General features: G+C 46.9%; 3 protein-coding genes, 1 long non-coding RNA gene and 1 pseudogene across 8 annotated transcripts; 1 reads left to right on the top strand and 4 right to left on the bottom strand.

Annotated features, from left to right (window-relative positions):
• Nucleotides 1-16,756: 16,756 nt before the first annotated feature.
• On the bottom strand, nucleotides 16,757-83,814 carry DDHD1 (DDHD domain containing 1). Of its 2 annotated transcripts, XM_064659614.1 has the most exons (13): nucleotides 82,929-83,814; nucleotides 66,848-67,021; nucleotides 61,069-61,170; nucleotides 55,222-55,350; nucleotides 53,231-53,378; nucleotides 41,499-41,605; nucleotides 41,086-41,192; nucleotides 29,863-30,125; nucleotides 28,382-28,457; nucleotides 23,566-23,715; nucleotides 22,006-22,258; nucleotides 20,160-20,339; nucleotides 16,757-17,806 (listed from the first exon to the last, which is right to left on the bottom strand). In XM_064659614.1, the coding sequence occupies exons 1-13, from the start codon at nucleotides 83,797-83,799 to the stop codon at nucleotides 17,625-17,627; spliced, it is 2,742 nt and encodes a 913-aa protein (XP_064515684.1). In that variant the 5' UTR covers nucleotides 83,800-83,814; the 3' UTR covers nucleotides 16,757-17,624. The 2 variants fall into 2 exon arrangements, with proteins under 2 accessions (XP_064515684.1, XP_064515685.1); XM_064659615.1 differs by lacking the exon at nucleotides 61,069-61,170.
• LOC135416447 (uncharacterized) lies at nucleotides 83,445-89,935 on the top strand. Of its 3 annotated transcripts, none has more exons than XR_010431584.1 (3): nucleotides 83,445-83,619; nucleotides 88,943-89,029; nucleotides 89,680-89,935. It is a non-coding gene; the product is annotated as an uncharacterized LOC135416447 (long non-coding RNA). The 3 variants fall into 3 exon arrangements; XR_010431583.1 differs by lacking the exon at nucleotides 83,445-83,619 and adding an exon at nucleotides 83,835-83,904; XR_010431582.1 differs by lacking the exon at nucleotides 83,445-83,619 and adding an exon at nucleotides 83,876-83,980.
• A 12,052-nt stretch (nucleotides 89,936-101,987) lies between these two features.
• On the bottom strand, nucleotides 101,988-106,456 carry LOC135416444 (maestro heat-like repeat-containing protein family member 6). 2 transcript variants are annotated; one of them, XM_064659613.1, is made up of 12 exons: nucleotides 105,915-106,456; nucleotides 105,504-105,651; nucleotides 105,105-105,292; nucleotides 104,879-105,016; nucleotides 104,589-104,703; nucleotides 104,280-104,417; nucleotides 103,616-103,795; nucleotides 103,335-103,490; nucleotides 103,076-103,177; nucleotides 102,854-102,956; nucleotides 102,598-102,654; nucleotides 101,988-102,297 (listed from the first exon to the last, which is right to left on the bottom strand). In XM_064659613.1, the coding sequence occupies exons 1-12, from the start codon at nucleotides 106,193-106,195 to the stop codon at nucleotides 102,140-102,142; spliced, it is 1,764 nt and encodes a 587-aa protein (XP_064515683.1). In that variant the 5' UTR covers nucleotides 106,196-106,456; the 3' UTR covers nucleotides 101,988-102,139. The 2 variants fall into 2 exon arrangements, with proteins under 2 accessions (XP_064515683.1, XP_064515682.1); XM_064659612.1 differs by having other exon boundaries at nucleotides 102,184-102,297; nucleotides 102,598-102,956.
• LOC135416533 (ATPase inhibitor, mitochondrial-like) lies at nucleotides 103,940-104,250 on the bottom strand (the record flags this gene model as incomplete). Its single annotated transcript, XM_064659748.1, is given in 2 exon segments — nucleotides 103,940-104,006; nucleotides 104,008-104,250. Coding segments are annotated over 2 exon segments (294 nt in total), but the record flags the coding sequence as incomplete, so codon positions are not given.
• An 11,706-nt stretch (nucleotides 106,457-118,162) lies between the features above and the next one.
• LOC135416754 (uncharacterized) lies at nucleotides 118,163-119,767 on the bottom strand (annotated as a pseudogene).
• Between the last annotated feature and the right edge of the window lie 12,009 nt (nucleotides 119,768-131,776).

The following is a 131,776-nucleotide window of genomic DNA, read 5'->3' as shown; positions in this document are numbered from 1 at the left end:
CCTTAACGATGATGTTTCAGAAGAAAAGCCCAAAAAGGAGGAATGCAGTTGCTTGTTATTCCCTCCAGCACATTACGTGCCCCCAACACCTCTGAACCCACTGCCACTGGTACCACTCCTCCTCACAGGGGGTTTTCAAGATCCTTCCTTCACAAAATCATGGAATCACAGAATGGTTTAGGTTGGAAGGGACCTTAAAGACCATCTCATTCCAACCCCTCTGTCTCCTCATCCCCTTCCACCTCTAAGCGTCTGTTGACGTAGCCAAGGTTCCCTTTTCACAAATGACCATTTCCCAGCAGAGACAAGGTCACACTTCTGGCAAAGGAAACATGCTGGGTAACTCTGCTTCCTTGTTTATTCCTGGCCACATTCGTTCTTCCCTGATTTTGTCATTTTGGAAACGTCCACATGACGTGGCCCTTTTATTTTTCTGAATGTATGTGCAGAGCAGTGACGCCATCACAGCTGCATGTTGTACATGTGCCATCACCTGGGCTGTGCATGGAATAAATCCAGTATCCCTGTAATGAAAGGATGAATGAGATTTGTGATGAGGATCTTGAGGAGGCACTTTGAGATGGGCAGGTTTAGTCTATCTAGATTGTGATTGTGGTTGTGACCAAATTGCTCCAAGCCCTGTCCAACCTGGCCTGGAACACTTCCAGGGATCCAGGAGCAGCCACAGCTGCTCTGGGCAACCTGTGCCAGGGCCATACCACCCTCACAGGGAAGTGATATCTTCCCAATATCCCATCTAACCCTGCCCTTTGTCAGTGGGAAGCCATTCCCTCTTGTCCTGTCATTCCATGCCCTTGTCCAAAGTCCCTCTCATCTGATGGCCAAGGACACGTGGGATGAAGCCAGAGACCAAGATTTGAGACTCACAACCATCCAGCCTGGTCCTTCATGCCTAAAGGTTGCAAAATCACAGATTACAATCACAGAATGGTTTGGGTTGGAAGGGACCTTAAGGACTGTCTCATTCCAACCCCCTGCCATGGGCAGGGACACCTTCCACTATCCCAGGTTGCTCCAACCTGGCCTGGAACACTTCCAGGGATGGGGCAGTCACAACTTTTCCTGGCAGCCTCCGGAATAAATCCTAGCCTGCAAGAGATATTTACACTCAGGTACCAGACACGAAGCCAGAGCGAGGAACCTCCTCCCTGGGTAAGTCAAGCCAAGGTTTCGTTGCCCTGCAGCTACAAAATCTCACCTCATTCCCATGCTGCAGGTTCCTGCCATCACCCACGGTGCACCAGAGCCTGCCGCTTGTGCTGCAGGACAAACCCCACTGCAGGGCTCTTCTCTGTCCCCTCTTCACCTTCTTTCCAGGAATTAGGCTCAGTTAAGCTCTCAAAGCCTCAGGCTGGGAGTTTTTTTCCTCAGCTATCAGCTCTTCATGACACACCGCTCCTGGCTCGGCCTGTTGTCAGCCCTCAGTTTCCTGTTGACATTAATCCCTGTGCCGTCGTTTATCTTTTATCCTTTTTCTATGTCCTTCTGATGTTTCCAGCTGCCAGGAGTGACCTCCTTCTGATGTTCCCAGCTGCCAGAAGTGACCTCCACTGAGTGTGACTCTTGCCTTGGCCCACAAAGAAAGCAACGTGCCTCAAATCATTCTCTGGTCAGTTGTCCCCATGGTCAGAAGGGTCCTTGCACTTGGTGTCCTTCTGAAAGGGCTGGTGGGTCCTGGAGCATCCTAAAACATCTGTTTTAGCCAGAGGGAGCTGTTAACTGGACACCTGAATCCACGTGATGGAGAATTTGGATAAATCCCAGGTAAATTCTCCTAAAAGCCGATTGATCCTCAGGGCTGCAAAATATCCTTCCAGCTCCCTGCTTGGTGCCTGAGTGTCTCCCAGCTGGCATTCCTAGGACCCCCTTCCATTACAGGTCTTCCTCTGTGGCACCTGTGCCCGAGAGATGGGTTTGGTACCACTCACCTTGGACTCTTAATGTCACCTCATGACTTCCAGCAGTAACTGCTGCACAGGGATGCAGGAGCATGTCCCACTCAGCTGCTGCCCTTTCCATCCATCTTTCAAACACCTCCAGAACCCCCAGGGATATTGGACCATTGCCTCCATCCATCCCAAAGATTCAAACATCTCCCACTCCCCCTCTTCTCCCATATTATACAACATATTAAACCACTTTCTATTGTCCATTAGATTTTTTTTTGAGCCTTTGCCTCTCCCGTTCTGGCTTTTTTCCACCTCCAGAAGGCCTCCTATTCATTTGCCTCTACAAATACAAAGTCCAGGCTGGAAGGCTGGTTCTCTCCCATGGAGCTGGGGCTCAAAGAAAACCCAAATGTCACGCAACACTCAATCAGCATCCCCGGGGTTGGTGACTCTGGGGTGTCAGAGCAGACACCCAGCGTCATTTATCCACTGTTAGTCAGCAACACCAAAAATCCCAAATAATTCATCTGAGGGATCTGACATTCATCTGCAGAGCTGGCCAGATAGTGAAAAACGTCTGTTTGGGAATGATTTACTGGGGAGCAATGGGAGGGGGAAAAAAAATCCCCAAATTACACCGTCAATTATTCACAGCTTCTATTCAGGCCCTTTTGGGGCAGTCACTTGATGGAAAGTGGAGCTGTGGGAATGCACCCTGTGCTGGCACCCAGCACCCTGCAGGTCTCCTAGGTCAGGAAGGAGGGGAGGAAAACTGCCCCTGGCACCCTGTGGGGCCCTGTCCTGTGTGATTCCAAAGTGGCAGCCCCACAGCTGGCACCACCGAGTGCTGCAGCACCAACCCCCCACCCCACCCCAGCCCTGGCACCGACACATCCCGTTATCTCTCCAGCCCTGGCTCTCCCATCCCCAACGGTCCGGGGAAACTGGCTCCCGGCCAGGTTTTCCCTCTATCAGGGCGAGGCAAAGCTCATCAGTCAGGCTTTGTTAGGGAACCCGAGGGGCATCCCTGAGATGTGCTGGGCCGCGCCCACCCCCAGGGACGTGCTCTGGAGTTTGCTCTGGAGCACGGTGCACATCCCCAAACTGTGGAATGGGGAAGCAAATCCAGCCCTGGGGACGGGCTGTCCAGTGCTGCTCAAGGCACATGAGGATGGGGAAGGACTGGGATGATTTTCCTGCTGTGAAACCCCCAGAAACACCAGGCTGGGCCACCCATCCCCTCTGGATGGTACTGGGATGCTCCATGCTGGCCTGCACCACCAACCCTGGTGCCAGGGTCCTGTCCCCACCCCACAGCCCCTAAGAACACTCTGAAGTGGGCTTATTGTTCATCCCCATGACCAGGGATACAACAGCAGCAGCTCAGAGGGGCGGGATGGGGAAATCCAGATGTGGAGAGCAGTTGGAACACACTCATGGACCAATTATCCCCCAAAACTTCACACCTCCCCTTCATGTGGCATCCTGAGAAGGAGCCACACAACCCTGGGCTCCCCAGGGAGGGTGTCCACTGCCCCCAAGCCCAGCCAGAAGGAAGGAGAGTCTGGCAGCAGAAACACCACCACTTCATTCCCACTGTCAGGTCCCAGAAGCATCCAAAACCTGGGGAATCAGGGACTCCAAGCAAGCCACGCTGGTGCAGGGAGTTCTCCAAGGCGGCCAAACAAGAATAGCAGCAGCCCCATAAATCACACCTGTCCTATAAATCACACCCTCCTGATAAATCCCACCCCTGCTGCGGAAAACTGAGGAGGAGGAGGAGGAGGAGGAGGAGGGAGAGGAGGGCACTGAGGACGTTTGGCTGGCTTTGGCTGCCTTTGCTCATGTGCTGGCGGAGAACAAAAAGCACAGAAGGAGGGTTTTTATTGATTCCCACGTCAGAGCTCCGCGAGAGCCGGGTGATAACGGGCACCTGAGCAAAGCTCTGACGCCACAGGGGCACCATGGGGTGTCTGGGGACACAGCCCTGGTGGAAAAGGACACTTTCACCCTGTGTGAGTCCCCCAGATTTCCCCCAGACCCCAAGTCACACGTTCAGGGGGAGTGACTCAGCATCGTCCCCTACAACCACTTCTCTTGGCTGTCCATGGGGCTGCCCAGACTGCTCTTGTATCTTGTTTTTAACCAAACCCAAATATATCTGCCCATGCAGGGGGGTTGGAACTAGGTGGTTTTAAGGTCCCTTCCAACCCAAACCATTCTAGGAATTTGGGACTTTATATCCTGGCTCCTCTTGCTGGGTTCGGGGGTTGTGTGTGAGCAGCCTCCCTGGGCACTGATTACCCACAGTCCCTGATCATATCCCGGTACAAATGGCTGCAGCCAAGGAAACTACAACAATTCTCTCCCTATTTTACAGATGGAGAAGCTGAGGCCGGACACACAGCAGTGACTAGAACCACTGAGCTCACAGCTCCCTGCTGGAGCCGGGATCAGGATGCACGGGTCAGCTGGTTTGGTTTGCTTTGTGGAAAAGCACAACAGCCCCTGTGTGCAGGATTGGTTAAAAAATAACCCCAAATTGCTTCCTTTTGCAGGGAATTTAACACCGGGAGGCTGCAGGGAAGCAGGAGGGTTAGTGCCCTAATGGACACCGGGCTCAGATTTCCCGGTCACATCCATGTTTCTCCGTGCAGATCGCCTCGGCTCAGCGCCGGGCTGAATAAAGGGATTTGGGGAACATCAATCAGAAAATCAATTTCTGATATTGCAATATTCCAGGGGTTGAAAATACCTTTTATTTGCCTCTCAGACACCCTAGTTCCCCCGTGTAGCTGCGGCCCCTGAGCAGGTTCAGGAGCCCGTTGCGCTGGGAGAAGCCGGAGGCGGATGATGCCCAGACAGCTGGATGGTTTTGTGCTTTTTCAGCTTCAGTCCTCACCGGAAAGGTCGGATGCAGGCGGGGTGGTAATGCAGTTAGTGCTGGAAAAATAGAGACAGAGCAGGGTCGGGGTGGTTTAATAAGGTCCATGTTATTGAATCAGCCTGGTGGGATGAATTTTGTCTCCGAGCAGAGCTGGGGGAGCCACTGGCAGCTCCTGTAGGAAGGAGAGGTGGGCTCTCAGCCGGCCAGGAATGGGCAACCATGTTGGGAATGCCCAAAACTCCACTGAAGCTTGAAATTGAGGTGACTTTTGAGCCCCTGGAAGACACACAGTGACTGCAGCTGAACTTGCTGTGGTGCTCTGATGGTTCCTGGTGCAGCCCCACATCCCCTGCAAAATAAGGACACTGGGGACCCCCACTCCAAGTTCATCAGCAGATCCTGGTGAGACAGGAGGGGCACAGATGAGGAAAGGTTGAAAGAATTCAGGGTCTTTACCCTGGAGAAAGAAAGAATGATGATAAACCCTCTTTTACCTACCTGAAGATGTTATCTAGAGAGGGAGGGATGGAAGAGGGAGAAAATGTGCTGTTCCCCCTTTCCACAAGGGATGGGCAAAAAGCAATGGACAAATCACTTGGAAAAAACCTCAGATTATCACTTTGGGGAGACAGTTTAGATATAAGGGAGTGAAAGAGGGAGGGGAATCACCATCCTTAGCGGGTTTTAAAGCTGAGCCAGGAAACAGGCGTCCTGGGTGGTCTGTGTGCCCACACTGTGCCAGCAGGGCTCTCACACCTTCTCTGGCCACTAAAGGCTTTGGGCAGCTCATTGCTTAAACTGGAGGATGCTGGAGCTGCTGCCTGATCCAAAGAGCAACAGCTTCATTCCAGCTTCTTGTGGCATCCCTGCCCATGACAAGAGGGTTGGAACAAGATGATCTCCCAAACCATTTGTGGTTCTGTGTTCTCTCCCAAGGTGGGTCTGAAGTTACTGCCATGCATGGACTTGCTCCAGTCCCCATCTGCAGGTAAATGTCCTCGCTCACTGCATGCTGAATCCAGCACTGAGGATGCCCCAAACTCCACCACATGTTGGAATGATGGTCATCCACTTGTGTCCTCACAGCTGCGGGTGGCTGAGACCTCGGGACAGAGAGCAATCACTGCTAGACCAACAAAAATACCAGTGACAATCCCCAGCTGGGAGCAGACCAGGACTTTTCATCCCTGCTGACAGTTAGTGCATAGGAAGCTGGTCTGGAATGGTTCCTGAGGTGCAGCAGGATGATATTGATGGAATCAGCAATGACCAGGCACATCTCGGACCTGCTGCTCCCTGGGGAACGGAGAGGAGTGTCTGGCAGATTTTCATCTCTGGTGCTGCAGGCACAGCTCAGACTCTCGAAGTGAAGAGTCAAACCCAGTCACCAGGGCAAGAAGCTGCAGGAACCAGCTGGGGCTTGGAAAAGGGGGGGAAAAAAAAACCCCAGCCAGAAAAGAAAACAACCTGCTGCCTCGAGAGCTGCCTGTCAGTGATGGTTGTTTGAACATGGCAGAGTATCAGAGAGCTGGGGAGCTGGATGTGTGCACGGGAGGACGGTAGACGGAGGTGGTTGCCAGTATTTTCTGGCACTGTTGGGGTGGAAATATCCTTCAACTCCTTAGATAGCAAGCCGGAGATTACGGAGCGAAGGAATGTGCTGCGAGACACTGCTGCACACAGCCGTGGGAGGGTGGGAGGAGAAGCCAAGGCCCATGGCAGCATGATAGGAAACATCCTGGAGACGCACAGGGAAGAGGAGAAAATCAGGTCAATGCTCTGAAGTGGCTTAACAGGCCCCTGGGAAGCTCTTGGGAAGCAGATGGGAAGGGGGGAGCTGTATGGGGTGAGAGGAGGTCACCAGGGCAGAGAGATCATGAGATTGTTGCATCACAGGATGGTTTGGGTTGGAAGTGACATTTAAAGCTCATCTCATTCCACCCCCCTGCAGGGACACCTCCCACCAGACCAGGTTGCTCCAAGTCCCATCCAACCAGGCCTTGGACACATCCAGGGATGGGGCAGCCACAGCTTCTCTGGGCAACCTGTGCCAGGGCCTCACCACACAGTCAGGAATTTCTTCCCAATATCCCATCTAACCCTGCTCTCTGCAGTGGGAAACCAGCACTCCTTGTCTATCAGGATGGGGGTGGTTGGTTATTCCCCATGATGGATGCCATGCTTTCAGCTGGGGCTGCTGCTCCATGGGCAGTACGGACACAGGGAGAGCCCTGGGAACCAGGAGCCAAAGCAACGAGTGGGAGGTTCAGTTCTGCCTTCTCAGGGGTAGATGGGGGGCACTGGGCAGGTTTGGGATCCCAACCCAGGCCTTTGCTGCTCTGCCATCTTGGCCTGTCAAGTGATGAACAGGGTCAGGGCATTTATCACCTTGTTTGGCTCCTCAAAGCTCTCCACACCAAGCACCAGCAACTGCTGGCACCTCGTCCACTTCTCCGTCCAACAGCCAAAATCCTGACACATCCAGATTTTTTTTTTCAGCCATAAGGTTGTGCTGCCAGGGTAATTCTTTTTCAAGCCTCCAGTCCTCCGTCCTTCCCTGCAGGGCTGTGGAGTGGCCAGGATTTGCTTCCAGCTCTCCACTGTGTTTTGGGCACTGGAGATGCTGCCAGCTGAGCAAGGATGGGTTATTCCAACCTTTATCCCTTGCAGGGATACACCTCTGCCTCCTCCTCCTCCATCTCCCCATTGATGACACTGGATTTGATGACACTGGATGACGATAGAGCCAGGAAAGAACAGCGATAACAGCACTGGAAAGAATAAGGAAAAAAAATCCACAGTAAAAAACCCAAAGTTCCATCAAATCACATGGAAATTTGGCACCAGTTTGCAGGAGTCACTCCTGGATCTCCAAGGAGAGGTTACCATGTGGAGGGCTGGATATAAATGACCTGTCCTTCCTGGAAGAGACCCCAGTGGAAAGATGGGACCTGCTGTCCAAGAGAACAAACCCAAGTCCTGGGAGCAGCACTGGGATCTCAGGTGGCTTTGGCAGGTGGCACCACAATTGCCACCTTCTGTCCCCAAACAGCTTGTGGTCATGGCAAGTGACTTCCCAGGTGGCACAGGGAAGAGCAGCTCCCACACTTTGAGAAGGGGCAGGGAGAACGAGAATCCAGTTTTCTGTTCCCTGGGAGAGGCGCCAGGATCAGGCAGGGACACCCTGCAGTGTCCTTACATGTCCTTCTGCCGTCACCCCAACACCCAGGGATGCGCTGCTGGAGAACTGCTCAGCTGGAATAGCTTTTTCTGGAAAATTCCCAGCCTGGAGAAGCCCCGAGTTAACTTTCCAGGCAAGGTTGTAGGAAATGAGAAGTGCTACAAAGGCTGGCACGTTCCTGCTCTCCTACATCCCACAAGATCAAACAGATGGGGGTTGTCCTGTAAGGAAAAGCGATTTCAGGGGAAAAAAAAAAAAAAAAAGAGATGTTCTTTGCAGGATAGCTGCTCCAGAGACCACGGGTGACATTTCCAGCAGGGCAAGGAATGCTACACAGTCATATCCCAGCTAATATGAGGAAGATTTGGGCTCATTTCCAAGCACTTTGGCTTTGGGCCAGTCACTTAACTCTCAGCATCTCAGTTCCTGCAGCTGGAAAAGGCCAAGCTGTTCTTCCCAGTCTCTGGCATCTCCTGGGCTGTCAGGACTTTGGGAAGTGAGGATGGGATGCTCATCTACAAGTGTGATGGACTCTGGTTTTCAGATACCCACTCCCGTGCTCGCAGGTGCAAGGCCAGGTTCAGGAAGCATCACTGGAATGATTTATAGCCTGCTTAGGAAATCTGGCATCAGTGGTGAAGGTCTGGGGGTCAACAGAAGGCAAAGCCTTAAAAGAAATCCAGCAGGGACATGTCGGTCTGTCTGTCTCTCCAAGATCCTTTCCAAGCAGCATCCCCCGACCTTAACTTCCAGCATTTCTTAAAATAAACAGATAAAAGGCCAAGTTCACCTAATCACACAATCACAGAATATCCTGAGCTGGAAGGGACCCACAAGGATCCCTGAGTCCAACTCCTGGCCCTGCACAGGATCCAGCAGGGAGATCTCATCAAAATTCCCTTGGGCATTTCCTCGACATCCCAGGCACAACAATCCACATGGGAAGGGCATTGGAGCGGGACTGACCAGCTTCTAGAAAACCACTTCTGGGGCAGGAGAGCTCCCCAAAGACACCAAGCACCCAAAAACCAGGTAAGCATCTTTCTGCTCCTCCCTTCCAGGACACCCGTCCTCTCCTCCCAGGAGCTGGGATGTTTTAGAGCTCGCGGAGACGACTCCCAGAGCTGCCTGCAAACTAGAAAACCTTCTGTCAGGAAGAAGTCACAAGGCATCCTAACCAGAAACATATTTGGGGAGTGAGTCAGTGGAGGGGGAAGCAAAAAAGAAAGTTGCACCCTTTAACTTGATGAAAAAAGCATATGGCAACAGCCAGTATTGTGAACAACATTCCCTGCTCCGGCAGCCGAGCCAGGGAGAAAATCATGACTCAACTGTTGCATTTCATCCAAATCTAAAGAAAAATCTCCTTCAGGAGGGGTATCTGCAAGGGAGAGTCAGCAAGAACTGATTTAGCTGGTTAATTAACTAAATTGTTTGGAGAGGGTGAGATTTTGCAGCAGGTTTAAAACCCCTGATTTAAACACAGCTTTGGTGTGTGTTTAAAGCGTCACAAGTGAGCACTGCAAACGTATCTAACACATAAAATGCATTTATTTGTGCTCAGATGCACACACAGCTTCTCCTGATAGCACAGGATAAACTCAGGAGGAGCCTGATGCTTACAGAGGAACAGCTTGCAGCCAGAGCTCCCGCTTCCCCCAAAAGGCTGGGAATACATCCCCATAAATCATAAACCCAGGGAGGCCAGGAATGCCATCAGGGTTATGAAGCAGGACTAGAAACTGGCAAAACGTTTGCTGCAAAATCCACAGGACTCTGACTTTCCTTTGGGGACGCATTGCAGAGCACAGGAATGACATTCCCAGGCATTCCCAGGCACTGGCACTTGCTGAGGCCGCTCAGAGTCAAAAGTCACTGCAGGAAAGGAGTCTGAAGCAGCAAATCATCGACATTTCCCTCCCCCCGCAAAGACTCTGGTTGCAGTAAAGTTGTAACACTCGGGCAGCCCCAGGACTTGGGAAAGAAAGTGAATAATCCCTAGAAAGCAGCCTGGTGTTGGGTGAGGAGCTGACACATCAGTCCCTCCTGACTTAAGCCATTCATCAGTGCCCGAGTTTAGGTGGCTCTGGGACAGGAAACTCAACCCAGCTGCTCCTCAGGGGCTGCTCACAGAAGATGGGCTGCAGGTGGTGCACCAGGTAACCCCCAGGATTGGGACAGGCTGAGGCATGGAATTGTTTGGGTTGGAAAAGCCCCCTAAGATCATTGAGTCCAATTGTTCCCCCAGCACTGCCAAGCCCACCACTGAACCACGTCCCCAAGTGCCACATCCCCATGGCTTTTAAATCCCTCCAGGAATGGTGACTCCACCACTGCCCCTGGGCAGCTGTGCCAGGGCTGGACAACCCTTTCCATGAAGAATTTTTTCCCAACATCCAATCTAAACCTCCTCTGGTGCAACTTGAGGCTGTTTCCTCTTGTCCTGTCACTTGTTACCTGGGAGAAGAGACCAGCAGCTCCCTGGAGACAGATGTGTGTGCTGTGGGCTCCCTGCTCCAGCTCTGGGGGATCCCATCTAAGCAGACAGGAGATGAGCTGCCTTGCAGGACTGTTCCCAGATGAGTGTGGTTGCTGGAGGAACTGAATCCTACCAGAATAAGCTGGGTAAGTTCCTTAGCTCAGGTGTGCTCATGGTGAGTAGGAGGGGATCACTCAATCCCAAAGAATAGTTGATAGGACAAAGGGTGATGGTTTTAAACTGCCAGAGGGCAGGGTTAGATGGGATATTGGGAAGGAATTCTTGGCTGTGAGGGTGGGGAGAGCCTGGCACAGGTTGCCCAGAGAAACTGTGGCTGCCCCTGGATCCCTGGAAGTGTCCAAGGCCAGGTTGGACGGGGCTTGGAGCAACCCGGTCCCTGCCCACGGTAGGGGATGGACTGAGATGATCTTTAAGATCCCTTCCAACCCAAACCATTCTGGGATTCTGTAAGAGGGTGCTGGGGCAGGACTGAGCCCCCGTTGGGAGGAAGGTCTGTACCTCTCATCCTGCTCTCTGCCATCTGCCACGCGCCCACGGCTCCTGATGGGAACATCAAGCTCCGACATGCGTTGCACACGTGCTGGCTGATACACATCAGGCTGTTCCCCAGCGCTGCCAAGCTCTGCCTTGATTTAATCAGCGCCTCTCCTGCCTGGTTTGTCTCCCCCCTCCTCCCCTCCCCATGCAGATGTGGTCTATCCAACACGAAGGTGGATTCGTGACAGCAGAGCACACATCCATGGAAAGAACATTTCTACCCTCTTCCCTTTTCTGCAGCCACCACAAAGCAGCATCACCTCCCTCCCTATCTCCTGCTGGTTTTTAATACTCCAGTTTTATATGAAAATTAAAACTCCCCCCCCCCCCCCCCCACAATTGCATGCGAGGGTCAGTCTGGAAGGCATAAAGGAGAAATCCCGAGGAGTTTGCCAAGAGACAGAACTGTCCCATCCCAACATCAGGCTTTGTAAACACAGAACATTCAACTGCTGTCTCAGTGTGAGCCTTCCCTGCAGAGCACACAAGGCTACATCCCAGACCTTTAAGGATTCCTTTTCCAACAGGATCTCACCTCATCCAAAGCACAGAGATTAACCGAAGGAGCCTTTCAGAGCCCAGAAGTTGGGAAACTATTTGGGAAAACACAGGTGGAATGCAGTGGTGGAATTGCTGGAACAGACTCCTGTAAGACAGAAGCTGGGAGATAAAATTATGGAATACCACAATGATTTTGGTTGGAAGGGACCTTAAAGCTCATCCCTGCCATGGGTAGGTACACCTTCACTATCCCAGGTTGCTCCAAGCCCCATCCAACCTGGCCTTGAACACTTCCAGGGATGGGGCAGCCACAGCTTCTCTGGGCAACCAGGGCCTTACCACCCTCACAGCCAAGAATTTCTTCCTAAAATCCAATCTAAATCTCTCCTCTTTTAGTTTAAAACCATCCCCCCTTGTCCTAAAAAGTGGGGTTTGTTTTGTAAATCGTCTGTCCCTCTTTGCAAATTAGTCTAAGAATTTCCATACTGAAAGTGCATCTTGCAATGCTGAAAGTACGTGGAGTTATTTTTAAAACTTAACTATTTGTTACTTAAAAGTAATTACGAATGTGAAAATTTCTGACAAATCCTGCAGTAATAAAACATCCACATCCAGCGGGACACGGGCATTTTCCAACTGAAAAGATGGATGCTCCCCCTTCAGCCCTTCAGCTCAACACAACCAGGAGCGGGATGGAAAGGTGGGAAGATAAAACATCTGTGCATGTTTTGGCTCTTCTCATCTTTCAGAGGTTTTTGCAATTTTGCATTTCCAACAGGAAACCCCTGCCCTGGGAGCTGGCAGGGGGGCCTGTTCCTGCCCAGCTGGACTCACAAAGGGCAGGAACTGGGGCAGCCCCATGGCGAGGGGGGGAGCCCCAATCCCTCCCTGAGTGCTGGCTGGTTTCATGAGAGATTTAGTTTAGATATTGGGAAGGAATTCTTGGCTGTGAGGGTGGGGAGGCCCTGGCACAGTTTGCCCAGAGAAGCTGTGGCTGCCCCTGGATCCTTGGAAGTGTCCAAGGCCAGGTTGGACAGGGCTTGGAGCAACCTGGGATAGTTCCTGCCCATGGCAGGAATTTGGAACTAGACTTTAAGGTCCCTTCCAACCCACACCATTCTGGTCTTCTTTGGTGGCAGCACAAACTTGTTTTAGTTTTGGGTAGGTGTAAGAGACAGCAGTAGGTGCAGAGATCACAAATCCAAAGCCAGCAGAGCTGCTCTCCTTTCCCCCCTTCCCATGGCTCTGCTTTCCAACCAGTCTGGGCTTTGTGCAGGCAGAGGAACATGAACAGAAAACCAGAAGGGCACAGTGAGATGGTGAGACAGAGCTGCCCTTTAAGCACACAGCATGGGACCAGCCTGAGATGAGATACTGACTTTCTGGAGATATTGAAAGAGGCATAAAACCGGCAAGAACAACAAACTGGATGTGGGGCCCTTGGAGCTCGAGTGTCTGGTCAGGGCTGCAGCCTGCTGAGAAATTTGGACTTCACCTCTCCCATCTCAACCCCATGGGAGGTTGGAACTAAATGATCTTTAAGGTCCCTTCCAACCCAAGCCATTCTGTGGATTCTATGATTCTGTGTCCATGCCCACGATCAATGAGGCCCCAGGGAACAGGCAGAAATGGTATTTTATTTATGAAACAAAGAAAGAAGTTAATCCATGGCAGATGCTCTCAGAATTGTCGAATGAAAAACCCCTCTTTGGATAAATCATCGAGGATTTTCAAACCACAAGAGATGGCTCCTGGGACATCTCATGTTTGCAGGGTGCCCACTGATTTCTCACTCCCAAGGGGAAAGGGCTGGCCAAGGTTTGCTAGAGAGCTGCAGCTGGGGAGAGGGGGGAAAAGGCTGAGGTTGGAATTTGCTTTCCAATGGGACCAGAGAGCGCTGACCTCCAGGGTGAACTGAAACCTCATAGCCAGGTATTTCTCTCCAGGGATTAGGACTTCTCTTGGAAGAGGAGTCCATGTCAACACACTGTGAGCTGTGCTGGCAGTTTTAGTGTTTCAGCAACGGCACGCAGGGAAACACAGAACATCGTGTTTCTGTAGCAAAAGTGTGGGTCAAATGGGCCCCCAGGGAAGCAGGAGAAACACGAGGAGCAAGGAACAAGCTTTAGGAGAGACCAGCCCAGCTCCACTGCCGGCTGACATGCCAAAATTCATGGACAATGACAGAAAGTGCTTTTTCAGTCCCAGGGTTCAGCTGACGGCAGCAGCCAGAGACGACACAAACGCAGCGAGAGGGAACATGCAAACCCATCCTGGGAGCTGAGCACGTCCAGATGGGATCTGCTGATGCTGAGCTTTCAGGAGAAGTCTGGGGGGTCACAACACTAGGATTTGCCCCTTAGGATTCAAGTGGGTGCCAAAATTTCCCTTGAAGTCTTGAGGATGCTCAGACAAGCACGAAGCAAACGATAAACAGCGGACAGAAATCAAGCAGAGATGAAACCCCAGCTCTTCAGAAGAGGTTTGAGTATCAGAGGAGAGAGACAAGATATCTAAAAAATACCCGTGGAAGAGAGAGGGAGAAGCTATACCAAGAAAGGGGTAGTTTTCTGGTAGAAAATTATTATTAAATGCAGCTCAAACTGGGTCTTGGTGTGTAAAAGCTTCCTGATGGTGACTGGAGATGTTTGGCAGAGACTGGGGAGGTGACCCTGTACAACCACAGATAAATCACCTGAAGTCCAAATTCAGTAGAAAAAACGATGCGTGGAGGCAGAAACCTAACTCCAAGCTAATAATGGAAAAACGGGGAACAAGGAATTCCAAATAAACTTGCTGGGCAGAGGGCACACAAATATACACTAACTATCTAAATGCAAACAGTTGACACAGTGATTCATGGACTCGACTTGAATAAAATCAATTCCCAACTCTTTAGCTACGGGCAGAATCGGCTCGATGGGAAAGGAGCACCAGGAGAGCAGGAAAGCAGGAAGAAGAGGTGGCAACCAGGCAAAATACAGGGATGAGAACGTGGAACGTATTTCAGTTCAGCCTGATAATGCTAATTAGGAAAGGAGATAAAATAATTGGAGTTGGCCAGCCAGACTGTGAAATAAAGCACAGGGTGTCTGACTCCAGCAACTCTGGCAGGAAAGCAGAGCGTGAGTGTATATAAATGGAAAGGAGGTTGTAGTAAAACCATGACAGAATAATTAGGAGCAAAGGGACGGAATGAAGAAAAAATAATAAAATTAAAGCTCATTATCTGCAAAAACGACCTTGTCAAATTTGGGCAAAGAGCTCAAGGCCAAGTTTTGAAAACAGGTCAGTATCAGGCCCGAGACTGACAGTGGCGCAGAACATTCCCCTTATCTTGGTTTCTCAAGAAAAACCACCAGTCAACACAGCTTGGAAAGCTAAACATTGTCCTTGCAGAGGAAAACAAGTCAGTAATTGGAAGCCAGGACATTCCAGCTCTGTATTATGCCACAGACCATCTGACCAGAAAGTTTTAAGCATGAAATCTAGACTTTAGCATGCAGAGACGTGACCCTACTTGAATCCCTGCTACACCACAGAACAGAAACAGGGCAATCCTTTTTCTGCCACCTTCAAAATCTACTTTTTAAACAGGATTTCATCTTTGCAGGAGGATGAGAGATATTTTTTTGAGGATTAAAGAGATGAAAGCCTGCCCACAGCGTGCTTAACATCTCTGCATACACTTAAAATAAATCTCCATTTATTCTTTCAAGGTGTGTTTTTTGTTTGGAATTAAGCTTGGAGATAAGTAGGTGGTCCGTGGAGTTACTAATTAGAGCAGAATCATAAATAAACACGTCCATTAACTCAGGAAAAATGCCAAGGGATGAACAGGTATTGGTCCTCATTATCCCTTCTCCTCCCAGCAATATGATTTACTCCTGAGCTCCATCTTCTCCCCGATTTTCCAAGGGGCACGTACCTAAAAGTAGGATCCCATCCCTTATATGGAGAGCAGTCAGCAAGCACCAGCATGTTCTGAGGCGAGGGGAGCAGCTATTCCATAAATCTGAAACATGTTCTGGACAACAGCAGAGTTTACACAGACCACAAGAATGACAGGAATTAACCCCTTTTGTTTACAGCCTTTAAAAAGGGATCCAGTGTGGATCCAGGGGTGTAAAGGGATAAGGCAGCAGCGACACGATCCAACTCCGACTCCTGAAACACCAACCACGCACATTTGGAAACGCTTTGCACGTGCTAAATATAAAAAAGGAGATTCTCCTTTTTGTGTTTCAGTTGTCCTGATTAGGAAGAGCTGATTAAACAACTTATCTGGGAAGGCAGTACTGTAAACACCAGGCTGTTTGCTGGAGCAGAGGTGTCCGGCTCCCTCCTCTTGGAGGGTTGTTTTCCTTTCTTACGATTGCTCATCACCCAAGGTAAACATGTCAGGCAGGAGAGCTCCAATTTTCTGAGGCCAGATGGAATTTTTCACAGACCCACACTGAAGCAAGGTCCTTTCCACCATTTGAATGCTGGATCCTGGTTCCCTGCTGTTTGTGTCATCTTCCCTTCCCATCCCCTCCACTCCTCCCTTCCGTGTTGTTTTTTTCCCCCTTCAGAATTATTCCCAAGTCCATAACACCACACAAAGTCCTAGATCCCAATTCCTTCCCCCAGCAGCCCATAATAAATATGATTTGGGAGAAGAGCCACTGTCTCCCCTCAAAAAGGGAACTCTGGATGGTTTCCATATCTCAAGCCACTGCTCTGCTGCTCTGGGCTGATGTTGCCACATCTGTTTACACTGAGAACTCTTCACCAACACCACAGACTTATTTTTTGGTGTTTTTTTTTTTTTTTAACTGAAATTTAGGTTCTGCAGCTTCCACATGTGCCATCCAGATCATAAATACCTCAGGCAAAGGCAGCTCAGAGGTCAAACATCCAACATTTCTACTCCAGAGCCTTCCAGGTTGTTTTAATCCTTTCATCCCAGTATTTCCCTCTTGACTTCTAATTAGCTGCAGATACAAGCCTAACCTAAATGCTGGTATTCTCAGGCCTCACCAAGTTTATTTTATGGTGCTCCCTTTCCTCACGATAAGATCCTTGCACATAAACATACATATGTTTTTATACAAACACACACATATATATGCATTTAATTGTGGTAAACAAAGGACAGCTGGATCCTCTGCAAACCAATCTAATGTGCCTGAGAAGCACTTGGAACCTGAAAAAGCAAAGGCACACACTTACCTCTGAGAAGAACGTGACTGATGTCATTTGTGTGAAACCACAAATATTTATTTTTAATGAAAAAATACTTAAAGTGTGCCACAGTGTCCATATATTCATTTGAATAGTAGTACAAAGATATGTATTTCTGAGAAAAAGTCTTAAACACTGTAGAAAATAAATGTGGTTCTTAAATTATGTCAAAAGAAACCAGTAAAAAAGTCATGTTTTATACACTGGAATAAAATGAAACGATTAGAGAGAATAATAAATTATAATTACAGTATTTCAAATATTTGCCTCATGCTTTTTTTTTTTTTTCCTTCAGCATTAGTTTTCTAAATGTGTCACGTAGAATAGGCCCCCAGAAGCCAGCAGTCAGAATGGGCTTTCAGTGTGGATAATTGGATGTGGAGCTGAATAAAGTCCTGGAAAAATGACACCACCATTGGTTATTCACCAGTACATAAAACATCAGAACATGGCAGTTTTAGGTTTGCATTGAACTATGTATTTTTGTTACTGGAAATTAATTTAGTGGGTTTTATTTTTAAATCAACTAATTTTTGTACAGTTTAATGAACTAAACAGCAATTATGGTCATTAGCAAGGATGTCACCCAAGCACACTGCACGACGTGCTTACGGGATGGACACGCTGGATTTGGCTCTTTACACAGCCCACGTTAACAAGAGTTTGGAACCCTTTCAGGTCTGGTCAAGCACTGCAAAATGTTTAAAACTATAAAGTGCTTCGAAATACAAATCATTTTTCCTCTTTAGAAACAGGAAAAAAACCTCCAAACATGCACTTGAACCTGAAACCTCCATGCCTTGGGACGCTGCAGCTCTGCAGTCAAACATCCGTTTTGTGCCACTGGTTTGAAAAGTTCCTTTCCCATCCACAATCAGAAATTCAAATAGTGTCTAAATTGGATTTGTCAGTCTCTTCCTGGTCTTGTTTGTACATGAAGGTTAGAAGGAACAGAGCAATATCCAGGGATGACCAGTAAGCAGTGTGGGATGTGACTGCGGACCAGTATCTGCTCTCCACGAGACCTTCCCTGAGCTCAAAGTCGATCCTGTGCTCCAGTTCCACTGGAAAATGAACACGAAACAAAAATGGTGTTAGAACTGCAAAAACACCAGCATGTTTTGCCATCAGCTTTGGGTTCTGATTCTACTTGTTGTACCTAAAACAAAGGTAATATCTCTGTGTTTACGTTTCACGGGACACTCGACCAAATCAAAGTTTATTAATATACAAATACATTTTAATGCACATGCATTTAGCACAAACCTGACCTAAGAGTGGTGCTTAGCTCAGGAAAACAAAAGCTAAAAGGAAACTAAACCTGTTCTTAGAGGTCCTTTCCAACCTATATGATTCTATGATTCTAAAGCTTGGGAAAAGCTGGCATGTTTTTAAGCAGCTGTTTTCCTTATAGTAACTCTATAAATACATTTATTTATACTTGTTATGATAACTACAGAGAAATATTCAGCAAATGCTGAGGCCCCACTAGGAAACACTGTCTTTCAGAAGGTGGGTGCTCAGAACTTTCTGAAATAAATGGATTTCTTTCATTTTTAGTGTTTATACAAGGAGACTACACCCAATACTACAAGTCCTTTCTGCAAAGTTGTCCCTCCACAGCTCTAGCCCTTTTAATATCCTGATTATTCCAAATATATTTCAGCAGTTATCCTTTTATTTCAATGGCTCTTTGATTAATGCCACATTCAAAGCAATTTCTACTGCATTTTAACTGGACCGATGGTTAATCCATTGTTAAGGCACTTTAGTGGTCAGAAAAATCTCTACAAGGAGCAATAGAATAAAAAGGACAAAAAAACTAAAGGGCTGCATAGCTACAAAAGCCAGCCCCCCATACTGAGTCAAAAATACAGCCATTTATCAAAGCCAGTTTGAAAGAATTTTAATTCTTGGCTCCGAGAGCACATAAAGGGAGCATCGCACAAGCACCGGCACAGAACGACACATCTCCGTGCTCTCCCAGGAGCATCACCCCACTTTGCAGCAAGGAGAGGGATTCAGAGCCTTGGAATACCAGGAGACAACCACAGTCATTTCCAGGAAGATGTGTACATGCAAAAAAACCCCAGTGGCTCTGCAGGAAGGACACCCCGACCGGTTCAGAGAGGCCGTTACGGGACTTGGGCGGCTGCCAAACCCCACCACAAGCCGCCCTCTCAGAAGCAAAGCCCTTGGCTGTGGATTGCATCATTCAGCCTCGCTGGCCTCTGCTCCACGTTCTCCTTCTATGGAGCAGGGATGGCTTTCAGCACAGAGGGATGTGGGATCCATGCAGACAGCCCTGGACGTGCCAGCCGCCCCTGGAAGGAGCTCGTGGGCAGCTCCGTGACAGTCACTGTCCTGCCCCTCTATTTCCCTCGAGCCTAAAATGAGTTTCTTGTCCTCAAACAGTGACTCAGACAGGTTATCTGTTGTGATGAACAGACAACAATCCATCATGTGAACGCTGTCACAAGATACAACACACTTGTGACTCCTCTGATTGCAAAAACCCCCCCACCCTGCAGTGATGGGGACTTCAGAAATAAAATCAAGAATGAATTCCCTTAAAGGAAGTACCTCTATTTTTAAAAAAACCCCTCAGCTGCTAAAATTGCACTTTATGTTCTGGGTGGTTCAGATCAGGACAAGGGAGGCAACTTCTGCTTCCAGTATGATGTGTCTTTAAATCCAGATTGCTTCAGAATTGGAACTGTGTGGGGAAATAGGAAATGTATGGGGGAGAAAGGGTTTAAACTGACAGAGAGCAGGTTTAGGTTAGAGATTAGGGAGAAATTCTTCCCTGTGAGTGTTCAAGGCCAGGTTGGACGGGGCTTGGAGCAACCTGGTCTAGTGGAAGGTGTCCCTGCCCACAGCAGGGGTAGAACAAGATGGTCTTTAAGGTCCCTTCCCACCCAAACCATTCTATAAAATCTAAATAAATCCATTTAATCATAAATGGTAAGTGGGATTCCATGTAGCAATTATATTGCTTTTCTATTGGAAATCTAGGAATTACTGATATGCAGATCCCATTAGCCCAAACTCCTATAGGCATATGTACATACACGTACATATGGTGTACATGTATGTACACATATAGAGATAAACCTCCTTTGAGAGGACAAAAAGATTAAAGGAAGAACAAAGAGTCAGTCGTTGGAGTCTTGAGAAACTCAAAACACAGGAACAGATTCACAGAATCCCAGAATGGTTTGGGTTGGAAGGGACCCTAAAGACCATCTCGTTCCGCCCCCTGCCATGAGCAGGGACACCTTTCACTAGCCCAGGTTGCTCCAAGCCCCATCCAACCTGGCCCTGGACACTTCCAGGCCCTGGACACTTCCAGCTGTGGTGCAGCCACAGCTTCTCTGGGCAACCTGTGCCAGTCTGTCAGGTGGACTCATCACCCACCTGTGGGTTCGAGGAAGCCCGAGCTGCTGTGGGGTAAAGGTGGTGTCCCAACAGTTGTGGCCTTCTTGTCCTCTCCCTCAGCTCCTTCTTTTCCCGTCTCCATTGTCTGTGGGGTTGTGCTGGATCGGCCAAACCTCGAGAAAAGCATCCCTCCAAGGCCCTTCCCGATGCTCGCAGCTCCTGCATCAGGCAAGGAGGGGGAAAAAAACCCCAAGGAGCATAAATCAAACTGCAAATTAAAGTCAGTGTAGCACCCACTAATTAGAGCTGAGTGACAGGCGACTGAAAACACTCCTCGGTGCTTTTCTAGGGTGGGAACAGCTCATCTGACTGAAGAGTGCGCTGACTGAAGAGTGCACTGTTTATCCCAAGACTAATCTTGTGCACAAGCAAAAGCTGTAATTTGGAAACTGCATTTAGGGGAAAAAAAACACATGAGATTACTTCTGCTGCGAGAAATCTGGTACTTCAAAGGACATGCTGTAATTTCTCTCTCGTAAAAAGTCAAAGACAAAATGCTTTATAGCAATGTTGGCTCCTCCTGCACTTAAGAATCCCATCAGGACATTTAAGGCATTCTTCTGGTTAAGGGTCCTTAAGTTGGCATTGCCCTTACAGACATTTAAAAATGTTATATCATCCCTTAAAAGGACTATTTTGGTTGCTCAGGAAGACGAGTGTAAAAGTTAAGAGCAGTCGTGTCGTGTTTTATCCCGACTTTGCTGCCACCTCATGGACAAGACATTAAAGTTACTATAGTAACCCCAAAAAAAAGCCACCCTGCTTTGAAATACCACATATTTCTACTTAAGGACTAGACTGCGTTTATATACTTTACTTATTTGATTGGGAAGATTCCTGGCACTAAGATTCTTCCAAATCCCACACAGAGAGCTAAAGAAAAGCCTTGAGTCAACAAAAACTGCAAGTGCATGCTCAAGTATAAGCTCCAGTGAAGGGGGGTTTAAGCTCACTTAAACCAGGGCTTATTTTGACTGAGAAAGCCAGAAGGGAAGAGACTTTATATTAAAACAGCCTGAATTTCCTATTGTAGAATCATGAGTTAAATATAACTGTAATAGTTTACATGGTGTGATTTTTCTCTTATTCACCAATACCAGAAAACGTAGTCAGAACACAAGCTTTAATTTAACTTTTTTTCCATGAAATAGAGTGGAAAATATTAAATCATTGGGATGTTACTTCAATAAGAGAGACAAAAGTAAGGCAACAATAGCATAAACTACATCATCTTCCAGCAAGCCCTGACTCCAGCATATGTAAACTGTTTTTTTCTTTGAAGTAAAACATCAGCTGGGATTAAAACAAAAAAATTAAACAAAACCTCTCTGATTCTGTGAAACAGACAGGAATAGAATCATGGGACCTTAAAGATCACCTAATTCCAGCCCTGTCCTGTGGGCAGGGAAACCTTCCACTAGACCAGGTCGCTCCAAGCCCCACCCAGCCTGGCCTGGAACACTTCCAGGGATCCAGGGGCAGCCACAGCTTCTCTACCCAACCTGTGCCAGGGCCTCACCACCCTCCCAGCCAGGAATTTCTTCCCAATATCCCATTTAACCCTGTGCTCTGGCAATTTGAAGCCATTCCCTGTGTCCTGTCCCTTCAGGCCCTTGTCCCAAGTCCCTCTCCAGCTCTCCTGGAGCCCCTTTATGCCCTGGAAGGGGCTCTCAGGTCTCCCTGGAGCCTTCTCTTCTCCAGGTGAACACCCCCAGCTCTCCCAGCCTGTCCCCAGAGCAGAGTTTGCTTGTAACCCAGCACCACAAAGCAGTGAAGCTCCACAGGGGGCTCCTGTTCCCGACCCAAAGGGCACAAAGGACCTCACCCAATATACTGGCTTTGCCTATGTTTGTGATGGACTCCCCGTAGTGCCGCCGGACCATCACCGGGGACGTGGTCGGGCTGGGCGCCGCCGAAGCGCTCTCGCTGTCAGGAACTGAGGTAGGTTCTTTTGTGGGGTTGAGGAAACTTGGCTTCATGTGCTCGTAAGGGAGAGGGTTTGCCGTGTTGTACCAGTGGATCTGGACAGGCGAAATGTTGCTGTAGTGCTTCAGAATTAAAGGTTCTAACCTATAGGCCTGCAAGAGGAAATCAAAAAAAAAAAACCAACAAAACAACCTTTGAGTGTCAAGACTAAAAAATAATCACGTTCTTTTCACATAGAGTCCTCTCCAACCTCAAATCCAAAATATCTGTAAGAAGCAAAGCCTAGAAGGTGACAGAGTTTTGGTGTTATGGTCTGATTCACTTTTATTTTCACAGGGAAGTTTACTTTCACCTGGAAGATTTATGAACTTCCCAGTTGTTTGTGCATTCACTTTCGCACATGCAAACACCTGACTGTCAGCAACACACAAGTTCCTTTCAGATGGATTTTAATATGCACTGCCAGAGCAAACTTTATATAAAGTTAAGCTGATTTTGCACAACAGAGAGGGAGGAACTGGCTGTGTAAATGTTTTGTTTGATGACTCTTTGTTGACCCCTGTGCAAATCGTCAATTCTGCTTATTAAAAAAATAATTTTCTATTGATTCATTGTTTTTCTTTGTTTACTTAAGTGTAGAAAAACATTCTGCACTTCTTTATCTTAAAACTAAGTGAAGTTACTATTTGTGGGATCACAGATTGACCATGTTCTACACATCCCAGGAAAATTCTGATTTTGGAGTAGCTGGAGCTGAACGCGACCTTGAGATGAGCAAGAACCAGCATGTTTGGAAAGAAGTCTGAATATACTTAAGGTGAAGCACTTTAAATGCAAAAGCATCCCCCAATTGCTATTCTACATCAAATTCCAAATCAGGTTTGCATCAAAGAAGTTGCCAAGGTGATGCAGTTTCATCATCCTGCCTTTTGTAACAGATAATGTAGGCTGTCTGTGGAAGAGTGTAAGGACAGGGTAAAGCTACACCAATAATTCTCTTCCAAGTACTATCCCACCTCTAAAAAGCTGTAATTCAGGATCATTTGGGAAAAAAACAGTCTTTTTTTTTTTTTCTGTAGCATCTTGTAAACTGCTTGTGAAGCCTTTTTTAACAGCAGTATTGTCTTTGAACAGATGATATTTAATGGAAGTCAGAAAGTTAAACACAAAATCCTCATCTGAAAAGGATCATTTCTTTGCAACAAAAAATAATCAGTGTAATCTCAAATATTGTGCTTATTAATATGAAAAGAGAAGCAAAATATATGATACCTCAGGCAATTATTTGTAGGAATTGTTATTCTACAGTTCCAAAACCCAAGGCATTGTACAATACTCATTAACAAATTGTCCTCTGCTGGCACACACTCGGTGTTGATTCACACAGTTTGCAGATCACACATTATGAGAGAGTTGATGCTTAAAAACAGTCAAGGTAAAAGCTGCAATTAAGACTCACCACTGGATCTGTTGGGTGAAAAATATTTAATAAGCGATTACAAATTGTCCTGGGCAGAATATGGTCCTGACTCCCACTGTTTCCTGGACGGATGCCACGCAGTGCCAAAAACACTGCTAATGGAGATCCCATACAGAAGAAATTCTCAACCTAAGGAGAGATTTCATCCACATTAATAAGGATGGAAATGATGCTTTTTAACACAGCGGGATTTGATTTCTCTCACAACTGATTTCTCGGTTTCAGAGAGGGAGTCAGATAATATCAGTCAGTCAAAATGGAGAAGGCCACTATAACATACAGACATGGAGGTTCAATTTCCCACTTCCTTTGGCTGCATGTTGTGGTGCTACACAGCTGGAAAACCAAAAAGCAAGTCGGATATTTGAACTCAGAGTTCTACCAACACTGGAAAGGCTGCAGCGAGAAGAGTTTGGATGACACCAAGGAACTATGATGAGTCTGATTTCTCCTGAACCTTCCCAAAGCTAACCACACCTCTTTAATCTTATCCCTAACCCAGGACTCTTTATGATTTTTTTTTGCTACACACACCTCAAAACACCTGGTGTCCAGTGAACAGAATGGTGCTTGTCACGAGTGCCACCCCATCCCACGCTGGGAACCACAGCCCAGGGACAGGGACAGCAATGAGGGATGCTCACATCACCCAAAGCTGCTGTGACCTTGCTCTAAGTCCTGCCTCCAACACCAAGAGGCAACTGAGTAAACCTGACCTGACACATCTGCCAGAGGTCACTGAGCCTGCATCAGTGGTAACAACTTTTGGACACTGCCAACCTGAGGTCGGGATTCAACAGTGACCTAGAGGTGAATGGCTTTGTATCCCATTACCAATCCTCAGACATTGTCTCCTAAAAACATCAAATATACAACCTGGTAGTAAAAAATATTTCCATAAGTCAAAATTACTTTTTAACCTCCTTTTTTTTTTTAAAAAAAATTAATTTTACCATCATCAGATCTTCACTTTCCCTAGGAGTGCCCAGAGTGCAGGGCACTACAACTGGGCAACTCCTAGTGTGCTGCTACTCAACCAGCAAGAGAAATTGCTGGATTCTTGCTAAATGGGATGCTTGGGATCCCATGTGCCTTCCCTGTATGTCAGCACATGGAGCGAGGGCGTAGGAATAATGGCCCGTTTCATCTCTCAGATTCCAGCGCTGCACAAAACATTCCTCCTCCTCTGACTTGGCACTGGTACCCCAGCTCTGCCTTCCAAAAGAATGCCTAAGTGCCAGTTCAATGGAAAAAGGAAACTCCAGGTGTTCAGCATGGCTATTCAATGTCACCTGCAGCAAAGCACAGCTCTGTCATCTGTGTTGTCACTCGGGTCTAGAGCAAAGCTGTTTTCCTTTCTTCACCCTTACACAGACTTTACATTCTGGCTGTCTGGACAAAGAGCTGTCTCATCTTCAAATACAATAGAAACAGATATTCCCAGTGCAATCCCTTAAATTGAATAAGTAACCTTTAACCCTGCCCATCTGATATTCCTGTGTCGAGCATCTGAACTGCACAATTACGGTTTTTCTGCTTTAGAAAGAAATCAGACAGTGCCTGCCAGCTTACACTTAGCAGAGGCTCAAAAGAGACTGAGAAAAACCTCAAAAGGTAACTGGTTTCGTGGTTACATGGTGTGTGGCTTTTTGTTCCACTTCTGTTCCATTGTTTCTATTGATAAACACAAGATCAGCGGTGTCCAGATGCTTTCTTGGAGGGCACCGCTCCTTGCTGTGCTTTCTTACATGCAAAAAGCCTTTCAACATGGTCCTCCAGCTTACAGAGTCAAAGTACCAGCTGGTGGGCATCTCAGTAGGTGGCACCAGACCAATATTGAAGCAGTAAATGCTAAAAATCAAAAGTCTTCACTGAAAGGGTGGTCAGACATTGGAACAGGCTGCCCAGGGCAGTGGTGGAGTCACCATCCCTGGAGGGACTTAAGAGCCGTGTGGATGTGGCACTTGGGGTCGTGGGTTAGTGGGGAACAGGTCTTTTCCAACCTTAACAATTCTATTATTCTATGATTTTAAAAACAAAGTCCTTTAAATTGCAGCCATTAGACTGTCAGTGCTGTTGGAACGTGGCTGAAAATCAGGCTGCTGTGTGATGACACCTACTGGGAACAGAAGACTAAAATCTTTATAGAAAGGACTAAAATCTTTATAGCAAACGTATTAATTTTGGTGTTTCTCTAGAAGCAGGAGTGGGGCATTTCACGTCTGTTCCTGTAAATGTTCAGCAACAGAGGAGACATGTTTATGAACACGACCTTTCAGTGCAGTACTTTTCTCCTGGTTATGATTCATAAAGAGAACACTTAATGAATTTATTTGTATTTTAAGCAGAAGCTGAGCCAAATGGTCATCCATTCAACTTAAGACTGCAGTATTTTCATAATTAGATTAAAAAAAAAAAGCTGAATGAGTCAACAGGAGTGAGGCAGCACAGCCCTTCTGTGCATTGGTACATGGGGGGGGGTGGCAAATGAACATGAAGTACAAGCTGGAGCTTCTTCCAGAAGAGTTTCTGTAACCTTGGGTGAATAAGAAGTGCTCAGGAACCCTGAAGCCCTTTGGGCCAGCACAATGCAAGCCCAGATTTAAATGAATTCCCACCTCAGAACTAAGGAGCCACTGAGGTACATCCTGTCCTCCTCTTCCTGACAGACTGAAAATCACCCTACAACACTGCTATTTTCATACACCACAGAGTCATAAAGGGTATCACACCATTCCCCATGTTTTCATGTTCTTCAGCCTCTTTAGCCTTTAACTCCAATTCCTCTGACATATCTGGTGAGGAGAAGACTGTCCTTTTAAGCTTTACATTTACAATAGGTGTTGGTTTTGCTTTTAACTCACACAGCTCCTATTGGTTTAGCAGATAATCCCACCTGAGGAGAAGGAGAGGAAGAGAGAGGAAAAGAGACAAAGATACTTCACCCTCAAGTTCCCATTCTGGTGGCTTGTCCAATATAGTACTGGACTCCATATCTTTATGTTTTGTAGGTTTTTCTCCTCTCCAAAGGGTCAGTCAAACACCCAGATAGTTTCCTCTAGTATTAAATACGAAGTAAGCTGCTGTATTTATTCTTGCATTTGTCTTGCCAAAAGCTACCTTTGTGCTCACTCAACATCAAGCAAAGCTTAACTCTTCTTCAAACAGCACCAGTGACTCTCTCATCCTGGGAAGCTTAATTTGTTTCATTCCATAAAAGAGCCAGTACAGCTCCACATGCCCATTCCATGGAGTAATAGAGCCTAAGGAGATCAGTGACCAAAGACTCCAGTCTCCTGCATTGCACAGACCAAATAATTAGTGGATCAAGCATTTTTTGTGGTGAACAGCAGCTCCTGATCAAACCAGAGCTCTGCTCTGCCATGAAGAGCCAAGGGGAGGTGGTTGGTACCTACGAAGCAGTTTGTTCTCTTTCAACAAGCCAGTCACCCTCTGTAAGCTGGACTGCCTTGCTGATGAGCAATCCTATTTCACTTCCATGGAAAGCCTTTCCCTTTCTGGAGCTCTGTCCCCACCAACGGGAGTCACTTGTGTAAAGCTTCACAGAACAAAACCTCCTCCTGGTCAGCAAGGGTAAGAAAAAGGATGTACTCCATTGGAAAAATTACCTGAAAATTATCTATCTGATCTATTTAGATAGATAATGTCCTCTTTTCTTCCCTCTTTCTTTCCCCCTCCTTTCCTGTTCCATCTCAAAAAAGCAAGTGTTCAAAAAACCTTCAGTTTAAACACAACTGAGTGAAGATTAATCTTTCACAGAGCTGGGGGAGTATCAGCCTGACTCCAGCTTCCTTGATGGTGGAGATAACAGCCTGACACATGCTTTCAAGCAGTGATGAAAAGGAGAAGGATGTGACAAAATGAATTATAGTTCGTTTCCTCTTTTTTATGGCTCAAGATTGACCTTGGCTTCCAGGAGCCCTTCTGAACTCAGAAGGAAAGAAAAATGGCAAGTTAAGAAACAATAATCGCTTTTATTCTCATCTATCATGTCACATTTTTATGGTTTAATATTTCAGGATTGAGTTGAGCAACTAGAAAGTGTCACACATCCCACCCAGAAACCGGAAAATGCCTTTTCCCAGCGATAAGGAATTCTAGCAATTTGTACAGCTGATTAGCAAGCAATCTGTTTCACGAGACTAGAAGTGTGCTGACTGTCAGACCAGAATAATTTGGAAGGAAAATCCACTGCTGGAGGAAATTCAATCAGATTTGCTCAGAGATGTGACATGTTAGTAGTAGTCCCCAAGGAAAATGGATTATTCAACTTAGTAGAAGTGAATTTGTTTAAGATACATGATTGATGTAATTTCCCAAATGGCTTTTACCTTCCCATAGAGTTGTATGTGTGTGTGTAATACAGTAACAATCTATATACAAGTTTACATATTACATGTATTTATTATCTATATATTTAGATATATGTTTACATATAACTACCCATGAACACATATAACAGAATCACAGAATGGGTTGGGTTGGAAGGGACCTTAAAGCCCATCTTGTTCCAACCCCCTGCCGTGGGCAGGGACACCTTCCACTAGACCAGGTTGCTCTAAATTTATTACAAATATGTATTTGTAACAAATAGTAAGATATTAATAAAGTACCATGTTTACACACACATACACACACTCCACCCAACACATTCCAATTATTCTACCAAAATCATGCCTAGGGACATGGGGAAAAAAAAAAGTAAGCAGAATGACTCATTGCAGTATTTTGCAGCAAGTAGGACATTCAGGAAAAACCTCTCAGACATACATACCTTAAATTTTAAGACAGGTGGTTTTGCTATGGTGGATGCCTTTAACCCATGTAACCTCTCTTCTATCTCTCTCAACCTAGAAAATAGAGATCTTTCTGAGATCCAATAAAAAATGTAGCTTTAACCTCTCTGATCCAAACAGGCATTCCTGTGGGGTCCAACAGTTTTGTCTGCTGGGAAGAGAGAGTGATGGTGTCAGTATTTCTTGGAGCAGCTCAACTGATTAAGAATCAATGTATGTCAAATCCTGTTCCTCTGAACACAGAAGGAATCAATCAACACGTGACAGCTCCCTTGTTCACCCTCCCAAAGCATCTGCCCACCCTCCTTCCTCAGGAGTAGGTGACTCACCTCCTGTTTCCTTGGTGATTTTGCAGCCAAATCACCTGCTTTACTTTGCTTAAAAAACCCAAACAACACCAAAGCCACGGGAAACTTCATGGCTTGAGCATTATGGAGTTCTGTATTGCAGTGGAACACTGGAGGACTGTGTCCCACCCTTTCAGCTATCATTAAAAATGGTTGTTCATCCGTTTTTCTAGTTATCTCAAATTAAAAAAGCAGCTACAGTATAAAGCTCACATATGGATGGGCAAAACTGTCCCCACTCCCAGTAGAATTCCAGAAGTTACAGTCTGTTTTCCATCATTTCAGACTGAACTGAATTAAAATGGCTCAAGAAATAGAGAGCCACTCTTTCTATACAGAAGTGCCAGTGTCAAATGATACTTGGGATTACTGTGGATCCAACCAGAAGCACTTCAGAGGATGACTAAGGAGCTGGAGCATGAGTGTGAAAATGGTCATTTTCCCCTGATCATAAGCCAGGCATATGCCTGAAGGATCATTTTACCACTGGAACACTTCATTAGGTTTCTTAACTTCCCTTCTCTCAGAAATATTAAACTTTATCCAGCCTTGCAGCTGATAGAGACGCCCTGTGCCACTCCCTTATAACACACAGCCCATCCTGATTGCAAGCACAGCAGATCTGTTGCTGTATTAATGCTTCCAAAGTACCACCAATACTAAGATAGGTTCCAGGAAGGAACCAAAAAACTATGATTCATGATTTATCATGTCCCACTTGAAAGACTGAAGCTCAAGTTACTGTTATTAGATTCTCTATCTAATGGGTGTCTCATAACACCTTGATATCCCCATCCTTGGAAGTGTCCAAGGCCAGGCTGGACAGGGGTTGGAGCAACCTGGTCTAGTGGAAGGTGTCCCTGCCCATGGCAGGGGGCAGAAGTGGATATCTTTAAGGTCCCTTCCAATCCCAAACCGTTCCATGAGTCTGTGTGGATTCAGAGCTCCTCCAGCAGGGCCTGTCCAGTCCTGTTTTTAGCATCTACCACCCAGCCCCAGCAGCAGAACATCACCCACAAAAGATAACAGCCATGGAGGGTTCTGGAAACACTCCAAGGGCGTTATCTAGGGCTGTGGTTTTCTCCTTTAACAACTGGAAGTGGATGCGTTACCGTTGTTTAGTTAGGTAAAGTTCCTCGAGTAAACGCTGCTCCTCGTAGCTCATCCAACGGTCTTCCAGCTCCTCCTCTTCCTTCTGCAGCAACTGTTCGTAAAGCCTGACTGGATTCCAGCCAGTCATGATGTCGTAGGTGATGACACAGCCCAGTGAGTGGGACACGATGGAGACTTTCCCTCCTTTCTCCTCAAACTCCGGATTCCGGGAGCAGAAGAGCGTGTACAGCCGGTTCAGCTCCTGCTGCAGCCCCTTCACCAGCTGTTTCAAGAGGGTAAGGAAAGACAGTTAAACATCAACATTTGATTACTCCTGTTGGTGTTCAGGAATGTTCACATCCTACACTGACCCCTTCCTAGGACGAGCACGGAGGTCTGTGCACTTTGGCTGGGAAGATGAGCACAATCTCAAGGCCGGCAGCAACAGCTTGGCTGATTGTCACTGACTCCAGTGGTTCATCTCCCCCCTCCAGAGCCAGCACCAACCACCACACAGGACATGTGGTGACCCCAGAACTGCTACACCACATGGCCCAAGGCATTGAATTGAACTAAACACTTCAATAAATGACAGTTGTGCTTAAAGTACTTCACAGCATCCTCTTAGGTGAACAAAGGGACGTGGTTTTCACCAGCACAGCAGTGACTTTTAACACAGTGGTATTTCCCTTCTGGCTTGATTCTCCCTCATTTTCTCCACTTTTTCACAGCTCTTAACATTTCTCCTGTGTCAGAGGTTCAGCTGCTTTTTTAACTTAAGGAGGATGGAAGGGGCCTGAGCTACACATGACCTGGAATCAACTCGTATCTCTGGCACAATCCTGGCATTACCCTAAATAAGTCAGACCCACTTCCTCCATTTTTTAAAGTGAGCAACAGCATTCCTACCTCATTGCAGGGCACTGGGAAGAGAAATCCATGAAAATGGAAGTGCTCAGATACTACAGTGAGAGCCTGAATGGGTTCTGGGAAGAAAAATCCTCTAATTGCTTTTGGATCTTGAAGTCATCAAGCCTTTCATTCCCCTGCCTGGCTGCCAGGAGATGGAGTTTTGTGTCCTCCTTCCCCTCCTACACCTGCACTTACTGCAAATTCTTCCAGAGGAATCTGAAGGAAAGGATGCTGCTAAAGAATAAAAAGCCTCATCTCAGGTAAAAGGATAATACAGGAAGAGAAAAAGCAAAAATGAGACAAGGCAGAGACAGAATTTGAACCCTTTATACAAAAAGTGCCAAGAAAAATACTCTTCTAGTTACAGGGTTTCTAGGAGAGTTTTTTTTTGAGGGGGGGGAAAAAAAAGGAATGCAACATGGTTTTTAAACATCACAGACTAATCCATAGTACTACAGCAGTAAATATATATTGGTCCTATGAGTCTCTGAGAAGCTTATCTGCTCAGAATCCTAGGCTATAGGATAAAGAGGTTCAGATTCACACAAGTATTTTAGAGAGAAATGTTGAAAGACAGGAGATTTGGGAACTGGCCAATGCAAAAAAAAAAAATTGCAGCTTTGCCTGTGAAACTCAGCATGGAAACCAAGCAATGCTTCCAGGCTATGGCACAGAGGAGGACAAACAAGAAATTGCAAATCATTCCCTTGTTAGCAACGGGAAATTAAAGCTATAGAACATGTAATTTCAACATGATTTTTCAAGAGCCTGAGTCATTACTGAATATAAATATGAATAGCACCAGGACTGTCAGTGTTTGATACACATTTTACTGAGTGAGGATCCACACAACAAACCTGATGCCTGAAGTGCTGTGAAATGATTAACAAAGCCTTGCAACAGCTTGGAGAAATGAGTATCAGAACACCTATTTTCAAGTATTTTTGACTGTAGTGCTGCCTCTTCTTGCATTTGGGTCTATACAGTCTGTGGGCACCACTTTCACACATGAATAAACAGAGCTTTCAGCAAGAGTTGGAGCTGAAAATATCAATCAGGACTAGCTTTGGCTGGCTGATAGTTTCTCAATTTAAAAAGGTTTTGATTAAAACCCAGAACAAAATAGCAGGGATCAGTTGAAATCAAAGTGGTTTGGGATTCCTGCCAGGAGCTCTGTGAAATGAGGGAGCACTGATATAGAATCATAGAATGGTCTGGGTTGGAAGGGACCTTACAGACCATCTTGTTCCAATCCCCTGCCATGGGCAGGGACACCTTCCACTAGACCAGGTTGCTCCAAGCCCCTCCAACCTGGCCTTTAACACTTCCAGGGATGCAGCAGCAGCCACAGCTTCTCAGGGCCTCACCACCCTCACACCCAACAATGTCTTCCCAATATCCCGCTGGCAGTGGGAAACCATTCCCCTTGTCCTGTCACTCCATCCCTTGTTCCAAGTCCCTCTCCAGCTCTCCTGGAGCCCCTTTAGGGCTCTCAGGTCTCCCTGGAGCCTTCTCTTCTCCAGGTGAACACCCCCAGCTCTCCCAGCCTGTCTCCAGAGCAGAGGGGTTCCAGCCCTTGGAACATCTCTGTGGCCTCCTCTGGACTTGCTGCAGCAGCTCGACGTTCTCCTCACGTTGGAGACCACAGAGCTGGACACAGAACTCCAGCACTTTCCATGGGTGGCTGCTGGGATACCCTCCAAAGTACCCAACATCCATCATCCTGCCACCAGGGACCTTAACAGCAACTTGTTCAACAGCCCTGTACTCTACTCTCCTGTAGCCCATTCCTGCACAGTCTATTTCCCTGGAAAAGCAGACAACTTCCAGGAAGAATGATATTGTGTCATCTCCCCCCCCAGGCACAGAGCGGGTAAAAAATCTTCTGACACTATGGCATTTCCATTATAAACCCCTTTTTTGTTGCAATCTGGAGGCATAAAACACAATATTCTTGGAAAATCCTGGTTGGACACTGAGTCCAAACCTGTTTTTTACCACCCCTGCTTCTTAAATATATGCTGTTAGTGGGAAGATAGGCAAAACCATGGACATCGACTAAGAAACTGTGCATGGATTTCCAAATAGCTGCATACTTGGAAGTTTGCAGAGCAGAGTCCAAGCACTGGATTCAACTGAATCATCTGATGGAGATTATTCCTAAACTCCAAATTCCTGGTTACCAAACTTAACTGTGGAGTGGAAGCAGGAAATCCTCCAGATTTCCAGGTACTGTGAATGGTCTGGTTTTGCTGCTCTGCCAAACCAGAAGCCCTCTACCTGCAGTGAGCACTTATGGATGTTGGTGTCCTGCCAAAAGTTCTGTGCCAGCACTAAGATTAGAAACTGAACCTTTTTGGTGTGTAGTAAGAAAAAAAAAAAAAGAAATTAAAAGAAAAAGCATATTCATTTAAAGTCCCAGCTAAAAAACTGTTTGGTTAAGTAATATATGAAGATAAGGTAATATTTATTGGTGGTTGGAACTAGATGAAGTTTAATGTCTGTTCCAACCCAAGCCATTCTATCATTCCATTCTATGATTTAGTCCTGATTTGCTTTCTTAGCATAAAATATCCTAATTTGTAAAAGGAAAGTTTGGTTTGAACAGGGTTTTAGTCCAGCAACTGCAACATGAAATGCTTTCAAATCCCTTTTGCAGTTACAGCTTGGTATATATCCTAACACTCCATACAAAAATACCTTTTAAAAACAACAAGTGGCTTCGCATTTCCTAAAATCAGTGATTTTTTTCATTAGAATTTAAACATGAAAAATGTAGCTGTCTATCAAATTTTCTCTCCTAAATGGCATCACTGTAATAAAATCAATTTTTTAGGAGCTGATGTTTTTTTATGCACTCTTGTCTTTTTGCTCCCTCTGAAGGGTCTGTGGGAGTCTTAATTAAATACTATTAAATAAAAAAACTCCCAAATGACAAAAAAATAACAACTCATCCTCCCAAACCCACAACACCCAAGTGGCTGCTCTGTGGCTGCACCTCATGGTCAGGTTATAAGTAATGGGTGCCTCACCCTGAGCTTGTTGAACGCTTCTCCTGCTCTCACTGCACCTACATCAAGGAATTCCTGATTAAAGGAGCCCTTTTTCCACTGGTTTCCCTTTGGGAAACAACCCAAGCCTCACTGCCTGCTGATCCACAGGATCTATCGTGTGCTTAGAGGAAGCACCTGCTGGTTCTGCCTGAAAACAGGAATCATCTACAAAAAAAAAAAAAAAAAGGAATAGTGGGATGCAACATGACCAGACCCCTCTCTCTTTTTCCATCTCCTCTCCTCCCTCCCAGTTCCCACCTCGTTTTGGGGACCAGTGGGACTGAACACTCACAGAGCTGTTTCTCCATCCAAGGTCTTCACAAGGCTTTCCCCCACAAACTGAGTTTCCTTGAGTTTCCCATATTCCCAACCCATATAACCACCTCCCAAGGCTTCTCCCACAGACCAAACAAGCTCAAACATCTCACAGCAGAATAAATGAGGCAGCAGCCGATGTTTTTCCCAGTCAGCTGCTCCCCTGATCCCTGTGCAGCTGCTCTGACTGCTGATTTTCTGCCTGCTCTGCTCTGTTACCCTCAGCTCTTCCAGGAGGACCAGGGAAATGCAGCATGTTTACCTGTCTGTTACTGAACAGATCAAACACTGTAACAAAGGGAACTCTTCCTATTTCTCCCAGAAAGAGCTGTATCAAATCCCATCCTCCCAGCTGGCCTCCCTACCCCAGTGTTAGTTTAGCATCAAACGCTGAAATATTTCAAGGAAAGGTAGAGAAAATCTTCTGCTGTTCCCGTTCATTTTCCCAGGAAAGTCCTTTCTCCCTGTTCTGATTTTTAGGGAAAAATCTGGGAAGCACCTTTTGCAGACCAGCTGTTTCAGTACTAAAGTTTAGTGCAGGATTAAAATGCTACAAGTCTTGCAGGTGTAACATTAAATACTCACAGATACCCAGAGAAAATCCTTCCAGTGCCTAGAGGGGCTCTCAAGAGAGTTTGGGAGGGACTTTGGACAAGGGCCTGGAGGGACAGGACAAGGGGGAATGGCTTCCCACTGCCAGAGGGCAGGGGTAGATGGGATATGGAGAAGGAATTGTTGGCTGTGAGGGTGGTGAGGCCCTGGCACAGGTTGCCCAGAGAAGCTGTGGCTGCCCCTGGATCCCTGGAAGTGTTCACAGCCAGGTTGGAGGGGCTTGGAGCAACCTGGTCTAGTGGAAGGTTTCCCTGCCCATGGCAGGGGGTTGGAACTGGATGATCTTTCAGGTTCCTTCCAACCCAGACCATTCTATGGTTACTATTTGCCTGAAGCTCCATTTAGCAGCTGAAGTTTTGCCAATAAATCTTCCATGCAGGAAACTCAAGCCCACAGGATCAAGTTGCTCAGAAGTCATCAGCTTATATTCAGACAAACTGAGGTTAAACACTGTGTGCTCTTCACAAACCAAATTAAAGGCAGATTCAGGAATGGTCTTTCTGCACATTCATTCTGTGACAGTTTGTGCAATTCAAGGTAAAGGAAAAAAACAGACTGTCAACCAAGGACCAGGATGCTGGACTTGATCAGGCCAAAAAATGCCCTTTACTTTCCAGTTACATGCCTGCTTGGCATATGGTTTCCAGGGAATCCAAAGATAACGGCCCATTCCATCCCTTCAGGAATCCTGGTGGTACAGGCATGTGCTTTATACGGACAAGACGGGAGTCTGAGTCAAATAAAACACATCACTGTCATTTCAGAAGGATCTGTGGGAAGGCTGACAAAAAGGGCAGCAGGATCATGCCTCTAATCACCTCCTGGGTATTGAGCAAGTCTGAACTGCTGGATCATGATGGGGAGTGAGACATCCAGAGCTGCTGTCTGGTTCAGTTTTGTGCAGAACATTAACAGCATCCTGTGCTGAGCTAGAAAAATCCAAAACTCTATATCCCTGGCACCAGCATCTCAAACAGCTGCTCGTTCTCCTCTGAGGCAAAGCAGCCCTGTGAGACATCAGCACAAATAAGCATGAGCAGCTCGTCTGTTCTTTCAAAGCAGAAGGAAGTGGGCTGTGTGTGTGGTGGACAAACTCCTCCTGGACCCACACCAAGTAGATCCAGGCAGGAGGAAGAACTCCATCCCCTGGTCCCTTCTAGGGGGCAGATCACTGGGGTCAAAGGGGCTTTTCAGTGCATGCCAAAATTACCACTGCAGAAAATGACACTTTCCCCTCAATATGCAGGAAATGAGTTTTTTCAAGAAAACAAGGAGTACAAAACCCCTGCTGGCACCTGGGCATAGCAGTAACACAGAGCTTGAGGCTGCTCTTGCTCAAATCCTCATTCACACAATCATTAAGGTTGGAAAAACAGCTCCAGGATCGTCAGGCTCAGCCTCTGACCCATCACCACCATCATGCCCACTAAACCATAACGTGAAGTGCCACATCTCCTTGTTTGTTGAACACTTCAAAGGATGGCGACTCCACCACTTCCCTGCGCAGCCTGTTCCACTGCTTAACCACCCTTTCAGTGAAGGAGTGTTTCCTAATATCCAGCCTGAACCTCCCCTGGCACTTGCTGCCAAAACCTGGACAATGCACTCCAGTCCAAACCTTTTTGATCTGTCAAATCCAACAAAAAAAACTTCCTCTCCTCTTGGGCTATGTGGATTGTCCCCTCCTGAGACTGCTCTCAGCTCTGACCATCTCTTTGCTGTAACTCTCAGAGTTCCTTTCTCCATGCCATCTCCACAGGACCCTCACCCACTGGACTGTCTTCCCACACGAACAGTTTGAACCCTAAGAGAAATAAAATAACAGAAAGCTACCAATGAAAAGAGAGTGCAGGAAACACGACCTCTGCACCCCCTCCAGCCTGAACAGCATGACTGTGTTTTTGTACCTTTGTGGGAAAGGAATTTCAAGGAGATCTGAGGAACAGTTAGTTTTGCACGCAGCCCTTTCCAAATGTCAAGAGAACTTCAGGAGAAAGTGCAAACTCATTTGAAATTCAGCAAGCAGGCAGTGTGTGAGCCAACTGGGGGGAGAAGAGGGCCCTTAAAAGCCAACAGAAGAGCTGCAGCTCAAGGATGGACTGTAAAGGATCGTGAAAGCGAAGACAAGGAGTTTTTGCTCCACGTGAACCAGGAGAACATGCCAACACATGAGGCAGAGCTGGTGAGGCTGCTGACCCTCAGGATACAACAGTTGTCACACTCCCTGATGGCATCACTGAAGGATGCCAGGGGATTGTCACAACAACAGATGAGAGGCCAGAATGAGCAGGAGCTGTGGGAACAGATGGGAAGGGCCATGTATTTTAGTGATGGAACAAAAAAAGGATCTGTGGGTCTGTCCAGACCCAAGTCTCTCTCTCAGGACCACTCTTGCTGCTGAAAAGCTGAGTCTAACCCATTTCTAACCAGTCACTGTTAGGTTCAGGCAGAGCCATTAACCTATCACTTCACAAAGCTGAGAATTCATTCAAGGACAATCCAATTAATTAAGCAAGCCATGGAAGTGCTGCCAAGCAGCATCTTCATTATTAGGCTCAACAAAATAAGTAAAGCTAGTGTTAAATAGTCTCAGTTTAAAATTTCCTGCTCCACATCTTGTTTTCAAACACTCCTAAAACAGTTCCCTTTAGTTGCTGAAAGGGATACACAAAGAAAGGATATTCCCAATGCAAAACCTCACACGCAAGAGGGATGAAAGTTCTGCTATAAGTTAACACGTGCCCTAAATTTCAAGAGTATGGTCATTAATTCTCCTTTTTAATATGTGTTTAATGGCAAATCATGAAGCCATTTCAAGGTCAGGACTCTGAGCAACCTGGTCTAGTGGAAGGTGCCCCTGCCCATGGCAGGGAGTGCAACAAGACGGTGTTTAAGGTCCCTTCCAATCCAAACTACTCCATGATTCTAAGGTGGACAATGAAGTTTCCCTGCTCTTCAGCTGAGAAGGAAGTAATCCAAAAACATCTCCTACTGATCTGAGGCTACTACAGTATTTGCACCAAATTTTTATAGAGATTTTGGGATGACTGATGTAAATAATATTTATCCTGTACTACAGGGATTTTCTGCCATGACATATATCAATAATTTGCAGAATTACAATTAGCCTGCAAGTGAGTACAGTGAAGATCAGTAAAAAAAAGCATTTAGCACTATAATGAAGGTGACAACACTGAATTTACTATGCATCAATTAGTCTTTTTAATCTCTGTTACAGCCATTCATTATTAAAGAAATATGAAGCTACAGTGACACAGATGTGAAATGAAGTCGCCCACTGAAGACACTAAACCCCAAGATTAGGTTACCACAGATGGCACCAGCAAGGTCAGAAGTAGAATGTGAAATGACTGTTCATTTAGAAATAGGTAGGTCTGCAGCAAAACATCAACTTATTGCTTTTCCTTATTATCTGATAATGTCTAAAAAGGGATTTGGTATGGGTGAGGACCTGAACAGCACAACTTGCAGCCACACAAAACCGCCACGGCTGAATCTGTTGGCTGCAGTCTGAGACCAGACTGTCTGAGGTGTTCATAGGGCTGTGCTGAATTATTAATGCCTGTCTGGTATCACATCGCATGTCAGGAGTCAGAGGAACCTTTTGGATACTCTCCTACAGCGCTGGAGAAGAAACAATACTTGAAATCAGAGAGGGGGTCATCCACCACGCTCCTGGAAGGCTCAGCTGAGCCATCCAGTGCCTCTGGGACAGCTCTTTGCTGTCCCGCGTGAAAACGATACGAACAAGGACTCTTCCCCCTGAAAGGAGAGAGTGGCTGCCTCTCACTCTGCCCACCTGCAAATCCCTTAAGGAGCTGTTTGAAGAGTGCTAAGAAGCTTTGAAGAAGCACTTCTGGTACTTCTCGATGTGGGGAAAATTCTTGAAAGGAGAAAGGAAAGTTGTATCCAAGTGTTGTGCAATGTGTGCTGGCAGCCCCAAAAGCCAAACGTGTCCTGGGCTGCCTCCCCAGCAGCGTGGGAAGCAGGATCAAGGGAAGGATTCTCCCTCTGCCATAGACCCCACCTGGAGCACCGTGTCCAGCTCTGGGGCCCCCAACATGAGAAGGACGTGGAGCTGCTGTACTAAGTCCAGAGGAGGCCATGGAGATGCTTCAAGGGCTGGAGCCCCTCTGCTCTGGAGACAGGCTGGGAGAGCTGGGTGTGTTCCCCTGGAGAAGGGAAGGCTCCAGGGACACCTGAGAGCCCCTTCTTTGGACAAGGGTCTGAAGTGACAGGACAAGGAGGACTGGCTTCCCACTGCCAGAGGGCAGGGTTAGATGGGATACCAGGAAGAAATTCTTGTGTGTGAGGGTGGGGAGGCCCTGGCACAGGTTGCCCCGAGAAGCTGTGGTTGCCCCTGGATCCCTGGAAGTGTTCAAGGCCAGCTTGGATGGGGCTTGGAGCAACCTGGTCTAGTGGAAGGTGTCCCTGCTCATGGCAGGGGGTGGAACAGGATGATATTTAAGGTCCTTTCCAACCCAAACCACTCTGGGATCTGGTGACTGCCGAGTGTCATGAGGTGAACAGCAGCTTTACCCTTCTCTAGGCTGAGCTCACCACATTGCTCAATTTATTTCACAGAGGCAAAGTGAAGTTTAATAACTTTCGAGATACTTTCAGGATTTCTGGATGGAAAGCACCAGAAGTGCCCACTGTACACAAAGAATTGTGTGAGTGTAACAAAGTGCTGAGCAGATACATTAATTCTGAGCAATGTGTGACCATGTGAACACTTGAAGACAAGGCTCATTTCTGAGCTGGAATGAGCACTCAGAGCAAAGTGCCACAAAACAACTCCACACTGAAGATGGGAAACCCCCCAGCATTTTCCAGAAGAATGCTCCATTTGATACTATTGTGTTAAACTCTGCAAAGCTAGGTCAGAGAAAAAAAAATGGGATAAAGAAAAGTAACTTGGGTCTGTTGTTGCAAACACTTCAAGAAAATTCACTTCATTTGATGAAAAACACAGCTTAGTATTCCGTAACCAGATCTAAGCACAGCCACTGCACACTCATTTTATTTGTCAATTCTCACACCCGAGGGATGGTGATAAACCTGTAAAACTACAGTTCTACCAAGCAGTGAATTAAGTTTTTCATGCATTGCTGGCCAGCACACCTGAACTTCACTCACTAATCCGTTTCCCATAAGATGTCCACAGACACGCCAAGCCTCTAATGCAGTTTAAAAATATCTGTTTTAAAGCTGCCAGGGAAATTTTCGTCACTTGCCACAACAGTTCATGTTGGCCTCAGTTACACAACAGGCAGAGAAACCTGAGGCACAGGGGAGAACCCTGATCAATGAACTCTGCATTACTGAGCAGGAAGAGAGCTTTCAGTTTTAAAACTGACAGTCTAAAGGACTTAAACACACCTAATTTTACTGAAAAGTAGCATCAAAACCCCTTGTAAGCTTTGAAATCTCACCCTGCCCCAGTCTAACCATGCTCAGGGCACCAAGATTGTCAAAAGATTAACTATTCCATATATAATGTAGCCAATACAGAAAAAAATTACAATTCCTACAGAAATTAATCCTAAAACAGCCCCACAGGGGTTTTCCCCTGTGTGATACATGAGGGATGCTACTGGGGTGATGCACTGTGCATCAATGAAGTTTCCCTGCACAGGCTACTTCATTTATTTATTTATTATATTTTATTATAATTTATTCAAGGGTTATAATTATTAAAGGCTACTATCATTTATTTGAGGCTTTTCCCCTCTGATTTACAAGATCACTTTACAGCTGCACAGACTAGAGCACACATGCTCCTACAGAGATGTGGCAAGGCAAGATGGGAGCATCCAGAATAAACTGGATAAATAAAAAATAAACTGAGTAATTGTGAATCATTTTGCCTTCCCTGCAAGGCCAAGTGTACACAAATGCGTTAAAACTGCCTAGGGCATATTTGCACGTGCTGCCATCCCATCTGACAAAAAGGAAATGACAAATGTCCAACAATTTTGTGAGGGGTAAGAAGTATCTCAGCTCTGTGGACTCCCATTGCTCTAAATATGCAGAATTTATTGAAAACACAGTGGGAATCCTTTCTATTTCTAAGCTGTTGATACAGAAGCGTTTTAGACAGACATTTCTGCTCTAAATAAATTACACTGCACCCTTTTCTGGCTTCTCTACTCCCCCCACTTTTAAAACTCTGTATTTGACTACTGTGGATGACCATTACGCTCCTACCAAGTGTTAACATCCTTCACATCAGGGTTTCTCAGAAGGAAGCTGTGCTGACATTCCCAAGTCCAGCCTCCAAGCCCTGCTCTGGTAAAACTTACATAAACACAGGCTTTACACACTTACTTCATCTCTGTACAGAGGACTTGTGTAGTACATGATGTCCATGGCGCTGCTGTTCAGCATATCCCGCAAACCTCGGACTTTATCCGGAGTAATGGAGTCCACAGTGTCTGGGGAAAAAGAAAAAGGAGACTTAACTTACATACAGGAGAATGATAAAACAGAATCACAGGCTGGTTTGGGTTGGGAGGGACCTTAAAGCCCATTTGGTTCCATCTCCCTGCCATGAGCCTGGACACCTCCCACTAGAGTAGGTTGCTCCAAACCTGGCCTGGAACACTTCGAGGGATGGGATGTGCAAACAAAACCAAAGAAAAATCCAAGCAAGCCACAGGCAGAGAACAAAGGCTGAAAATTCTGAGGAGGATTTTGCAGACTGCAGCTACTGGCAACAACAAGAGAACCAAGCAAAGTACCTCCATCGAGGGTCAGTTTTGATCTCCATTCCACTGGAAGGAATTCTACATGTGTTGCAAGGTTGGAAAAATACTTTTCTTCCACTTTTCTGGCAGTATCTCTCATCCTATAAAAACAGAAAGGAACATGTTCCTGTAAAGATTGCTGTTGGTGTTTTTAGCAAATAAACCAATGCATCCAGCAACAACACACTTCCTAGAGTGCTATTTTTCAGTCCCTACTATGTAGGTGATTCCCTGAAGTACCTCTTAAACTCTCACAGAATGAAAAATTCTGTATATTACATGCTCAAAAGAGTTTAAATTTATCAGACTATGGGCTTAGCATAAGTCACCTAAATTCAATTCAAAGATACCTCTCAATCCTGGTAGGTTTGGGATAGAGTGTGAAAATCAAAACTCAGAAAATACGAATTAGAAAATCAGAGAAGAATTAGAAAATCAGAAAATAGAAAATTAAGAATTTCACCACTGCCTCGAAATCTAGAACCCACTGAAATCAACCATTTAACCAGTATGTAAGGAAGACTGTTCAGTGCCTTTAAACACAAAGAAAACTATTAAAAACATGGCTTGGAATGTGAGAATTTTATTTTAATTTTACATACGGAATTGCAAGGTTTGAGAGCTCAGAGGGTGAGAAATAAGGTCTCTTACTAGTGTTTTAACTTGCAGTGGCAGATGGAGAGACTTTGAAAAGACTTATCATTTCTACAGCCAATCTGAACATGAACATTGATGCACCCTTCTCAAGGGATGAGAAAAAATTAAAATACATAAACCCCAAACCATACCTGACCCTTTCTGCTGTTTGAGGGAAAAGGGGAATAGCAGTATGTTATATTCTTGTAAAAATGTGACTTTGTGTTGTGTGAAAGATCCATCAGCACAAAATGAAAACCAAGATATTAAATATCCATGCATTCTATCAAAACCATTCAGCATTCGAACTGAAAGTGTTATATTTGCCTTTATCTCCTTGACATGAATTCTGGCTCCCAATGGTATAAGCACTTTTGAGGATGAGCACAACAAACTAAATAAAACCAAGGGGCAGCAGTGCTGGGTTTCCAGCCCCCTTGAAAAGGAGGAGGATGAGCCAGAAAGGTGTATGAAAATTACTGCCTTGACATAAACATTTTCTACAAAGACAATTATTTCTTCTTCTTTATCATATTTTTTTCCAGGAAAAAGAAAAGCCTGCTATACTACTAAAAAAGCAGACCAATAATGTAACACATTTTTGAAGAAGGCAGTGAAAACACTTTTCTATAACTGACACTTTCTGATGAAGGAAGGGAAAAAGGAGGAAGGGGAAAGAGGAGGGGGAAGAAAGAGGGAAAAAAAGAAGGGGGAAGGGGAAAAAAAGGGGGAAGGGATAAAAAGGGGGAAAGGATAAAAAGGGGGAAAGGAAAGAAAAAAGGGCAAAAAAGGGAGAAGGGAAGAAAAAAAGGGGGAAGAGGACAAAAAAAAGGGGGAAGAGGACAAAAAAAAGGGGGAAGAGGACAAAAAAAAGGGGGAAGAGGACAAAAAAAAGGGGGAAGAGGACAAAAAAAAGGGGGAAGAGGACAAAAAAAGGGGGGAAGGGGACAAAAAAAGGGGGGAAGGAGACAAAAAAAGGGGAGAAGGGGACAAAAAAAAGGGGGAAGAGGGAAGTAGCATTCTTTACATCCTTTCTTCCAAAGCAGTTACTGATGGCCTGACCAAACAGCCAAGAAATACAACTGCTCAGCATCTCTATTTTTAAAGCCTGGTGTGATTGCACTCCTAATCTCCTGGATTCTCATCCAGCGAGACAGCAAAGGTTTAAATAAAGCAGAAAGTCTTCTCCATCATAAGGGGGAAAAAAAAAATAAATCAGCAAGAGGATCTGCTTAAATCAGGGTTGATTTAAGGCCTGAGCTGACCTGAGCCCTCCCTGCCACCCCCACACACAACAGGCCTCTGAGGACACTTATGTGAGAGCCCAACTTCAGCCCAGGAAATTTCTAGATTATCAAGAAGATAAAAATTCAGTGAATACATTAACATTTCTGGAATTCCCTGAGTAACCAAAAAGAGAAACACACCTATTCTTTGGAAATGCCAACAATTCCTTGGTATTGCCAGGTCAGCTTAACTTTCTCTGTGTGAAGGAGGGATAGAGTTAATTTTCCTCCTGGTAGCTGGTACAGTGCTGTGTTTTGGATCTAGGATGAGCACAGTGTTGATAACACACTGATATTTTGGTTGTTTTGGCTGTGCTTACCCTGAGTCAAGGACTTTTCAGTGTCTCATGCTCTGCCAGCGAGGAGCTGCACAAGAAGCTGGGAGGGAACACGGCCAGGACAGTTGACCCAGAATTACTCCAACAGGGTTTTTTTCCCCCATTATTATTATTATTATTATTATTATTATTATTATTATTATTATTATTATTATTATTATTATTATTATTATTATTATTATTATTATTACAATTACAATTATTAAATAATGAATAATCAACGTATTATTTTAATAATTATTAAATGATTAATAATTATTAAAAGGTTTTACCTTTTTCCAACTCTGCTCCCCATCCCACTTTGGGGGGGAGGAGAGTGAGCAAGTGGCTTTGTAGTGCTTAGATTCAGGCTGGGCTTAAACCATGACACTGTGAGTTCAGAACCAGCTAAATTTAGCAGAAAATCAGCCAAGCAGCAAACTAAAGCTGCTTGACTTAAAAGCAGTGAAAGCATAGAAATACTGTATGAATAAAGCACAGAATTCTACACAGCAATAATTACTTCAACTGAAGGAAAGGGAAAATAACCTGGTCCTAACAGCACAGGAAAAAGCCATTCAAACTATTTACATATCAGTGGTAGCTGGAAGTATTATGGAGGAATAGCTATTAGACATCTCCATCTTCAAAAATTCAACCAAGAGCTACAGGGTTTCCTTCTGTTTGAAAGGGTCCAGGTCTTATTAAAGCTACTCAAAGACAAACTAACACAGGGGATTTTTTTTTAACTAGAAGTCTTCTTTCTAAAGCCAAATATAGGGATTTGGAGAAAATAGTGCAGCCTTGCTATTCTGCCAAAGCTTTTGGGAAAAGCTTCAAGTTTGCGCTCCTAAAAGCTGTGCCAGCTTTGTGTCATCCAAAATCTTGTGAAATGTAAAACCTAATTTTACTCAGATCTGGAGGTTTCCCCTCATGTTGGGGGAGGTTGTCTGGGCATGATCCAGCCTTTGGCAGAATAATCCCAAACTTACAATACCAGGATGGCTTGGGTTGGAAGGAACCTTAAAGATCACCCAGTTCCACCCCCTGCCATGGGCAGGGAAACCTTCCACTAGACCAGGTTGCTCCAAGCCCCGTCCAAACTGGCCTGGAACACTTCCAGGGATCCAGGGGCAGCCACAGTTTCTCTGGGCAACCTGTGCCAGGGCCTCCCCACCCTCACAACCAAGAATCCCTTCCCAATATCCCACCTATCCCTGCCCTCTGGCAGGGGGAAGCCATTCCCCCTTGTCCTGTCACTCCAGGCCCTTGTCCCAAGTCCCTCTCCAGCTCTCTTGGAGCCTCTTTAGGTGCTGGAAGGGGCTCCAAGGTCTCCCCAGAGCCTTCTCTTCTGCCTGAATGACCCACAGCCAAACACTTAAAAGTACTTGGTCTATGAGAAAACCAAACCCCAACTCTGAGTGGATCTTCCTTATGCCTTGCAAAATCCAGTCTGGTAGAAGTGCACAAAAGCTTTGTTTTAACCAATTCTTATTACCTGCCCCCCTCACTGACATCAAATCAAGCAGCAACTCCATTTCCTGGTGTTTTGAGCAGGGCCCTCCCATCAGACACACTGACCTTACAGAGCTGGGTAATACCACACACCACTGACTCAAGTTTGTTTGATTACAAACTCTGTAGCTACTAAAACATTTAATTTTTATGCTTTCCACTACAGTTTCAGAGCCAATCCAGTCCGATGTTCCCAAACAAACACTGTCAGAGGTGCAGTTATCCTCTCTTTCATTATTTTACAGCAGCAATGTCACATCAATCTCCTGCTCACAGGAACAATTCCCAGGGCAACACATCCCATTTACAGCCAGTGGCACCACACCACATCCCATCCCCCACTGATTCTGATCAACGGTTTGATAAAATTCTAAAGAAAATTGTGGTTTAATTTCCAGGCAATGTGGCTACACTCACATGCAAACCCCCAGCACACAGACCTGCTATACACTTGCTTATCTGTTCTGCTATAAAGTTGTTTTTATAATTTTTTTTCTTCTTCTGGCTTTCAAAAATAAATATTTTGTGTTATTTTATTAGATGGCAAATCCCTCTACTCCCCTGCTAAATTAACACCAAGTGAAGTAACAAATCCTCATCTAAACAGGCAGAGAATTCCACTCCTTTCCAATACAAATGGATGTTGAAATACAGACCTCAGAGCAACAATTATTTAAATCTATACATTGAAACACACAGAAACAACTATAATTAATGATTTTTTTAAAGAAAAAAGTCACTCAGGCACAGATGCAACACATATCTTAGAAAGAATTTTGACATATTGCTGTTTTCCAGATGAGAAGTAATGGCCTGAAAATAGACGCTTTAGGATTCACCATAAATAAAATGTGCCTGGCTTGCCTTTCTCTGATTAAAATAATAAATAACAAATCCCTATTTTCACAAGTATTCATCCTTGCTTAAGTGAGTATATTCCAGGGATATGTTAACATATTCAGGATTATTGCCGTGGGTTTTTTAGTCTCATGCTACTGGTTTCACTTGTGTGGCATTCACAAATTCTACAATTGAAAACTGGAGAGTTACAAACCATGTTAGTTCACAAATTTCATAAAATGATGCTGATAGCTGGTAACAGAGCAAAATGCCTGAAGGCTTGAAGAAGTTACTCATTTATTCCCAAGATATCTTTGCAGACGCTCTTCCGTCAGATGATCCATGGTCAAGAAAAAGGGAATGGTCTTTTATTTAAAAAGCAGCACAGCAGCCAACCTCTTACTCTGAACTCCTGATTTCACAGAATCCCAGAATGGGTTGGGTTGGAAGGGACCTTAAAAATCATCTTGTTCCACCCCCTGCCATGGGCAGGGACACCTTCCACTATCCCAGGTTGCTCCAAGCCCCATCCAACCTGGCCTGGAACACTTCCAGGGATGGGGCAGCCACAGCTGCTCTGGGCAAGCTGTTCCTCAGTTCCAGTGCCTCACCATCCCCATCACAGTGAGGAATTTCTTCCCAATATCTCATCTAAACCTGCCCTCGTCAGTTTAAAGTCATTATCCCTTATCCTGTCACCCTAATTCTAAGAGACAGGGCAATGGGATGTTCTCAGAAAAAAAAGCCCTAAACTCTCATTACTTCTTGTAAAACCATGTGGATCTATTCCTGGATTTTGGTCACACCACTGGTAAATCATGTTCTAAATTATTCCCCAACTGCTTTCACCACCCTGGAGTTCCCTCAAATGGAGGGGAAGCCCTCATCGCCTCTTTGAGGAAATAATACCACGAGTTATTGAGGAAACTCAGGGCTGGCTTGAGCTAAATTTGGTAAGTTGAAGTGAGAGTAGCCGGCATGAGTAATAAAAATTGAGATCTGCTCCAGCCAGAGGAAATGAAAGGGCGTCTGTTTTCCAAATCTGAGCTGCACTGCAGAAATGCCAACTCAAGTCGGATTTCAAAGAGCAACTGCAAGACACAAGTCATGTTCTGCTGCTGTTCTTCAGGGATCCAGCTGCTCTCAGAGCAGACTCATGAAAAACACTGCTCTGACACACACAGACTCATTTTACTTCAGAGGAAAGATGGAAATTCTAGGATGCAAACAAAGTAAGCACCAGCGTGACTCACACTTCATCCTTTTGAAGAGTAACAGGATTTTGCATGATCAAAGGAACTCAAGCTGCTTAGTTGGTTGATCACACCATCCTGAGACAAGCCTGGGAGATCCAGGTGCTTCCAGTGCCTCCCTCCAAGCACTGCTTTCCAAAGGGCAGGAAAGCTTGCCCTGCAGGGAGATGCTGCCTTTGGCATAAGGCAGAGTAGGCATTCCCTGTCCCCGCTGGCATTCCCCACTCGCTCCCATCTTCCAGGTGGAGCTCCACATTTTTGGACCCCTTGCAGTGATCCACTTCACAATGGGAGCACAGAGTTGTGCTGGTGTGGGCAAGCAAAGGGCAGCACCAGGGAGAAACAAGGGGTGGGGTGAGGGTGGGAATGAGAACAAACCTGGGGAGACATCCCAAGTCCTAAGCAGGCTGTTAAAGCTTGTGTCCAACGTGCAGCCATGTGTTAGAGAATAAATATACACAAAACAAGCTGTTACAAAAGTATTTCATGCCCTAACTATCACCTTTTACCTCTTGGGCTGAACTTCTCTTGCAAGACAAGCTCAAGTTGAAACCTGTAAGCCAATTTTTTGGATAATTAATTCAGAATTAATACCAGCACCGAAGGACGAAAAACAAGCATGTGATATGTATTTAATGCAATGCAAGCATTTAAATGGAACATAAAGCTACCAAGTATCTGAAAAGCTAAAAATTATAGAAGAAAAAAATCACAGGAAATCTTCATTTAAGATTCCAGCAGCATATATTAATGCACTGAAAGGCCTCTGAGAGGCTCTGTAAGGACCTGCACAGCAATGGAAATGTACCAAAATAGCTATTCTGAGGTAATTATCATAATGATAATCCACAATTAAAATGTTTTCTAATGGGACTTGCAATAAAAACATAATTGGTGATTACACCAAGATGGTGTTGCTTATGCAGGCAGCATTTTTTTGGTGCTACAAACAGCATCACAGACAAATGGAATTTTTGAATCCAAAGAGGAGATCCAGACAGAGGCAGACAGAGACCAATTTTAGGGTGAGAGCAGCCCAGAAGTGACACAACATTACAGCAATTATGGAAAAATACAGCAGAGTTTCTTCATTCATCCCTCAAGCACAGGAGATGATGAAATTCAGAGTCAGCCTAAATGTCTGAGCTCTACCCAAGTCAGGTAAAAGGTCTGACCTTTACCTAAGCCAGGTAAAACAACAGGATTTTGTTAAGGAGGTTGGAAACATGGATAATAAACATTTCTTAAATGCCCAGAAGAGGCCACCAAGTTGATTAAAGGGATGGAGCATCTCTGCTATGAGGAAAGGCTGAGAGAATTGGGATTGTTCAGCCTGGAGAAGAAAAGGCTTTGGGATGACCTAATTGTGGCCTTCCAGTACCTAAAGGGGCCTACAGGAAAGATGGAGAGAGACTCAAAGGGCTTGGAGTGACAGGACAAGGTGAAGTGGATTCAAACTGACAGTGGGCAGGGAAAAATGGGATATTGGAAAGGAATTCTTCCCTGTGAGGGTGGAGAGGCCCTGGCACAGTTTGCCCAGAGAAGCTGTGGCTGCCCCATCCCTGGAAGTGTCCAAGGCCAGGTTGGACAGGGATAGTGGAAGGTGTCCCTGTCCACAGCACAGGGCTGGAATTAGATGAACTTTAAGGTCCATTCCAACCTAAACCATTCTGTAATTCTAAACTACATTCAACATGTGTAATGACATCTCCCCCTCCCAATCTAGAAGCACAAGTTCAACACAATCAGAGGTGAGGCTTCAGTGAAAAATATATTCCAAATAATAACATGAAAGTGCATATAGTAAAATAAAAAGATATGCCAAAATTATTTATTTTAAATCTAACATCTACTTTATCATAAACCTGGTAATTCCAGAATTCTGCACCTGATGGCAAATAAAACCCCCTCCAACTAAGTACATTATGCCATAATATCTTGGTTTGTATTACAGAGAAATACAGAATATACTATCTTCTCCATAAATAACCATCTCTAGGCTACCAAAGTAGCTCACAGCACATTATTCTGTTCATGCTGGGGCAGCTGAATCACTGTTCTAGCCTGGAAGAGGGACTGTCTCTTCCCAGATGAGTTCCCAGTTAATACTGGTGCTGACAGGAGCAGCTTGTTGCACCAGCTGCTGTGCTACATTTAGATAATAAATGTGTTTAACTACATAGTGAAGAAACAAAATTATGTCACATCTACCCCAGAACTGTTCACCCAACCATGGATAAAAGTCCATCTTTTCCATTTACCTACTTCCAGGATACTCTGCAACCACAGCACCCGACCACATTAATGAGATTGAGCTCCATTCCTTAATGAAATTAGTGCAGACAATTTTAAATTACCCTGGACAAGAGTTCTGTTTTCACCTCTGTAACCAACAGGATCTGCTTAATGATGCAGAAGCATCATGTGAGCTGCACCAGGTCCTTCTCAAGGCGGTAACCTGAGGACAGAACCTGTCAAATGAGCTCTGGGTGGGTGTCTCTCACTGGCCTGGGTTACAGAGTGTTCCATGCCTGGGTTATAAAGTGTATTTATGCACTTTCTTTTTATTTCTTTTACAACTCCTTGTTCAGGTGAGGCCACGTTCTTGTGCTGTGTATGAATTGTTGTGCTCACACAGCTTGGAATAAACACAGAAGTTTCATCCCAGAGCGGAATGAAGCCCAATAGAAACAACAATAAATGTACAATGCAAAGATAAAATGGACAAGAGATTTTTTTGTGGATGGCAGAAATGAAAGGCACCTGAACAAGCAATCCCTTTTGGAAATCCCAGAGTCCCTCCAAGCACCATTTCCAAAAAAAACGCAGGGTGTCATGGTGGTTGTCTCATCCAAGCACCACATGGACCACCCAGTACTTAAAGGGACTCCAAAAGAGAGGGAGAGGGACTTTGGACAAGGGATGGAGGGAATGGACAAGGGCAATGGCTTCCCACTGCCAGAGGGCAGGGTTAGATGGGATATTGGGAAGGAATTCCTGGCTGTGAGGGTGGGGCGGCCCTGGCACGGATTGCCCAGAGAAGCTGTGGCTGCCCCTGGATCCCTGGAAGCGTTCCAGGCCAGGTTGGAGCAACCTGGGATAGGATAGTGGAAGGTGTCCCTGCCCAAGGCAGAGGGTTGGAACTGGATGATCTTTAAGCATCCTTCCAAGCCAAACCATTCAGGGATTCTGTGATTTTATATCCCAAGTAAGATTCAAGTCCTCCAAAGCTGAACACAGCCCCAGACAATGCTGAGCTCTGACAGGACCTTCTACATGTGCTGGTGGTACCCAGCCACTGATAAGGGAAGAAAAGAGCAGTGACACTGAAGGACAGACCTGTGGCTTGAGTCACAGATTTAACATGTCTGCAACTACAAATTTCCTGCTAAAGAATGTGCCTTTCAAAAGCAAAAAACCCCATTGACATCTCCTTAGTTTCCACTTTAAAGTGTGAAGGGTCAAAAAGTGTTTCTCCGTATTCATCTTATTTTTCAAAAGGACACATGTGATTGATGTCCCTGATGTAAAAGAACGTAAAAAAACCCCCAACAAAACCAAACAGCACACACATATCAGGGATGAAGGTGCTAACAGAAAGTGAGAAAGTGTTAGTATGGTTTGTGAGAGCTTGGCAGACGTTTCCTCTAAAATTTCTTCTCAGAACATATGGGATGTTCTTCACTGGTAAGTTTTAAGCTATTTACAAAAAAAAAAAAAAAGAAAAAAAAAGAAAAAAAAGAGAGACTTCAATCTAAAATGATGCTCTAATTTGCAGACTTTGTAGAGAATGCACAATTTATGCCAATAATTAGCATTTTAAAAGGCTATGCAATACTGTCTGATATTTCTTGAGGGTATGAGAGAGATTTACTGAAGCACATAAAATCTTGTTTGCCTTTTTGAGAAAGTATTTCATATACTGGGCTGCCAATTAAAGCAGGACTTATGGAATGAACATCTCTGCACTGCAGCCTGAGCTGAAGTTAATCCACCCATATAACCCCTGTATTTATGGAAAATGGGGGAAGGAGAAAGACAAAGTAGAAAAACTTAATAATTCCAAGGTGGAAGTTTTATTTCTCGTCGCTGTTAAAGCAGCAACTTATATTTAGGGTATTTTCATTCCCAGTGTAACTGCATCCTAAAAAAACTGAACTTTTATTATTACATGACTAACTTTTAATCAGGGGCTGTGGAGTGTTTTCTCTCTGGTTTGGATTGCTTGCTCTTCAATAACATGACTAACAGAGCAGCAAAGTGGCGGAACGAGGGGAGTGGGGAGCAGCAGGTTGTTGCTTTGAGATGACAAATGACACAGAAGTGACATCAGAAAGTTTACTCTGCCGCGCCAGAGGACACTGGAGTGGCAGAACGAGCTGCAGGAGCACGAGAGCCTGCTGATACGATGGCACACACCACAGAGCACACAAGCACTGACCTACATTCCCATCCTGGATTCAAAGGGAGCTTCACAAAGCTCCTACCACAAAACAGTCCCAGCTCTACACACACTTCCACAGGAGTCACTGGGTCTGTCGTTGTTTCTGTCAGCTTTGATGGAACGTGGAACTATTTGGGGCACACGACTGAACCATCTGTGCAACACAGATCTGTAATTAACACTTTTTTAGCCTCTTCTTTCAGCTAACGAAGGATTCCTCAATGCCACCTTGTCCCCCACAATGCTGTCACCACAATTTACAATTTCTTCTAATATTCAAACATCTTTTCAGGTACAGAGAATCACGGAATGGTTTGGGTTGGAAGGGACCTTAAAGATCATCCCGTTCCAACCCCCTGCCATGGGCAGGGACACCTCCCACCAGACCAGGTTGCTCCAAGCCCTGTCCAACCTGGCTGTGAACACTTCCAGGGATGGGGCAGTCACAGCTTCTCTGGGAAACATAATTCCCCATATCTCAGGGATTTCTCTTCCCATTCACCAGCACCCTAACTGGCTTTCTGAGTTAGCTGAGTTAGATGTCAAACCAAAATCCATTTTCAAACCACTTTTCACAAAAGACATTAACTGAAAAGATTTGGTAAGATTTCAATCATGTTTTACTTTTCAACTGGCACAGAACTCCATGAACAGTCTCACAGAAACACCTTCCAACTGCGTGAAGGGCTTCTGTCCTGTTAGGAATAACAACACTCCTGGTAGTTCCCTGTTTCCCCTCTCTTACCAGTATGCACTTTGCTTGCTCACTATTCTGACAACCAGCTGGAACAACAAGAGATTCCACTTTCCTATACTAATGAAGTAAAATTTTTCTGCCCAGTCACTTTCTTCCCAGTTGATATCTACTTAATTCACCCAGGTATGACATTCCCTTTGATTCTGACCAAATGAAAACCTCTCCCTGCTCAGCAAAGTCACTGAAAGTTGTTTAGGTGGGAAAACATCTCCAAGATCATCAAGTCCACCCTGTGCCCAATCCCCACGATGTCACCCAGCCCAGAGCACTGAGTACCACGTCCAGTCTCTTCCTGAACACTTCCAGGGATGGGGACTCCACCACCTCCCTGGGCAGCCCATGCCAGTGCCTGACAAGGCTTTCCATAAAGAAATTCTTCCTGATATCCAACGTGAACCTCTCCTGGTGCAACTTGAGGCCACGTCCTCTCATGGGCCAGTTCCCTAAAAGTCACAAGTATTGGCCATAAAACCAGACTAAATCTTTGCTCTTCTTGCTCCCAGCTGCCCTCCCTGAGTCCATACCACCCAATTAACACAGAAAACAGCGTACCCACAACATAAAGATTAACGACTCAGGGGAAAGAGGAGGAGAAGGAAACAGGGAAAGGTTCAGCTTAAACCAAAGGCTGTGCTGTCATTTATATTCAGGCTACTTCAAACATCACAGAGCACTCACATCGCTGTGTTTTTGATGATCCTTCCTTGGTCCATTTTCTGCCCAATACCATGCACAACAAACACAATGTGACTGGTCTGTGGTGGCTTGTCTTCTAATGTGGCTTCTTCTACATAGCCTCTATGTAGCCTTGTCCCACTACTCGAAGCTGCAGAAAGAACATTATCCCACATCAGTTACATTCTGTGAAGTACAAAGGTCTTACCTATTGACAGAAGCTTGGCTTTTCTCAGTCCAACACGTTAAAGCACTTTGAAAACAAGATTCTATAACACAGAGCTGTAAGATTAAAGGGCTATCACATATTTTTAAATACATCCACTTTTAAACTCTTGAAAGATTTCAGCAACTGGGTGATGTTCATTGTATCAGTCAATGAATTACAAGGCCATTTCCACTGTATAGAGAACTAATTTGAGAAATGTTTCGAAAAACAATTAGAAAACAGTTGTGTAACTCTCCACCCACTTTTACAGCACAAAACTCTTCTTCTGGGTGTCTCCATCATTAAACCTCCTTTTATCTCCACCTTACTCCCACGGATGGAAGAATCATGGAAATTATCTGGCCATGTAAGTAATTAAGTGTCACCACTCCATCTGCCCCCATTAAAAGAGCTGGCTGAAAACCTTCATGATTTTTCATTTTGATGGGGAAAACCTGTTTTATTTCAAGCTGATCCAACCTCAAAATTTGCAAACTCATTCCCCAGCTCAGTGGCCAAACCAAAAATCAATTACCCAGGGTAAATATGGGTATTTTCTCCCTGCTGTGCTGATGGATTGATAAACCCACTGGCACTGTGTGTCTCCATCCCCCTCTAGTGACAGACCCACGGAGGGGACCCAGAGCCTGGCACCAGTGCTGGCCTCAAAAAATGAAACAAACACCTGATTTTGTTCCTAAAGAGGAGGAAAACACCACAAAACCACCAAGGACTTTTTTCACCTAAGACAGCTTTAGTCTTCTATTTAATAGTTGTGCCCCCAAATTGTTTACAACAGATTTATTATTTATTATACACTTTCCAAATCATGTTTTGGATAAATTACTTTGTTTCTTCTGGAACTGAAGCACTGAATTATATTATTTTTTTGGCAAACATTAATTAAGTATCCACCCAAGAGCCCTGGGGGGGTTAGGAGGGCATTAATTACAAGACAGAGGCATGGAGATTAAAGCCAGACCTATTACCTGGTCTTGCCTCTTCAGAGGCCAAGGAACAAAACAGATGTTTATGTTATTGTTTTGGCAGCTGTCCTGCACAGGATATGACAGAGGGAAAAAAATTCCAATTTTCTAGGTTGGCAATAATCTGCCTTTTCCTTGAGAGGGACCATCCTCTCTTCCAACCATCTCAGCCTTGCTGGCTTTATAACTGGGAGTTCTGAGCTTAAATGAGCCTGAATTCCTACTGGAAATTATTCCTACTGCAAACAATTTTTTCTAAATGTCGATTTTTCTAATTTTTTCTAAATGCTTCACCCCTTCTCTCAGTTCATATGTCTGTTTAATGAATGGAAAAAAAGGGCAGGAGATGGTGAGAGCGAAGGTATGATCATGGATTTAAGAAATGCATCACAATATGCAAGTACACAGTGGTAAAGTTAAGGCTGCAAAGGGAACTCTAATATTATATCACTACAGTAATAATTCTGATTTTACAGTATCTGCTGCTCTGCCACTGTAATATTTTCATGTACTTGTTATGTAATGCTAAATGCCGCAGCCAAAATAAAATATGTATTAAAAATAAAATATAATAAAATAAATATATACTATACATAAAATTAAAATTAAAAATTCACATCTAGTTACAATAATGTACACAACCTAAGGACTCTGAATATTCACATAAAATAAAAAAATGCAATGGCCAAAGCAGGCTACTCACATACTAAAACTTCAAACTTTCCTCTAGTGTTAAAGTAAAAAAAAAACTTAAAACACTGGTATTTACAATATTCTTGACAAACTCTGAGAAGTGTTACCTTTGGAAAACCCCAACTTTTGTGTAACAGTCCTTGCAATTTTGGATGTGGTTGCATCACTGTACAGATACACTTCATCCACACTGTGCCAGTCCACGTGGTTCCGACTCAACTTTAGACTATGAATAGCTGCAGCAAAAAGGAACAATATTTCATTTATATGGGTAAAGGACAAAAGAAAAATCCTCTTTAAACAGAGAGAGAAGAGAGAAGGGTAATTTACACACGGGTTAAAATACAGAGCTCCATTATACCTGAATTCTTATTATTTCTTACCTTGAGAAATTTTTACATATAGGATTAACCTGACCAGGAGACGCAGCAGTTTGGAGAGCACCTCTGAGGACACTTCACATCAATCTCCTCCCACCCTCATTTTGGGATGGCAGATTCCCAAAATACTCCCTTAAAAAACAGGGACAGGGGGCAGGGGAATGGATCTTGAAATACTGCAGGTGGGTGTGAGGAGCAGGTGGCTGCTCCAGGTACTTTCATCACTTAAAAAAAAAAAAAGAAGTGGAATTTCAGTCCTCTCTCCTGTGAAATCCTGTGGTCTGATTGCTCTGCACTAACAGAAGCTTTCAAGGCCCCATTACTAGAAACCTCCTGCATTTCTTCCGTTCAGAAACATCCAGGAGCTGGAAAAGCAGCCCAGTGAGGCTCTGAATGAGCAATTTCTGGCACAGAACAGAATTTAGCTCTTTCAAAAAGCCACTAAGAGCTCCAGTGTGCTTTTTTCTTTTTTTTTTTTTTTTTTCTGTGCAGTTACTGTGTTTTCCAGATTTGGAACTGACTGAGCTCTGGGACAAACCTCATGACACACTGCCTGATTGTCGGGATTAAGCACAACAGGAATGTTTTAATGCAAATCAAAATCATCCAAGGCTTGGAGCTCGCAGGGGCAGAGCAGCACCCGAGATGTATCACAAGGAATTCGGATTTCACCAGAGTTTGGAAATCTGCTGCTTAGCTCTGATCTAATATGGGGTGTGCTGACAACAGCAACAGCCCTGTGCCCAAAAAAAATTGCTATTTAACTGTCATTGGTCTTGCTAAAAAGTCCAAAGTCATGGAAAACACCCAGAGGGGCTGTTTGGGGTTTGTTTTTTCCATAGCAAGTAGAGCTCTAACCTGTCTCCTACTTGAACCACCCAAATGAATTTTTTATACTCTTTTAAAAACATTTTGAGAAAGCCTGAGCCATCGTGATCTCATATTCTAACTCTGCCACAGGACAAACCAGCCACGTGCAGCCAGATGTTGTGACCTTTCTCCTGTGATAATTTTTGTTTCTTTGCCAAGGCAGACAGATTTGACACAGACTGATGAAAAACTAAATGAAATCTGTAAGAAACAAGGGGATTAGGAGAGGATTAGCCCTGGTAAACATCTGATTCACTAAAAATAACTGTAATTATATCGTTGTTTTACACTGACAGAGCAAGACAGGAATGGAAACAAGCCTGGTTTGAGGAGCAGAGATGGCAGCTTAAGGTGGCCAGAGCAAGCAGCAATCTAGTGAGAACTCCATGAACATGGAAGAACAGCAATTTAGGGAGGAGTGATCCTCAAACTCCTCCTGGGATCAAGTCCAGCCTCTCTACAGGAAAAAAAAAATATACAGGAAGAAGTAGCTTTTCTGTGCCCTGTATTAATTACTCTCACTTGGGAAGAACATGGTGCTCTTTCTAAACATGCATATTGAAGGAATAAGGAATATCAAAATCAACTACAAGACATGGAAGTACTGATGAGCTGCAAATGGAGTTCAACAGAGCCAAGTGAAAGCTCCTGCACCTGGGTCAGGGCAATCCCAAGCACAAAAAAAGGCTGGGCAGGGAATGGATTGAGAGGACCCCTGAAGAAAAGGACTTGAGGGTGTTGGCAGATGAGAAGATCAACAAGACCCCAGGAATGTGTGTTTGCAGCCCAAAGAGCCAAATGTGTCCTGGGCTGCATCACAAGTGTGACCAGCAGAGAGCTGGGGGTGTTCAGCCTGGAAAAGAGAAGGCTCCAAGGAGACCTTAGAGCCCCTCCCAGTAACTAAAGGGGCTCCAGGAGAGCTGGAGAGGGATTTTGGACAAGGGCCTGGAGGGACAGGACAAGGAGGAATGGCTTCCCACTGACAGAGGGCAGGGTTAGATGGGATATTGGGAAGGAATTGTTGGCTGTGAGGTGATGAGGCCCTGGCACAGGTTGCCCAGAGAAGCTGTGGCTGCCCCTGGATCCCTGGAAGTGTTTCAGGCCAGGTTGGACGGGGCTTGGAGCAACCTGGTCTAGTGCAAGGTGTCCCTGCCGGCTGGAACGAGATGAACTGTACGGTTCCTTCCAACCCAAACCATTCTGTGTGAGTCTATTCAGTGATTATGTGACAGTGAAGAGATTAAGATACTTGAGAGTTCAACCAAAAGGAACTTCTGCTGCTGACAGCCCCAGGGTGTGTTAAAAGTGAGACAGGGAACACGAAAACCTGTCATTGGAGACGATCTGCCGTAAGTCTGAAAACAAACATCCTAAAATAAAATAAATATGCAAACTGTGCTATCCCACAGGTGTGGGATAACAAGGGCTGCCATCGCTGGTTTGAAATTGAACCCGAAGGGAAACTGAACCTGAGGAAGGGAAATGTTTTCCTGAGGATGAGGAGACAACATTCTCTTTCCTATAAACCTCCTACGTGCTGCAGAGGTGCTCAAACTGACAACCCCAGGAGCTTTTCATGCCAAGAGATGTCACAGCATGTCAGGAAGTCACCAAGGCATGTCTCAGGAAGCCAAGCTGCAGAATTCCGAACAGGCAGTGGGAATGGCACAGGGGAATGCTCTTCCTTTTCGTTCCTCTGCCTGCTGGGTCCCTCAGGAGCACACATTCTACATTTGGGGACTGTCTCCACGGCACCTGGCTGGGATGTTGCTGAGCTTCACTGAGACGTGACTGTGCCTAAAGCACCTCTGAATGTCAGACACAGGAGATGAAAGGTCTCCCATAAAGCCATGGGGACAGGAATCTCTCTCTGGATCGGATTCCTCACAGCTTTGCTTCCACATGACACTTCTTCGACACTGACAGCATTCACATGGACACCTCCATAGGTGCATCTTCCCCAGGCGCAGAAAACTCCAGGTACTCTGCACACGTTTCTGGAGAAGAAAAGACTCCAGGGAGATCTTACAGCAGCCTTCAAGTACTTGAGGGGGGCTTATAGAAAGAGGGGGAGCGACTTTTACACAGGGAGATAGAGGTAGGACAAGGGGAAAGAGTTTTAAGCTGAAGGAGAGATTTAGATTAAATGTAATGAAGGAATTCTTGGCTGTGAGGGTGGGGAGGCCCTGGCACAGGTTGCCCAGAGAAGCTGTGGCTGCCCCATCCCTGGAAGTGTCCAAGGCCAGGTTGGATGGAGCAACCTGGGATAATGGAAGGTGTCCCTGCCCATGGCAGGGGGCTGGAATTAGATGACCTTTAAGGTCCCTTCCAACCCAAACCATTCTATGATTCTAGTTTGGGATTGAAGGCCAAGTCCACAGAAATGAGACCAAATTTTGTGTTCCTTTGTAGCCAGAAACTAGAAATGAAACAGTTTTTAGGAATATTAACCAAGAAAAACACCTACAGTGTGAGTCCCTGGAAGGCCCAAACCCCACTGGAGGTGCTGGAAGACGGTAGCAAAGTCATAGAAAAACAAGGAAAGAAGCACAGGGGAAGTGAGAGGGATCAAGAAAGGATTTCTTTCAGCAGAAGAAATCAATGGTTACTATCACACAAACCTCCAGTTTTCAGCAAGACAGATGAACCCAGAGGGAGAAAAAAAAATCCCTCTAAAAAGTTTGAATATGAAAAACGAAGCTGTAAAACTTAAAATCCAGAATCCATTTTCCTAAAGCCTTGAAGAAGTTGATTTCAATTAGGCCGCAGAAATTCATCTTGAGTCAAAATAACTGGAGAACAACTGAGGAGAAGAAATCCTGTATTATTTTTTCTGCTCACAAAACCTGTGGAGAAGCTGGGAGTGTGCACCCTGCATGTGCAAACATCCTCCCAGCTCCAGAGCTTGAGGGGCTGGACACCTCCAGCACCACGTGTGGACAGACAGGAACTTGAACGTGGCATCTCTGTTCCAACTGTTCAAAATTAAATATCTTTTAAGGTAAGTACCATTTTTTTTTTTTAGTTGATGCTTTCATCCACCTGCCAAGACCGAAGCACGGGGTGATTCTCTTCTCCCAGACTTTGACTATGCTCAAGTCAAAATCAATCCAAAGGAAAGCATCTTTGAAGGGCTCAGAGCTGATACTGCCTCCAGTGACAAAGGCACTGTCATTCCAGTCAGGGTGAAGACCAGAGGAAGGATACAGACTGCCTGAAAACCTTTCCTGCCTTCTTTTTTTCCAAGGATTTTTAAATTAATCTGTCTTGCAAGCAGCAGGTGCTACACAAAAGCCTGGCACATTGTTCAAGTAGCTGAGAGCATAATTTGGCTACTGTTCATTTTTAACACTGAAGGTCTGGAACATAAACCTGAGGTAGATTTAAAAACCTTTTCTTATTTATTAAAAAGAAAGTTATTAAAAAGGCTATTGCTCTGAATTAAAAAGGGCTGCTTCACACTGCTGTAATTTTTATATTCATTCACCACCTCTCAATTCCTCAGTGTCACTATTGGTTACACAGGCACCTACTTTCAACTTCTAATTCAAGCACGCTCATTACCACAACTGAACATGATTTGAGGAAAAAACCACACAAAATAATTAAAAAAAAAAATTTGCAACCATAGAAGTCCTTTCTTGCTTATCCAGACAGTAGCTATGCTTATTCACCTTTAACAGACTTGAGTTCCATGTGTGAGAAGAAGCAGGAAAAAGTTTACTAGGAAACATTTTGATTTCAAGCATTTTCATTTGAACCCAATGATAGAAAAAAAAAATAATTAAAGGAAGTCAAAAGGCAAACATTTATGCATGTCAAAATAAATTCTCAGACTTTACAACATCCCCTACAAGAATATATGGTACAACAAGAATAACTCCGAACTTACCACGTGCATTTACATTTTAAACTGAGGGTTTCAGAAGTCTTTCCAGGAGATTTTCCACAGTCACTGCAGTCAGTGAAAGTTTAATCACTACTGGTTTTAACTGGTGGCAGAGAAAGCCCAGTGACAAGAACTTCTGAGCCTTCTGCAATCATTAAATGGCTCCTGTAAGATTTATTCCCGCTTTCTGAATTAAATTTGCACAACGTCAGCTGCTGCTAAGGTCAGGGATGTTTTCTGCAACACAGCAGCCTTTACCATGGATTTTATACAGCTTCCCTTTTTATATCCTATGCCTGTATCTCATTTCATTCCAGTACTCACACAAAAGCTGCAGTAAAAATAATTTACAACATAAAATTATAGATTATTAGCCAAAAGAAAGCGGCAAGCAAAACGTTGTCTGTTATAAACCCTCTGTTCCTTCTCTGACATAAATTATCCCATAGCAGGCCTGCTGCAACTTTTTTAAAGTTGCTTTTATTTTACTGAAAAAGCCAAACCACATATAAAGAGTGTGAGAAACAAATGTTTATAGAGTTTTCATCAGTCAACAAACAATTATAATCACCATTTCTGCATGACACTGTGAGCATCTACTTCTCTCTAAGATTCACAGCACTTCTACTTTTCTTCTAAGATTTAAGATGCTCTTTCCTTCCATCTGGAAGGAAATGGCACAAATACAGCTCAAAAAAACTGAAGCATGTTAATCTAACACATTTAACTGATATAAGCAGACTAGAATTTAAAGCTTCCTAAGCCAGGAGTACTACAAAAAAAAAAAAAAAAAAAGAAATCTACAATTACTGTACCTTGGGAATGCTTTCGCTTAAGACATGCAGCATCTGATTTCTCCTTATATCCTCTCCATTTGAACAAAGAAGGGAGGGAGAAGGGAGGGAGGTAGTAGAGAACTAAAAGTAAAAACACTGAGCTTCAAAGTAAAATTTTTAAACGGGGTGTCATTTTTTTCATTAGTATCACCATTTTTAGAAAAAAAAAAAATTGGCACATTTTCTGGAAAAAAAAAAAAGTATATACTTAAAAAGCAGATTTTGTAGCAGAAGTGTCAGGTCCCAGAATTAATTGCTGAAGAATTTAGCCAAATTCAGCTTCTTCATCGTTCATAACCAGTCATGACATCACAACAAAGCTAAAGGCATTACTAAGAGACAGCTGGGACAAAAACACCATCACCCTACTTGGTACTGGATAGAACACAGCAAACCCTTATAAATGTACACTAAACAACTCAGTTTCAAGCACAGCTCTCTTTTTTTCCCAAAAAAAGTGTAAGAGGATCACTGAAAGTTAGATTAGACAAAATATCCTATTTTTACCCTGTTCTGCAAGGCCCCAGGAGCACGCAATACTCTGATCCAGTAACTCAAAGCCAGTACAAGTGAGTGATATTCCATGCTTTTATCAGTTATCCTGGTCCAGGACTCAGCAAACAGCTCTGTCAGCAGATGTCAATAAAGTGTATTTACTGTTGCCCATCAGTTCTCTAGAGGAGAGGAAAATTAGGCTCAGAGCTACTTGGGATTCCATGGAATAATTTAGTCCATGCAATATTTTACTGGCTGTGGGAGTGCAACACTCAAGAAGAATATACAAAGGAAATTCATGAAAAAGTAGAAATAAAATTGTTTTTTGTGCTGAGGGTGGTAAAACACTGAACAGACTGCCCAGAGAGTATGTGGAGCCTCTGAAAATCCCAAGGGAAACATCCTGGGCAACCTGGTCTCAGCAGGGAGGCTGGACTAGACCACCTCCAGAGATCCCTCCTGGTCTGCAGGACGTTCTGCTTCTATGAATTCGACTTTCTCAGCTAAAGGTTAACTTAGCTGTGACAAAAACCCATATAAACTTTTTGTGAAGAGAGAAAATGCTATTTGAAATCTAAGACAAAAAAAATCAGCTGTTCCAAATGCAACTTTTATAGGTTTTGTGGCATTAGCCATATGTTGAAATTCCCCAGGAAAAAAACCCCAATAGGCTTATGCTGTCTCAAAAGCAATGCATTAAAACATTAATTCTGATTCTCACAGGATTTTTTCCCCATATTTCTTATCAGCTATCATGGAACATAGACTTGATCACAGAATGATTTCTGCCAGAGGGATTGCTGGGGTTCATCTGTTCCAACCCTCTATGCAGAGTAGGATCAGCTTTAAAGTTGGATCCAATTTCAAGTTTGAATCATGTTGCACGGGTGATTTCCAGCTGAATTTTGAGCATCTCTCCGTGCAAAAACAATGAACTACATCTATTCCTACCTTACTGCCACATAAATTAAGCTTTCAGCTTCATTTCATCCTCATTAAAGAATATCTCTGAAAAAGATGATTGATAGGTACTCAACTTGGTCTTGTTTTAGCTGACAAAGCTTTGATATGACTGAAATCTCTAGAAAAGCTGCTCCTTTGGTGGACTCCTTCAGACAGGTCCTGAACTCACTGTCTGCCTAAATATGCAGAAAAGGCACTTGCTAAATATTATTTTAAATACATAAATTTTAGACTTATTCACTGCTAAACAGGTGTTATGCTACATTTTTTTCCCCCTTCAAAATTATTTCAGATTAAACACTGCTTCACAGAACAAGTATTGCAACTAGGTTTTTATCAGAAGTATTAATAGAATTATTTTCCAGTGGTGATATACTGAAGTGTAATCACTTGGCATATGCAGTAAAAGAAAGGTCAGGCTTTCTGCACAGGGATATAACTCATCCTCAGTTGGATCAAATAAACACCTCGGATATTTCCACATTTTAAGGGCTGATGTGCGTGTCAAATATTTAAAATTTTGAGCCTAAGAATTCAGTTTAAAATGTTGCCTTAGGTCTTGTGTTGGTATTAATTTATACATGTAAAGTCTGAGGAATGAATTGTTCTTAAGAAGGACAAGCAAAGCCAATATACAAAAAAGCCTAGTGCTGCCTGGATGAACAACAAAAACAAATACTTGACAAATTAATCTGTGGGGTCCAAAGTCCCCCAGTATTGTCTACAATATCTCTGTTAAGAGAACAGCAAAACAACCAATCAGACCTGGAAGCTCATATATACATTACAGCACTGCAGACTCTCATTTAGGGGTTTCAGGTGTCATTAGAATTGACTGTTTTCAGCATAGATTTGGGTGCTGAACCCAACCTCTGCTCCCTGATCCAACCATAAAATGACAATGTGATGATTCTCGTTTCGCTCATAAAAATTATGTAAAATTACTTTATGTAATGACAAGCCAGAAGGTGCCTTCCCAAACCTGCAGATTTGCAGTTGTGCAAACGTGTGATTTGCATGAACTCAAAGGCAGATGCAGAGGTTCAGCTTCACTGCAAAGCAGCCAAAATGCAGCCCAACCCCTAATTCTTTATCTTAAAGTGTGGTTTCCTCCTGTAGCTGTACTGGATACTTTAAGGGACCTTAAAGATCTCATTCCAACCTCTTGCACCTTCCACTATCCCAAGTTGCTCCAAGCACTGTCCAACCTGGCCTGGAACACTTCCAGGGATGGGGCAGCCACAGCTTCTCTGGGCATCCTGTGCCAGGGCCTCACCACCCTCACACACAAGAATTTCTTCCCAATATTCCATCTAATCCTGTCCTGTCACTCCAGGCCCTTGTGCAAAGTCCCTCTCCAGCTCTCCTGGAGCCCCTTTAGGCCCTGGAAGGGGCTCTCAGCTCTCCCTGGAGCCTTTCCTTCTCCAGGTGAACACCCCCAGCTCTCCCAGCCTGGCTCCAGAGCAGAAGAGCTCCAGGCCTCAGAGCATCTCCGTGGCCTCCTCTGGACTTGCTCCAGCAGCTCCACATTCCTCTGATGTTGGGGGCCCCAGAGCTGGACACAGAACTCCAGTGGGGTCTCACAAGAGTGAGACAATCCCCCCAACCTTGACCTTTTTTGATAATAAGGTGTCCCGTTTCTGTGTTGTGCCATAACAATACAGGTGATGCACTGAAGGGGACCAGACACCAAGAGGAGTCAGCAACAACAGGCACCATAAACTCAGTTCATTTTGCAAGGCATGGAATTAAATACTTTGTAAGGATGAAAATCAAAATTCCACTACAGTTTGCTCAGCAAACACCGGGATGTCCCCCCAGAGCAGTGATCTCCAGGGTGCCCCATGGAAAACAGAGCTTGAGAAATCACTCACTGTCATACAGGACACAGTCACATACTTTCTGTCACCTTCAGCATTTTAAAGCTTGTCATGCTCCCAAAAAAAACCACAGGAATGCAGCACGGGCATTATGTTATTTATAGGCCACAGGTTGGAGACTCTTTTTCAGAGGAAGGTTTGCTTGGATTAAGAGTTTAATAACGGGGCATTTATTCATCCTATCATCAAACATCCTAACAAAAGCCCTGGATGAAGCTCAGTTATTTCCTTGTTAACATGCTGCAATCCAGGAGCAGAATTAATAAATAAAAATCACTGGATTTGACTTACTTTGGGTTTATTTTGAAATTCTAAGTACTAACAGACTGTTACAGCAGCTTGTATTAACTCTGCTGAGCAATTAGAGGCCATGGTTAGTTTTTCATCCCCTTCAGTGCTTTATCATATCATTGAGAGCAGTCACTTTGCTTCCCAATGATATTTACAGATTTATTCTGATTTTCACTAACCATAGGTAACAGCTCCCTGTAAACCTTGATGGGACCAAAATCTGTTTCATACAGGACACAATTACAACAAATTGTTGCACTTAAGGAATTTATAAACTGAATTCAGCACTTCTCCAACTACTTATGTTTACTCCACCAGCAATAATAATGCAAGTTACAAAGCTTCTCCCAGTGCCTTTGCAAATGGGAATCGGGGATGCCAGTGGATCCAGGATGTATGGAGAGGCATATTATAATGACAAAACCACTTTTCACACACTGTCAGCTGTAATTTTCCTGCAACTCTCCTATTACTACCAAAAAAAAAAAAATCTATTGAAAGTTGTTAGTGACTTGACACATATTCCATTTGAAGTGATGGCATACACAGCTTGGGTTTACTTTTTTTGGTTTTGCTTTTTTCTCTTTTAGCTTTTTAGAAAAGGCGCTGGTGCCTGAATTTGGAGTTTCTTTTTCTGAACTTCTGTGTTTTCACAAATATCAGAGATTATTCTTTCTCATCACTCTCCCCAAACTCCCTAACATCAAATCTGAAAATTTCTGTTCTCTTTCTTAAAAAAAAAAAAATTAAAAATCCCTGATTTCTCTCCCTTACCAAATAAGGAGAATCCAAGTACCACTGAAGCCATCCATCCTTCCATCAGAAATTAAGCTACCAAAGGCTGGGAGCACTCAGGAAAACACAGATTTGCTTTCCATGTAAGAGCACAATACCCTGCCACTAACAATGGTGAGCTTTGTGCCAGGACACTGGAACACTAAATCAGCACAGACACACAAACACAGGTAAAAGTGCCTCCCAGAAGGGGGGTTGTACTGGCACAGTGCTGTGGCTCAGGGGTCACATCACTTTATGCACCTTTTTGACAGAGCTGTTGAAGCAGAACACCATACTGCAGGCTAGACCAGAGGAAAGGATCTTTTAAAGTAGTACAAATAGGAAAAAAAAAATATATTCGTAAAGTCCTCACTAGCTTTGAGGGGAGTCACAAACTTAACTACTCTCTGAAATGCTGGAAAAACAAATAACACACTGGTTTTCCTTACAGTGATTACAGAATTCCCCTGAATATTGCCTTGCCTCCAATTTATTCACAAGCTTTTACTTGTGTGGGCATGTGGCCCAAACACAGCCGTTCCTACACTGTGTAACTGCTTTGTACAAAGCTGCAGTTAAAAAATAAAGCTGCTTTATAAAGAGTAACACAACCAAATCCCTACTGAAATATATTGTGAGGCCTCTGTACTTGCAGCTCGTGGTTTGTAGGTTGTTCACCAAGTGACAACCAACCAACAGAAGTAAAGTGTGAAAGCCAAAAACACTGAATTTTTGCTGTGCAATACTTTCTCTGAGCAACCCAATTAACTGTACATTAAACAACAGATCACTAATTTCAGAAATCTACTCTTAATAATGTTCCATGCATTGGATTGAGATTCCCAGCAACTCTAAGTGAATGTCCTCAGCCTGGTCATTAAAACATAAGGACTTCCACAACAGAATGAATGCCCAAGATTTGCTAAAGCTGAAAACTAATAAATTCAAAGAATGAGTAAGAATGGAAAATTAAATGTGTTCTGTAAAACTGACACTACTCCCTTTAGGGCAAAAATAGGGATGCTGGACAGAGACCTATTAACCAGTCTGCATTTGGACACTGACTCTTTTTGTCCCATCAAGAGATTTCAGTTTGAAGTGAGACTTCAAACACAGTTAAAAGACATAAACAAAAATGGGAACAAGATGTTTATCCATAAATACAATTTTTACAGTGTTCATCAAATGTGCTGCAGCAGGAAATCCCACATCAAGACGTACTGAAAAATGGGAGAGCAAACTGATGGTTCCCACTATGTAGAATGGAAAACCAATACAGATCATATTCTTGCTTAAGAAAACCAGATCCCAAGTGTCCAAAAAACACATTATAGTGATCTAAACAATCTTACCCTCCTTCCCATCAACAGGTTTTGATACTTCCATGTCAAAGCTCTCCTGCAGCTGCTGGCCTTTGAAGCGGTTGAGATGCTCCTGTTCTATTAAGTTACTTTCCTCCTCTTCCAGAGGTTGCCATGTCCCATCAATAAACCACTGTCCACGCATTACAGGGATCTTTTCTGTTTCTAAAATAAAAAAAGAAGATTTTTTTTTTTAATGCAACAAATCACAAACTGACTGCAGGAAAGAGGGGAGGGAATTTCGTTGGGTGTCTTGATGGAAAAGTTACACTCCTGCTGCTGGGATCCGTAATAAATGACTTGAGAAACACCATCACCTTTCCCCATGGGGCTGAAATGAGGAGTTTAATCTGCAAACCTGAGGGTAACGAGGCCAAATTTTCCAAGTGTGTGTGAGGATGTGAGAGATGGACAGAAAAACAGAATCCCAGAATGGTTTGGGTTGGAAGGAGCCTAAAGACCACCTTGTTCCACCCCTTGGCACGGGCAGGGACACTTTCCACTATCCCAGGCTGCTCCAAGCCCTGCCCAACCTGGCCTTGAACGCTTCCAGGGATGGGGAGTCCACAACCTCTCCGGGCAACTTAGATGAGGGTTCTGCAAAATTTATTAAAGGTTTAATTTAAACAACAGCCCAGCTTTAGTGGGATATACTCCTCTCCACTCAGCTGCCTTGAATTTTTGAATAATTAAGCTATTTGTGAGGCTTATGATCCTCTACACAATTTGACTGATAACAGCCATCAGTTTCCAAGTTATCAAGAGGATGTAGAAAGAGGAGGAGATACAAACCCACTCATGCTTACTCTGACTGCACAGAGCCTTATTTCCTTTGGGAATTGCACTTCCAAGAACCCAAATTACACAACGATTAGCATAAATGGTGATATTTAAAGATGAAAGGATTTTTTTTTTATTAAAATCAGTCTTTTGCTGAGGGCTGGTTTTGGTCACTGTCAATCTCGTTTCAGTTCTCCAAATGAGGAAACAGCATTTACTGCCCATGTGGCAAAAGAGAAATCTCTAAGAAAAATATATCTTGGCTCTTATTTTACATCAAACTGTTCTTGTTGCCCACACTAACCACTGGGAATGTAGGGAGCAAGAATTACCTTCCTATACCCATCCCTGCAAGCAAGATGGGACAATAACACCCATTGTAACTCAGATTAGAATTTCTCCTCCCACACCTGGAAAAATCAAGGAGAAATACTGTGTGTGCCTGTGATCCACAAGCCTGTAAAACCCCAAACTCCAGGTTTATGGGATTAGCACAGATAGAGGCATGCTGAGAGCCCAGAACAGTTGGACCAGTGACCCCCAGTGCACACTTGGAGGTGTGTGTATATAACTATATATGTACATATAGACTGACTCAGTCAACTGCAAACATCTTGTGTGTGTGCATACAAACCCCAAAAGTTTAGCTCTACACAGCAGATAAGAACTGAACCACAAAAGAGGCTTAAAAAGGAGATGGGGGGGGGAATAGGCTTTACTACTCAAAGATCTCTTCCTACCTGGAAACAGGGAAAAAAAATGACAACTTGGAAATTGATGAAAAGAAACAGTAAATGAAAATTAGGTGAAAAACAACCATGAAATAATAGATTTCAGAGTTACTGAGCACAGAAGGGATCTCTCTGACCTATTGCCAGAGCAGAGCAAACACAGCTGGGTGAGGTGACCCAGCCACGGGCAGTGGTTTTTAGGCTGGTCACAGAGCTCTGTGAGCACAGTCACTAATCCAGGTCACAAAACCACCTGTTTCTCAGAGTCCCAGACTGGGAATGGGCACATCCCGCTGACATTCCGATGTCTCTGCACTGCCCTCTGCTACAGATATGTCATTATTGTTCCTTGTGCCTGCAGACACTGGTACACACCAAAATAATTTTCATACTAACTGCAAAACTAATTGGAACACCCTCCCCCCCCCCCAGTTTACTTGGAACCCCTAAACCACTCTGAATTCTTCATCCCTCAGACCACGGAATGAATGCACAAGCTATGAAAGCAAGAGGAAAATCACCTTGCAATAATCTTCCCACAGGGTAAACAACACTCGAAAGGTTCCAAAGCCAATTTTGAAACCTGTCCCATAAGGGATTTACAGGAAAACACTGTTTCCACAGTACTAAAAGTGGCAAAAAGCTCTTAGCACCCCACCTCTGTCACAGGAGGGCACAGGAGTGGGTGATGACATCCCTACACTGGTCCTGCCGCAACGAAAAGTGAACAGCAGGAAAGCTCACGGCAGGGAGGGAAGCAGATGATCTGGAGCAAAGAGCCCAATTACCACTGAATTCCCCTCACTTGGTGCTGGCACAGGTGCTCTCCCAGTTACCCCAGCATTCTCCTGACTGGGAATGCTGTAGAACAGCCCCTCAGCGCACACATGGCACAACACAGAGGAAATTCCCAAAACAACAGCTCCAAGCACTGCCAGGCTCTCATCCCAGCTTCCCACAGATCCCAGTTCCCCTCTCAGGCATTACATGTTCTGGTTCAACCCTCCTAAAGCCCCATGCAAGCTCTTGGCTCCCCCTGCACCCTCAGCTCTGCCTAAATGGAACACAGACAACTCAGGCTTGTGGCCTGACCAAAACCCAGACAGAAGTAGTGCAAGACCCAGTTCTGCCACTCAGCTCCTCTCTGCCCTCCCAAAATAGCTATTCCAGGTAGGAGCCAATTGTTACGTGCTGAATTCCTAATGTTTTTCATGTTGATGATCCAGCAGATGAATAAAGAGGTTGGAGTGTTCCAATGGTGCAGTTATTTAGTGGAAATTAATCCCAAACAAAAGCTCCGAGTGGCTTTAAACTGCACAAGGTCACAGTCACCACAAATGGCACAGGAAATCCAATATTCTGTGAAAATTTGGACTAACTTTGGAGTCTACATCCCATCAATGAGGTGTGAAAGATGAATATTTACTTTTCATGAGATGAAAGTCACTTGCAGCAGTGTTAGTTGTCACCACACACACTCCTTCCTTAGCCTTTGCTGTATTCCCAGATATTTTACACCTGCCAGACATCCACATTTTTCAGTACATCCAATACACACAGATCCAGTTAGGCTGCCCTTTACAAACAAAGCTCTGTCTGTAGGAAGGAATGAAATGCACATAAAATGTGAGCCTAGATAAAGGATCCCATTGTGGCTGAAGCAATGACACAACTACGTCAGATGTTAATCCTCACTGGGAAAATCTGTAAGCAATTCCTTAATTCTTGACTAAGCAGCCTGTTGAGGCTCCATTCATTGAATCCACAAAAAGATATATATTTTTGAATCATAATCATATGAATACTATTTTGTATTCATTTTGTTTGGAGTACAAGACACCTATTTTTCAGTTTTGAATGGCTTTAAGTTTTTCACATGGGAATTTCCACCTACAGATTTCTGAAATTCTAACCATAAAGTATTAAAATAAACATTTTCAGGCTCTTTTCACCTGAGAGAAACTTTCCCAGAGTCGTTCTTTACAACAGGAGTCTATAGTACTCAAAAGTACCTCTCAAACATAACACGGGCAGAGCCTTTCCCAGAAAAGCTCAGCCAGGAAAACCTGTTTGAAATAAGAAAAATTTTAACATAAAATCTTTGCAGAACAGTTCAGCTTGGGAATAAATTAATATATCTGGCTCAGGGTCTGGAAACATATGGAAACATAAATCACTTTCAGTTCCAAAGACAGATTATTATGGAGCTTCAGTTTAAAAACCTGAGTGAGGCAGTTCTGTTTTCCAGCTCTGTGGGATTTTAGGAGGACCAGGGAGGGTTTCTTAACTCATCTCCTCCTTTAAGCTGTTGGACACTTTTAGTGAAGCCAAAGGCACCCTGAGCTACAAGGTGCTTTTATTTCACATCACGAGCTGGATGGCAGGTTTGAACACTGTGCTACTGGGAAACCTCAAGAGAAAAATCACCTGGAAGCAAAAGGAAACAAGTAAAGGACAATTCCTGCCATCAGCAGCATGATTTGGTTTTCAGAAAACTGAACATGGTCTTTTCAGAACTCAGATACTCAAATCTGTGAACAGAACCCACAAAGAGCCATTTCCCATGGAGACAGGCTGGGAGAGCTGGGGGTGTTCACCTGGAGAAGAGAAGGCTCCAGGGAGACCTGAGAGCCCCTTGCAGGGCCTAAAGGGGCTTCAGGAGAGCTGGAGAAGGATTTGGGACAAGGGGGAACGGCTTCCCACTGCCAGAGGGCAGGGTTAGATGGGATATTGGGAAGGAATTGTTGGCTGTGAGGGTGGTGAGGCCCTGGCACAGGTTGCCCAGAGAAGCTGTGGCTGCCCCTGGATCCCTGGAAGTGTCCAAGGCCAGATTGGACAGGGCTTGGAGCAACCTGGGATAGTGGAAGGTGTCCCTGCCCATGACAGGGGGTGGGACTGGATGATCTTGACTTTCCCTTCCAACCCAAACCATTCTGGGATTCTATGACAACCTACTAGAGGTCACCAGCTCCAAAAGGAGGTGGCATTTCAGTCACGAAGACAGGGAGGTCTTCATGACTGAAATTACCATATTAATGGTAATTACATGGAATACTCTGGATTGGGTGAGGAAACAAGGAGACTGCAACACAAGGAGATTTTTCAGTAAAATCTGTTCACTGTGGGAAAGAAGAGAGGCCTTCCTAACCACAGTTCCTCTGTTTAATCCTGCACAGGTGCTGCTACTGAAAGATTCCCCTGTGTTTCCATCCCGAGAACTTGATGGAAGCTATTACAGTAAGCAGCATTAAAAAGTGATGAACCAAAACTGCCATTTTGGCACCCAATTTCAGTCACTTATCCACCTTCAGTAAATTCATTCACATCTTGGATATTCAGATGATTTCAGAGAAGCTGGAACTACATTCTTTCAGATATTTTTGTTTTATGGAAGAATTAAACACACTGGCATTAAATCATGTTGCAATTTAGCTTGTTTTTTTGTCAATGCATAATTCCAAATCTATTATATGAAGTGTTATTTACCCTTATCCCTGCAATCTCAATCCCTAGGAAAGGATTTGCCTTGATTTCTTTACTGCCTTAAGTCCTACACCACATAATCTGCAGTTGGCAGTGCTTCAGCCTGAGAGATACCAACATATTTGACTGGTTATACACTTGCATGGTTTATTTATATGAGAATTTCTAAATAAATTTGAATGGTGGGGAGTAAAAGCAGATGAAAAGCCCTTTAAATAAATTAGTCACACATATTTTACCACTTTTACAGGAAATTAGTTTAAGAGATCTACTCTGCAACAAAGGATTTATTTATTTTTACACAAACAGGCCTTTTTTCTCGCTGAAAATCCAAAGAATAAAAGGACACAAGTCCTGTAATTAATGGTGCTATAAGAACACAAGTGACTTGTGTAATGATAATCACCTAAACCCTCTGAATAACAAAAATTCTGTTAAAATAAAAATTGTATGCAACATATGAATCACTGCACATGTGTGGAGTGTCTCTGTATAACCCAGCTACCTTTTTGTGAAGATCTTTAAACTGTGATCATATCTAATATAAATTTACTAAAAAGCTGGGTAATCCATCGAAACAAAGTAATTCTGAGCAGAATTTGCTTTCCTTTTCCTTCTTGCACTATTACATCAATTCTATCATACATTTCCTGTCAGCCCATCGCTTGAAATGAGCAAAATTTAGGTGTATTCCTAAATTTAAATACTGTACAACTCAAACAACCCTCTTTCACCCGACTTGATTGAGGAAACTGTTACAAAACTAAGAGATAATGACTAAAGTCCTGCTCAGATGGCCAAGGGAAGGCAGTCCTGGCGCTCTGCATCCATCAGTCTCACGACATCTATAACAATTTGCCCACAAATGAGATCTAAAAGGTTAATAGAATATTCAAAGGCTCAGAAATTTAAATTAAAGCTTGTGTTTTGCTCAAATTGCCAATTCCCAGCTCTCCAAGCCCAAAGCCAAGAGGCTGGACAAGAAACACAAGCTCACAGAACGCTGTCAGCTCGAGATGCTTTTCAGTGAAGTAATTTCAGATTCCTGCTTTTTGGTGTAGTAACTGCTTTTCCTTAAGCCTGATTTCCTTCTTTCTAAAAGTGGCAAAAAATTTTCAGTACATGAGGACATAATCTGCACAAGATGAAGGCAACTGTGAGGCTACAAACGTGACATCTTGAACTGAAATTTAGTTAAATAAGGAAGTGCCCACACATTTACCAAGGATAAAAATTCTTGGCAAAAAACAGTCTGTTTGGTTTTTTTCTCCTTTTTTTCCCCCCCCAAAGGTTTGCTACAAGTGCTGAACATCAGATGACTTGGAGCACAGCAATTCTTGCAACTGTCATACACACAAAAACCTGAATGCTGACATTAGGAACTGAGTAAGCATGAGAGAATCATAGAAGGGCTTGGGTTGGGAGACATTAAGGATCATCTTGTTCCAAACACTGTGACATGGGCAGGGACACCTTCCACTAGACCAGATTGCTCCAAGCCCTGTCCAACCTGTCCCTGAACACTTCAACTCTTACCTAGTTCCTTTGTGGCTGGGTTTGTAGAGTCCTGAAAGGAAAAAGAGGGAGAAAGAGGAAAAAGAGAGAGAGAGGAAGGAAAGAGAGAGAGAGAGGAAGGAAAGAGAGAGAGAGAGGAAGGAAAAAGAGAGAGAGAGGAAGGAAAAAGAGAGAGAGAGGAAGGAAAAAGAGAGAGAGAGGAAGGAAAAAGAGAGAGAGAGGAAGGAAAAAGAGAGAGAGAGGAAGGAAAAAGAGAGAGAGAGGAAGGAAAAAGAGAGAGAGAGGAAGGAAAAAGAGAGAGAGAGGAAGGAAAAAGAGAGAGAAAGGGAAAAAAAAGAGAGAGAAAGGGAAAAAAAAGAGAGAGAAAGGGAAAAAAAAGAGAGAGAAAGGGAAAAAAAAGAGAGAGAAAGGGAAAAAAAAGAGAGAGAAAGGGAAAAAAAAGAGAGAGAAAGGAAAAAGAGAGAGAAAGGAAAAAGAAAGAGAGAGAAAGGAAAAAGAAAGAGAAAGGAAAAAAAGAAAGGAAAAAGAAAGAGAGAGAAAGGAAAAAGAGAAGGGAAAAAGAGAGAAGGGAAAAAGAGAGAGAAGGGAAAGGAAAAGGAGAGAAAAAGGAAAAAGAGAGAGGGAGAGAAAGGAAAGAAAGGGAGAGAAAGGAAAAAGAGGAAAAAAATCTGCTGAGGACAGGAAACTTCACAATTAGAACAGTTACAGACACTGACTGTGACATGGGAGGTCCCTACATTTTACTGACAGTGACATGACCATGTTTGCTGGGTGAACAGAGAGATGTTGTAATAAAATAGCCCCAAACTAAACTTGCATTATTTCACGCTTGCTGGGTAACAGAACACACCTTTTAACTTTTTTTTTTTATAGCTTCAAATTCTACATCTTTCTAGCTCTTCCCTCACGTTATTTCACAATGGAGCAGGTGACTGAGGTTTAAATAAATGGAGCAGCTCGTTTAATCACAGCCCCGTGACCTCCCTTTGTTTAACCACAAACACATGTGACCCGTCCTGCTCTCTCGAAAGCAACAAGTCCCCAGGAGGAGTTCAAGGGTGACATCTCAGCCACAGAAAACTTTAGAGCAACATGAACTTTGAGCCAGACTTTGAGCCAGCGCCTGAGCTGCAAAGAGGTTTAATTCACTGAGCAGTAAATGCCATTATTTTGCTGGTTCATCAAATAATTCTCAATTGCTTCATTGAGGCAATTTCAAAATTACAGGTGGAAGTTGCTTTTGAGTTTCACGGAGAACTAAACACATTCAGAGCAATCCAATTGGCACAGGTGGGATTTTCTTTCCAGACTGAACTACAGAGCCTCTGTGTTTGCTTCAAAGCTGGATCCAAAAGGCAGGAACACACACTTTGCTCTGCTGCAGACTTGGAATTACCTCTGATTTACCAAGACTGCCTGAAGCATTCAAGCAACAGCCTGTAACTGTTTTTATCTGAACTGTTTTTAATAGGTTTATACGTGATAAATTGAGCAATCCAAAAGAGGAACAAAAGGACTAGTTCAAATGTCAAACACAGAAGTAACCCCACAAACAGAGAGGCATGTCCTTACTCAAAAAGAGATTTATGTCCTCAAAGTTATCTCTCATCTCAATTGCTATTAATCAACCAAAAAGACAGAATCACAGAAAGGTTTGGGTTGGAAGGGACCTTAAGATCATCCAAGTCCAACCCCCCTGCCATGGGCAGGGACACCTTCCACTAGACCAGGTTGCTCCAAGCCCCATCCAACCTGGCCTGGAACACTTCCAGGGATGGGGCAGCCACAGCTTCTCTGGATAACCTGTGCCAGGGCCTTACCACCCTCACACACAAGAATTCTGTCCCAATATCCCATCTACCCCTGCCCTCTGTCAGTGGGAAGCCATTCCCCCTTGTCCTGTCACTCCATCCCTTGTTCCAAGTCCCTCTCCAGCTCTCTTGGAGCCCCTTCAGGCACTGGAAGGGGCTCTGAGGTCTCCCTGGAGCCTTCTCTTCTCCAGGTGAAAACCCTCAACTCTCTCAGCCTCTCTCCAGAGCAGAAGTGCTATAAAGTACACATCATGTTTCTCAGGAAGGATTTTTCTATTTGAGATACCAGTTTAATTAACATATCCACAAATGCTGTTTACATAGACCTGATCCTGATGCTCCAAGTCAAAATCCTAAAGCTCACCTACTGGTTGTGTCAAGGATGAGCAGGAAACACTCATTAAAAAAAACCCAAACCTTTGGACTGCTGAAACATGAAATGGGATTGCAATTTTAATTCTTAACAGTTAAAACAGTTCCCCAAATTTCAACAGTAGTGCTCTGAAGGGAAATACTTCCACCACCAGTGTTTGCTGCTGGAACCACTGAGTTGTAGGAGCTTGTCAGCTCTTTTCTCACTCAGGGAGACCTGGAATTTCTGAAACCGCATTAGGTCAAAGCTAAACCCACAAAAGAACAACTTTGCCATGTGACAAACATGTGAGTCCCTCCCAAAAGGTAAGAATGTGCTCCAACCCCATCGACAGTCACGGGGCTTTTGCACAATCCCCCCCTCACACCCCGTGTGTGCTCTCCTGGTGCTCCCAAATCGGGCTTTGTTCCCTGGCTCCACCAGCACAAACGATCATGGACAAACAGTTTGAGCCATAGATTCTTATATAGGAATATATTAAAAAAAAAACAAGAGCAAGATGTTCCTGTGCTCACCTCAGCCCTGCCACTAATGAACAAGGTGAAGCCATCCAAGGGCACAATAACCTTTGTTGTCAACTCCTCCCTTCTCCTTCACAGGAATTCTTTTTTTCCTGTTCTCTCCTCCTAATCTCACTTCTTTCTTCTGTCTACTCTATCCCAACTCCAGATTTCCCTACCCTTTCATCCTCATGTTTAACTTTTTCCTTCAATTCTTTTTTAAACCCTGTAGAGTTTCCCCCCAAGAAAACCAGCGTGATTTTCATAGAATCCCAGAACGGTTTGGGTTCGAAGGGACCTTAAAGCCCATCTCGTTCCAACTCCCTGCCACGGGCAGGGACACCTTCCACTAGACCAGGTTGCTCCAAGCCCATCCAACCTTGAACAATTCCAGGGATGAGGCAGCCACAGCTTCTCTGGACAACAATTTTAGTGTCTTTCACCTTCAGTATCACTGCCTGGGATCTCACTTGCACCCCATGTTCCCTTCATCCCAGTGCTGACTTTTACAGCACTTACTATCTCTGGAGTTTCTCCTCTCCAGCTCCACTCCAGAGTGGCTACAGCTACTTTGCAACCCACTCAAACAGATCACATCACACCAGTGACCTTTCCTCTGGCCAACACTCAAACCGCTACTTCATCTTTACTTTTTTCAACCTTGCAGATATGACTGAGAGAATTGCTCATGCTTCTTACTTTAATTTCTTCCTCTTTTGCAGATTTTTCTTCCATCTAGGCCTTCTGCTTAGCAACTGGCACAGTGTCAGCTCTTACAGATCCTTGTCGTGCCCCTCTGGGAGCTCTGTACGATGTCTCTCTTTGCTTCCCGTACTGTTTTGCCCTAAAGAATATCACACACACATAAAAATTCACCTGCCATCTGTCTTTAATCCAGCTCTCTCACCTCCAAATTAAATCCCATCCTCTTTCTTTGATATCACCACTGTCCTATCAGTATTTAAGCCTGAGTTAAGTCAGAACACAACTCCTGATCCTCCTCATCCCACGAAAATTTTCTGACACCCTCTCACCCACAGCTTGCAACCCAAGTATTCCCTACATCTCTGCCTTCGTCCTTCTTGACAACATCCAGCCAGGAAAAGTGCTGGACCACATCAAAGGGCAAACACAACTTGCTTTCTAAGCCACATCCATCCTTAGCTACTCTGCTGGAGTTGACACCATCCACTGGAAAGGGATTCTGTGATTCTGGTGCTGTTTAAAGGAGCAAGACAACAGATTCATTTTGCTTAAACAATGCTTGGAAATCACAAACATAAAAGCTGAGTACATGGAAGAAACTTGCCCTCAGAGACATATCCAAGCAAAGTGCTGACATCTCCCCCCTGTTCCAGCAAAAGCAGCCTAGATGTCACAAGTTCCCTCTACTGAGAGAAGGTTCCAGAGACCCCAAACAAAAGCAGAACATACACACAAACAAGTGTGATTTAACACATGGAAAATTGCAAATTTAAAAGTTGTTTCATCTATGTGTGTTAGATCACAGAAACCCAGTCTGATCGGAGTTGGAAGGGACTTTAAAGACCATCTTGTTCCAACCTCCTGCCATGGGCAGGGTCACCTTCCACTAGACCAGGTTGCTCCAAGACCCCTGGACACTTGAACACTTCCAGGCCTTTTGGTCAGAAAGGAGCTGGATAAAACTAAGCTACGAGATGCTTTTGAAAGGATGGTATAGAGAGAACAGAAGCAAAAAAGTAAAACTCAGAAATATTTTGAGTAGCAAAAGCAACACTTCACCTTTATCAAGTAAAGTATCAGTGTTTTATTTACAAAAGAATAACACACCTGGAGATAAAAAACCCAATAAAACAGTACTGAGGAGTTCAGCCTTAAATCAAAACATCCTTTATACAGAGGAAATTGTATAATCAAGTTCCAAGCCTGTCCAACACACCGAAAGCAATTTTCTAAGAGTGCTGTAAAGCAACTAAAAACTCTGCTAAAACCGGACTAAAACAAATGAAAGTCACAAATATACTGATAAACTCTTGATTCAAAGCCCTTAATTTTCATCTTGCCTCATGTTTCTGTTTTAATTCTGCTTCAGAATACAATACAAACTCATACACTAAACATGCAGCCTCAGAAGAAATAAGGGACACTGACTAAATCAGCCAGGCCTAGGGGGGCCTCCACTTTGGTTTAGGGCTGTCAGTCTGTAAAATGTCAAGACACAAACTTATGCTGCCAGGCCTAGGGAAGGCAGAAGCACCCAGGGCTCCTGCACAACACAGAGAAGCTCTGAAATGTTGATTTTTCCAGTCCTGACAGCACAGCCCAAAGAACCACGAGTGACTGAGGTACAAAAGACTTCCCATTTTGCCGCTATAACATCTACCTCCTGCGCCAAACAAGCACAGGGATAAAACAAAACCCACTGAGAAAAGAGCCTTTTGTAACTGTGTGGCGCCAACATCAACTCCTGGGCTCCAAGCCTTCTCAGGAATCCTGCCCAGCTCCGAGTTCAGAGGGCAGGTAACACTGCCCTGGCACTCACATCTCATTTTGCCGGGTGCTAACGCCTTCCTCTCCTTCTAGTTTACACAGCAGTTCTCAGATTGTTTACAAAAGAAAACACATGGGCTTGGATGTTTCTTTCAGTCCAAGCTAAAAGGCAGTTGAAATGCTCTTTAAAGCTGCCCAATTCCAGCCCGAGCAGACAGATCTTAAAATTAAGACCCAGTGGTCCACTCCGTATTCACAGGTATTTCCTGGTTAAGGACAGTAAAATATCTGTTATATCAGCACATCTTCACTCAGGGATGGTCCTAGTGAACCAAATGGTTTTTTTTAAATACAAAAAGAGGTATTTTACTTAATAGACTTTGCAACTATTAGGTACAAAAACATCTATGTTAAAAACAAACAAAAAAAACTCCCCACCCTTCCCAAACCTGTGTCTGGGAGTAAAGTTATTTGTCCTTCCCTAAAAGACAAAGCTCCACAGGCTCCTGAAATGGCTTTAGAAATACATAAAGCTACTGTTGTTTCTCTCCACATATCACTACAGATTTTACAAAAGTCTAACTTTAAAATTTACTGTTTCGTGACAGACATCAGCCAAGGTGATGAGTGTTCCCAACACACAGTCAGAATTCACACTGGTGAATCATGGAAACACAGGATGGTTTGGGTTAGAAAAAGGACCTTAAAGATCATCCAGTTGCACCCCCCTGTCATGGGAAGGGACACTTTTCACTGCACCAGGTTTCTCCAAGCTCCATCCAACTCAGCCTTGAAAAATTCTGGGATGAAGAAAACTACCTGGAGAGTGACTGCTTTCCAAGAAAACACCACAAGAACTAAATACAGACAACTTGAGAATGTAACCATGGAAAAAAGCAAGGAAAAAGCAAATACCAGACAGGACAACAGCTGCATGGCACAAACTCACAAGCCAAGGAACAGGGAAGTCACCCAGAAGTCCACAGGCTATGGATTTAACAGACTCACCCAGGACTTTGAAAACTAGACTGAGTAACTCTACAGACTGTAAAGATTATTGTTAAGCAGCCCTCTAGAACTGGGAGGGCAGAAAAGGGCTGGCTAATTTAAGGTGATTTAAACAGAAGACCCTTGTAATAAAATATCACTCGTTGTTATGCCCACAGAAAACAAGAAGCAACCCAGCTGCAAGTTACTCACTTATCTGAAAACCTACACTAGTAATTTTCATCCTCTTGCACCATTTTTGCTGGTTCTACAACACTAATTAAATAAATCCCAGAGGTCACAAGGTAAGGATTAAATTCTCAGTAATTAATCTGCTCAAATTGTAACTCAGGCTGATATTCCTGATGTTACCAATGAATCCTGTGGTGAGCTTAAAGACGTGGAGTGAAAAAATATTTCAGCACATGCCCAGCTATAATCAACATTTTCCTGGCATTGAGATGTTCCAAAAGCTGAGGAACTGTCAGCTGAGGAACCAACTGCTCAGTGTTGTAGCTGTGTGATAGCAGCCTCCCCTGGAGTACAGCACATACAGGAAAAAGGGCAAAATAACAAAGATAAAAGCCTTTGACCTTTGCTCTGAACTGAACCATGAATCAGCAAAAACAGCCAGCAGTTTCTGTACTCTTGAACCTGTACCTCAGCATATTTTAAGTCAGTTGTGCTCGTTATACTTCATCCTCATAAGGCCAGAGAGGAGGATTCTCCTGCCTTACTCATGGGCTGGTGTAAGAGCTGGTTTGTCACCACTAGCCTCCTCCCAGACTAAGGCAGACCAATTTAGCAGCTCCCCTTTGGATCCAGAATTATCAACACACCATCAGATGGGAATAATTTGGGAATAACGGCTACACCAAGGCCTTCAAAAGCACAGATGAGACTGAATCTCTGGGATGTGGCCTTGCTGTTCTCTCAGATCTGGATGCAGCAGCTGGGAGGGAAGAAAGGAAGAAAGGCAAGAGCATCCATGTACACAGGAAACAGAGGCAAGGAAACATGCAGGTGAAAGATAAGTTAAAACAGAAGTCACTGAAAGATCCTTGAAATACCAAAAGATGATCTCAGTCTTGCAAAGGAGTGGACCTGCTAATAAGAAAAGACTTGAGCACTTCCCTTAATCAGCTTTCTGAGGACTAGAAATCATCCCCGTCATTAGTCCCCTCAGGACCAGGAGTTTATTTCTCCCCTGCCTCTGGTGCTAACCTCTGGGAATCTCTCCTTCCAAGCACCAGAAACCGTCTCTGCACAGTGTATGCTGTCATCTGAAACATCTGCTCCTCAAGCTTAATGAGACTGAATCAGCTTCCAAAATGGACAAGGCACAGTGTCAAGAAATTAAACCTTTAAGCTGCTGACGAGTGCAGCCTCTTGCTCCCATTACCAGGAGCAATCCTGCCTCACCTTACAGCTCTGCTCGCTCCTTCCCCTCTCTCTCTACCACACAGCTACAAGGATGGAAGCAGTTTCCTCACCCCTTGGATGATCCACATCTTCTCTTCCCAGGAACCACATGGCAAATGCATGGAGTGCCAACAGCAGGGGCTTCAGGGTGGTGACAGGGAGAAAACCACCTCCACTTTCTGCTCAAGGAGCTGTGCCCAGGCTCCCCTAACTCAAAACACGTGTGGACTAAACCCTCTGCTTGCTCCTCAAGCTCGGTGTCTGTCTGCAGGGGCAAGGATTTGAAAGACAAATTGTCACCCAAGTAAAATGTACCACACATTTATGGATCTCCCTCCTGTAAAGACGCTGATAAATAAGAAAAAAAAAGAACTAAAAGCCCTGGTTTTCATCTCTGAAACACTTCTGCTGTTCCTCTGTGACTCCCAACTGAGTCTCAAAAATATGCAGAGGAGATGAGAGAAACCTGCCTGCCCCTCTCCCAAGCCCATGCCAGGACACACTTGGCTACACTGCAGCTCACTCTACTCTGTAACATCTCCCTTGTCCTTGAAGGAATGCAGTTGTAAAGCAAGTCAGCCTTCAGGGACAGGTGGTGAGCAGTGGCACAGCTTGTCAGCACCAGGAAAGCAGGTGCTCACTTGTCCAGTGAGACCCTGGGAGACATTCCCACCAAAGAAAGGGGCAGAGAGCTGGAAGTGTCTGCTCCTCTTTCATCTCTGTTCCCCAAGGCCCCTCTCCTCTAGCAAAGGACACACAAATACAAGGGGAAGGGTGGGAGAGGAGGTGTATCCCCACCTCATTTTGAATTTGAGGGGGTGAAGCGAATTCCCCTCTATTGGAAGGGTAAGAATTAAGGACTGTGTGTGTGAGGTGCCTGTTGCATCCTCTCCAACAGAAGGGAGGAGAAATCCCATTTCATAACCCCTGCCAGTGGACAGGTGATGGGAAAGGAAATATAAAGCACAGTATCATCATTTCCCTAGTGGAGAGGACAAGGGTCACAGAGGTGAAGCCACGTATCAGCCCTTTTTTTCCATCATTCTTCACTAAACATAAGGGATCAGAAGTGTGTGTGTGGCGGGGAGGCAGTGGATAAACAACTGATGTGTCTACCCTGCTCCTTCTGAAGGCAGGCTGTGCAGGGAAGGAAAGGGGAAGTGCCGAAAAAAATATCCACTCACACTCACCCTTTGCTTAGGAAAGGGGAAGCTTAAGTAAAAAAGTTCTCAGCCACCTTCTCCCACACCTGCCAAGAAATGAGAAGATGCCCTGACCTCCCTTTTCCATGTCTCTGTTTGCCAGGTGTGTGTGCTCAGATCCCCATTTCTCTCTGCATGCCAGGTGTGAATGCCCCAGATCATCTCCCTCAGGTGTGAGTGCACAGGAGAGAGGGAAAGATGCTCAGTCCCCTTTGCAGCTGGACGTGGCAGAAGAGCCCAGAACACCCTAAGTGGGAGGTACTCAGTACCCCTCATTCTTCTGGGGGGAGGGAAGGGAGGGTGGTCCAGTGACTCCTTTCTCCAGTGAATGCTCAGGGATGCCCATGTGCCCATGTCACTTCCCCGACCAGTGCAGCCGGGTGGGTGGGATGCCCCGAGCCGCGCTCCCTTCCCTCCCCATCACATCCTTGAGACTTGGAAGGGGCATTCCCAGTGCCTCCTCTTTCAGGTATGTGCTAGAGATGGGCACGCCGAGTCCCCTCTCCCTGGGGAATATTTTGTCCTGTACCTCTTATACAGGAACATACAGGCAGCAAGCGCTGCCAGGTCCCCCCGGCCGGCCCGTTTGACAGGGAGTGCTCAGTTCCCCTTTCCCCTACGCGGGTTGGATGGAGGGTCAGGAAGAGCCACCCGGTGTCCCCACGGCGGGGTCACCCCGGGCCGGCTCTGCGCGAACAGGGGATGCCCAGAATCCCTCGCAGGGAGCGAGGGGCAGCCCGGTCACCCCCGGGGTGTCCCGCCCCGGGATCCCCCGGCCCCCCCGGTGGGGACTCACGGTTCCAATAGACGGGGTAGCTCTCTGCGCTGGCCACATCCACCTCGTAGAGCCCGCTCCGCACGCACACCGGCTCCACGGCCGCCGGCTCCCCGTCGCCGCCGCTGCCCGCCAGGGCGCGGAACGCCAGCTCGATCCGCAGCGAGTCGTACCCGATGAAGGGCTTCCAGGTCTTGCGGTCCTCGCGGTAGAACCAGCGCACCTCCTCGGCGCCCAGCTCCCGCACCACCTCATAGCGGGGCCGGCCGCCGCCCGGCCGCCGCCTCTCGGGCAGCGCGGTGGCCGCCAGCGAGAAGCCGCTGCCGCCGCTGTCGCTGCTGCCCAGCCCCGCGCCCTCGCCCTCGCTGCCCTCGCCGCCCGTGCCCGTCGAGTACCGCAGCGACGCTCCGGACTCGGCCGAGTCGAAGTCTCCGCCGGCGGCCTCGTCGCTGAGGCTGCGCTCCCGCGGCGGCGCCGCCGGCTCGGGGTCGCCCTCGGAGGAGGAGGTGGAGAGCGCGGCGCGGAGCGGCGGCTGCGGGCGGCGGGGCGGGCGGGCGCGGGCAGCCGCCGCCGCCTCGTCCTCCTCCTCCTGCTCCGCCGCTGCTGCTGCCGCCGCCGCTTCCTGCTCGGCGCGGCTCGGCCGCTCGAACCCGCCGTAGCCGCTGGCTGAGCCGAACAGGTCCCAAGCGCCCTGCGGCGAGCCGGGCTCGGGGTAATCCATGCCGCAGCGCGCCCTGCCCGGCGGGGCCGCCGAGCCTCGCCCCGCCCGCCCCCGCGCCCGGCGCTCCGCTCCGCCCGCCCGGCTCGGCTCTCCCCGCCCCGCTCCCCCCCAGTCCCGGCCCGCGGTGCCGCAGCCGCCGCCGGCTCCGAGCGGGCGGGGGCGGCGCCGCATCGTCACGCGCGGCGCGACGAGGGCGGGGCGGGGCGGGGGGAGCGGCGGCCGAGGGAGGGAAGGGGGGCCTCGGGCACGGCGGGGGAGAGCGGAGTGAGGGACGGCGTAAAGGCCGTGTGTGTGTGTGAGAGACGTCCTGACACGGCCTTGTGACCCCGTGTCTGCGTGTGACACCCAGCATGTATGTGTGTGGCGCTCAGACACAGCCGGTGACACCGAGTGTGCGAGACACGCTCGGAGGGAGAGGGTGGAAGCTCTGCGTGTGTGTGTGTGGAAGCTCTGCGTGTGTGTGTGAGAGACGTGCTCAGACACAGACGCTGTCAGCGTGTGTGTGTGACACGGACAGAATCACAGAATATGCGGAGTTGGAGGGGACCCACAGGGATCACAGAGTCCAGCTCCTGGCCCTGCGCAGGACCATCCCCAGCAGTCACACCATGTGGCCCAGAGTATCCTCCAAACACTCCTTGAGCTCTGGCAGCCTTGGGGCTGTGACCGCTGCCCTGGGAAGCCTGTTCAGTGCCCAACAACCCTCTGGGGGAAGAACCTTAGTTTCTAAGATCCAACCTAAACCTCCTAAACTTCAGGCCGTTCCCCGAGGTCCTGTCCCTGGTTCCCACAGAGAAGAGATCAGAACCTGCCCCTCTTCTTCCCCTCACAAGGAAGTTGTAACTTCAGTGAAGTCTCAGTCTCCTCCAGGCTGAACAGACCAAGTACCCTCAGCTGTTTGTTCCTCTCATGGCTTCCCCTCAAGGCTCTTTGCCATCTTCGTTGCCCTCCTTTGGACACTCTCTAAGACCTTAATATCTTTCTTATACTGCTGTAACGCTGCGTGTGTGCAACATCCTCAGACACAGCATGTAACCCTGTATGTGTGTGTGACAACCAGAGACACAGTGTGAAACCATGTCCGCATGTGTGACTCTCAGACACAGATTGTAAACTCTGTCTGCGTGTACGTGACACACACGGACACAACCTGTGGCCCTGTCTGTGTGTATGACACCCTCAGACACAGCCTGCAGCCCCGTGTGTGTCTGACACTATCAGTCACTGCCTGTAACTGTCCGTGAGTGTGTGACACCCTCAGACACAGCCTGTGACCCCATATGTGTGTGATACACCCTCACACATAGCCTGCAGCCATGTCTTGTGTGATATCCCAGCTCAATACCCCGACAGCTTGGCAGGGAGAGGTGGTCAGGTTTGACCTCTGCTTGTTGGTGTGACACCCCTTTTCCTTCAGCCAGGCATTTCTCGGTTGTGTAGGAGTGTGTGTGAAACAGACAAACCCCAAACACAGCTTGTGGCTCCATGAATGACAAGCACCTTGAACTACAACTTGTGTGGGTGAGACCCCTAAATCCAACCCTGCTGCCTCATGGACATGATGACGGCCACCAGCACAGCCTGTAGTTCCTCTGTGTGAGTGACACACCCTGAAGCACAGCCTGAGGCCCAGAGTGTGTGAGACACCCCAAAGCACAACCTGCGGCCTCACAGATGGTCATGGCCCCTTGAACACACCCTGCAGCTCAGTGTGTGATGGGCACCCCCAAGACACAAACCACAGCGTGGTGTGTTTATGGCTCCTGAAGCAACCCTCTGAGTGCGGCCAACAGCCCCAAGACATGAACTGTGTCCCCATGTGGGTGACAGATGCTCCACATCTTGCACCCTTGAGTGTGAGAGAGCACACATCGTGCAACCCTGTGGGAGATTGTTGTCTGTGTGTGAGACACCCCCAGCACTCATCCTGCTGCTTTGTGGGAGTGTCACACCCTGTGACTACCAGAGTTCAACAGGGGTCCCTCCTGTGTGCACCCCTACCCCTCACACCAAGGAAACCCCACGTATTGTAGGGAGGGGCAATCATGCACAAGGTGACACTGTGGGTGAAATGTCCTCCCCCAGCTCAACACCTGGACAGGTTGGTGGGGAGAGGTGGTCAGGTTTGACCTCTGCTCATTGGTGTGACACCCCTTTTCCCTTCAGCCAAGCATTTCTCAGTTATTTAGGGGGATGAGTGAGACTGGCATACCCCAAATACACACTCTGCACGCTAAAATGGTGTCAACAACCTGAAGTCACCCTTGTACGAGAGAAATGCCACTCCTGCAAATACTAGCTATGTCCCATAAATCAGAGGAGTTGGAGTTCACCTGTACTTGTTTGTAAGAGAGAGAAAGTAATATCCACCTCCAATACACACCTCGTAATCAACAGGAGGGGGTGTTGAAATGCACATCTGCGTGATAAAAGACCTGGCACCCCGTAGAAGGAAGAAGATTGAGGGTGGGTGCCCAGGTTTTACACCTGCGTGGGACAACTCCCAGGCCCAACAAACACCTTACAGCCTAGTGAGGGGCAGTGATTGATCACCTCCACGGTGCCAGTTTCCCCCTAGCATCCTTTCTTATGGTGTGGGAAAGAGACTCGCAGAAAAAACACACCCTGGCTTACTGGGGTGGGGTCACCTGTTTGTGAGACACCCTCCCCTTTTTGCAACATGCCCAGGAGGAAGGAGGCGTGAGAGGGAAGAGTGATACTCCGGTCTCGGTGACACCTGGATGGGTGAGGGAGCTGATACCTGCACCTCCGTTACACCTCTGTGTACAACGTCCCTGCTGCATTACTCACACACACATCACAGCCAGTGGGTCTGTGACCACCAGACATGTACACCCTAAAGAATCACAGAATTATTTCGTTTGGAAAAGACCTCCAAGGTCATCGAGCCCAACGTGTGACCGATCCCCACCTTGTCAACCAGACTAGAGCACTGAGTGCCACATCATTCCTTGAACACCTCCAGAGATGGGGACTCCACCACCTCCTGGGGCAGCCCATGCCAGTGCTTAACAACCCTCTCCATGAAGAAATTCTTCCTGATGTCCAACCTAAACCTTCCCTGGTGCAGCTTGAGGCTGTTTCCTCTTGTCCTTCCACTAGTTGTTTAAGATCCCAACCCCCACCTGGCTCCACCCTCCTGTTGCAGAGAGTGAGAAGTTCCCCCCCTGAGCCTCCTTTTCTCCAGGCTGAGCCTCCCCAGCTCCCTCAGCCGCTCTTCATCAGACTTGTGCTCCAGACCCTTCCCCAGCTCCGTTCCTTTCCCTGGACATGCTCCAGCGCCAAAATGGCTTCCCTGTTGTGAGGGGCCCAAAAAAACTAGGATTTGAGATGTGGCCTCACCAGTGCCGAGAACAGGGGGACAATCACTGCCCTGGTCCTGCTGGCCACACTATTCCTGGTCCAAGCCAGGATGCCATTGGCCTTCTTGCCCACCTGGGCACACCTGGGCTCATATTCAGCGCTGTCAACCAGGACCCCCAGGTCCTTTCCCACTGGACAGCTTTCCAGCCACTCTGCCCCAAGGCTGTGGCACTCCAGGGGGTTGTTGTGACCAACAGCCTGACAGGGGGTTGTGGCTGTGTGATGATTGTACCTCCAACCCCACCTTCACACTCACACACACACGCTTTTTCCTAAGGCAAGGGCAGGGGAAGGGGGATGACTGGATGTCACCTCTGCCTGTGAATTACTCAAAGCACCCAACTGCCTGTGCAGGCCTGTGGGGGATGGTGGGGTTTTTCACCCCACCTAAAAGGGTTGTGTGTGTGTGAGTATCGGATACATTTGTGTGCCACACCCCTAAATGTCTGTGTGTGTCATTCTCCTTCTGGATTTACAGCAAACCCCCCTCACAGCCCCAATGTCCATTGTGGGAGGAAAAAAACCAGAGTACAGAGCATGTGTTCTCTGATTCCCCCTTCTCCTACACATTCTGCCTGTCTCCATCCTACAGTCTGCACTGACAAGGGAACTTCTGTGCATTGGACGGGGTTGGATGTCCAAAAATAGGCTTGTGGCCTACCTCCTATGTCTGCTTTCAGCTGGGGAATCCTGTTAATGGAGTGTGTTAAAACCCAGAGAGAGGCCAGACTGAGTTCAGGCTGGAAGAGAAGGTGAAGCTTTTAGAAGTGTTCACTGCTGCTGGAGTGGTGTTTCCCTGAGTCATTAAAATCCTGCTGAAAGGCTGCACATGGATCCTTGGATGCATCAGCAGCACTCTTCAATCCTTAAAGCTCCAAGAACATTGTTAATTCAACCACAGGAGCTTTCTGCATGTTTGTTCTGTCTTTTCAAATGGAGAAAGAGAGGAAAAAGAGAGGAGATAAACAAGGAACAAACAAGAAGCCAGGGGAGGAGGCTGTGCCGGGGTGTTTGGTCCCATTGCTCTACCAAAAGGGATAGGATCTGTTTGTTTGACTTATCTTTTGCATTTCTAATGAACTGCACAGGGTAATTTCACTCTGAAGCCTTGTCCCAGATTTTTCTCCACAGTGGGGAAGAAAAAGGGAATATTAGCTATCTTGTAGATTGCTTTGTAGACACAGATTGTAGGATTCTCACTTTTTATCCCCATTTCCATCAAAGCCAGTGGGATTTCATCTTCTCTCCTTCAACAAGTGTTTCACCCTTTATGTCATCCTACTCAAATTCTCCCTCCTTTTGCTCCTTGTCTGACATCCAGGGAAGATTGTTCAAATGAAGAAGGGGCACTTCAAATTTTCTTTACTTATTTTATATATTCTTTCAGATTATGGAATCACAGAATGGTTTGGGCTGGAAGGGACCTTAAAGACCATTTAGTTACCCTTCTGTGAAGGAATTTGTGAGCCCAGACCTCTATCATTTGAGATCAAAAATGGAGTATTTCCCCCTTTTTTTCTGTTAGCAGCTCTGAGCTCACAGATGTGGAGTAGCTTGAAAGTTTCTGGCATGACACAGGACTCAAGTTCCATCACTGCAGAGTTACAAGAAATTAAAAATAAGACCAAAAATATAAACTTCATTTACCATCAGAGGAAGAGCGTTTCCTTACAGTGGAATAAATTTGGAAGTTCTAAAGCTAACTTACCTTTATTTTGAAATGTTATTTATGTAACACTCTGAATTTCCATACAGATCCTCGTGGGTCCCTTCCAACTCAGGATATCCTATTCTATGCCTAAGGGTGGTGGATACTGTGATCCTTTTATCATGAGACCTTTACTTATATATAACTTATAGAACTTATATATATATACACATACACACATATATGGATATATATATATATATCCATATTTCGTTTCTGCAGAGTTAATACATTTGGGAACTTCCTGAAAAAGAGTTAAGAGGCACCATGACAAGCTCCCAAGGACCTCCCTTTGTCCAAGAGGAAAAGGTACCATGAAAGTAGATATAATAATATGTAATGATTTTGTGATTCTAAACTCACGTTACCAAGTTCTTGTGATTACCCTCATCCCATCAGTCTTTGTTTACAAGACGAGCTACTCCCATAAGTGCAATTTTAAGTAATGAAACTATTTAACAGTTTTGAAACTCTCACAGTTTACAAATGATGTGATCATCTTGTGTTTTCTTGCAGCACAGTGAGTAGCACAAGTGCAAGTGCCTGCAAGAGTCCATTAGAAGCAGCCTTTATTCATTGATGAATCCTTTATTACAAAGCCATTTTAAGATCTTTCCAGTAGCTATTTTTAAACCATTTGTTATGCACTCGTATTGATTTTGTAGGTATTTTTTTTGCACTGTACAGCACTGAGTCAACACCGTTCCTGCTATCAGCTGTACTCGTGATTTTATTAAAGAACAAGATGAAGTTTGTTCTTTGACAGGAACCATTTCCCACAAAAACTGCTGATTGCTGTTCCATTACATCCCCACGCTCCATCTCCTTATTATTAACTGGTGCAAACCACTTCCTTATACCCAGGTCAGGAGCGATGTTGGACTCGCCAGACTGAAATTACCTGGACTTCCCTTAGTCACGCTCTTCAAATATTGACACAAAGCTGTTTTTCTCCTTAGAAATGGTCTCCTGGGCTGTTTATAAACTCTCACATTCCCACCTTGTGTGAGAACAGTCGTCTGAAGAACCAGCTCTTAAAATGATGACACACCATCCTCTAGACCTGCTGTTTTTAAAATGTTAGTGGTGCTTTTGATGTTCTTTTTTAAGTTGCTTGGATAGGAAGCGTTTCATCATCATTATATAACATGGAAACGGCACTCTGGAAATGACATTTAACTTTGTCCCAAATACAGGCAGGAAATATTTATCAAACACTTCTGCTTTAGTTTTTTGTTTGGTTTTGTGTTGGTTTTTTTTTTTTTCTTCCGGTTTTACAGGTACTCAAATATATTTGGAAACACAGGGAGTATTAGTAATTGGACTCTGCTAAAATACTGTTCATCAAATTAAGCAGAGCTCTAAAATATTTTCTGCACAGGGGACATTAACTCTGTGGCTTTTTTAGAAGAGATATTGTTCAACTGGCTTAAAAATCCCATTTGTGAGTGTTTTCCCTATTGTCAGACATGGGAGGCTTGTCTGGTTTTTGATGTTTTTCTTTTCCTTGAACACCAGCACTATTGGCACAGTTCTTATGCCAAGGTCAAAGTGCCTTTCACTAGATCTAAAATGTTATTCCAAAGCCACAGATCCACATTCCTTCACCCCTGCTGCAAGAAGCAGAAGAATGTCCCCCTCTCTCTAAAAGACAAGAATTGGGGAGCAAGGAGAGGGTCATTTCTGTGATGTCAGGTATTGTCTCTCTCAATGCAGCATTGTTAAATTGTACAGACTTCTTCTGCCTTCTTTTTTCCCTCCCCACATTGTTCCACGGCAAACAAAGGAAGAAAGCAAAGTAATGATCCCTGACAGAAATATTTACCCTTTCAGGCTTTGATCTGGCAAAGTCCTGGTGTGAAGTGTTCACCTTTGTGTGGGTGAGACTCACAGAAAGCCAGGCACAGGCAGGTTGCTGGTGGTGCTGGCAAAAAGAAAGACTGAACTGGAGCCATTCTGGTGGTGTGGGCTCAGCCCCCACATCTCCTCCAGGCTCCTCTTATCTCCCTCTGCATCTCCATGGGTATGGATTTTGTCCTTGCAAGAGTGAATGAAAGTGGAGTAACCTGTTGAATATGACAAAGCTGATGGGATAAGGGAAGGGTTTCTGATGGTGAGTCTAGAAAATGATATTGTTGGGGAGATATGGGAGATTAATTATTGCTCCCAAAAATCCCGACCCTGCACATGTCCCTCTGGATTCAAGGGGGCAAAGATGTGAAAGATGTAATGGCATCAAATGGAGGGACTGTACTCAATCTTTTAGCTAAGACTCCTTCAGCATCCTTCTGGGGAGTATTAAAGAAAAGTTAGCTGCAAGGTAGGCTCAGAGAGGTGGTTAAAATACCTCTCCCATAAATATGTTTGCCATTTGAGATGTGTGTCCTGCACCAGGGAGAGTGACAGAATCACAGAATGGCTCAGGTTGGAAGGGACCACAGTGGGCCATCTGGTCCCACCTCCCTGCTCCAGCAGGGCCAGCCCAGAGCACATGGCACAGGGTTGTGTCCAGACAGTTCTGGAATATCTCCTGTGAGGGAGACTATCCATATCCTCTCTGGATAATCTGTTCAGTGCTCAGTCACTTCAGAGGAAAAAAGTTCTTCCTCAAGTTCAGATGGAACTTCTGGGTACCAGTTTGTGCCCATTCCTCTCGTCCTATTGCTGGGCATCCTGAGCAGAGCCTGGTCCATCCTCTGACACCCTCCTTCAGATACTTAAAGTCCTGCAAACCCAGGTACTTCTCCTCACAAGAACATTGATGTAGCCGATCTCCAAGATGCCAGCAGCTGCCCTGTGTACACACTGTCCCTTAAATGATGACATCTCATTCCTAAAATACGTCCCTTCCTTACAAATTACTCTTCCAAGTGAGTTTTGTCACATGTCTCTTGGCTCTGGGATTGGGGCAGTTCCCAGTGTTAGAGGGATTGCTATCATTGATTTATTTTCCTTGCTAGGGATAGAGAGTAGATGGATGAAAATAGTGTTGAAAAGGTACTTCTGGTGTTTTCAACCAGTCATGACAGGATGCAGAAATTCTTTGAAAAATTCCTTGAAGCTCCACGTTCTCCAAGTCCTTCATTTAGACAAAGCCATAAAATCTAAGAGTAAGCTTATATCTTCCCATGTTTGTTGTTGCTGTTGTTGTTGTTTTTCTTCCAAAGGAGATACTGAGAGTGTTGGGCACACAAGGGGCAAATTAGTTTTGTAGATCCAAGAACAGTAAATGAAGTTGACACAGATAGTTTTGTAAGGACAAAGAGAGGGATGTTGTGTAACATTCTGGTCAGTGTTGACTGTGGAATTGACAGGATCAAAGCTGGAAACAAGGACTCTCTATTCTTACTGTGCCAACCACTGTGCCAAGAGGCAAAGCAGAAAGTCCCTCTGGAGGAGACCATCACAGAACTTTGGGAAAATGGAAAACTGGTTCCTTTTTGTAAATGCTGAGGCAAAGAGTAAGAGGTCACTGTCTCTCCCACCCACCTTGCTGTTGGGCATCTGAAAAGATGTGAAGCACAGAGCATTTTTCACCACAAAGGAAAATAAAAAACCCTTTATCCTGCACAGAACTCCCCATCTGGTGAGTGACTGAAAAAGCCAAGAACAAGAGGTGGTTATAAGTTGTGGAAAACTTCTGCAAGTAGAGATTAAAAAGGAACAAAGAAAAATTCACTTGGGAGATGGTTGTGGGACACAGGGCCAGGGAGAGGAGGGTTTTGTAGGGGTGTGGGTCTGTGCTAGAGTTCACAGCTGAGGATCTAGAGAGCAGGGTCAAATGAGGAAAAAAGAAACTTTAATGCCCTCAGGGCCAGAGTCACGAGGCCTGGAGGGTTACACTCAAATGTTTTGTCTCATAATAACACCCAAAAGCGGTGCTGGAATTGCAGGACCTTGGGAACACTTGGCACTAAAAGTGACTTTGAGGTCACTGTCAGTGTGAGCTTGTGTGAAATCCTGGCCTTACTGACACCAATGTGAGTATTGCCATTGATTTCAGCAGGGTTAAAAATTCCCCAGCTCTCAGGGTTCAGCCTTTCCCCTCCCAAACGTTTATTATTGTCAATTGATCCCAATCCACTGGATGTATTTCTGGCTCAAACCTGAGGTGACTGTTCCACACAATGAATCATAAGAGATATAAAATATATTCCCTAGTCCTTGTACACGCTGTTCTAGGAAAGCATAGTAGCAGTGCTCGTCATCACATCCTTGATGGAAGTACTGAGGGACATACTTAACTCCCACCATGAGAGCAGCAGTGGAAATATTCACATAAAGTCAGATAATTTCTTAAATGCCTGACTGAAATAGTGTCTGACTGAGAAGACCTTTAAGCCTGCACGTATCTGCAGAGGGGCAGACGTTACGTCTTTGTAGGATGTCACCTGATACTAGGTGAGTGACCTCGGATCATCTGATTCCTGAGGGAATGTCCTCGTGACTTGTGTTTTAGTAGGTAAAATGGGATCTTCGCTGCCTGTGGCTGTGCTGTGTCCCTGTGCAGGGGGTTGTGGAAGGCAGCCACGGCAGCCAAAGTCATCATGCTGTCATCTGTCTGGGGCTGTTGGACAGTCAGGTGACAGCCAGGACCACATTCCAGCTATAAATATACCACATTTTATTCATTGTGTGGAAGTGCTTTCATCAATAGGCCCCAATTTCTGTGGGTCTCGGGACACTCTGGGTTTGCTCCTTGCTGAATATTCCAGATATTTTGTTCTGCCTCCAGCACCAGATTTATTCACTTCTCCTCTGACGCACCGGTAGAAGATCTCCTGTTTGGTGTCACTGCAGGAAGATGGATTGAACTGTAGTTTCGAGAGGGACTGAAAGCCAACTGTTCCTACAGCCAGGCCAGTGGGGCAGGCAGGAGATCTCCTTCCTATTTATAGTGGAAGTTCTATTTTAGCAAGTAGTAAAGAGCCTGGCAAGGAGAGTCAGGAGAGGGGCCTCGGAGAGAGAGCTCTTTCCAGTTAAATTATTTAGCTTTCACATTTTCCAAGATCTTATGGGCTGAAACAAGACCATCTGTGTTCATATGCTACAGGGGGATCAAAAAGAAAAAAAAAGAACAAGCATCTGGTGTGGAAAATCTCCCTGTGGTAGGAAGTCTGACTCTGGTAGGAAACCTGACTGTGGTAGAAAACTTCCAAGGACTTGGATTATTTAAAAGGCCACTCGAAGAATTTCCCCCCTGTCTCTTTGCAGAGGTAGACAACCATCTAGCCATGAAACAAACCTTTTGCCTCTCATCAATTTGCATTCACTTACATCAATGTACAGTCCCAAAAATTTCCATTTATATAATGCATGGCGACATATAAATATTTCCATCACCTCCTGCCTGGGTGCCATTGCTGGGGACAATGTGGCTGCACAGGGGACTGGATTCCTCCTGCTTCTGACCTGTGAATCTGTGCCTGGGCTGGCATAAATGCAGTAACCAAAACCTGTCAGAGTATTTTCAGAAGGTTGAATCATGCCCCTTTCCAGAGTATTCCAAAGGCTTCCAGGGAAAGGCTGGGTGGTTATTTAAGCCCCAGGTCACGGTAGCCCTCTCACCCCAGGTGAACTGTGTGAGTTAGAAGCTTACAGTCATATACATGTGCAGCAGGCTGGAATGGGTGGATCTGCAAGCCAGTGTTGTCTTTAATGATCCTTTCCCTGATCCCCAAACAGATGCTTGCACTGGAAAACAGGCAGCTACCCTCCCAGATTGGCTCAGAGCAGATATGGCATTTTGGGTGGGTGAGGGAGAGGCAAACTTGGTGTCACTCTCACTGCATCTGATTCCACGCCCTGATCTGAGGGTTTGTTTGTGCTGTGGGACTTTATCACCTGGTTATTGCACAGGATTTGTATTTCATGAGGGAGGTTCTGGTAACAGTTTCACACATCCAAAGCTGGTGTCAGCACTGCCATCGGCTCACTGAGCAGCAGAGTAATGACAGGTTTAACGATGTGAACATCTGTATTCAGGCAGTGATGTCCCATGCCCTGTCTTCTTTTTACAGTCACTTTAAGTCAGCAGTTCCTGATGGGAGACGGAGGAGGGAGAGAAAAATCAGAACCATGTGCTGTATTCTAACCCCTCCTGGCCTGAGTGGGCGGCCAGGATTCCAGGTTGTGTGCTGGGGAGGTAAAGCACAGTCAGACAAAGTGGATATGCTGCAGTTAGACTCTCTGGGCAGAGAAAACTCCAAGCAGAGGGTCTATTTGTCCATAATTTCCTGTTCAGGTCCTTAAGAAAATAGAGAGGACATTTCTGGTGGGAGGCAGGATGGCAGTGGACAGGCTTTGTCATCGTGGTTTCCACACCCATGAAGTCTTGGGCCCATAACGAGTGTCAAGGTGCCAGTACTGGACCTTTCACTGCCTCGTGTCTGAGAGAGACCCCAGTAAGAGTCACCAAGCACAAGTGTCTCTCCTGTCTGCTGCCTCTTCTGTGACCTCAACACGGCTCAAAATGAGAGGCACAACTTCCCCTCGTGCTCCAAGAGAGCCCCTTCACTCTGCTCTGGTGAGGCCTCACCTGCACTGCTGCCCCCAGCTCTGGAGTCCCCAGCACAGGAAGGACACGGAGCTGTTGGAGCGAGTCCAGAGGAGGCCACAAAGGTGATCAGAGGGCTGGAGCACCTCTGCTATGAGGAAAGGCTGTGAGAATTGAGATTGTTGAGCCTGGAGACGAGAAGGCTCCTGGGAGACCTTAGAGCCCTTTCCAGTGCCTAGAGGTGCTCCAAGAGAGCTGGAGAGGGACTTGGGACAAGGGCCTGGAGGGACAGGACAAGGAGGAATGGCTTCCCACTGTCAGAGGGCAGGGTTAGGTGGGATGTTGGGAAGGAATTGTTGGCTGTGAGGGTGGTGAGGCCCTGGTACAGGTTGCCCAGAGAAGCTGTGGCTGCCCCTGGATCCCTGGAAGTGTTCGAGGCCAGGCTGGACAGGGCTTGGAGCAACCTCGTCTAGTGGAAGGTGTCTCTGCTCATGCCAGGGGGGTGGAATGAAATGGTCTTTAAGATCCCTTCCAACCCAAATCATTCTAGAATTCTACGATTGCTACTAGTCTTGTAAGGTTTTTTCTTATTCTCCATCAATTCCATATGCTTCTGTTCTCTCCTTTCTCAAGGCTTAGCAAAGCCAGCCAAGAATCCACATTTTCCAACTGTTGTAACTTTTGTAACTGTTTTGGATGCTGGAAAAGCAATACCCAAAGGAAAGAGGCCAAAGCCAGCAAAAATGTGGCAGGTTTCAGCGCTGCTGATAAGATGGGAAGAGTATCTGTTTTTCTCAGCGGCCAAATCATAAATGACAGTTGAAATCAAGAAGTGATTTCTATTTTTATTCATCTTTTCTATCTACTTTACCTTGCTTTCGCCACGTCTTTTTTGCAAAAAAAAAAAAAAAAAAGAAGGAAGAGCCTATTGCATGTACTGCCTGTGGAAAGTCAGGGATCTGGACATTTTTTTCTGTGGAGCCTCTGTCAGTTAAACAAAGCAAATGCAGATATTGCAAGCACATTATCCCTCCCCCTTAATTGGTCACATCATGGCAAATGCTGGTGAGCAAGACCTTTGCCAAGGAGTTTTTCCTCGTTTTTGTGGTCTGCTCAAGCTCATTTATCCCATCCAAACTAAACACTATGCTTAGGAAAAACATCCCTCTGCCTTGTGACTTTCTCTGAGGGCCATGCTGCTTCCCTTTTTCTCACATCCAGCTTTTTCTCTTTATGTGGCTTGTGGATGTTTCGGCTCATGGGGTGCTGGTGAACAATACCCATCTCTGTGTCTGTGCTCAGCATGAACAAAACACTCCACTCCCACTGCCATAGGCCGCTGCTCCTGCTTTTGGGGGTGGCCTCATCCTCTGAAAAGCAGCTCGACCCCTTCATGGGTTCACTCCAACAGCTCAGCTTGAGAACTCTTTGCTCACAGCAGACAGGAGAAGCTCCTTGTTTTCACCTGCTGCCTGTTATAAACCAGTCGGTAGCGCTCGAGTGGAAGGATTCTTTGACTCGATGTGCATTCATTAGTGAGCTTCTCCAAGGATTTGATTGAGTCAAGAAAGCAGGAGCCTTTCCAGCAGCTTCTATGTGCTCTTGCTTTATTCATTTTACTCAGCTGTTGATACCTGCTGGCACCTTGAGCAGCTGCCCCCTTCACCCTGAAGGTCATACAGTCACAGAATCACAGAATGGCTTGGGACGGAAAGGATCTTAAAGATCACCCCATTCTGAGCCCCTGCCATGCACAGGGACACCTTCCACTAGACCAGGTTGCTCCAAGCCCCTTCCAGCCTGGCCTTGAACACCTCCAGGGGTGGGAAGATGACATGGGGTCTTTTCTCTCTCCTTCACCCAACCTTGCTGTGGGTTTTCTTCCACCCACACTGCAAAAATCAGAGCAGGCCCTTTGCAGCCACCCCCCCTCCAGCACCCTGGAGGCATGAAACTGGTGGAGGAGGGATTTCCCCACATAGCACCCAGCCCTCCCACCGCCCCCACTCCTGGGAGATGAGGTGAGGGAGCCCAGGAGGAAGGAGGGCTCCCCTGGGAGCTGGCAGGCACCACACTGGCCCTCAGAGCCAGGGAACAGCAGGATAGGGAAGTGCAAAGAGCAAGCACAGCCACCATGAAAACAAACCTGTGCTGCAGAGCAGCACAGATCACAAAAACCATCTCCAGACAGTCTGGTCCTTCCTAACACCACAGCAACTCATCAGGGCTACATTAGTGTGTGTAGAAAGACAGCTCAAGGCAGCAAATTTTGGAAATTCAAGCTTCCTTCTGGGTTGATTTCAGCCTGGGTTAATTGTTCTTTAAGATCTGGAATGTTTTTTGCGTCACAATTTGATTTGCACATAGTGAGGCTCATTTATTTCAGATCATCCTTCCCCCCCCTTTCAGCAACAACATACCTGGTGATCCAGAAACACCTGATCAAAATAAAACACATCTAGAATGTTCAGGAGGCTTTAATAGCTCTTAATAAATATGATTAGGTATAATTTAAAGGCATTAAACAGGACAGGGGATCACTGTGCTGGGTGTGGTGCCAAACAGAGAAGTGCAACCATGTTTGCTCCCTGAAATGTGCCACCTCTGAGGAGAAACTGAAAAAATCAAGGCAAATGAAGTGCTTTAACATGTTGGCAGAGAGTAAAGTGAAGCACTGAATGATCAAATGGTTTGTGGGAGGGCACACGGGGCTCTGGCAGAGCCTGGATGTGAATCTAGATCAGAAGGTGTCCCCAAGCCAGATAACTGCTGTTCCCTCTCTCACATCTGTCTCCACGGCCCCTCTTAAGGAAGGAGCAGGGAAAAATCACCGTGATGAAAACAGCACTGCAGGAAAGGGCTGATGGAAAGGTCTCATGTCTCCTGCAGCCTTGCTCCTGGCCCTCTTGGCAGGAGGAGAACATTAATGCTGGGGAGAGAGATTAATGCACAGACCTTCCAGCCAGCTCAGGGGAGGCACAACTGTGTCCATGGTCCACAAAAAGCGAGTTCAGACATGTGTCAGTACAGCTGAGCTGGCTGCATTTCTGTGTTGGATAAATACTGATTGATAAAAAGCTGCCAAGTGTTCAAATAACTGCCTTAGGAGCCTATTTTGTTTTATTTTTTTATTGGAGTTTGCTAGTTTTTCTGCAGCAAGACCATCCCAAGCATTTGGAACCCATCTGTGGTGACTGTGCATCCAACACTGTCCAAAAGGACGTGATGGAGGGATCAGAGATTTAAGATTCCTGTCCCCTGTGGCTCCTTACAAGCATCATTAAAAGCAGGCTTTTCAAACTGATCCTGTGATGCTGAGACACTGCTTTTTTCCCATCCCATCTCCACATTTTCACTTCCAGATTTGCCCTTTGGCAGAGAGAAATGCCCATGGAAAGACAACCCTGCATCACTGTTGGTAAAATGCTGATTTTTTTCATGTCATGCAACTTCTGTGAAACACCAGCAGGAAATAACACAGTGGGTGGCTTTAGAAATCCATATAGAAATTGCAGTAATAGGGCTAATTACAAAAAAATCATCACTTATCTGGGTCTCACACACAAAACCTGTGCTTTTAAGATGTACCTTTGGTCTCTGCAGGGGTCTGACTTTTAAATGAAAGAAAACAAACATACGAGCAATTGGAACCCTTCTTTTTGTGGAATGCTTTCTTCCTAAGATAATCAATGTCCTAAAGACACTGTGTACAGCATATAATAATGAGAAACACACAGAAGTCCTGAGGAATTGGAATTGCACCCGAATCCTTGCTCTGCAAAGAGCACATAGCTTCTACATTGCGGTGTAGAAATTGGAATTTCTTGAAGGTCAATGACCACAGCTAGAATTTTTTTTATTAGGCAATGTTAATTAGATTAAGGCTGGTCTAATCAAAGATGTGAGGAGTCGGCTTTGGCTCTGCTTGGCAGAGCAGAACCTGCTAATCCAAGTGCCACAGATGCTGAGACATTCCTTCATATGGCATGAGCCAAGTTCTGTGTGCTGCCAAGAGCTTCCTCTGAAATTCATGGGAACTGGGAGTGTGTGGCACCTGGCAAGACCAAGCTTGCTGTAAAAACCCTTTGGAAAGGACATGATTTGCATATCAGGACCTGGTGTAGTAAACTGACTGTGGCCTCAGCTTTACTGTTTTCCAGCACGAGCCGACACCAGGATCGTGGTGTAGGAAAGCTTGTAAACCAGGGTGGGGAGTCTGCAGCCTGAGGATTTACAGGCTGGAATGTCATTCATACAGCCCTGGTCACGTGGCTCCCTCTTCCATGGTTTTACAATAAAATCTTGGCTGATGTGTTAGTAAAGCCTATTTTGCCCTGAGAAAGGAAGAGATTCCCCACCACTGTTGCTGAGAAACATCAGATCCATTGCACAACTCTGCTGGGAAACATGCAGAGGAGCCCAGCAGCTACTGAGCCAGCCCGTGCCTAGACTTGGCATTGACTTGGAGAGCACTGCAAGAGAATTGAACTCGATAAACCTTCACACCTAGTTCAGACAGAGAATGAAAAAAGGCACATTTTCCCTCTTCCACCTGTGAGTGCCAAAGTTTTAAGCTCCAAAGTCAGGATGCCCAAAGCCAAACTTGCTGATGAGATGTGGACCCACATATTCTCCCTGTAGTTGGCACCTCAAATTCTAAGTTCAGTTTTGGGTCCCTCAATTCAGGAAGGACATTGAGGAGCTGAAGCATTTCCAGAGAGGGTCAATGGAGGTGGGGAAGGGCCTGGAGCACAAGTCTGATGAAGAGTTGCTGAGGGAGCTGGGGAGGCTCAGCCTGGAGAAAAGGAGGCTCAGGGGGGACCTTCTGGCTCTGCAACTCCCTGACAGGAGGGTGGAGCCAGGGGAGATCAGGCTCTGCTCTCAGGGAACACAGGATGATAGGAAACAGCCTCAAGTTACACCTGGGGATGTTTGGTTGGATATTAGGGAAAAACTCTTCATGGAAAGGGTTGTCCAGCCCTTGCACAGGCTGCCCAAGGCAGTGGTGGAATCCCCATCCCTGGAGGGATTTAAAAGCCACGTGGATGTGGCACCTGGGGACATGGGTCAGTGGTGGCTTTGGCAGTGCTGGGGGAACAGTTGGACTCGATGATCTTTTACAACCTTAATGATTCCAGGATTGTTCTGGATTGCCTGAAGGAAACCTGTGTGCCCCGTTGGTGTTCTGCTCTCCCTTGCCTTGTGCAGCAGCAGCTGCAGGAGGACTATTGGAGCTGGGACGTGCAGCCGTGCTGGAGAGAAGGCTTCAGCCTGTCCAGCCTGCTGTAGTGAAGGGATTGAGTCAGCTCCACGTGGATTTGGGGTCTGTTTTGTGTGCTCCCTGCCAGGAAATCTGGGAGGGCAGCACACTGGTTAAGCTCTGCCAGAAGGGCATGGGAGGCAGGCGAGAATCCTGCCAAAAACCTGTGCCAGCTGGGAGTGGGGGGAATGTGCTGCTGCAACGAGAGGCCTGGTCTGGGTTGATCATCACAGGGGAGCTTGAAGTGACTCCATTCAGGAGCATCCTAAATGCTCCTGGTTTAGGAGCATTTACCTGGGGGGGGAGATAAAACTTGCCAGCTGAGGGCTCAGCAGGCTGGGAGATGCTGCTGCCATGGGATAAAACAAAGGGGAAGCAGCAGTGTAACATATTTATGGTGAGACACTGGCACAGGTTGCCCAGAGAAGCTGTGGCTGCCCCATCCCTGGAAGTGTTCCAGGCCAGGTTGGAGGGGCTTGGAGCAACCTGGTCTAGTGGTGATTCTGTCTGGGAAGTGGTGGACTCATCATCCCTGGAAGAGTTCAAGAAACATGCAGATGTGGTGTATGGGGCTAGAGTTGACTGGTGAGCTTGGCAGTGCTGGGGGAATGGTTGAACTTGATGGTCTCTGAGGTCTTTCCCAGTGTTAATGATTCCATGATTCCATGCTGTGGGCTGTCTGCTGTTGGCGGGAATGGGAGCATTCCTGGGCAGAGGGAAAGGCTGCAGCGTGTCCCTCCTGCAGCCTTGGCTGAAAAGAGCCAGTGGGGCTCCTGGGTGCTGAGAAGCAGGATCTGGAAGTGAAAATGAAAGGGAAACTCTGGGAAGAGGCAGGAGAAGGGGCAGCATAGGAGCATCACTGCAAAACCCAGCGAGGCAAAGCACAGCAGGCAACAGGCTGGGATGTGCTTGGATGTTCCTCAGAGAAGGATCCTTGTGCTGCAAGATGTTCCCACAGCCACCCCTGTAGGCACCCTGATCCCTGATTCCAGCATGTCTCTTGGATCTGCACTGGAAGTCAGTGGGTCAGAGGCTGGCAGAGGAGCTCTGTTCTCAGGGCACAGGCAGTGCCAGCTGTGCTTGCAGTCTCGAGAGCTGCCCCAGTGTGGCTTTGCCCCACAGGCTGATGAGTGCCCCTTGCCCTGTCCCTCTCCAAAGTGCAATGGGACACAAGGAGTGAAAGGACCACCAAGAGCCAGAGGGAGACATTTGTGCCTCCCTCCCCGAGAACTCCTTGGGAAGCAGTTTCCCAGAGAAGCAAGTCCCTTGCCTCCCCAGGGATGACCCAAGTCTATGGCTTTCTTGGGGAACACCAGCACACCCTTAAGCAAGATCTTGGAAGTGCACAGTGTTGTGCAAGTGTCCCTTCAGGACAGGCCCCTTTGCAGCCTGAAGTGCCCGTGTCCCAGGGTGTGTGTGCCCACGGCTCAAGGGGCAAAAGAGAGGCAGGAGCGAGCCCGTGAGCTGCAGGGCTGAGGGTTTGTGCCCTTTCAGTTGCACCAAGATGCAGATAAGGGGGAGAAAATGAATGTTTATTATTGTGAGGGCAAGGAGAGGGATGAAGTGGGGTCAGGAGAAGGGAATGCAAGGGAGGGAGCCGTCCCTGGGGCTGCAGAGGCCAGGAGCTGCCTGGCCTTGCGGGCTGGCTCAGTTGGGCCCAACATCAGCTGCAGGTGCAGCCGCGCTGAGAAGTGGTCCCTGGGCTGTTGCGGGGCTGTTGCAGGGACATTGGTCGTCTCCTGGCACGGCTGTAAGTGTCCACGAGTTGAGTTCTGATGTTGGAGAGGGAGGGGCAGTCGTCGTCACTCATGGCTGTAAGGCCTGGAAGAGAGAGGAAGGGAGCCGGGGTCAGAGTGTGGCTGTGCAGGGACCCCAGGAGCCCCTCCTGCCAGGGCCATGCCAGGCAGCTCTTGGCACAGCCAGGAGGGAACAGGGGCCAAGAGGATGAGCGGGAAAGTGCTGGGCACCAATGGGCACCCTGCCCCTGCCATGTGTGTGTGCTCTGGCCATGGTGTGCAGGGAGCAGAGCCCTGTGCAGGCAGGGCAGGGATTGCAGCTCCTTGCTCAGGGTCTGTGCTGGTCCCCGGCAGCCCCCAGGGAGGCCCCTCTGCCCTCACTCACCCTTGAGGATGGGCCACAGGTCTTGCTGCCACTCCCTCATGTGCCAGCCGGCGAGCCCTGGGAACACAGAGGCTGTCAGGGCCCAGGGGCTCCGCATGGGGAGGCCCCGGGGCTGGGCTGGCAGAGGGCGGCAGCAGCCGCCAGGGCACTCGGGGCTCCCCAGCACATCCCTGGGCCCATCCTGCTGCCGCTGCAGCAGCCGGGGCTGGGGCCGAGCTGCAGCGGGGCGGGGAGGGACCGCGGCCTTGGGGCTCACCCATGAACCTGACGGCCGCCTCTCGCAGGGGCTCCTGTGGGCTCTGCAGGTAGGGCAGGGCCTGCTGCAGGTGCTCGCCCCTTTGGCTCCTGTCCTTTTCCATCTGCAGAGAGTAGGGGGGTGTCTGTGGTTGCAGCAGTGGGCAGGGGCACAGGGCCAGCCGGCACACTGGGCACTGGGGGCTTCTCCAGCCTGGGGCTGGGCCTTTGCACTCATCCTTACCAGGCAGTCACAGAACCTGAAGGGCTGCTCTGTCTTCAGCAGCTGCTCCAGGTCCTTCCTCTTGAGGAAGCTTGTAGCCCAGAGCAGCGCTTCCCGAGCGGCCTGCAGAGCAGCAGAGAGTGGGACATGGCACCGCAGCCCAGGGCACAGCCCCTGTGTCCCTGCTCCAAGGGCAGCAGGAGGCCTGAGCCCTTGAGGCCCCAGGGCAGGAGGCAGCCCAGCCTTGTGCATAGGGACACCAGAGCCCAGCAGTGCTCACCTCTGCCACGTGCTGGTTCTCGTCGTGCCAGCGGAAGAACAGTGGGACCAGGCTCTGGCGCACCTGCATCTCCCAGGGCTCTGTTCCCTCTTCCGCCAGCACCTCCATCACCTCTCGGAAGAGGCGAATGGAGAGCAGCTGCACGTGGCTGTTGTCCTGGGGCCAAAGAAGAGACAAAGACCTCAGCACTGCCTGCTCCAGGCCCTCCAGGCCCAGGCCTGAAACTCCACCGAGTTTCCTGGCAGCACCCAGTGCCTGTGGCTGGGGGCACAGAGCCTTACGTTGTCAAAGACTGGCCGGAGCGCCTCAGCCAGCCTTGGGGAAGTGGAGCTGAGTCCTTCCCTGTCTTCCTCATCCTGGAGCACATTCAGGAACGTGGAGAGGGTCATGGCAACCAGCTCTCCATCTCCATCACGCAGCAGCTCCAGGAGGTGCTCAGACAGGCTGCAGATGCTTTTGGCCTGTGTGGAACAGAAGGTTGTGCTGGGAAGCCCCTGAACAGCTGCCCCACCAACCCCACTCTGCCACTGCAAGCCCACGCTGCTGTCCTGGGGACCAGAGGCCAAAGGCCTGTCCCACAGGAACAGTGGGCCTGTCCCCACATTCAACAACAGCACCAGCTTAGTCATCTTTAAGCTGCTTGATCTTATGCTTATGAGGCTCAATTTCTTTTTTGCAGCTGCTCAGTCTCTTTCTGGTGGTGATGGGTCTCTTCCTCGTGGTGTTTCCATAAGTCAGAGAGCTGCTCCTGCTCCTTCTCTCTGAAGTACCGCTCCTCCTTGGCTACTGGCTTCTTCCCGAATGTGCCACCGGCATCGCAGATGAAGAGGGAGGCAGGAGAGCTGGGAGCAGCTGCCACAGCTCCCGAAGCCCAGCCAAGGCCAAGCAACTGCCCTCCCCAGCCCCAGGCAGCCCATGTGGCTTCAGCCCCTGCCCCCTTCTCACCATGGAGGGATCCCCGCTGAGAACCAGGAGCCCTCGCAGAGCCAGGCGCCGCCTCTCTGGGCACTGGCTCTGCAGGTGCCTTGCCAGGATCTGCAGGACACTGTCATCACCTGCGCTCACGTCCAAATAGTTGAGGACCTGGAAGGCAGAGAGCAGTGCCGGGGTGGGCGGGCGGCAGGAGCGCGGAGCCGGCCAGGGCTGGGCCCAGGCAGCAGCACAGGGCGCAGGCCCCGTCCCGGGCAGCTGCGGCTGTGAGAGGGCAGAGAGGGGGAGGCAGCGGGGCCAGGCAGCGCTGGCCATCGGGCTCACCTCGACAAGGAAGGCCAGGGCAGGCAGCTCCCAGCGGGGCCCCTCCCTGCTGAGCAGCCCCAGCAGGTGCCTTGCCAGCGGCCCATAGGAGGGGACCAACACGTGGTGCATCTCCCTGTCAGGGCAAAAAGGGAACCCTCGGCCTTGAGTTTAGTGGGCAAAGCTCTGCCAGCACTGGCTGGGCTGTCCCTTGGGGCCAAGGCCCTCTGTCCCACGCCCACGGGGGCTGTGTGGGCTGCCCCATGCCCAGGGCAGAGATGCCAGTAGCAGTGGGGACAAGGCTGTCTCACCTGGCCAGCAGCCCCACCGCGTAGTGGTGGGTGTCAGCAGAGAGGAGCGCGTCCCAGCCACGCTTGCGCTCCACTGACACCAGCTCCTGGTCCCACTGCAGCCGGCAGAGCAGGGCCCGGATGGTCTGCACCACAAAGCTGTGTGCAGAGCAAAGGCCATGTCAGGCTGGGAGCCCTGGCCCCAGCCCCCAGGGCACGGCAGGGAGAGGGGACGGGCATGGAGCACCTGTTGGGGTGGGTGGGAAGGCCATGTTGCTCCTGGCATCCCCTCCAGAAGGTGCTGACCTCCTGTGGCATCTGCTCAGTGCTCATAGAAACTTGGCAGAGCAGAGCCAGGAGGAGACGAGGGGCATAAACGAACAGTGCATCTTGGCACTGGGGCTCCTGGACCATCAGCCACAGGGCCAGGGTTGCCTGCAAGAAAGCCACGTGGAGACACCATCAGTGCCCAGAGGGAGGGAGAGGCCAGGGAGAGCCAGGGGGAGCAGCCGGCCTGCTGCCCCTGAACCTGCTCCTCAGCCCCATTTGCAGCCCAAGGCCTGAGGGAGATGCAAGGGTGAGGGAAGATGGAGAGTCGCTGGAGAGGCAACATGGGGAGGAGCAAAGGCCACTTCCAGAAACTCACAGCCAGGGCAAAGACGTCCATGTGGTCCCCGTTGGAGGTGCACACGCTGTGCAGTGGCCAGTCCTCCATCACCCCGAGCAGCGTTGGCAGCACCTTGTGCGCTGTGGTGGCCGAGGAGGCGATGATCCTCCACAGGATTGCAGCAGCTCTGTGGAGCCAGAGCTCTGGGTCAGGGGGGTCTGGGCCTTGGGAGCTGTGGGGGCCCAGGTGACAGAGCCACAGTGCATTGAGGGGCAGGGAGGGAGTACGGCAGCAGGATCAGGGACTGACATGCCAGGGCTGGGAAGTGGAGGGGCCAGAGGGTGCTGAAATTGTCCACCTGTCTGTCAGACCAGGAGGGACAGGGTGGATGTGGTGCTGGGTTGTAAAGGCTGGTGAGCCTTGAGGCAGCAAAGCAGCTGGGCCCTGTACCTGTCACACGCTGGGGCACAGTGCAGGAGAGTCGTCACCACGTGCCCAGGGTGTGCGTGGGCCAGCCTGCGGATGGCAATGGGCGGCCTGACCTCTGGAGACTCCTGGCACGTGAGCCACTGGTGGATGGATCTGACAATGGCCGGCACCTGGAGGGGAGTGGGAGACACTTGGAGAGCTGCCAGACCCAGCAGCTTGCCCAGCTTGCCGCAGGAAGGGCTTCCCTTCCCACCACACTCTGCTGGCCTCAAAGGCTCTGGGGGCCCAGCAGACCGAAGCATCCCCCCGCCATGGCACAGTCTGGTCTTGAGGGCACCTGCGGGGCAGAAACCTCAGAAAACCCCCTGGCAGCCAAGTGTGACACAATGGCCTGCGGGGCTCCTGCCACAGGGACTGGGGATGGCTTGGAAAAGCCCCTGGTGGCAAAGTCTCACAAAATGGCCTCAAGGGCCACTGCCACAGGGGCTGGTGATGGTTTGGAAAAGCCCCTGGTGGCAAAGTCTCAAAAAATGGCCTCAAGGGATGAAGTCTCATGGCCAAGACTGATGGTAGAAGAAGAAACCCCAAAGGGCAGAACTGCCTTGCAAATATTTTTGCCAGTATTTTGTGTTTTGAAGCTCATGCTTTCAGGTATTTTCCTGAAGACAAATTCACCAGTGTTGTCATGAGGATTTATTTAGTCATTCCTGCAGCAAAATACTGCTACAAACCTTGCTTACCTGGCAGCTGAGCTCCTTTCCTGCTGGTGATTCTTATCTCTGAGTTGAACAAAGCACATGAAATATGCTTTCATCTGATTGGGAAGCAGGTTAGAAGGATAAGAACAGATAAGAAGGGACTTGTTTGCCAGTGGGATATGCAAAGATTACGGGAACGTTGCATCAGTCCTGCACAACAGCAAGGTGGATGATGGAGCCTCTGAGAGGCAATACTCAGGACTCACCTCAAAATATATGGTGCACCTCGTGTGCATTTTGTTGTGACTGAGCCTCTGGCACTTTTTTTGTGTGTGTATGTTTTGTTTACACACAAACCCCCAAACCAAAACCAACCAATCAGACAAAAAAACCCAAACAAACAGACCCCCAAAAGTGTTTATGATGTTCTAATGTTATGTGAATTTTTCTGTTATCTCACCTACTCCAGCTCCTATGAGCTGGACAATGAAATTTCATAGAATTCTGTGACTTGGAAGGGACCCACAAGGATCATCAAGTCCAATTCCTGGCCCTGCACAGGACACACCAACAATCCCACCATATGCCTGAGAGGCTTGTCCAAATGCTCCTTGAGCTCCTTCAGGCTTGGGGCCATGACTACTGCCCTGGGGAGCCTGTTCAGTGCCTGACTACTCTCTCTGGATGAAGAAATTTGACCTAGTTCTGAAGGCATGCAACCCAGTCTTGCTCTCCTTGGCATTAGAAGTAAATTTAAGCAACCTCTTCTCTCCTTACCCATTTACTGCTCTATTTCAGCCTGTAAGTCCCATTAATTTTGCTTTTTGCAGATCTCAGTTTTACGAGGGAAAACGTTTGGATTTTATTGCTATCATATGCTGTGAAGGTTTGACTCAATATCTACTCTAAACGAGAAAAGTGTATAAAAAGAAAGTGGCCTTTTCTGATCCGAGGACCTTGCACAACACATGAACATTTTGTAACAGCAGCTGGTCCAAGGGTCCTACTGGGACATGAGATCCTGGCTTTGCTTTTGAGAAGAAATTCTTGCTTGTGAGGGCAGTGAGGCCCTGGCAGAGGTTGACCAGAGAAGTTGTGGCAGCCCTATCCCTGGAAGTGTTCCAGGCCAGGCTAGACAGGGCTTGGGGCAACCTGGTCTAGTGGAAGGTGTCTCTGCCCGTGGAATGAAATAAGGTCCCTTCTAAATGAGCCTTATTTTATGCACAGAACAGCCCCATGAGCATCTGTAAGTCCTGCTGACACACTGAATCACACTGGAAAAAAAACCTTGGTCCTGTTTCAAAACCAGCCAAACTCCCATCTTCCCTGGGGCCAGGATGTTACCCTGGGACTCTCTGTACCACAAGCTGTTCTGTGCAGATGGACTCTGATCCTCTTCAAAGCTTCACTGGATTTCCTGGGGCTGCAGATGGCTCGGGGATCTCCTGCATGGAGCAGGGCTGGAGCAAGTGCTCAGAGGAAAGAGACAACAGAGCCACCAGCTTGGAGGGACTGCCATGTGCTGTAGCTGGACCAGCTTTGCAGATCCTACAGCCTTCTGGACCTTTCCTACTGGGGTGGTGGGCCAGAAGATGTCAACCAGGAGTCAGAGGAAGACAGCAGCAAAGTTCAAACCTAAGTGTGCTGCTAAACACTGCTTAAAATTCCCTGGAGGTTTCAAGGACAAAGAGCGATGTTAAACACCTCCGCTCCCTTGGAATCCACCTTTTCCTAATGTCACTGTTTTCCAAACGATGGAAAACCAAGTATCCTCTCTAATGTGTGGTGAGAAGGTCAAACCCACTGCAATTTGGGAATATGATGCTTTTGACCAGGGCTTTCCCGAGGAAAACATTTCCCATAAATTTTTGACATTTCCAATCCTGGAAAAGTACTGCTTGGGCCATGAACAGTGGTAATCAGAAGGGGAAAAAAATAGGGAGATGTCTCATATGACCACAAGATGGCAGCTGGAGCCCGGGAAGTTCTTTGTGGACACAGTAGCTCCCATGGAAAACGGAGTCATTTGCCAACCCAGTCTGCATTTGGGAATATGCACCTGCACCGCGTTGGCTTTGAACATTTCGCGTGCGTGCTCTGAGTGGGAGAGCTCTGGAATATCTGATTACCCCTTTCATTTCCCAGCTCCTCTGGGCCTTCCTCGATTAGTCAGTATCAAATAAATGGTTTTAACCAATGTAATCCCTGTTGATAGGAAAACAGCAGTGCACCTGGTTTAACACAGCTGTTAGGATCCAGGCTGCTCCGACACCTAATTCAGCAGTGATCTGGAGCCAGATGCTCTGCCCTCCTCATGCCATGACTGCTCCTGTCTGCAATTTCTCCTCGAGCTGGACTTTAAAAGGCTAATTGTGCATGTTGTTAATCAATGATTGTGTTTCATTCCAGAGGAGACCACATTTCAGCAGCACTTTAAGCAAGCCCTTGGATGCCCTTCATCCCCGAAATGCAATTGGATGGGCTCTGCGAAGCTCTGGCCTGTGGAGGTGCCCCCTCCAAGGTTTGGGAGAGGAGTCACAAGCAGTTAAACAGCTCTCGATGCAGGCAGGGTGAGGCCTGAGGCTTCTCAGCCTTGTTAGGATCCTCACAGGGACCAGAGAAATGCAAACTGGAAAGCAGCACTTTAGGGCAGAAATTAATTATCCTGGTACAATGAAGGAATGTTCATTTACATAGATGGATTTTCAGACCGTGGAAGAAGCACATGCGGTGGTCAAGGTAGTAATTTGGAAATCCTGCTGGGAAGCCATTTGGTTTGGAGCCAGCCTACATGAGAACTGTCAGTGCATTTGGCTGCTTTCCCCAGAAGTGACAGCGTGGTACGTTCCATCCCCACCTTTCCCAGCTGCTCTGCATATGCCAACACTGCACGGGAATCCTGCCCTTTGCATCGTGGAAAATATGCTATAATTTCCATATTTCTGCCTGTGGAGATCTTCACATGATGTTCAGCCATCACCGCCCATCTTCACTCTGTTCCACCTCTGTAATTCCCTATTGAACCATTGTTTTCCCAGTTGGGGAGGTGATAATCACGACACAAACTGCTGCAGCGCCGAGCAATTTTCTCAGCTGAGCCAGGTAACAGCACCTGCCCCTTCAGAACCGCTTTAAAGAACAAAAGAAATTGGTGTTCAGTTTATAATTCATCTTAATGTGGCACTCTGGGGTGCTGGTTGGCACAACTGAAGCCAGAGGAAGATGGCATGATTCCCCCAAGCTAGGACAGACCCACCCTCCTAAAGCCTGATACCCCTCAAGATGACCACGTTGCCCATGATATCTCATGCCAGAAGAAAACATACCTGCTCCTCTCCTACCTTGCTTTTACCTGCCATGAGGAGACAGTTGCTAGGAGCTGTCATGCTTCTTGCAGCAGCAGGAGGGGATTTCTTGGCAACTGGGAAGTGATAGGAAACAGTCACTGTGGGAATGCTGAGCAGAACAAGGAGAAAATTGTTATCAGCCCTGGAAAAAGGTGAAGCAACATCACAGTGATTTCTGTGCTTCTTGAACAGTTTGGTTTGTGGGAAGGGAACTGCCACCACTCTGGGTGAATTTGTTTCCTCTCTCCAAAGAGCGTAAGCTGATTTTATAGGACAGGGGAACACAGCCGGTTCAGAGCTGTTGGCTTCTCTTTTCCCTGACCTATCGTGAGTTATTTACAAAGGTTTAGACCGAGTTAAAGCAAAGATGAATTTCAGAGCCTGTGGGTTAATATCTTGCAGCTGCTTTTCTGAGGCCTGATCCAAGGACCAACAATGTTACCAGGCACCTTCCCTCTGACATCAGGGGGCATTAGGATGGGATTTATGCATTTGGCAGAGGTTTTCTAATAATTTATTTAAACAATGGAGAGAGCAGCAGTGATTCAAGTCAGGCTGAAGGTTCAAGATTAGCACTGGAGTGCCAAGTCTTGTGGGTTTGCATGTGTTTGGAAATGGGGCACTAACCTCGTGAGTGATAGAGATCTCATGGGGGGGGACAATTCCCACCCTATTCTCCCCTCATCTTCAAAGCTGTTGCATCCTGATGACACCCTCTTGCCGTCCCCAGGGCTCTGTGGGTTCTCAGGAGCCAGGTCATGGAATCAGAGAATGGTAGAATGGTTTGGGTTAGAAGAGACCTTAAAGATCATCTCATTCTATCCCCCTGCCATGGGCAGGGACACCTTCCACTTGAATAGGTTGCTCCAAGCCCTGTCCAACCTGGCCTTGAACACTACCAGGGATGGGGCAGCCACAGCTTCTCTGGGCACCCTGTGCCAGGGCCTCACCACCCTCACAGGGAAGGATTTTTTTGTAATTGGGTCATGCACTGATGGATTCACACTGCTCCTGTCCCACTGCTTTTTGAGCATTATCTACAACCAGGAAGCCAAGTGTCCATGGATGCAGTCAAACATCAGCTTCTGGAGATGATTCACCTCTGCAATGTGATGCACTGGGTCCGTGTGTCTCGATATGAAGCTGGTTCTGCAGCCAGGAGCTGGGATACCAATTGATGTCTCATGCAGTATAATGAGGGAATTGAAAAAACAGGAAAGTGACCTTACAAATCACATCAGGGATCATGAATTCCAAAGCCTGAAAGCCAGGAGGTGGGTAAGGAATCACAGAATCATTTAAGTTGAAAAATCCTTCTAAGATCATGGAGTTCAACCACTTCCCCAGCACTGCCAAGGCCACAGCTGTCCCATCTCCCTAAGTGCCACATCTACAGGAAGATGAAAGGAGACATGAAGAAAAGTTAACCAACATCATCTCTTGGTCATTGCAGAGGGCAGTGTCTCCCTACAGCAGAGCTGTTTACAGGCTCCAGTGATGTCCCTGGGAATTGCTAGGCAGTGCCTGCTGTGGGATGGGGCACTGGAAAGGGAATGGGCCTTTTCTCTGCCAAAAAATACAGATCTTCTGAGCCTTTGGGGTCTCCCTCAGCATCTCCTAAGCCCTCCCACAGTGCAGATGCAGTGAGAGGATCAGTGGGAAGAGATGTGGGCTGTCATGTCCCAATTATGCCCTCTGCTAGAGAGGACCCAGTGTGAGACTGCTGGAGTTCTTAATGGAAGTGGAGCTGGAACTCAGTGATCTTTAAAGTCTCTTCCAACCCAAACCATTCTATGATTCTATGATCCTTTTTGCTTTCCTGTCCTGGCAGCATGGATTTGGCAAACCAGTGGATGAAAACTTGGAAGATCCCCTGGTTTTAATGCTCCTTGAGCATGTAAAGAGCAACTCCTTCATGCAACCTGCTCTCTTGAAGCTGTTGGGGCAGGGCAGCTGAGCTCTTTTCAGGCATGAACACCAGTCTCTTGTTGGGATGTTGCTTCTGCAGCCTGGCCAAGGGAAGCGCTTGCACAACTGCCAGCCCATCCCTTGGCCTGGCTGGGCCACAGCTGGGCTGCCATGGGTCCTGCCTAACCAGGGGCGGGCTCACAGCTGTGCCCCAGTTGAGTGGAGAACTTGGGATCATAAACAGCTGAAAACTGGGACATCCCTGAGGGGCTCTTTCCATAGTCATCCCCAGCCACAAATACCGGAGCTGTGATTTCTAAATCCCAGCCTCCAGATTTCTTTCTGGCAGATGTCTGCATCCTTTTCTCACTGCACTCCTTCAGTTTCTCAGTGCCCCTTCCCAAATTCTCGTGCACAGCATGGGATGACCTTGTAGATTCAGGGCCTGCAGTGAGCAGGCTTATGTCACCCAAAGCAAGAGGCTGCTGAAAGCAAGAGGTATAAAAGGCCAGTCTGGATGGAGCTTGGAGCAACCCAGTCCAGAGTATTGTCCCTGCCCTGGCAGGGGATTGGAATGAGATGAACTTTAAGATTCCTTTTAATCTAAACCATTTTATGAAAGAGAGTCATTCCCATCCTCAGGAAACTGGACCAGTGGATTTCTTGTCTGAAGATGTGCCCATTCATGCCGCTTCCTTACCTCTTTCCAGCAGCAATAAATAGAAAGATAAATCAGTGTTTTCTCAGCAGTGCCCATATCCGGAGCGAGGAAACTGCACCGGTGTCACGGTCCCTTCAGCCTTTGGAGGAGAGTGCACTCCTGCCATCTCATGGACATCTCGTGAACAAGGAGGAATTTCTCAACAGGAAGAGGGGATTATGATGAATTTTTCTTCAAATCTAGTTCAACAGTCGAGAATTTAGCTAAGTATTAAACAGATTAATTTTTTTTTTTGCCTTTTTGCAGGCTTTTGATTGTGCAGTTTTCATAATGAGCTCAATGTGGTTGTTTCCGATTTGGCCTCGTAGCATCTGGCAGGGAGCCTCTGCCTGAATGTGAGTCTTGCTGCATCCAGATTTGATTCCTTTTCCTTGGCACGGCTTTCCCTCCTGCTGATGGAAGCTTTAAAGAAAAAAAAAAATACCATGACATCTGAAACACTGCCAAAAAACATCAACATGCTTTCTGGCTGCCATCTATTGTGCAATGCAAACCTCTTAAGATTTAATATTTCTAAAACTGCAGTGCACCTGCTTGCAAGAAAAACTACCTTGTCACATGATGACATGTTTTGTTAAATCACTTTTAAAAAAAATTATTTATTAGCTTTAGAATCCCTCCCTTTGTCCTTTCTTTTTTCTTCTCCACCCCAAGATTTGTCCATGAAAAAATTCTTCCTCTTAGAATTGTGATTTGTAATTGTATGATGCATTTCCCACTCTCTGCTTTTGATAGATCCTTGTCTTCTATCTACAGAGAGTGGGTGCATTTGTCCTGAAGACACTAGTGCCTGCTAGACCCAAGCACCAGATAAAACCCCAGTTTGGCCCAACTGGGAATTTGCCAGTGCCTGCAAGGTCACGTTGGTTCAAACAGCTCTTCACTACCCATCACTGGACTGAAGAGGGCTCTGCTGTCTGGCCAAACGTCTCTGCCTGCCACAAAAGAAAGTTTCTTCTTCTGTTTGATTTTTTTTTTTTTAGTTGCTTTTCAAGGTAGATTTCAGCTCCGCAGGTGCTTTGCTGGGGTGGGAATCTGAAACGAGAGCTGGATGTCGCAGGTGAGCTCAGGTGGGCCAGGGGAGCTCAGAGTGGAGAAGTCTCCTGAGAAACAAGTGGCATCGCTTCATTTTGCTCCCACCTGGTAGATCAAAGTATTTCTCATCGATAACGACTCACAAGTCGCCTTCCAGGTGTCACAGAGATAAGGTGCTTCGCTCAGGTTACACTTACCTGTTGCTGCACAAACAACGTGTACTCACTTCACAGGGATTGCTCTTGAAAGACCTTTTCCTAGTTTTCAGAGGGGTGGCAGCATAGTCTTACTTCCATTTCCCTTTGCCAAGTCGTCTTTTGAGTCCCTTCATGCTTCTTCCACCTTCAGAAGATGTAACACCACTAGAGTTTTCCACAAATAACCAAAAAGCCATGTTGTTTTGCTTCACCCAATATCTGGCAACCTGGCCTGTGGGAGAGTGAGGACTGAGCCTAAGTCTGTGATCTCCATCACCTTTATGGTCACTGGTTTTTTCATTGCATTTGGCCTAGTGGAAGGTGTCCCTGCCTGTGGGGTGTTTGGAATGAGATAGTCTTTAAGGTCCCTTCCAACCCAAACCATGCTGGGATTCTGTACCTGTTGCACAATGACAGTGATCAGAAATCCCCCGGGAGACAAACACAGCCTCATTTCTGTCATGTTTGAGCCCTGTCTGGGATGTTTAAACACTCTGTTGAGACCATGGGGGGAGACTGTCAGAGGAGTGTAAGAGCCCTGGGCATCTGGCCTCTGGCTGCTGAGCTCCTGGCTTCCTCTGGCCTCTCATCTCCTTCCTCCCACAACCCACAACCTGCTTTTGATTCTCCCCAGCTAGAAAGGCAAAAATGCCTGTTCAGGTTTCCTCCCTTCTCTGGCTCCCTAGCCTTTGAGGGAAGGATCCTGGAGAGCTTTTGAGGTGGATGAATTTAGCTGCTCCACCTGAAGAAAAAAAAACAAGCCCGAAGTTCCCTGTTGCTCGGAGGTGCTCCAGGGGGAGGATCTCAGCAGCTGAACATTGTAACTGTGGGTTCGCTTGGGTGGGTCAGAAATAGCAGTCTGTCTTGCACTCATTTTACAAGTGAGGAGATGAGAAGGCCAAAGAGACCTACTCAAAGTCCTGCAAGAACCCTGCAGTAAAATTCAGTGCTCCAGTCCCTTCAGAGCAGATGTTAGAACTTCCAGTGTCTGCCCTCTAGCAGCAAACTGAGGCGGAGTTCACATTGCTGCTCCAAGCTCTGTGTCTGTGTTACCAGCCGCTGTGATGTTTAATTAGAAGAGGTGGACATAGGCAACCTCTTCCTCTTCTTGGCTGTGCATTGTTGCAGGGGTGGGGGGCAGCTCACAGTGACAGACAAATGCACCAGGCTCCCAAACCACCCGGTGCTTTCAGCAGTTGCTGAATGAATGGAGATCTCAGTGAAGTTTGTCCGTATTTATCTGTGCTGCATACAGCATATGAGGGTCAGCTAATTACAAGCTGTACCACCACACGCAGAAATGATCCTGGAACAGTTTATTGGAGCAACAGGAAAGCAGGTTCAGGACAGCCAGGGATAAATGCACTAACTACAGAATGTTAATATATGCAGTGCCATTTTGTGACAGGCCGTGGGTCAATCCGCCATTTTGGGACAGGCTGTGGGTCAATCCGCCATTTTGGGACAGGCTGTGGGTCAATCTGCCATTTTGTGACAGGCTGTGGGTCAGTCCGCCATTTTGGGACAGGCTGTAGGTCAAGCCGCCATTTTGGGACAGGCTGTGGGGTGATCCGCCATTTTGGGACAGGCTGTGGGTCAGTCCGCCATTTTGGGACAGGCTGTGGGTCAATCCACCATTTTGGGACAGGCTGTGGGGCGATCCGCCATTTTGGGACAGGCTGTGCATTTGGCCACTGCCATTTCGGTGTGGCCCACAGGCGTGTGGAGCAGCAGCCATCCCACTGACACAGAGCTCGCCCTGTTTCCACCCCCATTTCCCACCTGGTTGTTTTGAGCCAGCCAACCATTCCTCTGGTCTCCCACACCTTCCCCAGGCACACCCCCATGGGGTGCTCCCTGCTGCACTGGAGCTGTTTGCCTCACCTCTTGCCTCTGTCTCTCACCCACAGCTTGCCAGACTCCCAGGGGAAGCTTCAGCAGTTTCAAGGGTCTCCTTCAGAATTAGAAAGACATGTTCCCCTGGGAGGTGGTGCTTTGGCCAGAATTTCCCCTCAGAAGATGCCAGTGCCCTCAGGCCCCAGGTGCTGTGGCAACTTTGTAGAGCACCACGAGGGGTCTTGTTGTATCGTGCTTGCCCAGAGAGCAAGTGGAGCACCAGTGGTTGCACTCAGGCCAGGATTCAGCTCCCACATGCTTGCTCTACCTACTCTAACCCATACATTTCGTGCTAAAACAGTCTAAAACCAAATGATGCAGCTTAAAATCTTAAGGACCCATGAAGGATTAATGTTACTGTGAGATGAGCTAATGGGACTTGAGCATAAGAATCCTGTTGGAGAGAAAATAAAAGCCAATAAAGGCAGCCTTGGTCTACCAAATCCTTAGGAAGTTGTCTGAGGGACCTTTCTCCCTGCCTGATGTCAACACAATGACAGAAGTCCACTTGAAGGTGTCAACTGGTCAGAGTTTGCAGCAGTGGGAGGAGGGCAGCACCGTGACCAGGGAGGGGGTGATTGAGGCATCCTCAGCGTGGTGGAAGGAGCACAGTGTGTTCTCCAGCAGCCATTCCCTCACAAAGGGACACTCCAGCTCTGTGTGGACGATGATGTCTCTTGCCAGCATCTGCTCCACAGTACCTAAAGCAAGGTGGAAGGTGTGTCCCAAAGACAGGTTGCAGGGAAACAAAGAGGGGGCAGAGAACACAGTCCTCATGAAGGCTCCATCTTTCAAGGGCACTGCTTATCCTGATGGCTGTAGCAGCACCAGGGAGAAATCATTCCAGAAGAGCTCCCTGAAAACATGGAGGAAGTGTCTACCATCCACCACCGTGGAAGTACCTCCACCACCTCAGCACTTCCTCCTCTTCCTCCTCCACCTCCATGTCACTGCTGGAGCTCTCCTTCTAACTGCTGCTGACATCCTGGCAGCTTCTTTTCTGGAGGCACCAGCAGAGCCCAAAGAGCAGGACAAGGACTAGAGGAAGGGCCACAGAGCTGCCACAGTCGCAAGACATTCCTGAGCACAGCTCCCCAGGACATGCAGCTCTCGTCTGGGGTTGTCTGCTCCATCTGCTGTGCAGGACAATTCATCTCCTCATCCCCACAGCTCTGGAGAGGGACCAGTTTTTCCAGTTGCCTCAAGGCAGGAGCATAGACGTGGGGGAGCCTTACTTCCACCATCAGAGAAACCAGAGCCCACCAGAGCAGTGGTTCTGCTGCAAAATGCTCCCCGACTCTGCAGCAGCTGCACAGCCTCACCCCCTGCCCGTGATCCCGGCAAAGGGATGCACAGACACTCACAGACACAGCGTTTGCTCAGGCACCACATTTATGGGCAACTCGGTAGGGAGCGCAGCTCCCAGAGGGAATGGACTCTGGGAAAGGGAGGGCAGTCAGTGTCCAGGTGGGACTGGGAGTCTCTGGGTCCAGGCTCTTTCCACGGCCCCTTCAGCTGTAGAGGAAAGATGCAGCAGCAATTCCCACTGCCGACAGAGCAGCCTCTTCTCTGTATCCAGCGCTCCCAGAGAGGTGGTATCAGATCCCTGGGAGGGTTCAGGGTGTGAGATGCATTAAAGGGATAGAAACTGGGCAGAAACGAAACCCCCTTGAGTTCCAGCTTGTCATCTGAGAGCTGAAGTGCCAGGTACAAATAGTTTCTGATTAGAACCAGTTCAGCAGTACAGGTCTGTTTGAGTTCAATAAGAAGTTGCACAATCCAGATTCTGGAATGTTTTATTGAAACAACAGGAAAGCAGGTTCAGGATTACTGGGGATAAATGCACTAACTGCATGTTAACTACTGTCATGGGTTTGAAAAGAGATGATAGAACTTTTTCCCAAGTGCCCCCCACCCAACCCCACCTGTTTCTTCCCGGATGGGACGGGGGTGGGGTGGGATGGGATGGAGCGGGGCCGCACGCGGCGGGCAGCGCAGGAGCAGGGGGAGGGAGGGGGAGCGCAGAGAAAGACCGAGAGAGAGAGACCGACCCATCTCAGAGCAAGGTATTCTGCTTTCCAGACTGCCTGTGGGAAAAAAGGACTTTTTTTTTTCGTTGCTGGCTGCAAGCACACGTGGCTGCGAGCAGCTTTTGAACTGCCGGGACAGTCCTGCCTTTTCCCCGCCTCCCTCCACGGGTTGCCGTGGGTTTCTCCCCCCCCACCTGGCGAACTGGGACTTTGTTTTGTTTCTTCTGAAATTTTTGATTGCACCATTTGTTGTTTATTCAGATTTTGTTAATAAAAAGCTGTTTCTTTTCCACAGTTCCACCTGAAGTGTCCTAATTTCTAAGTTGTAATCTTGTTAAACTAATACAACTACTTATAAATTAACTCCCATTAATATAGGCAGTGTCCATGATGAGGTGTGAGCCCCACAAGCGCAGCTCTGTGTGTGAGCACCTCTTTCAGGGGCCATGAGCAGGAGTCCTTTGAGCTGATATCAACAGAGAGATGTTCTCCTGCAGGGCCTCTGGGTGGGCATCCATATCGTGCACCAGGTGCTGGAAGAGATTGAGTGGTTCAACCCTTCTGAAGTCTGGGGGCAACCTGATCTCTGCTGGAACCCTTTTCTTATCTGTGTTGAAGTGTCAAGGTGTTTCTTCCTCTGGGAACAGCACAGATGCTCCAAGAGACACGACAGCTGCTGCAGGAAATCCCTCCTTTGCCGCTGTGACAGGGGTACAGTGTTCAGGAGTTGCATCCCAACTGTCTCCAAGGCAGAGGTAGAAAAGCCTACGCCCACCAGACATGGGTGAGGAGCTTAGGCATTTGCAGTGCCAGCTGTCAGGGGGGGCCTGCCTGGCCAGGGGCCTGAAGAACTTGGCCTCAGCCCCGGCGTAGGTCTCAGGCCAGGTTGTCCTGGGGATGGAGTGACCTCTGTGGGCTGGCTGTTCACAAAGACATCTGAATGGCCTTCCCACATCCCAAACAGCATTTCCAGGAAGCTTTCCTTGCCCTTGGTCAGCTGGAACGTGCAGGAGTGGCTGGAGGGCAGCAACATTAAATGGCAATTGTACAACTTCGGCAAGAGCACCCAGGCAATGGGCACAACCAGTGAGCAATTTTATGCACATCTGGGGAGGAGCTGATGTACAGGGTGTGTAGGAGGCTGATTCCTGTGTGTGTAGGGCTCCCGATTCCTCCTCAGCTGCTCCTTGGGCTGGTGGAGGAAGCACAGCATGGTGCACGAGGGAGCAGCAGGGGGAGAACACGCTGTGCTTCCTCCACCAGCCCGAGGAGCAGCTGCTCCACGTGGATGCAGAAGTTCCTGGCAGGCATTTTCCCTGCAGTGTCCAGCTCCGGGTGGAAGGTGTGCCCCAAGGGAGGTTCAGGGGTACCAGCACTTGGTACACAACATCCTCCTCACAGAGACTCCAACCCTTGAAGGTGCTGCCAGCCCCCATGGCTCTTTATGGCACCGAGTAGAGACTGTTTGACAGCCAAGTGCAAAGACATGTGTGAAGTTGTCCATCAGGTCAGTTGTGGTTGTGCAACCTCTGTCCAGGTCCAGAACAGCCACTGTATGTGCTCCTCTAAAAGCCTTCTGAGCTTACTTTCAGTGTCCTGGTCCTTGTCTTCATTTGCATCATATTTGCCTTCTTCATTTCCAACAGCACTGGCTTCCTGCACATTGGTGTCATCATTGCCTTTTCCTCCATTTCCAGCATTGTCTTCTTCATTTGCGTCAACACTGCCACCTTTCCATCATCATTGTTGTCTTCCTCCACATTTGTGTCATTGCTTTCTACTTCTTCCTTTGCAACAACATTGTCTTTTCCTCCTCCTCCATGTGTTTGCTGGCCACTGCTGTCTGGCTCACAGCTTGTTTTCCTGAGGCTACACCAGAGCCCCAGGAGCAGGCCCAGGACAGCAGCCCAGAAGTGCCATTGCTGCAGGGCAGCCCTGAGCAGGGCTCCCCGGGCCCTGACACTGCACTCCAGGGGGCCCTGCTCCAGCTCCTGCAGCAGCCGAGTCATCTGCCAGTCCAGATACTCCGCACGCCACTCCATGTGCTCCTGTGTGGCCTCATCCAGCTCATCCCCAACCAATTATGGGTACTGGGTGAGGCTTTGCACGAGCAAGGCAAGGAATTGGAGCTGATGTCGCAGACCATTGTACTTCTGAAGGTCCTCTGTGTGGGCATCCATATCGTGCGCCAGGTGCTGCAAGAGGTTGGCTCAACCCTTCTGAAGTCTGGGGCGAGCTGATCTCCACATGAACGCTCTTGTGGCCTATGTTGGAGTGGTCAAGGTGTTTCTTCCTTCGGGAGCAGCACAGGTGCTCCAGGAGATCCAGCAGCTGTTGCAGGAAATCCCTCTTTTGCCACTGTGACAGGGGTACAGTCACAACGTTGTCTCCAAGATGCAGCTGAGTCATCTGCCGGTCCAGATACTCCCCATGCTACTCCATGCGCTTCTGTGTGGCCTCATCCAGCCCATTTCTGACCACTTGTGGGTACTGGATGAGGCTCTGCACAAGCAAAAGGACATTGGTTTCCAAGAGACATTTCCCAGGGGTGATGAGCAGCTGCAGGGGGCGATTTCCCAGTGGGCGACTCCCAGAGCACCGGCTTCTGTGTGTCCAACTGATTCAGTTCTGCTCCGTCAGGGCCCTGGGGAGTGTCTGGGATGAGCAGAGTCTTCATTGTCTCCCCAGTGAACACAGGGAGTCTCCCCAGTGAACACGTAGCCACAGCAGTGGTGCCTCTTGCTTGGTCCCTGCCCAGCCAGAGCTGCCAGGAAGTTTCACAGCCCATGGGAAATGCCCAGCATGGCCCCAGAGTGCGAAGGGAACACAGAGTGAAAAGCATCTGTGTAGCCACCGCGGTCTTCAGTGACTGCTGAACGGGGGAGACCATTAAGAGGAGGACGCTGCTGCTCTTGTCAGAGGGCTGCTGCACAGGGGTGGTGGGGGCAGGTGTGGCTCAGCTTTGCCTGCTTGACTTTTCCTATCTCCTGTCTGTTCCATCTTGTCCTCTGAATTCTCCAATCTCAGACCACCACGTCTAGGTGCTCATAGCCAGCCTTGCCAAGTGCCCTCAGTGATGTCGCCTTCATCAGCTGTGCTTGCCAGTAAATCAGCTACTTCAGCTTGCTGTGGAGGAGCTGGGAATTACCTCAGTTTGCTGCAGATGTACTCATGAAATCCAGAACAGCATGGTGATACAGAGATCACTGGGGTAGGATGCAACTTCCTCTGTAGCAGTCCAAAAACCACAGTGGACCTGCAGAGAAATGGAGCCTATCCTTCTACATGAGGCTGTTTCTTTGAGCTGGCCAAATTCTCGTCCACAGGCTGAAGTTATGAAGACCCCTATGGAAACTGGCTGAGAAAGTTGGGGCTGTTCAGCTTGAGAAGAGAAGGTTGTGTGGACACCTTAAAACAGCCTTCCAGTATCTGAAGGGGCCTACAGGGAAGCTGGAGAGGAACACTTCATCAGGAACTGGAGTGACAGGACAAGGGGGAATGGCTTTAAACTGAAAAGAGAGTAGGTTTAGATTAGATGTTAGGAAGGAACTCTTCCCTGGGAGGGTGGTGAAGTCCTGGCACAGGTTGCTCAGAGAAGCTGTGGCTGCCCCATCCCTGGAAGTGTTCCAGGCCAGGCTGGATGGGGCTTTGAGTAACCTGGTCTAGTGGAAGGTGTCCCTGCCCATGGCAGGGGGATTGGAATGAGATGGTTTTAAAGGTTCCTTCCAACTCAAACCATTCCAGGATTCTATGATTTCCCCATGACCAGCATTGGTCCCCCCAAAAGACCTCCCATCTCCTCTCTTCCCTCCTCTTGTGAAGAGAGCACAGAGGACATTCTGATGCTGCTGGTGGTGTTGGGACAGGTTGGTGGATGCTCTTCCTGCCATCCCATGGGTCTGACTCCCGTCTGAAGTCTTCGGCCCTGAATCAGTGCCTTCAAATGACAGTTATCTCCCCTCCTTCCTTTTCCATTCTGCACTTGAGTAGACCAACATTTCGTTTGCCACAGAACAGCCCAGTTCCCAGTTCCCATATTGTGGAGCTTTCTGCCATAAATCAGCCTGATAGGTTTATTCTCTACGTAATGGGAAATTATGACAAATGCAGCTGTATAATCTAGTTAGTAACTCACCATAATGACTGCTTCTGGGGTGATTTATGGGTTTTGTCATATGTGAGCTTTCAGAACATTAGAGATTACATTTTTCACACTTTTTTTGTTGGAATCTCAGTTTATTAGACTTCACTGCAGCATTAATCACTTGCAGTACAACCCTGGACTTCACAAATGTATCAGATCAGCATGAAAAAGGCAGAGAAAACAAGAACTGTTGTGAATTAATGAGCCGGGTAACACATGTCTCACAACCAGTGATGAAACAACCTGTGTTCTTCTTCATGCCGCAACAGAAAGCCCCAAAGTCTGGCTTTTTTTTTTTCGCACAACACAGGCAGCAGCAAAGAACTGAATCAACACGGCCACGCTTGAAACCTGAAAGATCTGCGAGGCTGAGTCTCTTCTAGCTAATGGTAAAATGATGTGTGAATCTGTCCTAAATGTTCAAATAAAGAAGATTGATTCACAGTTATAATATGGCTTATAAGCAAAACACTGGGATTCTATAGGAGAAATGCATGTGTTGTGAAACAGCCGATAAATCAGAGAGACAGTTCCAAGGTCTACTGTGAAGGTCTGGGAAATGTTCAGAGTTGCCATCTATGGAGTTTGATGCAGGATAAACTGGAACAAAAGGCCATCATTACCCGAATTGCTTTGGTTTAGACTAGGGTTTTTTTCTCAGATAATACTGTGCAATACTCCAGAAAATATGTTGTAAAGGTCACCATGATCCATGGGACACAAGCAGGGAGGCTGGGGTTGATGCAACATGTTCCCTGCACTGGGACAGTGGACAGGGGGCAAGGTGTGTTTTGGGGTAAATCAGGAAGTGGGTGTCAGACCCTACCTCAAACCTTGTCTGGACAAAGCCTTGGAATCGCAGAATATCCTCAGTTGGAAGGGACCCACAAAGGTGATCAAGTCCAACTTCAGGCCCTGCACAGGACACCCCAACAATCCCACCCTGTGCCACTGCATGTCCTGGTGGGCAGCATCACACAGCTGACTGTGGTTTGGGGTGGGTGGGTAAGATGATCCACAGGTGGTGAGGAGTATCCCTGTTCCCTGAGCACCTGGAGAGCTGCAGACACCGATAACTGGTAAGGACACCAGCCAGGGAGGTGACCTGGGGTTGGTGAACTGGTGTCCCCTTTCAACTGCTGCTTTCTGCTAAAGATAACACAGCCTGTTACCAAGCTCTTGCTGCTGAGGTGATAAATGAGTGGTGAGATTCCGTGCTTCATGTCCCTGTTTTTGCTGCACTACTTTTACTCTCAGCACCGGGAAGGATTGGGCCAGAATGGAGGGGTTTGGGGTCACAGTGCTGGACCTGGGATGGGCAGCCAGGCAGAGCAGCTGGTGGAGGTATCACAAACCCTCTGCCGAAATACAGTGCTGCTCTGTTAACGCAAGATGGGGATACTGAGCCCAACTGTGAATATTGATAGGATGCCACAGCGCTCAGGGTACTTCAGAGGAGAGGTCCTGCTCCAGGCTGAGCTTTTTGGATACTCAGGGAGCAGCTCAGGCACAAACCTTTGCATCTTTCATGAGCCACTGCTGCTTTCTTAACCCCCTTATTGGGCTGTGCATGGACAGTTGTCTGTGGAAACTTGGACATGAAGGACCATGGATGGGCATGAAATGTGGCCTCCCAGTAGAAACAGCTGGACTGAACACTCCTTATTCCAGCTATGAATCTTTGCTCTCAGGAGCAGCAGATTCCATCCTTCATTAAAACAGAGCCTTTTTTTAGTTATTATTTTGAGGAACACAAAGGACGTTTCTTGTTTATTTTATTAGCATTTTTAATTACTCTTGTTTGGGCAGTGCAGGGCACTCATTGCATGAGAAGCATGAAATGTTAGATACTGCTGAAGTGGGGCATCTGCAATGAGATGTAAGTGTTGAATCTCCTGTTAGAGGTTTGGAGGTGTGGCAGTCAGAGGCTCAGGTCCTTCAGTGACCAGCAGCAAATGGGAGACAGGCACTGCACAGACACAGAATGTAACATAAATCATGGTCAGATTTTCTCTGTCAGGTAAAAGGAACTCTGCTTGTATGTGTTGTTTTGATTTTAGAAACACAAAAAGGAGACCAAAACATGCACCTGAGTTTTCTTCTTCAGCTTGATACAGGCTGGAAAAAACTGTTTCCATGAGTTTGTTGCATCCATTCCAGACTTCAGGCACTGATGCTGGTCCTGAGCAGAAGGCATTGCCAGCTTGGATGAAATTTGGTGCATAAGTGTTTGGTTTTGAAGTGCCTGCGGAGGGACTGGGCAGAGGTAGCCAAGGACTGTAGGCAGGGCTGGGAGAATCACTTGTGTCCTGCTGGGAAGGTGTGGTAGCAAGAGGGTGAAGGCAAGTAAAGAAGCAAATCCAGTTTTTGGCAACTCTTCAGTTATCCAGACTGAAGTGACAAATGTGGAAAATGTGGAGGCTTCAACAGATAAACCCCAGCAAGTGCCATTCTCTGCAGGTCTTGGATGATGCCAGCAGTGTCTCCATGGAACCTAGGGAGGAGGAGAAGCATCCCAGTGATTACAGAATTGCAGGTGGTTGATTCAGTATCACCTTGAGCCCAGGTGATGCTGCTGCTCTGCGCAGGACTCGGCACAGCCAGAGGCAGGGGCTGGACAAAGTTCTGTGCCAGCTCAACCCCCCTCTGACTGCACCAGCTGTGCCAGGCCAAAAATATGGGCAAATCCCAGGCTCAGCCTATGTGATGTGGGAGAGATTTTAGCCTTGGTCACAAGCACATGATGGGCAGTTACCCATCCTCACAGAGCCTGTAGGCTTTGCATTCAAAACCAACTTATGGATGGAGTGTGCAATGCATGGACATGGGAGAAAACCCAAAAAAAACCACCTTGCAGCATCAGACCTTTAGATCTAAGTAGTGTGGCAGGGGATAAATTCAGCTCACAGCTTCTCAACCTGTGCCTGTTGGTCTTCAGGAGGAGATTCAGAGCAAGGGTGGGGAGCAGGAGAATATCCCAATGTGCTGCCCTGGTGGCTGCCTGTGCCAGATGAACATCTCCAGCCCTCCCTCACTGGCAGGAGCCCACTGGTTTTCTAGCCCTCCAGCACAGACAGGGAGGCCCAGGCTGCTTTGGGCAGCTGCCTGATTTCCCTGTGCCTCAAGCTGGCCCGGCTGGATGCTCTCAGCTCCGACGTGGTCCGGAGGGGAGAAAACAAGAGGCATTCCTGCCGTGTGAGGGAGCAGAGCTGTCACACAGCGCCGTCCGTCATGTCCCGCTGACAGATACTGGCTGCAGCAAAGAGGCTGGAAACCAAAAATAGCCCCTTCCCTACACAGGAAACAAATAGATGGGAAGGCGTACGTGCACCCAAGTCTCCGTGTCCTGTGCTGTGCCCCAGTGGAGAAGCTCAACATTGGAAAGGGGGTGGGTGTGGCATGGCTGGTGTAAAGATGCCAGCCTGGCCTGACCCGGCATCTCCCAGCTCTTGGACTGCAGTACCTTGTGCATCTCCAAACTTCCACCACCTCTCGGGCCTGTCCCCATCATCTCAGACAGTTTCTCCTCCTGGCATGTGTGGCTAATAAGTCCCATGTGATTTTTTTTACCTCTTTTTTTGGCTTCACACTGACAGAGAGCAGGGTTAGACTTTAGATTTTGGGAAGAAGTTCTTCCCTGTGAGGGTGGTGAGTCATTGGCACAGGTTGTGGCTGCCCCATCCCTGGAAGTGTTCAGAGCCAGGTTGGATGGTGCTTGGAGCAACTTGGTCTAGTGGAATGTGTCCCTGCCCATGGCAGAGGGTTGGAACAAGATGATCTTTAAGGTCCCTTCCAACCCAAACCATTCAGTAATTATGATTTTAAGATTTTATGATTTTCTATGCAGCACAGAGCAAAATGTCCCCATTAGGCTGGCATCTTTCTTTTGCTCTACCGAAAGTCTGTTTCTCCCCTTCTTCTTGCCTTCATCTTTCTTGGAGGAAAACTGTCTTTTATTTCATGCTAGAAAAAATCTAGACCACTCCTTATCCCCAGCCCTGAGCTGAGAAGTAGGGAGTAAAACTAGGGAGTAAAACATAGGTGGTGGACCAATGCCATGAAAACTGTTTTCTCCCCATGGCTCCATGTCTCTGTCTGCTCCCAGAGTGCTGGTTTTCCTCCTGGGGACCAGTGCCCAGAGAGTGGAAAATCGGGGGTGAATTGTTGAAAAGGCTCCGTTTGGAGCTTAAGTCGATGGCTCTGCTCTGAGGTCAAGGAACTGCTGCTTTTGCCAGCAAAAAGAGCCCAGATGTTTTTCAATTTACACAGGCGAGCTCTCCAAAAGCAGGTTAGCACTGTCATGCTGCACGTTTGGGAAGGACCCCCTCTTTCCAGAGTCCCTGGCATAAAATATATGCTGTGAAACAGGAGGTCGGAGTGCTGAAGTGATTTAAGAGCCTTTGCTCCGACTCAAGGATTTTGAAGGGGTCTTCATGTTTGTTGTGTTTCTGGGTTCTAATATCAATGAGAGAATTAAATCATTATATTGAAACATCAAAACACTAATGCTTTGTTTTCATTGGCATGAACCAAAATGATCTAACTCAAAAGCCATGAAATATCAGCCTTTTTTTTTTTTTTTTCCTGACGATGAATAATAAGATCTCTGGCTGCTTGTGATAGTAAATTTAATAATGTCAGTGATTTGAAAGGTTTGAGTCCTAAACGTGAAGAAATGTGTTTTACCCCCTCCACCCTCTGCCTTTTCCTTCCCTCCCCCCTCCACTACTGTCAGGAAGTTTTGTGGTAAATAAGCCAAAATGTGTAGATTAAAACCCATCGGTCTCATGTACCAGGTGAGTGCCAAACTCTACATACCCGGCGCAAACCTCCATCTCCCAGGTGGTCTGAATTTGCTTATAGCTGGGTCCTGTAAGCAGATTTAATATTTCATAAGCACTGCTCCATCTCATGCCTATATTATTGACACCACATGGAAGTCAGGAAATTGGTTCTTTCTGGGAACAGTTTGCAGAAATATGCAGCCTGTCAGCTCCTTTCTCATGGGGTGCATTAACAGAGGGGCTCGCAATTACAAGTAATGAACCTTCTCCAGATGTCTGCAGTGACTCAGCTCCAACTTTATCTTCGACGGACGAGATGGACTTGACAAGATGGATTATTTGTGGATATAATATAATGGCTTTGCAAAACGTGGAATTCCCAATTATTGCAAGGCAGGCGAAGCATTCGGTAGGAGCAGGAACGCCAAGGTTTATCCACTGGATAAACAACAACAACCCAAAAGGAAATAAGCTGTGCCATTTCCCCCCTCTTGAAACTACCAGTGTTCCCATGCTGTTTTAATTCTTCCTCTTTACGATACCGTTTATGTTACACACATTAAAGTTAAGTCATGTCTTTAATAAGATGGAAACTGGAAGTGAGATTTTGAAGGAAAAGGAGCTCGGAGTCCTAAATTTACTCTGTGCTTGGAGAGGACAGAAAAAACAACAGAAAGGATGGGATATACCAAAGAAAGCAATTTTAATTGTACTCTTCCATGGAAAATTGAATCCAGTCGTTCCCCACCGCTGTGAGTGCCAACGTACTGTGCTATATATGGCTGGGCGCTTATTTTAGCAGTTCAGCTGTACAGAAAAAGTGTAACCAAAGTGAAATTTCTCGGGTAAAAGCTCTGCCTGCAAATGATGCATGGGGTTCTCTGGGTTATAAATTTCAAAACAGGTATTTCGAGGCCTGCGTCGAATAATTGAAACAAATCTCTTTTACTTTGGGTTTGATTAAGAGCGATAATTTCATGCTAATGCCCTCCGAAGGAATACTTGTCAGGCGTGGATAAAGAGATGCTGAATTATCTTTCTTTTAAATCACAGGTCTCCTGGCACCCGAGTGGTAAGGCTGGGGTCTCCTTGGGGAAGTATTTGTATATCTTTTTGGGCTGAGCTGCAGGTTTGTTTGATGTGGATCTTCAAGATAAAATTACTGCGCTCCAGATGTTCCAGTTTAAATGTTTGTACATAGGGATTTCCTTGGTTGTTGAAGAGAGGAGACTCAAAACAGACTCGATCATTCATGCATCTATTTCTAGCACATGTTTTGCCATGTTTGAGGAGGCGAATGTCGAGAGGAGCTTTTATAAACAGGCCTTTCTTTCTCAGAGCACGGTTTGTTTACCAGGTAACGTGCAGGGCAGGTTTCTGCAGTGCTAACAGCAAAATGTTGATTTAAACTATCACACCTCTCCCACCAGCTCCAAAGATCATCCTTTCTCATTGGGAAGAGAAAAGAAAGGGGGAATTCTCCTCCCTACTTGTTGCCTGCCAAGGTGAGATGTGCTCTGCCTGCATCCCCACTGTGGGTTGTTGCACCTTCTGCAGTGGCTGTTTCCAGGCATGGGAAAGGCTGAGTTCTGGGGATGCTGGACCCAGCCTGGCCCCAGGTGGTGTTGATCCATGAAACCCTGCTCCCATCCCTGCTGCAATCAGACTCTTTGCCCCCCTCAGGATCTCCTTGGGCTGAGGACATTAGGAGTTTCTCTACAAGAAGAGCCCACTCAATATCACACCTGCAAGAGACAAGCTCTGCCAGCACTTGGGAGTTTAGTCCCAGCTGGGAAAGAGCAGAGATCTTTCCAGTGTGCTTTTGTGCCAGGGAGGAGGCAGCAGGATTGCTTCCCTGCCATGATTCTTCATGGGTGTCCTCAGCAGTTTGGGACAAAAACATGTCTCAAAGCAGCAGCAAACATGTGTGGAGACAAATGACTTCAAAGGGTGGTTGATAATTATCAAAAGGAAAAGCCAGCCCTTTGTAAATAAGAACAAAAAAAGAGCCCACTGCAGGACGGGGTCTATCCTGGCGCCAGTTTTGGTGGCATTGAATGCAGCAGTGTGGGAGCAGGGCTGGCTTCCCTGTTTTGGGTGTCTGTAGAAGTCAGTGTAGAGGGTTGTGCTGCTTATGTGGGGAGCAGGAGCTGATTCAGCAGTTGTTATTCTCTTGTGGTCACTTGGGATGGCCTTGAAGTCTCAAGTGGTGGCTTTGTTATCATGGAGATGCACAGGAGGCGTTTAAATCTTCACTTCCATGTATCCACAAACCCTGCTTTTGACAGTAATTCAGAAAATTTGGGGAAGAATAGACAACCTTATTAAAATGTACAACAGAGAAGAGGCAGTGGTAGAGAAATGAGGAACAAGGTGGTGGAAAGGAGACCTTCCCTGAGGTTGGTGCCAATCCTCTGTGCCCCACAGTAAAGCCCTGTTTGAAGTTAAAGCACAAAGCAACTGCACTTCTCGGGAAAGCTGGAAGTGAGCACCACGTGGAAATGCAAAACGCACTCCTGCGGCAACGCGCTCCTCTCTCCCTCCTTTTCCATGCACGCAGCCGAGCAGCTCCGAGCTCCAGACAAGGTGAGCCTGCTGCGTGCAGCCACCTGCTCCCAGTGCATTTCCAGCCGGAGCATCTGGGGCTCAGGCTGCCTCTTTCCGGGCACCTCATCCCTCTCCATCTCTGGTGGTGGTCTCGGACGAGCCTGCGGCTCCGCGGCTCCGCATCTGCCGTGGGGAGCGGGACCGTCCCTGCCGGCCCCAGGGTGTGAGCGGGCGGCTCTGTCGGATGTTTCCCAAGTGGCCCAAGGCGTTTGTAGTGAGGAAGGAATGTTCTTCCTGTCCCGCCCCATCCCCTTTCAAAGCCCTGCAATTCCCAGCCAGCCATATGATTCCCTTCCCAATGTATTCTTCCCTTCAACTGTATTTTACTGTTTTAGGGGGGTTGCTAGCCCCTAGTAATATATAGTAATATATATCCCCTCTTTATGCTTGAGGGAAACATCTCCCTGCAAAACTCCATGGAGGAGAGCTCATATCCTTGCCCAAGTGAGGGGTTCACCTGCAAAGTCCATGCAGACACCTCTGTCACCTTTTGGGATACAGACCTTGGAATAGGTTTCCCAGAGAAACTGTGGATGCCCCATCCCTGGAAGTGTTCAAGGCCAGGTTGGACAGGGCTTGGAGCAACCTGGGATAGTGAAAGATGTCCCTGCTCATGGCAGGGGGTTGTAACAAGATGGGCTTTAAGGTCCCTTCCAACCCAAACCTTTCTGGGATTCTATGGTTCATCCCCACTCAGCCATATCCATGTGGACATCTGAGACTTGGGCTTTCATACCATCATGTCCCACCAGAGTGGTAAAAAATCTGATGGTTTGATTGTATTTTAGATGGTGCTGCAAAGTAGGTACAAGCAGCCTTCACCCTGAGGAGGAAGGAAAGCTGAGAATATTTGGTTTTGTTGTTACTGCTGCCAAATTTTGCACCCTCATTCTTGCACCCAGTTGCGAGGACAGCACAGAGGGTGAGGACAGCAGCTGTGTGCTGGTGACTGTCCTCTCCAAGGTGACCTGCTGTGCATCGTGACAACCCTCCTCCAGTCCTCACAAGCCAATGCTTGGAGAGCTGGTCTGGCCATTGCTATGAGCTCCTGGAGTTTGCTCCAGGGTTTGTTGCAGTGCTACAGTCCTGGCTGGCCAGAGACGGCTTGATAATCTAAAGGTCTGAGGAGGTTAATAAGCCAACAAAGAAAAATAAGAAGCACAGGAAGAGTTGTAGCCCAGAGGTGTGATCTTTCCAAAGCCAGGTAAGGAAAGCTCCCTGATGGTGCAAGATCTTAGACTTAGTTGTGAATGATAACAAGACGCACTTTTGTTTGGTCTAGGTCTGCCTTTTGCTTCCAGCTTGTGATGATTTTTGAAGCAAAATATGCAAGAAACTGTCCTGCACTTTCACTATTCTGCACAAGCTCCCCCCCCAAGCCCCCAGGATCACTCTGCAGTTCTCAGTAGTGTGGTTTTGGGCACAGAAATGTTTGGTGTGTGCAGGTGCTGACAATAACATGGGGAAGTCACAGTCTAGGCTCAAAAAACTTGAAAGCTCTGTTTTACAGTGGTGTCAGTGACCTTAAATGTGTGTGAGGGAGGAGGTTTGAACCTCTTCACAATATTAGTATGGGAAGATATATCTCAGGATTGCCTCTTTCCCACAACCTGAGCACAGGGGAGTACTTTGAAGACAATGGGCTTTGCATTTTTTACACCTCTTGAAGCACATGTAAAGAATTGCCTGGGGAATATACCCGCCCTGGCTCCATCCATACTGACTGCTCAGTCATTCCTGGCATTGCCACGTCTTACCTTGGCCAAGTGGGGATGTCTGCAGCTTGTAGGTCCCAAAGAGAACAGTCCTCCACTCCATGACCATGTTTTCTTCTCTGAGTGGATTATTTGCTTCACTCCTGAGGTGAAAACCGGCTTATGTGCAAAATGGGCAACATTGGTTTGGGGATAAAATCAGCCAGGGGTGGAAAAATGGCAAGACAGGGGGAAAAACAGCCAGGCAGTATAAATGTAAATCTTAGGGGTAAGAACCAGCATGTGAAAAACAGGTGCAATTTTCCTGGGATAAAAGGAGCTGTGCCACTTCAAAGAGGTTAAATACTTGCCCGTGGCTGTACAGTTCTCCCTTTAAACCATCCGTGTGGGAGACCAACACCACGCTGCAGCACAGAGCATCATCCCAGGTGGCCCTGCAGCTCCTGTTGCTGTCCCTGGATGGTCAGAGGTCCCCCTTGTTCCCCAGGGGAGCAGCCCTCGGGCACAGTCGGAGCAGCAGGACTCCCACTGTCCCATCCCGGAACACTGTGTCCTTGGATGCTGCTCGCGGCGAGGACAAAGACCTGCGAGCCAACATAAATCATCGTTTGAAGTCTGCAATGACAACATGGAGAAACACTAATGGGATCATTTAATAAAACCCACATTGTCTCTGTTGGGAAGCTGTACAAACAGCGCTATCGGGAGCTGCCCAAGCCAGCCCTGGAAGGCCTGTTGCTGTTCGGATCATGCTCGTTGCATGCGGAGGGAGGCAGGGGGCTGGATTGAAGGGCTGATTAA

Source organism: Pseudopipra pipra, chromosome 6 (genome assembly GCF_036250125.1).
Source record: "Pseudopipra pipra isolate bDixPip1 chromosome 6, bDixPip1.hap1, whole genome shotgun sequence".
Classification (NCBI taxonomy): Eukaryota; Metazoa; Chordata; class Aves; order Passeriformes; family Pipridae; genus Pseudopipra; species Pseudopipra pipra.
Note: the sequence above shows the minus strand (reverse complement) of the source record. Positions and strands in the feature narration are given on the sequence as shown.

What these genes read in the sequence shown, in the direction of transcription:
- DDHD1 (XM_064659614.1), bottom strand. Translation starts at nt 83,799, where the DNA reads ATGCGGCGCCGCCCCCGCCCGCTCGGAGCCGGCGGCGGCTGCGGCACC. An exon ending in GTCCTCTGTACAGAGATGAA is followed by an intron (nt 30,126 to 41,085) that starts GTAAGTGTGTAA and finishes CTCTTGAAACAG; the next exon opens with CTGGTGAAGGGGCTGCAGCA. An exon ending in TTCACCCAACAGATCCAGTG is followed by an intron (nt 22,259 to 23,565) that starts GTGAGTCTTAAT and finishes TTCCTCTTGCAG; the next exon opens with GCCTATAGGTTAGAACCTTT.
- LOC135416444 (XM_064659612.1), bottom strand. Translation starts at nt 106,195, where the DNA reads ATGCTTCGGTCTGCTGGGCCCCCAGAGCCTTTGAGGCCAGCAGAGTGT. An exon ending in GCGGTGGGGCTGCTGGCCAG is followed by an intron (nt 104,704 to 104,878) that starts GTGAGACAGCCT and finishes TTGCCCTGACAG; the next exon opens with GGAGATGCACCACGTGTTGG. An exon ending in TCAGCGGGGATCCCTCCATG is followed by an intron (nt 103,796 to 104,279) that starts GTGAGAAGGGGG and finishes TGTTCCACACAG; the next exon opens with GCCAAAAGCATCTGCAGCCT.